The 134507-nt window shown below is 48.6% G+C and overlaps 4 protein-coding genes across 8 annotated transcripts; 3 read left to right on the top strand and 1 right to left on the bottom strand.

Moving 5' to 3' along the window:
• Positions 1-6144: 6144 nt before the first annotated feature.
• On the bottom strand, positions 6145-12830 carry DAO (D-amino acid oxidase). The gene is made up of 10 exons (XM_067306872.1): positions 12637-12830; positions 12345-12459; positions 12000-12076; positions 11798-11863; positions 11347-11401; positions 10577-10681; positions 10092-10174; positions 8880-8997; positions 7936-8028; positions 6145-7284 (listed from the first exon to the last, which is right to left on the bottom strand). The coding sequence occupies exons 1-10, from the start codon at positions 12828-12830 to the stop codon at positions 7153-7155; spliced, it is 1038 nt and encodes a 345-aa protein (XP_067162973.1). The 3' UTR covers positions 6145-7152.
• A 2339-nt stretch (positions 12831-15169) lies between these two features.
• On the top strand, positions 15170-54178 carry SSH1 (slingshot protein phosphatase 1). Its single transcript, XM_067307103.1, has 15 exons — positions 15170-15262; positions 20336-20376; positions 37993-38096; positions 40095-40159; positions 40824-40945; positions 42406-42474; positions 42923-42988; positions 44333-44527; positions 44801-44894; positions 46224-46352; positions 47913-47959; positions 49446-49592; positions 50327-50527; positions 51518-52145; positions 52607-54178. Exons 1-15 carry the CDS (start codon positions 15197-15199, stop codon positions 53885-53887), a joined length of 3255 nt encoding a protein of 1084 aa, XP_067163204.1. The 5' UTR covers positions 15170-15196; the 3' UTR covers positions 53888-54178.
• Positions 54179-66792: 12614 nt separating this feature from the next.
• CORO1C (coronin 1C) lies at positions 66793-129104 on the top strand. Of its 5 annotated transcripts, none has more exons than XM_067307166.1 (11): positions 66811-68359; positions 95722-95921; positions 109829-109951; positions 117315-117444; positions 120032-120213; positions 120751-120870; positions 121535-121639; positions 123438-123583; positions 124867-124924; positions 125017-125262; positions 126163-129104. In XM_067307166.1, exons 1-11 carry the CDS (start codon positions 66925-66927, stop codon positions 126280-126282), a joined length of 2865 nt encoding a protein of 954 aa, XP_067163267.1. In that variant the 5' UTR covers positions 66811-66924; the 3' UTR covers positions 126283-129104. The 5 variants fall into 5 exon arrangements, with proteins under 5 accessions (XP_067163268.1, XP_067163267.1, XP_067163270.1 ...); XM_067307169.1 differs by lacking the exon at positions 66811-68359 and adding an exon at positions 75840-75921; XM_013946294.2 differs by lacking the exon at positions 66811-68359 and adding an exon at positions 76546-79093.
• Positions 129105-131110: 2006 nt separating this feature from the next.
• On the top strand, positions 131111-132694 carry SELPLG (selectin P ligand). The gene has a single exon (XM_067307347.1). The coding sequence runs from the start codon at positions 131111-131113 to the stop codon at positions 132386-132388; it is 1278 nt and encodes a 425-aa protein (XP_067163448.1). The 3' UTR covers positions 132389-132694.
• Positions 132695-134507: the final 1813 nt, after the last annotated feature.

Genomic DNA, 134507 nt, shown 5'->3' with positions numbered 1-134507 from the left:
AGCTGGTTCCTGACAGCTGGGCAGAACTTTTCAATAGCTGCAGACTGTACATCGACTGTAAAGCCAAGCTGGTAACACAGGAATGTAGCTGGGATCATGTCGTAAATGAACAGAAATCCTGGGAAGAGCCATACCACAATCATCCTTAGATGAGCAACTTCACTCCTTCAGATCTTGCCCCTGGAGGTGATTTTGATGATCCTGCTCTTGCTGGTGGATTTAACAGAGTTCAGGTGAGGATAAGTACACTTCATATGTGTGTGGACTTCTTGTTTGTCAGAAATCTGTCACTATGCAGGGAGTCAGATTTCAGAGTTTGTGGACATGCAGGGAGGAAATGCCTGAGGAAACTGAGATGTTTCTCATCCACACGTCTCGGTTTATTTTCAGGAATCCAGACTATGGAACACACAACCAAATGTAAGTGAGACAGACTAAATGCTAATCACTAAGCTGTGGGAAGCAATACATTTTTAATAATATGTGTGGTCAGTTGTCTCACATAAATATAGGTAAGAGTGCAACAAATTTTGCACAGTAAAATATTTAAGGTATTCTGGGAACCAGGCTCCTTTTCTCTGGGGCAAGAAGAGGTCACTGAGTCCATGTTTGGGTGCAATATAAATGAACACAGTTGGGGTTCAGCTTTCACTTAGGGATTTGCAACGCTGTAGGGCAGTATAATGCTCCAGGATGTGTTAGGCTGCTTATAGCACTGAAGGAAAGGTACAAGTGGATAATTCCTTAAAGAAACTGAGGAACCTCAGACTAACAAAAAAGGCCAAAGAGATTGTTGACGTTGTGTGTGTGGGTATCTTCTGCGGAGAAAAGTTAAATTTTGACAAGGCACCAAAATGTCTGTCTAGTCATCTGCCACTTTATGATGGTGACTGCAAAGAAGGACCCCAGAAGCAGTTGATATGAGCAGGCTAATATTTCATTTTCACAGTAATATGAAAATGTATTTCAGCTCATAGGGGTTCCCACTTCAGGTGTGGCTGATGGCAGAGAAACACGCTGTCTGTTCCTATGGCTATCGCTTTGTGTTGGTTTTGTTATCTTTGTCTCTGCTCTGTTTACACCCTGTGTGCTGAATCTCTCCAGTAAGGTCAAGTTCCAGTCGGTCCTCAATAAACAGACAGGACTGTCATGGAGCCGACAGCCGGGCAAATAATTCCCTTTCACCTCCTTCTGTCAGGCTGCAGTTGGATAATTCTCCCTAATGTACTATGCAACCGGGGTAGCTCATTGCTGCCTCAAAGTAGAGGTATAACGACTTGTTTCCCTTAGACTGTCCCTCCAAACTGCAAGAGATGGACAGCACGTTTCTACTGAAGAAGCACTCCCTGGATGGGTGTAGATCAGATCTAGACCGTACAGGTAACCAGATAGCTAGAAAACCTGCTCTGCCTTTGCACAGTATGGACTAGTAACCTTATAATTCTGGCTACCACCTCCTCCTGCCTGCTGGTTACAGACACTCATGAGAAAAAGCCAGTCCATACCTGACTGGGGGCATGTCCCGGTGCTTATGTGTCTCTCTTTTGTCACGCATGCTTGCCTTGAGTTGTGCTTGCAGTTAGATGTGCACCCCAAAACTGGAGGGCCTCTAGGAGAATTCAGCTGGGTGTAAGCCTGCATTGCAGGAGGGAATGAATATAAAGTGCATGAAATCCATGGACTTTACAGCCTAGCTGCTGAGTTTGTCTATTACTGAGCACCTTCGGTTAAAATTCTGCTTTTCCAGTGTTAATGTGCGCATATCGCTTCATTTTTTTGAGTCAGTATTCAACAGTTTTAAAGGACTGCATTGCAATGGCCCTCAAAATGTGCATTCAGAGAGTTTTAGGTGAAGTATATATATATCTAATAAACTTGCACATATGTATACTTCAAATAAAATATTTCCCAGGTAAAGATATATATGTAATGCAAAACCTTTTCATCCTGTTGAGTAGTTCACTTTTAACCTGTGACATTTACAGTATTAAAAAAAAAACAGAAGGCATTTTTGCCTTTCACTTTATATGAATTCTGCATTGAAAAATGTATATAATGGTATAAATGCCAAGCTCGGTCCTGCTGAGACAACTTCATATTCTGGGTTTTTGATTTAAAGACAGTGATGCCTAAAGCATGATCCAAAGCTCCCTGTAGTCTATGAGAGTCTTCCACTGACGTTCATGGGCTTTGGATCATCGAAGTCGAGGAAGACGGGCAGGAGCCCTCAGCAGCTGATCCCACATCACTGAAATCAGTAGGAGCCTATGGGGCTGCTTAAGAAACAGAACTGAAATTCAGGTTTTGCAAGTCCTTGAATGTTATTAATAATGGAAGGACATTTTAGAGTGTTCACTGAAAAACTGAAGAACATTTGGGTTGATACGCAATAGCCTATAAATAATCACAAGTCATATTTTGTTAATATGGCAACACCATTGATGTATATAATAAGCTTCCAAAGATTGTTTTACACACTGTCGAGTATTTTTCACTGATGAAGGAATTAATATAGCAGATTCATTTAAAACACTAAAGTGAGATGATTTTGAATTAAAATTGAGAGCAAACAGAATTGTGTGATTCAGAGATTTGTTAACTGTCCAATACATTAATGTGCAAAGCTGTTGTGGGAAAAGTAATTCTCCAAGTGTGCTTTGATGGAATGATTTTGTATTCCTAAATGCTTGCCGAAAGAACATTGAATGTTTTCTTGTGTTTGAATGTACAGTTTCTAAGCTGGATACATTTTAATGTTTAAAAACTTTGTGTATATCAAGCTTGTTGTAAAATACTCCTTTTGTTCTTATGTTCTGATGCAACATTGGATAGTTTAATTCCACACTAGATATTTTATGTTGAATAAATAAATAGTTTTTACAGTAAAAATGCTTTTGGCTATGCTATGAGACTTTTACAGAGGGTCAATAAGTTCACAGTTTTTGTCTTGATGTTCAGAGGTTCTAGCTATACGCTGCTCTGTGGACTCAGCTGGATATGCGAGGGCTCAGCACTTTGCAGAGCTCATTCATTCCGTGTATGTGTTTCGTGCATTAGGACATAGAGAAAAATCACAGGATTCCTGTCCCCATTAAATAACCTCAGAGACTATTACAGCTAAAAGTTTGGGTTTTTTTTTTAAATTATCTTAAGATCTTTAGTTGCTTTTTGCATTTCATTTAGTTTGGACGATAAAAACGAGTCAGTTTTGCTTTTTGCCTATGGTGGTTTTCTAGCAGTGCCTTTAATGCTGCAGTATATGACTGTAGATCACAAAGGTCTGTTGGGAGGAGGTAGTTTAGCCGGTGTCTGGACTTCAGGGCAGGGAGCGTTGTTTCTGTTTATTTGCCTAGTTAATGTAAACTTTTATCTATCTTGCTTTTACAAAATATAATTGTTAAGTTCATAATCCTGACAGTATGCCTCTACCCTTTACGTGATATTCTTATTTATTTTGATGTCCAGTAATTTACAGACATAAGGTGGTTCATGTCTGACTCAAATGACTGATGATCTGCAAATACTTTGCATGCTAATACCGTGCGTCCTCCTCGCAACGTGCAGCGATCGGCGTTTCCCACAGCTGGCGCAGACGGTGACAGTCCGTGGGGATGGAGATTCTTATCTCTGGGAATGGGAGCGACCGATAGCCGCGGAAGGGTTTGTGTCCTGGGAGCAGTACTTAGGGAGCATATTCATTCTTTAGCGTTTTCTCTGAACTTTTTGGCATCTCCAGCCATTTCTAAGGCTCATTCTGTTTTCCAGAATACCAGAGCCGCTGTTTGCTTACAGAGGATAACTTTACTGATACTTGATGTATTTCCAGCTTTGTTCTGTGTCACAGGCAATCGTTGTTGAGAACTGTGAGTTGCTAAAATGTGCTGATGCCGGCCTCTGGAGACGGGGTATTTTGCTTGTCAAAAGAGTATAGACAGTAGTCGTCCAAACATCCCGCTGCCTCTCTCTTATCTTACCCTGGCCACAAAAGTGAATTTAAACCTCCATGACTCTTCTGTCCCATGGTGTCCCGTTTGTGGCTGCCAACGGTATAAAATAACTTTCCTGTAACTCTAGGCTCAAAACGCAGTGATCAGCTGAACCAAACGACAGAGTCCCAAACAGTCGCACTTGGGATTGCGAGTTCTTAACAGGCCACAAGCTATTAGCAACAGCGTGCAGGCAACCACGTAATTTCACACTACGGCATTTCAGGCTCATTTGCCTACTCAGAACATAAGCGGCTGTTCTTCCTGCAGTACAAAATGTTTAGGAAGAAGGGTGTAGAGTTAAACCCTGGGAAGATATGGAATGATGATCTACTGCAATGTTTCTATTAAATTAGCATTTGAGGCCCTACCCATGCCGTCATTAATAAGAGAAAGCATCACGCCCAGAGATATTTGAATATGACCTTTATTGTGCACATATATTAAGTTGTGGCCTTTAAGAAAATACGCAAAATTAGACTGCAAATAAAATTACATACCTAATCCTTTCTGCTTATGTTTTCTAAGAGGCCATGTAAGATCAAATTTGTCATCCTGACCTATGCAGGGTAGCTGCTCCTCTAGGCTGTGAGATCAGAAGAATCAGCTGTTTCTTGCAAGCAATGCAATGATTTGTTACACCACTGCTAATCCAGCGTGACTCTTCTCGAGTCAGGTAAGTGGTTTCAGAATTGCAGCAGTGCAAATGGAAGGAGAACGTGGTCCTTAATATCTCATACTTAGAATAAGTGAAATTGAGTGGATGCTATTTCACTAAGTGGCTTCCACTGAGGTGATAGCACAGACCATTAGGTTTAACGTTAATCAATAATAAATTTTTCTCCAGCTATTGTCTTTTTTTCCCCATCCTTTTGATTACACCCCTTTGAACGTGGCTGCAATCTATCGGGTGAGCTGCCAGTTAAAGTGGGGACGCCTTTGACAGACAGACGGGGCATGACGGGGCGCCTGTTTTCCTAGGTCTACCTCTGTTCTTCAAGCGCACTGCAGAGCTGCATCAGCTACCAGGCAACACCAGGTTCTCCAATGTACGTACACGCTCCAGTGCCCTCTGCGGATGGAAAGCGGTCTGCCCGTCTCCGTGGCCGAACGCCGTAGTAGCTAACCGAGCGTTTCCTCCCAGTGCCGAGTGACGCTGCTCCGGTGCCAGCCCCGGGCTGTGCTAAGCGACTGCCTTCTGCAGTCCAGTGACAACTGGAAAGCATAAATGACTGCTGCTACCACGAGGTGTTTTACGCTTTCCACGGATGTTAGAAACGTCCACGTTAGGCCAAAATCGCGGTCAGATGAACTCTGGCACCTACGCTCATTCGTGCTGTTGACAACTCTCTCGCTTGCGGTCGATCCCTCCGGACCGTGGAGCAAAGCCGCTCTGGCAGCTCTGCAGGCGGCACAGCAGAGGCAACACGGCGCCGAGGACTTTGTCCCCCCCTCTGTGAAAGGAAGGGGGGAGGAGAGGGGACAGGGCAGCAGCCTTGGAGAAATCCGGCCCTTACAGGGAGAGGGACCTTTGCCGCATTTGCAAAAGGGCAGACAATTAGCAGACGGGCTCTGCAAGGCTTGTCAGAGCGCGCTGGCTGCTCGGGACCTGCATGCCGCTGAGGAGCTCGCAACACACACGGTACCCGGCGTTCAGGGCAAAATCCGGCTGGACGGTCTCCCAGGACCCCGGCTGTGCTGGCACGGTAACCTCCGCCGTGCTTCGGAAAGCGAGAAAAGTCTCATCCGCGCCCACGAGGCAGCAGAGCCCTTGTGCATGGACCGTCTCCGGCAGCACTGTGTGTCGATCGCGTCCTGCACTTCGCAGGACCTGTTTTCCTCCGTGAAAGCGAAGCAGCAGGTCGGGAGCCCGGCTGCCGGCGAGGACGGGCCTCGGGGGCAGGCAGCAGCTCCAGGGCCCCGGAGGCAGCACGAGCCCAGCTGCACTGCAGCATTGCTCACTCGCGAGCCGCAGCTGCCTGGCGCAGCCCGCAGGAGGCCCATGAGCTATTTCTGGCATGTCGAGTTGGAGAGGGAGCAGCAGAGGCTGCGGCGCTGCATCGCGAATGAGCGAGAGCAGCTGGCACCTCCGTGGAGGAGAGCGAGCCAGGCGCCGCGCGCTCAGCTTGGGAAAACCTCCAGCCCGTGACCCGGAGGGTCGTGCTTCCTGACCGCGCGGCACCTGTGCCGTTCCTGATGGCTCTGAGAGCAGGAAGAGCGACATGGCCTGGAGAAACCGGCCAGAGCACATCGTCCAGACGGTGCAGCGGGTCCCCGGCTGCTGCGCCGAACAGCTCGTCCTTCGCACGCCGCCAAGTCCTGCCCTCCCGGGAGCTGCCAGCGATCCCCGCGCGCGGCACAGCCAAGCCCGCTCTGCTCCTCTCGCACAGCGGATGCTCCGCTGCCTCTCCGGGCTGAAGGAGATGAGAAGCTGAAGTGCTGGTGGGAGTTTCAGAGACGAGAGCAGCTATTTTGCATGTGTTCGCTGCTATAGAGAGAATTTGGCAAACGCACGGGGCCTGAACATACTCCTTTTGTTGCTAAAAGCATCGTGTGGGAAGCCCGTTTTAGGTCGCTGTGCTGCTGTTTCTTGCCAGATAGACGCACTAAGCAGGTGCTGCAGCCCCGTGCTTCTGTCCTGGCGTGAATGTAAGAAAAGTTACTGTACCCGAAGCATGCGTTTTGGGGACTGTTCTGACTTTCCTGGGAGCTTCAGAGCTTCGTTCTGCTAAGGAGCTTTCACCTCCCGGGGGCAGCTCGCAAATCCTGTTACATGCTGGGTGTCTGAGCAGCCAGGGAGACCTCGGGTGGCAGCGGCTCACTTTCACATCCTGCCCCATGGCGCAGATGAGCCGCAGGACTGTCGAGATTTCAGCTGAACCCTGCCTGCTCTTTGCAGACTGAGCCCTGGGACATAAGTGCACTTTGCCACAGATAGTTAGTCCATTTTTTAAAGCACTTCCCCTGTGCAAGCTGTGCAAGGCTGGGGTGGAGGAAATGTAGCCGTCTGGCAGTGACAGAACCGGCAGCGGTCTGAAAACGAGATGGTACAAACCAGCGTTGATGCTGCCAGCAGGTCCGAACAGCCCACGTGTGATTTATTGGTGCCTTTCTGCTATGATTTCTAAGCTATTGCTATTAAAATAACGGAGGGCAAGCGGGTAGCTCAGATGCGGGACCGCAGCGGACCGAGCTGCTGCTTCTCCTGCAGGATGCTGCCGAAGAGCCTGGCCGCGGCCATGGCGCAGCCCCAGTGGCTGGTGATGCCGAAGCCGCCGTGGCCGTAGTTGTGTATCACCTGCGGGAGCGGAGAAGGGATCGGCACGGGAAGAGCAACGCTGGGGCCCCGCGGGGCTCAGCAGCACCTCGCGCCGGCCGAGGCAGCGGAGACACGAGGAGCTGAGAAGGGACCAGCGCGAGCCAGGAATGAATTCAAACACAGCGTTGCTTTGCGCCACGCTCTGGGCTTTGCCTAAATACGCTGCTTTCTTTCCAAGACTCTCTAGCTAAAAATTGAATATGTTTTCATTACATTTAATTACACTGTGCAGCTGCTGTCCCCACCGGAGCCGTAATCTCTCCTTCAGAGCTGCACAGAGACACACGCACGCAATCAAACCATGGATTTCCTCTACAGGTCTGCTGACGAGCATCCAAATGAACGCGCTGAGGGGCGGTGTGGTCCTGCGTAAAAGGGCTCTGCGCTAAACCTCTGCCACCCTCGGTCTGCTTTATCTTGAAAGGTACAGCAGCAGCGCAAGGCAATTCAAGGGCCGTTGCCCGGGGGGGGTTTTGCATGCAGCCGGGTGTCCGAGCTTGACCCCTGCAAAGGCGGCTCGATTTGCCCGAGCGCTCAGCTGCAGGAAACCTCGGGAAGACCCAGCCTCTGCTCCAGGAGCCCGGTGCCAGCGCCTGACGGCGGCCCTTTCCCCCGCTTGGCGCGCAGTACCTGCGACCGCCCGTGCCCAACGGCCTCCCTCTCCAGGCGAACGCTGGGCCGCACTGGTCTCAGGCCGCTCCACTCCTGCACGATCGTTGCTTTCTGAAACCCAAAGCACATCAGCACCCGCGCGGCATCACTCCACGCTGCAGCAGCCGGGCATCGGCCCAGCGCCGGCAGCCAGCGATCGCCGAGGACCGAGCCGAGACGGACGCTCTCCTGCCCCGGAGCCGGCGCCGGGGGCAGCACGGGGCGACGGCACCGGCTGATTTCTGCCCGCCAGGCTGCAGAGCGGCCGGAGCGCAGACCGCCCGCCGGGCCCAGTGCCGGCTTCCCGCCAGCGCCGGGCGCAACGGCAGCAGCACGAGCCGATACAAATCAACCTAAACGCACCTCGGCCCTTCCGTAACGCCGCAGAGCCAAAACGCACGGGGCATCGCACCACAGCATGAGTCACAAGGACCCAAGGAAGCTTTGGAGCCCTGAAAAGCTCTTTTTTTAAAAAAAAACCAGCTCCTTCAGCAATTATTTCTGCCTAGTGACCTTGTCGCAGGAGTGATGCTGGACACAGACCTCACGTATTGACCAGCCAGGTCTGTCCAGAGCCCGAGACCTTCATGACGAGCATCACCAGGCGTAAGACAACTACCGAGCTGTGCCGCCGTCCCGCATTTGACCTCTTGCAAAGTGAGACGCGCCACTTGGTGTTGCGCGTAAACATCACTTTGGGGCTGTATGCGCACGCTTCACCTGACGGTTACTAGCATGTTTCTAAGCACAAGCAGCGATCGGTTTGAAGAAATCCTCCTTGTTCTCCCAGTTTGCTGAGGGCACTTTGCGTTACTGATGTAAAGACTGAGATTTGCTGGTTTGTCCCTGGTGCTGGCTCCCGCAGCTGCTCCCTTCGGGCTGCTCCGATGCGGAGCGGTGCCGGACGGCGCGCAGGGACCTACCTCGAGAGCAGGCAGCAGCCGGCAGCAGGTCTCCCAGATGGCTCTGTGGTCCTGGGCGCTGTTTTCCTCGTTCCAGTTCCCCAGCTGGTTCACGCCTCCCAGGACGGTCATCTCGCTCCTGCACCGGAGCACAGCAGAAGGGACCCGGCTGACACGGGGGGAGGTCTCGCCGGGGACACGCGGTGGCAGAGCCTCGCAACGTGGGGTTTACGGGCTCGATGCTCGGCAGGTGCCCTGGGCGGCGGGGTGCCACCGGCGCGGGCACGTGGGGGAACACCCCACGGAGATCCGCCCTCGGCACGGCCGGGAAGGGGCTGTGCCGGCTGGACACTCCCACAGAGCATCCCCAGAGCCGGGGGCTTGCGTCAGCCCTGGGGAGCGTAAAAACCCCGGTAGCCCCCGAGCTGGCCGGGCTCCGCTGGGTGCATGGCCACGTTCAGAGCCTGCGCGGGAGCCGCGCTCCGGACATGACCGCTAGCGCCCAGCGCAAGCTAAGGAAACGCACGGAGGCGGATTTCTGTGCAGCCGGGGCTGTGATAAGCAATCACTTGGAATACTTTCCTCGGGCGCTGTGAGGATCCCAAGTTGCTATTTACATAGTGGCTTATTGCCTAATCCTGAAACATCAGCACCGTAGGAAGTGCCAGAAACGCAGCATTTGAGCTACGGCTTAGAAAAACCTCCTTGTTGCCAAAGCGGAGCAGATCGCTGCTCTCGGGAGGAAACAGGGGCTGGGAGGCAGCAACGTGCGTTTATCATTAGCTCCCCGGGTACCCGCGTATGCTGCTGCCGCCACGAACAGGTCCCAGCTCCCAGCTCCCCCAGGAGAGCTCGCGGGGAAGCGGGCGGAAAGGCAGGGAAGGCGCTGGGAGCTTGGCTCCGCCAAGCCGGAGCTGGAGCCGGAGCCTCCCGCTGCTGAAACCCAGGGGATTCTCGCCGCCGGCTTTAGCGGGAGCGCCGCACAGAGGCGCCTTCTCCTCCACTGACCTCGCTTGGCACAGCCGCGTCCTTTTGCAGCAAAAGGAGGAAACCTCAGGCCAGGTACAAACCCAGGTTTAATACCTAAAGTCATCGTTTAGAGGGCTGCTGCGGCAAGGACGTGTTATGGATGTCAGCGGGGAGCCACGCTTGAGGCAGAGCGTTGCAGTTAACGCGAGCAGGACATCACCGACGCCAGAGCGGCCCCCGCCTCCGGCACGAACCGCTACCTACCCCGGTATGATGTACGGCGAGTTGTAGATTCCCAGCTCGGTATCGTGAGTTATGACAAAGTGCTTCACCCACGGAGCCCGGACCTGGCGGATGAGGGAGGCAGAGTCACGCGGGCGCCGGGGACAGAGGGACAACGCCGCGGGAGCCGTCCCCCGAACCATCATCCTCTCCTCCCGAGCATTTTATGCCTTTTTATTAATATCATTAAGCCTGTGGCCTCCTCCCAAGGAAGAAACTAGCTGAAGACGGGGTGTCACGGCGGTTCCCGAGCAGAGCTGGGAAGCGACGCTGGTTTTCTGCTCTGGGCCCACGAGTACGAGGTTTTTACTGATTTCTGCTGGGAATCGGGGCCGAAACGCAACGCGGTGCTGGCTGCAAGCCTGGGCCATGCCCCAGCGGGTGCGTGTAGACGCACGCCATGAGACGAGCCTCCGCACGGCTCCCCGGGAGAAAGCGGGGCGACGCGAGTCCTGCGCCCATCTCACCTTGATGACCTGCCCGCGGCCGGGCTGCAGCGCCGGGTCGGGCTGCAGCTCCCCCGCACGCACCCCGGTGCAGTTGATCACCACGTCGGCGCCCTGGGCGAACACCTGCGGGGAGGCGGACGCGGAGCCGTGAGCGCTGCCAGGGGACCAGCCCGCGTCGCAGCGCGGCCGCGCGTTCGCTCCGGCAGCCCGGCGATGCCCGAAACGCGAGGGCCCAGCTCCCCCGCGCAGCTGCCGCCGAAGCCGCGGGCACCGCTGGCCGAGACCGCCAAGAGCTGGAGGATCTCCCCAAAATGCTCCCTGCAGTGGCAACCTGAAATGAGGGGCCCCAACAGGCCCCCCCCGTCCGTCGTCCTCGCATCGCTGCCCGCATCCGTCCCGACGGACGTCCGTTTAGCCCGGTCTCACGTGGCTCCGCTATCGGGAGCTTTTCGCTCTCCCCAGCGTTAGAGGATCATTCGCAACACCCAAACTAGATCTCCCTCGCCCATTCCTCCTGACCGTACCCGCTCTGGGAAAGAGATTGTCCCTTTTCCTCTTTGCTTTCCATCCTTGAAAACCGCTATCGCATCCCCCCTCAGCCTTCTCGTCCTCAAGCAGCCCCCTCGACTCTGCCTCTCCCTGTAGGACGTGTTTTCCAGCCTCGGCTCACCCGTGCTGCCATCCTCCTGCCCTCGGCTCGTGCTGCCCGTCCGTCCCCACCTCCCCGGCGCCCGCGGAGGCTGGTCCCCCGCCGTGGCGGAGCCCGCGCGGCCACGGGCCCAACTCACCTCCTGGAAAGAGCCGATCTTCTTATGGAAAAACTTCACTCCTCTCTGCGTCAACCTTGAAGGACAAGTTCATTTGTCGCCGGCAAATAAAAGCAAATGCACCGCTCGAATTAGCCCCTGCAGTTGCTGCCCAGAGCAGGGACAGCTTTTTGCTCACTGTAGCCCACGTCGCCCGAGACCGCGCCGACCCCGGAGCTCAGCCCCGGCCGCGAGCCACCGCAGCTCCGGCCCCGGTTCCTCTTCCCTGCATCCTCAGCGCGGCCCCAAATCACCCACCAGCTTTGCAGTAGAGAAGGCTTGGGGGGGAGCCTTGACATGGAGGATGAAAATTCACCCCTGCCCCCCGTATTCTGGTGGGTGGATAAATTGGGCAGAAAAAGGTGGTTCTTACTGCTCGGCCTCAGCTCGCGGCACCCGCGGGCGCCGAGCGGAGGTGGCGCGAGGTGCTCACCTGTTGGTGAGCCACGGCAAATAGCTCCTGCCCTCCAGCATCAGCGCCGTGTTGAACCAGCCGTAGCTGAAACCAAACGCGGGGGGAGAAAACAGTTCGGGTTTGCAGCATCTTCGCAAGAGCAGCTGCCGCCCGCCCTGCAGCGCCCCAGCTCCCTCCTCCGCAGCCCGTCGCTGGCTCTGGGAAATGGGACTGAAAATACCTGTAGCCAGGGAAGAGCTCAAGCTCTTTTGGGGTCAAGTTCCTGAACCCCAGGACAACGTTTTTCCAGGATGGGTCCTGCAAAAGGAGGAAAAGTCCGGCTGCGGCAAATCACAGACCTGCAGGCAGCTTCCACCCTCGGAGGGCTTAGCCCTCGCTTTGTACAAATATTTCACTGAGGAAACCAGAAAACATCAAGTTCCAGGCAAACTGCTCACCGGACGAACTGCTGGAACTATTTGGAAGAGTTTAAAGCCTTGTTTAGCATGAGATACAAACGCGCCCACCCCTGCAGCAGCCTCGGACCTGGAGCCCTTCTCGCCCCCCTCTGCAATTTGCTCCTTACCGGAACGGGCTGTTTAAACAGGTTGTAGCCAGAAATGAGGAAAAGTCCCATTTCCTTTGCTTCCGGCGAGCCAACGTGCCCAAGGAGGTAGTCGAAGGTCTCTTTGTTCCAGAGCCTAAAACGAAAACCCGAGAGCCGCGGCTGCGTCGGCTCCCCCGGCTGCGGAGCCGTGCTGCTGGGACCGGTCCCGCGCTCGCCCGGGCTGGCGGTGGAGCAAGAACCAGCCCGCCCGGGCACGGCCGCTTTGTGCCGCCCCACTTGCTGCCGAGGCTCCGTCAGCCCGCGCACTCACGTCTCCTGCAGGTCGCCGCCGTCGTGCAGGTAGGGCTGCCAGAGCCCCGCGGCCCCGTCGCTGGTGGTGTGTGGCGTGTAGCGGTCTGCGTAGACGGCGAGCTCCAGCGCCGGCACCAGCGCGTGGTACTGCTCGTGGATGCACAGGGCGGTGGAGAGCCCCATCACGCCGGCCCCGATGACGGCGACACGCATGGCTCGGCCGCGGCGCCCGGGAGGCCCGGCAGCACCGGCGGGACCCGCTCCTGGAAGACCCAAGATGCTCTCAGTTCTGGTAAACCCTGGACCGTAGTTGGATTTGGATAAGGTGCAGTCCATAAACGCAGCCCTGCGTGGGACTGCGACCTGCTCAGGCCGAGGACGAGCCATCAGGACCGTGAAGCGCCAACGGAGCAGGACCCAGCCAGGCTGCTGCCCATCTGCTGCGGCTTTACGACTTACAGGCAACAGGAGTCGGCGCTGGAAAAGCCTCTTTGCCTCCTCTGCGGGCAGCACGGCACGAGCCCGAGCCTGTCCCCGCAGCGCCAGCCGAGGGGATACCTGCCCCCACGGGTCTCATGCACCTTTTTCAACAACCCACCTGCAGATTACGTGGTCCTCAGGGCAGTCGCCACAGTTTTCCACGACTTCTGCAGATGGCCTTCTCGATGCAGCTTGTTTACAGCCCAAAAAGTCATCGGCAGTCCAAGGTTTAATCGCCACGGGCAGAGGGATCGCGATCCGCCCCCAGCGCTGGGCAACGGGGTCAAAGTCTTTGCCAAGGGAGGTCCGGCCATGGAGGTGGAGTGTCTGCGCTGGCCAGCCCCGGTGCCCGCAGCGTGGCTGGAAACCTGCCCAGAGCCGCCGCTCCGAATGGGAAAGGAGGTCGCCGCGGTCCCCGGCGAGAGGCCATGGTGGCACTTGTCTCCGCAGGGACTTCGCTGCTGGGACGGAGGAGATGGGACCTGGCGAGGGGCCGCGTGGCTGGGGGACGGGGCTCCTTCTCCCCGGATCCCGGAGAAGCCACGATGCTTCGGGCTCTGTTTTCGTGCTGCAAGAGAGCACTAGCCCTCGCGTCCCCTAGACAGGTGCCCCGGAGCTGCGCCACCCCGCTGCCCGCTCTGAAGGGTTGGAGGGCTTCACTTCTCATTTTTAAGCTGCTTCTCCCTCCCTGAACCCCACCGTTTTGCATTCCGGGCTGACAAGACAGGTTTCTTTCTGTGCGGACACAATTCCCGCCAGGAGGCAGCCCTGGAAGCACAGGCGGTGCTTGGACGGCGTCGCTGCAATTAGGGATTTTGCTGAGGGTTGCAGGAACTGCCTGAAGCTTTTGTGCAAGAGGCAACGAGGGGAAAAGAAACGGGAACTCATCTGCATAGCCGAGTTTAAAACATGTATCTGGACTCCCGGGCCCAGGATTCCCATCCGGGGAGAGGGGTGTTTTTTCTCAGCGCTGTTGGTGGTTTTTTTCGGGAAGGAGCCCGCACCACTGGGGACGCTGCGCCCAGACGCCGCAGCAGACCGGCCACCGCCAACGGGGACGCAGCCGCGCAAACGGCAGCGGAAGGGCCCGGGCCGACGCCAGCCGAAGGCTCCGGCGCCCGGTGGGCTCAGCGGCCGCGGCGAGCGAAGGTTACGTCTGCAGGCTCACGCGGCTTAAGCCCCACGCTGCGACATCCAGCCCCGGACTCCGTGGGGCCATCGCACAACTCCGTATTTCCCCCATCGTGTTGCAGAGACGGAGGGGGGAAAAGCAGTTGTCCAGGGCCTCAGTTATTAAGGGCTTTACGTACAATCAGCAAAGCCTATTATAGTAATTACCCTATTACTCGTCCACCTCTTGCTTTTGGCACCGCTGACCCCTCATGCTTTCTTCAGGCCGGTTGCGACGCCCTTCCCCACTACGGTGATGCCTAACGGAGGTGCTCCGGGCGCTTCCCGAAGCCCCGGAGCACCCTTGGGCTGGCTCCTGCGGCTGGGGGGGGGGGGCCTGGCCCAGGGGCTCCAGTGGCCCAGAGGCTCCTGCAGCCCAGGGGCTCGGGGGCTTCGGTGGCCAAGGGGCTCCCATGGCCCAGGGGCTCCGGCGGCCGACTCTTGCGGCCTGGGGGCTCCAGGGGCCTGGGGGCTTCGGTGGCCCAGGGGCTCCGGTGGTCTGGGGGCTCCGTCAGCCCAGGGCTCCAGTGGTCCAGGGGCTCCCGCAGCCTGGGGGCTCCCATGGCTGTGGGGCTCCGGGGGCCGAGGGGCTCCTGTAGCCTGGGGGCTCCCGTGGCCCGGGGATCCCGCGGCCGAGGGGCTCCGGACGCCCCAGACACCGGGCGCCTGCGAGGCCGGTGCGGAAGCGGTTACGGAGCGCAGCGGCTCGGCGCTGCAGGCCGCGGCAGAGGCCTCCGGCGGGGGCGGGAGCGCCGGGCACCGCCGCCGCCCCCGGCTCGGGGCCGCCCCCGGGCCGCCGCGGCTCCTCCTCCCCGGCGCGCGGGACGGGCGGCGGGCGCCGAGGCTGCGCAGCCGGCGGCGCGCATGGAGGCGGCCGGCGCCCCGCTGCCGCCGCCGCTGTAGCCGCCGTAGCCGCCGCCGCCGCCGCCATGGCGCTGGTCACGCTGCAGCGCTCGCCGACCCCCAGCGCCGCCTCCTCGGCCAGCACCAGCGAGGTGAGCCCGGCGCCGCCGCGGGGGGGGGGGGGGGAGCAGGCCCCGGCGGGGAGGCCCCGGCCCCGGCCGCCACCGGCCCCGCGCCGCCTCTCGGGCCCTCGCAGCCCCCCGGGCCCGGCCCCGCGCGGCCCCTCGCAGCCCCGGTGCTCCCTCAGCGCCGCCTCGCGCCCAGCCCCTCGCAGCCCCCAGGCCTCCCTGCCCCAGCTCCGCTCCGTTCAGCCCCCCGGCGCCGCACCTGCCTTGCCGGCCCCTTCCCCGCGCAGCCCCCTGCACCCCGCTGCTGCCCCTGCGGCCGCCTCGCCGGGGCCCTGCCGTCGCCCCGGCCCCGGCCCTGCTCCCGCCGCCGCCACCCCGCCGCCGCCTCGCAGGCCCCGCGGTGCTGCCAGGGGCCGGATCAGCCCCCGGTGCATCGGGCCGCCTGCCCCCGGCCTCGCACCGCCTGCCTCCCCGCTCTGCCCCACCACGGCCTTGCGCCCCATCCCCTCCTCGGCCCACGCGTGCTCGCCTTCCCTAGACCGTTGTCCTCAGCCCTGGCTGCTGCTCTCCGGCACCTTGGGCTTCCCGAATCCCAGAGCAGCCCGCTCCACTCTCTTTCCTTCCTGGCTAAATCTCCTGCCCCTCAGCAGCACGTTTCCACGGTGCAGTCCGTGCCCTGCTTGTGCTCCCTCATCTCCTCCTCCCTCCCCGCGCTGCTGCCGCTCTTCACCTTGCGCCGTCTCGGCCGCAGGGATGCTCTGCCCGGCTGGCCACGTCCTCGCTGCCCGTGGCGCCTTCTGCGTTACACCTCTGCTCCTGCGCAGCCCCTGCTGCGATAGTATCTCCTTTTCCCTCACGCTGCAGCATGCTGCCCCTCCTGCCGCGTGGGGAACCCGGCCCTGCTTCTCCCTGAGGCCCCCCCAGGACAGTCCCCTCCGGTCAGAGCAGCTCGGTCGCGTGCCACCCCGCACCTGGGATGCCTCCCCGTGCCGCCGTGGCTGCTGCGGCACCGCTCGTGGCGTCCCCCCCTGCTGCAACTCCTCGCTGCAGCGCGCCTGCACTGTGATCTGTGCTGCTTGGGGGCCCTGAACGCACCGCACCGCGTCGCGTCGCGTAGCCCGCTGCCCCCGCAACGCTCTTCTGCACCTTCCCGGCCTTCTCCTCCTGTGTTTCTTCATGTTACAGTGGACACCGCTTGTATCCTGGCTCTGCTGCACCTCTCTTCTGCCTTATTCCCCCGGAACGCATCCTCCTGCTTCTGCCCTGCTAACCCCTTTCCCTGCCTTAAGCTTCACAGCCCAGCGTAGCAGTCTTCCCTCATCGCGTTTCCCATATGCCATCCAAACACTGCTGCACCCTTTGATGTGTTTTTCCTCTTCCTTGTGCATCCCTTTTTTTCCCACTGGTAGCCTGACTCTCTTTTGTGGCCCCCAAAGACAGGCGCAGTGTTTTTTCTCCCTGTCCTTCCTGTGCATCCCTCTCTTCCCCCTTCTTTCCTGCGGTGCTCGCTGCCCTTGGCTTCGCTCTGCATCCGTTCCCCGTCAGGTAAACAGTCCTATTTGCCACCTGTCAGGTCCCTGTGACTCCCCTGATTAGCGCATCTGAGGACGGGGGAGGCGAGCGCTGCGAGGGTCAGAGGTTCTCCCTCGCCCAGAGGTGCCTGTGGTTTGCTGTGTGCACTTCGTGTCGTAGGCAGTGACTCATCCCTTCCTTTCTCTAATTGTTCTGCTGTAGATCCACGCTGCGTAGTTTGGGTTTCTGAAACTGCAGGGAGAGTTTGAAATGTGTCGTGTTCATTGAGAAACTTGGAGAAATTAGAGATATTTGTGCTTTTCCATTTTTTTTTTTTTTAAGGAATTTTGTTGGGTTCTGTTTTAGATAGATCCTATAGCTTAAACTATTGAGGGGGACAAGATCTACTGGTCATCTGACCTACACAAGTGTAAATGAGCTGTAACCCTATTGCAGTCAGTGGAATTAGACTGAATTTAGACTGGTGCAGGTGGAAAAGGAATCAAAGCTGTATGTCTCTACCTGTTCCTACATACCTGCATGAGGTGCTGCATTGTATAGGAGCACTGTCTTTCTTATTTATTTATTTTACTAGGGTGACCATAGAGATTTCCCTTTCCCTCTAGAAGATGTTGCCCCGAGCATCACGTCTGATGTCCTCCAAGGCAAGGCGCTTCCTTCCTGCAGGCGCCTGGGGGCAGGTGTATCTCGGTGGTGCCCAGAGAGAGACATCAGCGCTTGTTCTGTTTGGATGGTCCTTTCTGGCATAAAGTTACATAAAGTTATAAACAGTCCTTTTGAAAATGAAACATGTTGTTTTTCTTTATAAAAAGTTAATTTAAAAGAAAAATTCCATCAGGAAGTGCCAGTGTTTTCCCTGATCTTTTATGATCTTTACTGCAAGAATGGATTTACAAGCCCTTCAGGGACTGAGCCTCTGTGAAAAACTGCTGGAAGATTTTTAAAACAGAAAACAATGACCAAATATCCTTGCTAATTGTAAGTTTTTTGCAGCCTGTCTTTAACTCATAAACCTGGAAGACTTTATAAAATGGATGCTGCTGTCTTCAAGAGACTTGCAGTCATGCCAATGTCAAATGCCAAAAATTCTTAGGAGTGTTTTATCTGAGGAGAAAATAGTTAATGCACGTTTGTGAACTTGCATGCCCTCAGTTAGCTCAGCTGCCATCTCACTTCCACACCCTCTACGTCTCCATGGCAGGTCCTCAACCCTCGGCTGTCAGCTTCGCCCTGGGCAGGCGTGGGGTCTGGGGTGAAGCCATCTGCGGCGCCGTGGCCACCGGAGGCCTGGTTGATGCCCCTGCCCACCAGGTGACAGAGGGTGCTGGAGCGAGGCTGCTTGCTGCAGCTCCAGAGCAGGCCACCGTTAGTGTGTAATACAGCGTAAAACCTTGGAGGGATGTTCTGACCAAAAAGCTGAACCTCACTGCTGAGGTTTCCGCTGTCTGTAACCCTGAGTGCTCCTGTCTTGTTTTGGTTTTACTGCAGCCTTTTAAACTAAAATAAAGGGCAGTCAAGTTGAAACCAGGTCAGCTTCTGCAAAAGATGAGCCTGGAGCAGATTCCGAGATGATCTCTGCTGTGGAATCTCAACTGACGATCTTCGTGATTTCACAGTCACGTTTGTTTAAAAAAGTTTTTTTTTCCTCTCCCCTGTTGCTATGTGACAGACCCAAACAAACATGAGATCTGCTTCGGGAAGGCCATAGCCCTGCCAGGCCTTCCCAGGGCTGCGGACCTGCGCTCCGAGGAGGCTGGGGACGCCTCGATGTCCTCGCGGCTCGGCCTGCTGCCCCGTCCGGCGGGAGCGTTGGGGCCTGCCTGGGGCTGCACTCGGCTGTGTTCGATGCACAGTGTAAACAAACTAAAAATAGAGGCGGTATATTTTTCTCCAGCTCCCCATCAGCTGCGGTCGTTTTACATGGGATTTGTGTGCCTCCTTTCCTCCCCGGGGCTGCACGTCTAACATCCGGGCTGCCCAGCTGCTTTTGTTTTCCTCTAGCGTTATTTGTTCTCGTGCATTGTAAACAGCGCTGCTCTTGCGAACTCTGACCTGCCGAGCCTTAATTCGAGGGGGATGTGGGACCTCCCAGTTCCTGCACGCATGCACACACACATACGCACACTCAGAACTTTAATCTTGACTGTTTTACATGGAAATATTTGCTTATTTTTGAATCCTACAAAACCACCTGGAAACAAGTAACCCTTGTTGTAGCCCTATTTGATGTGGGTTTTAAGCTGTGCTGTTGTGAATAACAAAATGTGTCCTGAGCACTAGACCTGAGGGAACCTGATTTCTTACAGATTTGTGTCTCTCCAGGTTAAGTAGGCTCTGGCGTCCAGTATGTTGCAAGTTTGAATGAAGGTTTTTCCTCGTTGCAGGACCATCTATGAGGTCTCTGCTTGGAGGGCTCTCTGAGATCTAGCAGATCAGCCTCCCCGGACAACCTTTTGCTTTGAAGGGATACCGCCTGGACTTTTCTGCCTAGTTATCTCTGGAAGAAATTAGCCACAATATATATATATATATTTTTTTAAGTAGGTTTTGTCCAAAAGTTAGTAGAGAATTTGAAGGACGTGGTTGGAAAGCAGAGCTATGTGAAAATGTTTCCCTGGAAAAGCAGACTTAAGTTGGCTAGTATGCTTCTATTTTAAGGAAAGTAAATAATACTTAAGGGTCAGTAATGTCACCTGAAAAGCCGAATTTGCTTCCACGTGCAAGGTTTCTGCTAGTGTCCAGGGAAAAGTTACTGTTTTAATAAGTCCCTGCCGTTCAAAATAGCATATTTATCAGTAACGCTGCAGATGTAGACCTCCTGATAGCTGGGCGGTCCCACGGCATCTTCCCAGCCTCAGGACACATTTTCTGCCAGGGGTCAGGAGCCCGCTTTCCGGGCGGAGGTGGGCCTCGTCGGTGAGGTGGCAGCTCGGGGACCGTGGAGGAGGCTCTGCTGGCTTGTGCAGGCGCCCCTGGACCCAGGGAGCTGCACATTAGTGCCAGGTTGCTCCCTTGAGGCTTGGCCAGAAGAAGGTTGGGATGAAGCTGCTGGAGGCTGGGACGGAGACGGGGCTGCGCAGTTTTGGCTGCATCCACTGGAGGGCACTTGTGCTGTCGCTGCACACCAGGAATTGCAGCATTAATTTATGCCCGACTCTTTGTTAACAGTCTTTCACTTGGGGCAGATTCTGCTCTCACGTGTGCACTCAGTAAGAGTGAGATGTGCCTTCTTGGTGGCGTCTAGCTTTGCGATCTTTAAATTGATCTGCGCTCTAGGACTGGCTTGCAGAATTAGGGCCTAATAACTTTAAAACTTTAAAATTCCTGTGAACCCCTTCGTCACCCGGCACTGGGTGCTGATTGCTTATATGGTTAGGGAGTCTCATTTATCGCTGGAATCAGGGGAAAATAATAAACGTTCCCCACTCCCCCCCCCCCCAACAGCCACCCAAACCCTTTTATTCCAGTGATCGCATCAATGAGGGTGCGTGAGGATCTTTTAAAGTTGTAATATGGCAACAAACGGCATGTAACTTGCTCTGTATCCTTCTTTTCTCCCCTCAGCTGGATGGCGGCAGTGATGAAGAACGTAAATTAAACGTGAGGTAAGCAGAATCACTCAGCTCTAGACATTTTCCACTGTTGTTAATTGTCTGCCATGTACCTTCTTACTTCTGAGCTTTGGCCAGGACCCGAACAGAGCTTTGGCCAGGAGCAGGTACGGTTGCCTGGAGTGGATTGCATGGTCAGGCCTGCAACAAGCAGAGATCTAGGCACTGGGGATGGTCTTTCCTGTATCAGTTTATTTTTGAGATGAGCTTTTAATGAACTAAAAGCATAAAAGAGGGCTTGTTTTTTCCTGTTGGGTAGAAACTGGAAAATTGCTCATCAACTGCGGCCACAAAACTCTTTTCTCAACGTCTCTGTCTTCTCTGCTGCTCTGAGATTGGAGATTTGGAGGGCTACACTCCTAGGAAGGGTAGAGAAGAAAGCTCTGTTCATTCCCGGGTATTTAACAATTAGGAATTTGACTCGGCTATTGGGAATGCGTACAGCTGCTTTCTTCAGGCAAGGACGAAAAAGAGGAAGAGAGCGCGGAGGTGGCCTGACGGAGACCAGAAAGGCTTCTCTTGCTGAGACCGTGCCGAGATCAGAGGTCGTAACAGTAAACAGGAGCATTGCTCAGAAGCTGAAGCAGAGTCTCTTCCTCCTGCTGCCTGCACCCTGGGTGGATTGCTCTGGTACCTGAGCGAGCTTGGTGGGACTCCAGCCTAAAGGGGCTCTGAGCGATTATGTGGGTTGTTCTCTCTAAAACCAGCTGTGGCAGACAGCTCTTGCCCCCTAACCTGTAAACCACAGTCCAAGAGATAAAGTGTAAAAACACCGCAGGGGTTGCACAGGCTTGTGCTCTTCTCCTCGTTACTATTCCTACGTTAGTTATCCTGGTTTAAGATAAAAGCAAAGCCACTAATGCTGCTGCTTGGAGTTGCTGTTGTTGTTTCCATCCTTTTTTTCTTTTGAGACATACTGTTTCAGAGATATAAAGCTGTGAGACACTGTTGGCAGTCAGTTTTCTGTCACAGCCTGATGGATCAGTTGACTGAGACTAGGATAAAGCTGGTTTGATACTGAGCCTGTGTTAGAGTACCAAGAGCAGTGAGTTAGGGTATAGACCACCTTTATCCTGCAAGCAAAGTCAGAGAACAGAAAAACCCAAACCTCTTCGTCGTCAAGTGGGAAAGTGTCAGGTCGCTCCATTCCCACCTTTCCCACGTGCCGCGGAGGTGATTTGACATGGCCACAGCCTCCTCTGGGAAGGTTGACATGTGGTGACTGGTCCTGCTTGCATACGTGTGTATCAGAAGTGCTGTGCGTTTGGTTGCTGCGCGGTCTCCTATGTACAAATGTTCTGGTAACAGTCCGTAATTTCATTCATTAGTTTATTTCCTGGAGAATGCATTTTGTATCAGTTAAAGCAAAATTCAGGATTCCTGGTTCTGCTCCCAGCTTGGCTGCACGCTCATTGTACAATTCAGGGCTCAAGTTGGAACCCACTGAAGTCGTGAGTAGCAACACGTCTTTGATTTTTGTGCTCTTTCCAATGTTGTATTAAATAGTAATATTTAACCTACCAGCGTCAGTATGAGAGTCTCTTCTTGTGTGTTAATGGCTCTTCTGAAAGAGGAAATACAACTTCATTCCTCTTCATTACAAATGAACTCCATGGCCATGTAAAGATAAATCACTGGGACAGCACTGGTTTTGAGGGCTACCTTCAGTCTGTCTAGCCTTTTTGCAAATCAAGCATTTACATCCATCATGGGGGGATGTATGTAATGAGATGGGACTTAAAAGGTGATACTTTTTTTTACTGGCCATTAAAAAATGCTTCAACACTAGCTTTATACACTGAGATCCCATTAACCTGACTCTTTTCCTCCAGCCTCCTGGGGCTACTCTTGCCTACACGATTTTCAGGATAAGAATCTGATAATTAAATCGCTTGATAGACCTAGCGAATAGGATGGCTCTTGTGCAGAGCCGTTCCTGGACTCAGGGGGTCACAGCCAAGGACTGAAGAAAACTTGTGGCACTAATGTGGCTTAGATAATAAATGAAGTTCTTATGCACAGAGAGGTAGATAGATTTTATCTCTCCTTCCTGCCAGCAGCTCCTCTCGAACAATTTACTGAGACTCTGCCTAGTGCCCATGGGGTGGCAGAATTGTCCAACTTCATTGTTCTGCTTTTGCAATAGCTGAAAGTGCAGGCTGTGTCCTCCGAAAGAAATGCAGGAACTGCCTATGATGTTGTTTGTGAATCTCTAAATCCTGGGCCAGCCTTGGTAGAGACATATGTGACAGCTGTGCCTGGTTACGTGGGCCCTGCCTGCATGTGGGGTTCAGCAGGGCAGTGCGTGGCTTTGTAGACCTCAAAGATCCTAATGGTTAGAAAAAGGAAGAGCTGCTGGAAACAAGAGCCCGTCTCGCTGCCAGCTCAAACTGCGCTCCATTGATACAGCATGAATGTGCTATTACACGTTTATGGCATAACTTTGTCATCCACTTGCTGAACAGATTATTTTCATTCACTCCAAAATTTCTGAGGATTTTCATTCTAGTTGGGTCTGGTTATATGAACAACCTGTGTGGGGGTGGTTTTTTTGTCTGCTGCGCATTCCCCTTTCTCTGTAATGCTTGGAGGAAGTGTGGTCTGTGTCATCATTTCAGAACCAGCTGTACCTTTTACTTCTCTTTGGTCTTAGTTTCCTTATGGTTTCTGTCATGCCAAAATGATTTTCTTTCTGTTCTAAGCTATATTTTCTCCCTGAAAACAGCTTCTACCCTAAAATAGACTGAGGGGGCATGTTCTAACATCAGCTCTTCTTTCAAAGATACTGTCACTCTCTGCATTTTCTTAGGCATTAATGTGCTTTAAAATCTTCCCCTTTTCTCACTTTTCAAAAATTTTCTGGAAGCCCTAATATTGTAACATTGAGCTGTTTCTGGTAGATAACCAAGGGTCTGTTTTGCTCCCAGGTGTGAAAAGATTCCTACCAGGAGAAAAAGTGAGGAAGCAGGCTCAGATCTGACAGCCTGGTTGCACTCAATGCAATTGGGGTGGACAAAAGCATGCGTGTCCAATTCTCTGTGCTATCAGCCATCTGCTGAAATCTTCCTTTTCGAATGCAGATCAGCCATGGGATGTTGTGGCATGATTTCTTTTTTTTCTCCAAAGATGCTGTGCACCCACTGGATCCTGAAAAATCTTATCCGCATCTTAACAAAACCACTTGCAAGGTTAAGTCAAATCCATGGGAGTATGTATTAGCTTATGACTTTAAAGCTGGAACAGGTTTTCTAGCAACATACTGCATGCTAATGCAGCAACTGAGAAAGCTTATCACTTGGAAAGTCATAAAATGAACTCAGTAGAATAGATAATTCGTCTAATTACATTTTGCTTGCTTGGTTTTATCATCCACTGTTGGTAGGGTCTCTAGCACTAAGTCAAAAGAAATATTTCACAAATATCTGGTCATGTTGTGAGTGTTGGCTATTTCTCAGATGCAGTTGGTGAATGCAGTCAGATAATCACTGTCTTTAATTACAAACGTAAGTAGGTTTGTTTATCCAGTCATTCTGTAATCTGCCGATACTACTTTTCAGCTGCAGTCTGAATGTGGTCAGAGACAGCGCTGGGTGAATGTTTTCAGGCACGCTCTACCTTCTGCGGGGAAATGGAGGTTAAACTGCTGCAGAAGGGCCTGGAAATCAGTAGTCTCAAACCTCTGATCAAGCCTGAAAATCTTTATGGAAAGAACTGCTCTTGTTTAGCAATGCTAAACCCCGTTCTATGAGTTGGCAAGAGCAGTTGTGGGAGGTCAAGGTTTTCAGGATTGGGCTTGTGTAAATTTGCCGAGTCTTTTAATGGCATATGAGGTTCCACTCCGTATCTACATGCTGTGTGCCCTTAACTGAGTGTGAAATGTTGCACCTGTGTTGTGCAGAGCTGCTCGGAGTTCTCTGTGTCCTGCTGAACGGAGAAAATGGTGGTGGTGGTGAGGGGAGGAAGACTGGGGGTCTTCCTCTCTTTGCCAATGCCATTCCCTGTGTGCTTGGCCAAGTTACTTAATGTTCCCGAGCCCCCTTCTCCCATCTGCAGACTGGCAGATGATATTATTTCCTTATGTTCTGAAGCACTCTTTTGAGTAGAGTGTTGTGTCTGGTTAGTTTTATTCGGTGCTTTAAAAAAAAATCTTTCAGCTGTGAGAGTTTTGACTTCTGAGCTCTGTGGAGTCTACTCTTGTTTTAAAAATGTGATGAGGAGAAGGTACCATGTCCCCCTTTCTTTCCACATCACTTACTTGCCTTTGTGCTTTGCATGATTACCAGGTCAGGAACGAACGTGCTCCACCAGAATGGCTTGATAACCAGCTCTACAGTTCTTATGCTGCTGCTTTTTTTGTTGTAGTTTAATGAAGTAAGGTAATTTTCTCTTTTGAAGGCAATGGAGTTACACTGGGCATTGGTTTGACTTGTTTTTTTGCATTGGCTGCAGGAATTAGGTGGAGCCTTCAGGTTTATGAAAACTCCCTTTACAGCTCTGTGATCAGCAAACGGAGTAATTGCTGCAGACAAACTCCTTAAAGAGCATCATCCTGGCTGGCACATGTACAAGGCCTCATTATAAAAAGGCTGTTCAGTTAAAATCATTATAATAAAACAGATTCCTCGCTGGCGCTATAGCTAGCCTCTTCAGTTATGGAAACCAAAGAGCATATGCAAATCCAGGGCACTGCTCATACTCTTTTTCCATGAGGCTGCGTGTTTACTCCATGTGCTCTCCCAGCCACAGGAATGGAAAAAAGACTTATTTCTTCTCCTTCTCACGTGCTAATGCTGTGCTGCACTAAGTTCCCACCACAGCTGGGGACGTTTGTGTTGTGTTTTATTATATATTATATTTTAATTCCTTAAATTATTTATTAATACCTTAACCTTAAGCTTCTGGGGGTGTTTTATGTGTATGTATTGTATGAATGACTTGTATCCAGAGCCGCGAGTGACCGTGTTCATGGTTCTGGGGAGGTACGTTGGGCTCGGGGTGGGCTGGGGCAGCCGCCTTGAGGCTTTGCTCGTGGGGACAATTGTTCATTACAGACTTGACAAGTCCTGCTCGCTCCAGTATTTATCATCTCACAGTTATTTGGTGGGAGATCTTGGGGCAGAAGTTGCTGACTTTATTAACAGTTCAAAACAGGACGCTGAATCACATCCTGGCAAGGCTGCAGCATCCTGCCTTAGCGTGCTCCATACAATGGGGAGGCAAATTCGCAGGCCCGTGACCCTCGGTGGCTTTCTGGCCTGTAGGTGTGGCCTTGGAAGCAGATAAAGATATAATTAGGCTTTTACATTTTGTGGTGGGTTGTGTGGGGACGTTCAAAGAATGTGGAGCTGAGGAAGCATGCGCTTACTTAGGATCTGGCCTTTCCAGGAAACTGGTGCTGACTTGAGCAATGCGAGGAGTTTGCTTGGACGTAGGTAGAGTAACAGCAGGAGGCCTGCCAGACTGAAGATGTGATCAGACCCGTAGGAATTGTAAATAAATCTGCTTTTTCAAATTTTTTTCAAATCTTTTTCATAAACCTCAGCAGTTTGGCAAAAATACCCACTGGCCCTGTTATCGAAGGTGTTGACTTTGTGCTGAAGCTTTTTTTTTCCCCCCCCCTTCTGTAAAAGGCCAGTGCAGTTACTGTTTATTTAGGCATTAAAGAGCAGGGTCAGAAAAATATTTTGGTTCCAAATGCCTCTTGATTTTAAATACCTTAATCTTTGATAATCAGTTGCCAAGATCTGTGAGTCAGGGATTTCTCATACAAATCTGAGCCTTGGCCCGCCTGACAAGTGTCTTTAAGATGTTTTTAGGGAATGTGAAGTAGACAGGACACCTTCATAGGCATGCCTTTACCTTTAACGAAAAGAGCATTGAGTTTTTTCTTTCTCCAGGATTTAAGCATCCCCGTGCAGCATTTGAAACCCTGATGCAGAAGCACTCTACTGGTACACACAAGATCAGAAAGCAAAACAGGCCAAAAACTAGCCCAGCTTCTGATGGATTAGGATGCAAACTGCATCTATTATTTATTTAGACTTAAATAGGAATAGGAGGATTTTTCTCTGCAGAGCTTGCTCTCCTCTCTCTGATGGTTTGTTAGAGTTGCAGTCCGAGCAGAAGTCAACAGTGTTGAGTTTGTGCAGCCCAAACAGATCAAAATCAACTCTCTGTAACTTCAGGTGTGAACATGTAAATAAGCAGCTGCAGCATAGCCAAGGTGTGAACCGACAGTACGTTAACTGCCTTGCAGGAGCTGCTGCTTGCAGAGCAGCTGGTGTGCTGGGTGTTCATACCCACCACGTCTTGTCCTAGCTGCTGGTGTGTCACTGCCTTCCAGGGAGAAAGTTGACCATTGCACCTAACTCTCCCCAAAGCCCTAGTACTGATGTAGCATTTGCTGTAGGCCCCAGAGTCTGTATCTCACGTTGTCTTGGCTCTGACGCTCATCTCACAAGTCCAAAGACCCTGCGGAGAACGGCTTTCCAGTGGCCCTTTCCTTCAGAGAGGTGTTGATCCTGCAGTGCCTACCATGGGTGACCGCGTGGAGGTGGTTTGTTGCTGGACTGCGGCCACATTGATGAGCTTCCTTCAGATGCCTTCGTTAGGAGTGAGGGGACTGTCTAGGGACTCGGTAGCGCCGCGTTAACATGGTTGGCTGAAGTCAGGTTTTATTTATTTATTTTAAAATTAGCTCATACAAAGGTAAGTAGGTGGCAGTAGGAAGAGCTTCGTGTTTATAAACCTTGAAGCCCTCCACTCCCTCAATAAAGCGGAGGGAAGGTTTGAGGTGCTGCCGTTGGCACCGCTGAGCCTCCCTGTACGCCTTTTTTTTTTTAAGCTGTCAGTTACTGCTAGTCCTTGAGTTACAAACTGGCCAAAATTGGAACAGCTCACCTGGTTTCTTGAAGAAATCCATGCTGCAAGAATCCCTAGCGAAGGCAGCTGCTGGGAGATCTGCGGCGGTGTGAGGCTGGCTACCGGGCAGAAAGCCCCTGTGGCTTGGCGTCGGGGGCCAAGGCGTCCAGGAACGCAGGGCATGGGACAAAATGTCCCTTTCAGATTTTCCGGAAAGCTGCCAGTTTGCTTGTTTGCCTGTCTCCCGTCCAAACGGTCACTTCCAACACTCGCATCCACGCTGGGGCCGCCCGCGGCGTGTCGGTGGGTGGGCATCTCCCTCGCCCAGCCCTGCAAAGCTTTTTGGACCGAGGCTGTTTGTTTCTCTCTGCAACGTTCAGTCTGCTTTTGAAAGATAGGGGATTATTGGAGGGAAGGTGGAAAGGAGGTCCTAAGGTTTTTACCAGCCCTTTTCCCTCCAGAGCAAGCTTAGCCGCTGGCTGCCAACCGCCTTGATTTTTTGGGGTGCTCCTCATCCCTGCGGGGTGCTGGCTGCCTCCGCTCAGGGGAGCTGGGAAGGCTCGCGCTGCGCGGCTAAACGCTAGAGGGGGTGGCTGGGATGAGCTGGAGCTTTTCTTGTTCTGCTTTTACCCTGCCTGATCTGTCTAGGTTTACTTTATTTTATTTTTACACATTACCGATGTGTCAAGTACTCCCTGGTCTCTGCTGCCTTTTTTGGAGTCCTTCTGAAACCCAGCAGCTAAGTGTTTTCTGGGTGGTTGTGCCACTGCTGTCTGTAGGGTTTCAGTCGTGCTTCCTCCGTTGTTGCCTGTGTCCTGGCTGACCTTCACCCACTCCTTTTGGAAGCTGATTTCTTAATCCTTGAAACTATTATTCACCTTCTCCTTCTTTTCCAATGGTGTTGCCTCCCTCCCCCGTTGGAGAGCTTCCACTCGTTTCTCTCGCCCGTCTCTGGGAGATGCTGGTGAGTGGGTGAAGAGGGGTGAGTTAATAAAATAGTTCATAGCATTAACACAATGAGTTGATGGGAGGAATGCAGGGGGATCGGTGGATGTGCCGGCAGCTCGGCTGGGGATGAAGGCTCCTCGCTGAGGAGCAAGGCCTCGAGGCTCCCTTTGAAGCGCAGTGCGCAGCGGGAGCTGGCACCCGGCAGCTTTCCACCTCCGGTGTGGCGTGGGCCACGACTCAGGGACACCTCCCCGGCATTCCTGGTCTTGTGGTCTGTCCTCCCTTCCTACCTGCGGTCACCTAACATCTCTTTGGCAACTATGGCGATTGCTTACGTGGCAACAACAACAACCAAAAAAAAACGGATTTCTAGGAAAACACGGAATGTATTTTTGGTTCTTCAAATGCTGTCTTGTTAGCAAAGGAAGAAGGAAGGCGGCGGCGTGGGGGTAGCCAGCTTCCCGCAGACCACCCGGACGCTGCATAGCAGAGCGTGCACCGGCCCGGAAAACCGCACCGTTGCCGGAGCGGGGATCTCTGTGCTCCTCGGGCCCGTCCCTGCTCCAGCCGCCGTCTTCCCTAGCATCTCACGAAATGTGAGACGCTGTGTAGCTGTATGAGAATTACTCGGCTCCCTTGCCACAGGGTGGTCGATATGTGGTCGAAGCAGTGGGCTGGTAGTCGGGGTCCGGATCTGTTTGCTGCCCGCAGCCTGCTGAGAGCCCTGACGCAGCCCCGGACACGTGGCTGTGGACACAGATGTTGATATTGTCTTTAGAGTAATGCTCCTTTCTTAAAAGTGAAAGAAGGGTTTCTTTATAGTGGTTTAATGGGCAATAATGCAGGCTGCGGTCCTTAGAGGATCTGACCCTGGACTCATGAGACGGTGCCTATCACAAAACTGACATCATTTTTCAGTGGGAATCTCAGAAATGCTCACTGCAATTTAAAACGTTAGTTCCAAGTACCTTGCATAGTTGGTCGATGCTATGACCAGCCTCGTGCCTTTTTGAACTCTGTGATTAATGGGATGAGCAAATAGGATTTTTTTTTCCTTGTGAAACAATCTCTTATTTTATTTGGCTTTTCACCACCAAAGTACTAGGGATTCCTAGAATTTTCTCTTTCCTGGCCATTTGGGAGCTGTTCTGCTAACTTATTTTGTGCAAGTCTCTGCTGGAACGGGGAGTGATCCTGCTAATTTGTTCTCTTCCCTCTTCCTGCCCTTTCTCTTGGACGCAGCTCCAGCAATTTATCCCGGCTGCCTCTGCACTGCCTGCAGGCGCAGCCCGGGTTGCTCCTTGCCGGCGGCGGAGCCGTGTGCCCCAGCCGTTTGCTCCTCCGGGAGGAAGAGGGGCAGAGGCAGAGCCGGAGCCGAGGCTCGCTGCTGTGGCTGGCTGCGTTGTCAATAGCCTTTTCGCCAGTCCCCCAAGGCTGCTGGCTTCACCCTGGTGCCCTGTGCAGCCAGCAGGCTGGTGACTCCTTGCTGCTGCCCTCGAGTGATGATTTTCCTCCTGCTGTGCGAGAGAGGAGGAACGAGAAGGGCTGTGAGCCGCTGTCCGCCAGGCAGAGCATCCTCGTTTCTGCCTGAACAGCACCGTGGCCGTGGGCGCTGTGCCGCTCTCGAGGTGCATGGGGCAAGCGTGAGGCTGTGGAGGTCTTGGAAAGCTGATCCCAGCGGAGAGCATTCCTGGAGCCCCCCGGTGCTCTGCAGATGGCAGGCGTCCTGCCAGCTGCCTTAAACACGCAGGCCAAGGTGCCTCGTGCGACCTGAGAGCCGGTGGCTCGGCAAGGGCCAGCACAGGTGCAAGCTCCCGAGCACGTGTCATTTTTGGAAGTGGGATTTAGTTCTGAAATAACTCCAGCGCTAAAATGCAACCGACCTTTCCTGTGGTCCGTATCTCAGTGACAGAGTGCAAGAGAATACGTGTTGCCTTTCGTGAAACCCGGCCTCCCGCGGGAGAGCGTTACCGTCGAGCGACCCGAGCCCCGCGTGCTCCCACCCCGCGTCTCGGGCCCGCTCGGAGCTGTCTGAGCGTGATGCAGCGCTCACGAGGTATGCGGGAGTGACTGCAGGCACATCATTAGCAGTCTATTTACGTTAGGAAATTAGCTTTTGTGGGCTTCATGATTGATTTCATTTTTCTTTTTCCTCTTTGTGCTTGAGGAGGGTTTGTATCTGGCGCTGTGAATGGCCTGCAGTGTCTCAAACCCTCCTCGGCATTCTTGCGCCGTGAATGTGGCCCACGCCTTCCAGCCGAACAATGCGCGCTTAGACTCTCCTTTTGTTGCTGCAGCGCTAGAACATGAGAGCGAAGCCTGCTGGGTTTGCCCGCCTGCCTTAACCGTCGCGCTCTCCTTTGACACAGATCAGGAGATATTTGCCCCCGAGGGATGCGTTAGGAGAGCCCTAACGCTGGCTGCGGGGGGCTGCGGTTGTTGCCCTGGGCCCCCTTGCGGAGAACCTTTTGCTGTTGCGTGGTGGTGCCCTGGCTGCTGGAGGATCTGCTGCCTTTTAGAAACAGGAGACATTTTCCGTGTGTCTGAAGGAGCTTTGAATCTTGCTGTGGTTTGCAGCTTACGTTTTAGGTTTCTTCTTGGAGTGGCTTTTCTTCAGCTCAGGAAGTCTGGGTACGATGACTTTTCATAGCCCATCGAAGCCACACCCTAACATGGCCCTGAGTATGGAAAGAGCTTTCCTGCCTCCCATTTCTGTAATAAAATGGTATTTCAGAAAATAAACATTTCCAAAAGTTCCCTGCATGCAGCTGCCTCAACTTGAGGCACATCAGAGAGATTTTTGGCGGAGGTAGAGTCCTGCAGTCCTAGCAATGCCAGCAGCTCTCACCAGCTTTAGCAGGTGTGTTGGGCACTTACAGGTAGCATCACTGGCCGGTTGATCGACGTGTCTCAAAGCCTCTGCCTATCTGTAATAGCACTTCATTTTAAAGCCTTTGCACACGTTGAGACTGGCTGTTCCCCGGCGCCGCTCGGTGCCCCGAGGTATTCAGCTGCACCCCCTGCGCGGCAGCCCCGTCCGTGCTGCGGGAAGCAGGGTGCTCACGGCCCTGCTATCAGCTGTGCGCGAAAGGGTGATTCCTTTCTGTTTCATTTTATTTTGCTGTGGCGCTAGGTTCTCTGCATGACTCGCGTGTAACACTTTGCAAAGGCGACTGGGGAACGCATTAAGTCCTTTTTTTAAAAGCAGGAGAAATGACCTGCTGCTGCTGCTTTAAAAGGGTCCCATTTCTGTTTCTCAGGTTTTCAGTAGCACGTGAGCGAGTAGCTTTGAAGTTAAATTTTCCCTGGCGCTGTTTCGTGTTGCTCAGACCCCTTCTGAAGGCCCCTTTCTTGGTCAGGAAGCGTTATCTGATGTGCCTCGTATCAGGCCAAAGCAAGCAGCCAGTGTACTGTAATTGTCCTCTTGGCTTGAGAAGCAGGCAGCTGCTGGGTCTTCCTGCTATTTCTCTCCCCAAATCTTCCTTTTTATTTGATGTGTTAGTTTCCAGTTTTTAGTTTACGTTGCTATTTCAGTAGGGCTGTGTGACTGCCCTCTGGCTCGCTGCATTGGTGGCTTGTCTTAAAAGTCGCTCTCTGGCATGTCGTGGGTCTGGCCTGGCTGCGGGAGCATCAAAGGGGCCCGGGCTGTAACCCGCGTCCTGGGACTGGGGCTGGGGAGCCGCAGCAGAGTGACTCTCTTCCAGGCTTTTTCCAGACTGAGCAGAAAATGGAGGGGGGGAGGGTTAAAAAAAAAAAAAAAAATCTGTTTTCATCCCCCTTATCAAAGGGGTTGTGGAAAAGGAAGTGTTTTAATTTTGTGGCGCTTGGAATACTTGTTTTTTCCTGACCTTATCAGTTTGGAAAAACTTTGAGCAGAAGATGCCATGAAAACAAGGAACTGATATGCACTGGGATGTTCATGCCATTGTAATCTTGGGACCAAATTTGAGAGAAGTGAATTTGTTTTTGTTTTGGGTTCTTTTTGTCTTAAAATATAGAGCTGGTTGCAGCAGTGCAGCTTCTCGGGGCACAAGGAATGGATTGCGTGTAATAAGTAGGAAACGCAGGATCGGCGTGACTAACCATTGCATTGATGGATGCTGGAAGTGATTTTGCGGGGGTGAGGGGACTTTCCTGTCCTAATGCCATCGTTTGGGGAGTCTGCTGTCAGAGGAGTCCGGAGGCAGCCTGTGTCTCCGGAGAGCTCCAGCACAGCTCTAATGGATAGATGACCTTCTCTGTCCCTTCACCACACGTATATTTTGCTCCATTAATGAGGGGGAAATTAAGAAACTTAATTTGACAAAGATTTAGTGCCAGAAGAGCAAGGCATGGCTCTGTGCCTAGGCAAGGCTTTATTGCGGAGATTTTCTGGAACACGGCTCTGCACCCAAGCTGTGCAAGCACATGACAGGTCAGCAAAGTAGGGGTTGCTCAAGATGAAAGGTTAAACAGAAGCAGAGAAAGCATTAGGTTTCAGATAGCTTGAAAAGGCATCTGGAATATAGTCTCTGAGAGAAGATGATTTAACTTAATTGTAAGAGGCAGATAAGTGTGAGCTCCAGACCTCAGCTGAAGCAAGCTTTGAGAGCCATCAGGTATGTAGCTTGGTCCTCTCGTGATGCTGGATGCAAACAACCAGCTCCTGAGGACAGCTTCTGCCTGGGTGTGCAAGGAGCAAGGGTATTTGTGAATTCACCACTGTAGTTTCTTAGCTTTCTGCCCTCAAACTTGCCTTTGGTTGGAGTATGGGACTATCCTTGTCCTCAAATAAAATGGCAAAGCAAGACTGGGCAGGGTGGAAGTCTGCTTTTGTTCACTAAGTGAGGTGGTTTAAAGAACACAGTAGTAACTTGCGTAATTTTTAAGAACAGAGCTGCAAGTGAGCAGATCTGAACACTGGCTATATTAAATGGACTTCTCTTAGTGGTCAACAGCAAATACAAAGATAATGAGTTGATTATGGCTCAGGAGATGTTGCCCAGTTCTTTGCAGGTTATGGGTGTAAAAACAGGCTCCTTGAGCATTATATGCATTAAATGAGCCTTTGGCAATTCTGGGAGAAGCAGGGATACCTGGACAATCAGAGACTAGTGATTCTCTATTCTGCCCTCTTCTTCCTGTTTTAGTTAGTAGATAAGATTTTTAAATTCTTAGACTAGTAAGAGACTGCTGAATCCACCCTAGTCTTGGCTGTGTCTTCCTAGTGAAAGTGGTGTTCTCTGCACAGGCTTCTGAGGATGGACGCTTATTCTGAGGTGAAATGAGGTTGAGGGCTATAAAATGTATTAAAAGAGTATTTTCTGGTATCCTGCAATGCATGATCATTGTTACGTGTTGTGTGAGATTTCCCATTAAAATGGGGGAACTCGCATACCCTAGGCAGGCAAGTTTTATTCCTGGGACAGAGCACAGCCTAAGCCGCAATGGCAAAATAAGCTGGTTAGGGAAAATTGTTCTGCAACTGGCTTCCAGCTCTGTCCGTCCAGTAACACGAGCAGTTCTGTCTCTTGTTCCAAAACCCAGTATTTTTAACAGACTGCTTTTTTGCATTTGTGGACCCAGGGAGCGGCATTTTGAAATGATTAAAAGGCATTGCCTATTGTGTGCTTAAACAACTTGAAATGTAATTGATGTGTGTTGCAGCCACGTTCCTCTGGAGCTTTCTCAAAGGGGAAGAAATATTTCCCTTCAAAGTCGAGCAGCGCAGAGCCAGCGGATAGAGCACAGGACAGCGAAGGTGGGAGACACTGGAGCCTGCTCTTGGCGACACTGTGACCGTTCGACAGCCTCCCTGTCCCAGCCTCAGGGTGCCACAGCGCTGGGTGCAGAAGGGTCCCTGCTTTCTGGACAGCCTCCTGCCAGCACAGAGCCGTGCCTGGTCTCACCCCGGCCATCTCTGCATTTCCCAGCTGTTTGTGAATGTAGGTTTTTACCTCCCTTGGAGGTCAATGCTTTGGTCTCCTTGAAATGGTTTGGTAAGGTGAGAGGTGGAGTGGAAGGGGGGAACCGCTCTGCGACCACCCCAGAGCACTAGAGCGCACCGGTGTCCCGGGGCCATTGCAAATGCCTGGGCTCCGCGTTTATTCCAGCGCTTAAAGTGGCCCTTGAAAGGTATGGTGCTGGTCAGGATTCCTGGAAGGGCATCCAGGGAATCAGTGGTTTTTGTTGCGCTTGCCAGTCGGGCAGGATGAAAACTGAACAGAAAGCTGCTTCTTCCTTTGGTTGGTCTAGTGGCGCTTGTGAAACGCGAGCATGTCGTTATGGTTCCCGCCTGGCGGAGGAGGCGGGCAAGGGTCTGTAAGAAACAGTCATCAGTGAGTTTGATTATAACCAGCCGCTAACAAATAAATACCAAGCACCTGAAAGACTTTCTTGTTTAGCAGTAGTTCAGTAACTCGTGAGTCACTTGAGAAAGCACGAATCAAAACCGGGTAGCCGTACTGTAAGCGAAGAAGGATTTTAATTTGACAGCTAATGCTTTGGTTATGGATATATTACAGTGGTGACATGCAGTGTTGTAATTGTAAAAAAACAAACAGGCGTTAGTCAGTGTGATGCTTTTATCTAGTCCTGCGCAGGTGAGCGCGGAGTCCGCCGAGAGGAGCGTTTTGCTCGGGCGCTCTGCTGCGTCGCCCTCGGAGCGAGCGAGAGGAAACAAACAAACAGCAAGAGGCTGTGGGAGGGAAGCGATTAGACGAGCTTCAGCTGTTTTTTTCCCCTTTTGAATGGCCCTCTTTCATCAGGATATGTTAGGACAAGTGCTTTTTCAAGCCAGGATATCAGCGGAAGACAGTGTGTTCTGTAAAAGTCATCCAGTTCCTGGGTAGCATCAACAGACGCGATTTCTCTGCTCCTCGCAGAATATACGGTCAACCCTTTCTTTTCCTTCTTTTCTTTTTTTTATGGGTTTAGAAGCAAAAGGATGTGAGTTTTACAGTTAGTTATGAATCTTTTCAAATTTACTGACTTCTGTCTGACTCTTGGGCCAGCACAATGCTTCTGCTGTTCAAAGAAAACCAGTCCAAATTAGTATGTATAAGCCACTCGTTTTTATGCTGCTAACGAATGCTGCTTACTAGAATATTTATCGCTGCTTCTGAGGCTTGGAAGTTGGGGATGTTCTTGAGCAATTGGATTTTTTTTTGTTCTTAGGAGATTTTTTTTTTTAAAAAAAGGAGGCTGGTTGTTTACTGGAACTGTGTGATTTACAAATGTTTTTAAGAACTGAGTTGCGATATCGTGCCTTGCCTTTTTCTCACTCTTGTTTTGTTAGCTGTGTTCTGGAACGGTTGCATGAGATGGCTGGGGCTGAGGAATGTTCCTAGAATGTGGATAAGGGATAGTGTCGGGTATCGCTGCCGTTCCGATATCGGCTAAAACACGAGCTCTCGCTGGGGCTCGCTGATGTGTTACTGCTCTGTACAGCACTGTGCTGGCAACAGCTGCACAGGGGCTTATGTGGAGGTCGGGAGCGCAGATAGTCCTGGGGAAATATGGGCAGCCTGACTTACGGAAAGCTGCGTTTTGTAAGGTTAGTGCGCGGTTTAGGAAATAAGCGTTTGGAGGAAGAAAGAAGAAAGTCATCTTGCTCTCACCAGGTTCTTTGGCTTTGTTTTCGGGTTCATTTCCATGCAGATGAATACGTGTTGACAAAAATTTTGTTGTGTGGGTTGTCCTTCTCCTGCCACCACTTTCTGCTCCGGCAGTGCAGCTTTCTCATTCTCCTACAACAGGGAATAGTCTCTTTTATTGTAAATGATGCCTTGACTGAATTTTCTAACTACAACAGAGGAGAACATCAGACCAGATGAACCAGCAGAGCATCAGTTACTGATGCCTTTGGGGAAAGAGTCGTGTCTCTTCCACATTTGCTGCTTCTGTAGAAATCTCAGTCAGTATTTGATTAGGGATAAAAGAATATCCTTTGGGATATCTTTATCGCTTTCCCAGAATTCTTGAGACAGGGATACTGGGAATTATTTGCTGGTGCGTTATCTAACCATTCCTTTCCTCTTGTTGGAAAAAGAAATTAGATGAGTGTGTGTGAAGCTGGTATCTAACTGAATAGATGTATCCTTACATTGTATTGCCGTCACTGTTTTTGTATAACTTCTGGCCTTTTTAAACACTTTCCTGTTAGCATGAAAGATCTGATGTGAGAGGAAAACAAGGTTCCTCCCGGGAGGCTGACAGAATGAGCTAAATTCCCGTTTGCAGAAGTTCCTGCTGGTAGTGCGCGTGCTCAGGTCGGAGCTCGCGTTGCGGATCGCGGGGCAGCGCTGCGGGGCTGGTGCTGGGAAGCGACCCGCTCGCCAGGGAGTTAGAGAGCTGTCGGAGTGTAAATGCAGAAAAGCTTGTTTTAATTAGCCCTGAGTGTAACTGTCCTGGAGGCGTCTTACTGATCTGAGAGATGACTTGGAAAGCCTGGAACCTATGCTAAAGTTTTGGTTCACTTTTTTTTTAAATCAACTGAAATCTCAAATTTAAACCTGGTTCAGCTTCTCTGGGGATTTTGCACCTTGAAGACTTAGTTGAAAAATTAGGAAACCTTCTCTGAAAACCTTCATAGCTTGGAGGACCTTGGCTCTGTTCTCACAGAAGGCAAAAGCCAAATGCTGTGGCTTCATGCCTTTGTTCAGAAAAATGCTGGGCTAGACTGGAGCCTTGCTGCTGCCTTCTACCAAGGGGCAAAGCCTCTAGAGAAAATGCAGGACAAAGTGCTGGGAGTAGTAACTCCTGTGGGATCCTTTTCTGTAGCATGAATAACTCTGTGCAGCACAGTCTCACAACAGAGCATTTATATTTAGTAAATTGCAGACAGTAATTAATGATGATCTATGTTTGGAAGTGTAGGATGGCAGTAAATTTAGGTTTGAAACAAGGAATGTCTCTTGTGATGGTCGTTGCCTGATGTTTTGAGTGGTGTAAGAAATGCAGTGTAAGCAGTTACTGTGGCAACTAAAAGGTAGTTTAGTAGATGTTGATTTTCAGTCTTGTGGGAAATGCTAACTTTACCACTTATGTCCAAGTCTATTTCTAAAATGCTCACAAGTACATTATGGTACTATGTAATTAGATTTGTCCTGGTTCTTACTGCAACTACTGATTTTGTTCAGTCTTCTCTTTATTTATGTTCTTGGGCCTGTTTCATTTGATTTTGTGGAAACACAGTTTTGTGTTTGCACATATTGGGACCTGCCCTGTTATCAGGAGAATTTCCCGGGACAGTTGTACCTAGCTGAAGCAAAGCCAGCTCTTTGCTATCGTGTTGGTTGCTTTTCCCCCTGAAGTTTCGGAGCAGTTTTCTTTCTTTATGGTGTGCAGGTTTCATCTTCCCCTCCCTTCCGCCTTAAACCTCCAGAGAAGTCATAGCTGCATGTTCTTGTTTTTGCATTCCAGAGAAATCTTGAACTGAAATTAGTAGGAAGTGATTGACTCGGAACTTGATCTTAAGTCATTTTACAGGTCTAAGCCTGTAAAATATCTTACCCTCTGCTGTTTTTAAGTTGCAGAATTTGATAATCGAATGATAAAGTCGTTTCTAGCACATGACAACTCAGGCAAATACCTCCTGTAACAGCCAAGTTACAGCGTTGCTGGAAGATGACACAACTCGTGGTGAATAACCCCGGAGGCATGCCTTGCCAGGTGCCAGCGGCAGCCTTTGAGAACGGCTTCTCATGGCAAAATCCTACTATGTTTCGTGAAAAGCCTTTCCTTTTCCTGGGCATACTGACCTTAATGCAGGTTTTGCTGCCATTTCCTTTCAGTTGACTTCCTGTGCCGTTTGTTTTCCAGCCTGAGCGAGAGCTTTTTCATGGTGAAAGGAGCAGCCCTTTTCCTGCAGCAAGGAAACAGTTCCCAGGGCCAGCGAAGTCTTCAGCATCCTCACAAACATGCAGGTAATGGATTCAATCACCTCCTGAAATTCCTCCTTGCTTCCCTGCTCGTCTTGTCCACGCTGACAGGCTAATGGCACGCGTGGGTGGGTGGATGACTCCTCTAGTTGTCACAGTGGGCCCTTGTATAACCTGCAGAGTAAAACCAGGTTTGCAGCCCACTTGATTTCAATGGGAACTTATGATTATTGGATCTTTGTTTAAACTTTTGTCATTGTCTTGGAATTGTGACTGGAGCAGAAATTTATTCTCTGCAGACATTGTGGCATTCAGCACAGCATTCCTTAGCCAGGAAAACCTACTGAGCCAGAGTCTCTACTGAATATGCATCCATGTTTTCTGCAGTCTCAAATGAAGAAGTGGATCTTGTTTCTACTTCAGCGGTTTGATTTTTGCCTTCCCCTTTGGCCTTTGGGGAGGAAAATTAGCTGGACTGGATTTCTCGCCTGTTCTTGGGGAACTGAGGTCCTGGTTCAGCATGGTAATGATATTTCTCTGGTGTGCTTTCCCAGCCTCCAACAATTTGAGGCTCAGGACTTTGTATCAGGAATGTCTTCCATGTCACCGATACCCCCAGTGGTCTGTTCTGTGAACTTGCCCATCTCCTTTTGGGATTCTACATGTAAATTTGTAGCATCCACAACAGCTTTCAGGCCAGGTCCCACATCATGAATCCAGGTTGTGTGAAGAACTGACAGCATTTGGTTTTTTTAAACTGTGTTGCTGTTTTTTTTCGTTTTGTTTTGTTTTTTTTGATGCTGCCACTGAGATGAAGAACACTTCAACAGGACTTGGGTCTCTGGACAGGCACATGCTTCTTAGCTCCTTATGTTCCCTGTCCTGGTTTCAGGAAATCCCTTTTTCAGTGAACTCATCAAAATCTGGCCTGCAAGCATATATCATGGTTAAAGAATGCACCTTGTTTGTTTGTTTGTTTGTTTGTTGTTTTTTTCTTCCCAGTGTGCCAAGCTGGTGGGAAGAAATGGTAGAGAATTGTACAGTGAAAGCACATTAGGATTGATAAGCAGATAGGGGGTTAAAGGAAGTGGATTTTACTTGTCCTGTATTTTTATGCCTTCTGTCGTTGACAGTTTTGGAATAAATGATTACTGGGAGAGAAGAAATAAGATCATCAGGGCATTTTGAGCGAAGGAGCATGTGGGAAAGGCACAGTGTGGTACTGTGTGTCTGCTGCTTAGTAAACACTCCAAGCACAAAGAGCGCGTTTGAATGCCAAGCTTGGCTTTGGGTTTCTTTGATTGTCAGCAATTTCATATACCCAGAAAACATCCTATGGAAGGAATTTTATCTCATATGGAAAGTTATGAGTGCATTACTAAGTTATTAGATGTGAACTTGTTTTGTTTTCTTGTAGATTCTTTGTTCCTTTAGCTTGCTTTTACTGAACAGGAATGCATCCACCACTATAGGTCCTAAGGGACCTGTTGCGTGAACGGCCCTTTGTTTGAGATGGAAGGGATTCATCACCTAAATCGGGCCACTCCTGCAGCCCTTGTTCCTCCGAAGTTTCTCATGTTCGGATATGCCCTCACTTAGACCAGTGGGGTTGAACTCACGATACTGCACATTTTTCATAAGTCAAAACTTTTCTTTTGTCCTTTGGCAATTTATTTTTCTTTTTTAATCAGAATTGTTCCTCCTGCCTTTTCCTCCCCTGACTTCAGTGCACATATTTTTCTGCCTTTTGCAAGGTGCTGTAGCTGGAAGAGTATCATCACTTGTGCCAGCCACAGGTGGTCACAGTATCTATAGTACCTGCCAAATACTGTATAGCCCCATTCTCTTACACAGCCAGATTTCACTCATTCAAGAAACTTCCTTCTGTTAGGATTCTCTGGGACAATAAAGCTTAATTGGCCTCCCTTAAATGGCATTTTCTGACTTAAAGAAATGTCCAGTTCTGCTGAAAGTCAAGACTATGCCCATTCTTAGGGCAGCAAGTGGAGACCCCTTCTGATTATTTTTCTGCTTTCTCTGCAGGTGATTTGCCCCAGCACCTCCAGGTGATGATCAACCTCCTTCGCTGTGAGGACAGAATCAAACTGGTAAGACGTGATGCGTTGTCCTGCCCTTCTTTCTGTTGGAGGCATTTGAAATAGGCCTGTAGAAGTTCATGAAAACAGTTCACAAATCCAGGGTTCACAGTTAGCTTAAGGAAGTCTGTGCTAGTTGCCAGCCCTACTGCATGGTCCTGCCCCCACTCCTTTTGGGCCAGTGCTCACATCTAGGTGATGAGCAGGTCAGGAAGCTGATCTGGCTGAAACTTTTTCTTTTTGGTAAGTTTAATTTTCCAGTCAGCTCACAAACAGTAATGCAGGAGAAGAGCTGCTGGTAGGGGATACTTTGTGGTTAGTTTGTCTTAAATCAGTCCTGAAATTGCATCCAAATAGGGTTGGGCTTCCTTTTTTAAAGAAATCTGCAGAGGGTATAAAGTCACTGCGGAAAAGTCCTTGCTAACTATCCTCTCTAGCATTGCTGCCATGTTTCAGTGGAGGCTTGTAAGAGTGGAAGAATCCTCTGGGCTTGCTTCTATTTCCAGTTCAGCGCATGACCAATATATTTGCCAACTTTCTAGTTAAACTTCCTTAGAAAAAACTTCAGGTTGAATTTTGTAATAAATTCTCCACTACACTTCAAAAAATAATAGTCAGTAATGGAAGTAATGTTCATCCAAAAGCTGGTTTGCGGAGCTTGGTTACCCTGTTCTAGGCTGTCCGTTTGGAAAGTGTATGGACAGACAGAGTCCGGTACATGGTGGTTGTGTACAGCAGCGGGCGACAGGACACAGAAGAGAACATTCTGTTGGGAGTGGATTTCTCCAGCAAGGAGAGGTATGGCTAAGGCAAGGCTGGGCTTCCTATGCAGTCAGATGTTGTTTTTTAACAAGAGAGACCCTAATTTCCTGTATAACTTTGTGATTCCTGGAAAGGATAATGTAGAACAACGCGAAAACCAAATTTCGGCTCCACAAATACATGTGCATTTTGAAATGTTCCCCATTCAAAGTAGGGAATGAAAGCAAAAACCCCAGATATCTCTGCAGATCTGGAATGTTGCATTGTTTTGTTTTGGAAATAACAAAGTAGATGTGGATTCCTAAAAAAAGAAAACAAACCCAGCCCCTCTTTCCTCTCTCCTCTCTCCCCCCAGATAACAGTAATTCTCCTTAGGGAGCTGGCTACTTACCAAATGACAAATCCATTCTAACTTTAAGGTTGGCTGCTGTTTCAATTACTATTTCCCCTGAAAGCCAAAGTTTTTGTTAATTAAGGAAAAGCTTCATGCAGAATGAAGTCTGTTGGCATTAGCGGCTTTACTGAGGGACTCCATGGCTCTGGGCTGGGGCTGAAGTGTCACTGCTCAGCTGTAAGTGTTCTGACTGCTGACAGTTTGACTAGTTGGGCACTTTTGTGGGTTTTATTCCTTTTATATGTGTTTAATAAAAAACACTTTTTCTCTTCAAAGCTCTAAAGTGCACATTGTCCACATGTGTGTTCAAACTGGCCTGTCTGCTCCTTTGATCTGAGGTAGAAAGAGGCTGAAGGCTTTAAAAAAATGAGTTCTTTGCTAACTTGCTGTTGTTGTATGCATACTGATTTCCTTTAAAAGTTTAATACCTTGGCAGCTTAATTATTTACTAGTTGAAAGTTACTGGTGCCCATTATAGTATAGTTTTCTTGCCAGATTGCTTCTCTGAAATGAAAGTGTTCTTTTGGATTAGGTAAACTCATAAAATCCTTTTAGTCTTTTTCTACCAGCCAAAGTGAGGAAGTGAAAACTGAACACAGTCCCTTGAGAGGCCCTTTGGGTCCTCTTTTGGGAAGGGCAGGCGGCTGCTCTGCCACCTACCAAGGTTTCCTTCTGCCTGGCTTTAGTGAGCTGAATCTCTGCAGCCAGATCACTGTGATCTGCCTTTGTATCCTGTTGAGGGAACTTCCTTGCACGGCGCTTATGAGGGTGAGAGCAGTAAAGCGGATGGGGAGGCACCACAGCACCTGCTGGCAGGCTGTTGGCATGGAGGGGAGAGAAGAGGTGGTTTTGTGACTCCCGCTTCTGTGCTGTTGTTTCTCCAGTCCTGTGGAGCAGTGGGCATATTAATATTAGAGGAGATCTTTAGGCTTCAGCTTGCTGATTCCCTTGTGTGTTAATGTGTTAAATGGCCTAAGATATTACTAGGAGTTACTAGAGCAAGACTTGAAATTTTAAAAACAAAAGAGTTCATAATTTAAGATATCGGTGTGACCATATTGTGGCCTATATTTAACATCCTGCATAACAATTTCTCTTCCAGTAAAAGCTGCACTATAGGAATGGTTCTTCGTTTGTGGAGTGATACTAAAATCCATCTCGATGGCGATGGGTAAGGCACCACATTAAAAGGATAAATGTGAATGTCCTTTCCTACTGGGGGCTGCTCTAGGAGAGACTCTCTGTCACCTTGCAAATGAAGTTCCAATTTTGGATTCATCACTGCAGTCTTTTTATTCAGTCACTGAGGTTGTTTTTCTCTTGTTGTCCTCACACTGCTAGTGAAACCTGTAATAACCACGGAATGTTTTCTTAAATTCCACCCAACAGGTGGAATTTTAATTCCTTGCAGTGTACAGCAGGGAAAGCCAGTCACTTGACATTCTTATTTGGGAGGATTTGAATAATCAGGTGATACAAATTCTCGTCCCTGATTCTGTTTGACTGTGAGAGTTGGCTTCCACATTCCCTATAGCTGCCTCGCAGTAGCTATTTATAGAGTGCAGCTCCTGATGCAGAGGAGCAGTTTGTCACTGTTTTTTTTTCTCTCTCCCTGTTAGGGGCTTCAGTGTGAGCACCGCAGGGAGAATGCACATCTTCAAGCCAGTGTCAGTGCAAGCCATGTGGTACGTATGTTAATTAGCTCTGCTGAGAAAGAGACTGTTGTTTCTGTGAGTAAACTAAATAAGCAGACCGCATTTTAACTTTCTCCATAACTGGTATTTAGTGAGCTGCGGTAGAGATACTGCTTTCCTGTGTCAGCAGGTAGCAGCACTATAAGGGATTGTGAGAGTACTGATCCAAAAGTAGACTCTTCTCCTGCTTCTGTTCAGAGCAGCTCTGTGCTCCTTAATATAAGGACGATGGGAAATGAAACTAATGAGGTGGATAAACATGAAAGACCAACCTGAATTCCTCAGGCTGCAAACCCTGTCTTTCCTCTCTGTGCATGTTTTTCTAACTGGTTGAAAGAGGAGTCTCACGAGCCATTGCCAATCTGATGGCATTTGCGAGGCTCTGCCCTGTTCCCGCAGCCAGGCTGGGGTTCCTGCTGCGTGAAAACTTTCCGTGCCGCCGCGGGCTCGTGTTCACCTTTCGGCTCCTGTCGCCCCTCCCGTGTGCAGGGATTCCAAAACACTGAAGCAGAGACGGCTGAATCAGCAGCGGCTGCGCCAGAAAATTCCTTCTTGAAGAGACTGCTCCCCTGCCCCTAATATAACAAATGCATGCGTTTTGGCCGGGCCGGTGTGCTGGCTCCTGCTGGAGCTTAATGAGATCCCTGTTCTTGTAACGTCTGATAGGGAGAAGATACAGATGTAGAGAAGGATGTCTTGTTAGGGATGATTTGGTACGGAAACAAATGAAACGCATGTTCCTGCCATTTTTGAACTCAGCCCTCCTGTTGACAGCCTTAGATGTGATTGAAATTATCATTATACGGAATACATTAGAGTAGAGCCTTAAGAAAAAAAGGAGGAGGTAGGGGAAAAAAAAAGGGGGGGGGGGATTAATGCTAGAATTTACAAAAACAAATGATCCAATCTGGGCTCTGTCCCTGGAGCATATCAGGGACCAAGAATGCTGGTAAATATGCATTTGACTCCTTGCTGAAGGTGGTTTGAAAATTGTCCATGTTCTTTATTTTTCTTTAGTCTGGCTTTACAAGTTAGCTAATGATTAGATCCCAGAGTAGCTTGTGCCTCATTCTTGCCCGTTGATTGGAAGAAAATGCTAGCCTCTGCCTTGGACCAGCTCTTGAGAGGCCTCCAAGATGCAGCTTTTGCCCTCTCTCAGAGGGCAATAAACTCAGATGCAATAAACCTGCTCTCAAAAAAAAAAAAAAAAATCTATACCCAAAACCCTATAACAAATAAAGCTGAAAATCTTTTTCCTCTGTGAAAATCTCCGAGATCTTGCTCTGTGTGTTTCTGCTGCTCACACCTGTATAACTTTGTTCTCCAAATTTGCAGGTCTGCTCTACAGATCCTCCATAAAGCCTGTGAAGTTGCAAGAAGGTACAACTACTTTCCTGGTGGAATGGCCTTGGTCTGGGCCACATACTACGAAAGCTGCATCAGCTCTGATCAGAGCTGCATCAACGAGTGGAATGCCATGCAGGATTTGGAGTCCACTCGCCCGGACTCTCCAGCTCTTTTTGTTGACAAGTCAGTTCTGAATTTTATTAGAAAACATTAGCTTGGCTCACAAGAAAAATCTCCCCTTCTCCCTTTTGTTTTTCTAGTGGTTCATTTCCTTTCATTTCATAAATGTTTTAACGTTTTTTTTGTTTGCTTTGATTTGCTTTTTTTTTCCTGTTATTCTGGTCAATTTGCTAAATATGAGTCTTTCCCACCGCTCCTCTGTACTGCACAGCTTGCGCATCTCGGGAGAATGTGTTTACTGCCTGTCTGGGGACATCCTTTCCTTTTCCCTTTTAGGCCGACTGAAAGGGAACGAACAGAACGGCTCATTAAAGCCAAACTCCGGAGCATCATGATGAGCAAAGACCTGGAAAATGTGACTTCCAAGGAGGCAAGTATAAAATCTGCTATCTTATTCTTCCTGCTAGACTCCTTTTCTAGAGCCTGTTGCATTGATGAAGGGGCACCGTATCACTAGGTGTCATTGGCTTTTGAGCATATATTTCCAGCTGTTCCTTAAAGGCTTTGCTATACATCTGTGTCTCCACCAGGAAAATTGGGGTAATATCAACATCAGAGTGAATATTTCTAGTCCTTAGTAACAAGTATTTGACTCTGAAGTGCAAAGTGCCCATTTCTTTGCCAAGAGTAGCATCAGAGATGATACCTGCATTACAGCTGGTTGTAGCACATGTCCAAGCCGTGAATTTGCAGCTACTTTTCAGTGCATCCCTGTGAACTACACAAGCAAAGGTAGCACTTTCAGATGATGTAGCTGGTGGCTCGAGCCCTCACAACTGTGAATATACACAGTTGTTTTAGGTGAATGACCAGATACTCACTCGCTCATGCACAGTGCAGAGCAACTTCTGTGCTACAAACGGTGTCTTCCTTTCTCCTTGTTGGCTTCAATATTAAGGTTCTATTTTCTATGTTTGTGAACAATGTCAGTGGCTTGCAGGCAAAATTTTGCTAGTGACTCTTAAGGATGGAGAATCACAGGTCAAGGCTAAAGCTAGATTGGATCTGTTCCCCAGGGTGATGTAAATACATCTGGCTGCAGTGCAAACATTTTCAGAGCAAATGGTAATAGTGCTTTTTGGTTTGGGTTTTTGTTTGTTTTTCAAGGGAGGCTCAAGGCATGAGCTGAGAACTCGTCTGTGTATGTGCTCTTAACTCCAAGAGTTAACACCAAGAGTTAAGAGTTTTAACCATTTTTCCATGGTGACTTAAGCAAAGCTGTGTTGCTTTGCATTTATACCTGCCTCAAGCAGAGATGCAATAAGAGAACTGTATACCCGTGCCCTGATATTTTAAAAAGGGAAAATACTGGAAATCTCTAGATTCTCTTTTCACCAGTGATGCTGGCATTATTCACTTCTTGCTTCTAATGGGTTTCACATTTGTATGTTAGCTGCTCTCCAAGGACTGACTTACTATCTCTTAAATTATTTTTAAGAAGCAGGTACCCCAAAATGGGGGAGGTTTATATTGAGATGTTGTCTGAAGCTTTATTTAGAGATGTTAAATTTGAGGGCCTAAGATACTGGAGAGATGCCATGCAGTGAGGTTGCTTGTGGCCAAAAGGGCAAATCCCTCTTGCTTTCTTTAATGAAGTAGAGAATGTGTACTGGAACCTTGCTGAGCAGAGGAGTGCCAGCAAATGTTTCTACTGAGCAGACATGATTCTAGGTGGCATCCTTTCTTTTCTGCTCTGCAGATACGAAATGAGCTGGAGAAACACATGAATTGCAACTTGAAAGAATTCAAGGAATTTATAGACAATGAAATGCTGCTTATCCTGGGTCAGATGGACAAACCGTCTCTGATTTTCGATCATTTGTATCTGGTAAGCTGCAGCGTCAGGAGTTCCAGAAAGGTTGGAGGCTTGGTGGGAGTGATCTGACAGGTCACTGGGCTTAAGAGAAGCTCGATTTGGTGTCAAGGCTGAATTGTGCAGCATGAGCAAGCCTGTTATCTAGCCCTTTGTGTAGAATCTTTACTCCAGGGCCCATATTGCTTGTAAAAGCCCACAGTACAGAAGCCCTTTTTTTCTAGCTAAGCTCTTGTTTTTGACACTTTAGTGGTCCTTTTCTGGCAGGTTCACCCTGCTTCAGGACATACCATGGCATAGCTCAAGTTCTATGTACACTCATTTTGTATTTCTGGTAATGGAGATTTCCTTTTAAGATGGAGAAAGGGTCTAGCTCTGGATGCTGCTCTGGTGTGACAACTGTGTGCCCTTCGACTAATTAGCATCACTATATTCTTTTTCTTGATTGTGCCTATCAATTCCTTACGCATGGCCAAAGCTATATGAAGAATAAGGCTGAAGGTGATGTGCTCTTCAAGCTTATGCAGAAGCAAAGATGTGTGTTTCTTGTAGTCTTTTGCCACTAGATGGTACTCCAGGCAAAACCAGACACTGCCATCTGGAACAAAGACTGACTTGAGATGAACATATTTGTGTCCTTTATGCCTGGGTCATATTTTTTCTTGAGAGCCTCATAGGAAATGTTGATATTTGGGGGCAAAGCTTACTTTATATACCCTTTTTGCCCTGTTTTGCAGGGACAGGTGGGATCCAAAGTGTTATTACCCCCATAACTTTCAGGATTTGCCTCACTTCTCATATAACTGTGATCCCAACCATGCTAAACCTAATCATTTCACTTCCCTGCTGTATTTATCTTGCGGTTAAAAATGCAGAGTGGCCAGTGGGCAGTGATTTGGGATATGCGCTGTTCCATGCTGGCCTAGAACTAATCTTTAGATGAAGACGTAATGTCCCTTTTCTGATAACCCTTCAGGAGGTCCTTGGCACTACTTCTCCTTGTGTCGAGTCACAGTGTTGGCTGCAGTTGTGCCATTTTACTGTTGTTGTCTCTAGCAGCCACTACCGTAAATTGTGCACACCTCAGATTTCTTCCTGCACAGCCCCTCTGCCTCATTCTTAATTCTTCTGACTTCAAGGGGACTCTGAAGATTTTGTGTGTCTGCGTTTGAGACTATTAGGACCAGTCTGGATTCAGCCAGCATCCTGCAGCTCTCTGCAGTGCCCTGAAGCTGGTGTACTAACTGTGCCCCTTCCAGAAACTGCTACAGATTTTTCGGTTGGCAGCTAAGGAATGTTGCTGAGGCAGTAGGATTGCAGGATCCTAGAAAACAGGAAGGGTCTCCGGAGCCAAGGTAGCCCCTCTCCTTCTGGCCCACTGCAGAATCAGCTCTGCCCTATGGCATCTCTGCCAGCTGTTTGTTTGACCTGCTCTTAAACCCTCATTGAAAGCAGGTCCGTAATGTTTCCAGGCAGTGTGTCCAGGCGGATTCAGCTCTGCTGGAGCAGTGAGGGGGCAGCAGCATCCTGGCTCTTCTAAAATGTGTATCTTGTCTCTGTGTGCGACTGTTGTAGGGATCTGAGTGGAACGCCTCCAACCTTGAGGAACTGCAGGGCTCTGGGTGAGTACCGCATCTTTCAAACACTAACGTTAGACTCTGTGAAACCTTGGATCGTTTGCCTTTAACTTGCATTCAGGTCTCTTGAGATGACATACGATGTTCATAGACTGTAGGGCCAAGTCTGGGTCCAGTTCCCACCAATGTGGGTAACTTGCTGTCAGGACCTTGGTCAAGAAATCTTTTCTACCTCATTTCTACCTCATGTAGAGTGGAGATAACAAAGCTTCTCATTTGTAATGTACATCAAGATCTCCAAAAAATACCCCACTGTGTAGCAGTGTGAAACGGACATATGTATTGTTGTGTCAGGTATGAATTCCTGCAGGCTGTAGAGAGTAAATATTACAGTAATAAGCTTAGGAAAAAGCTCTATCTAAATGGAGCAGAACTTCCTGTGGATGAGCAATCTCCATCTCACCTGCCCAGACAGGCAGCTGCAGGGCTGTCTTTCACCACACTCTCATCACCACACCACTTCTTGGCTTGATTTCCTTTCATGCTTTTTAGACGAGTGAGAATTTTGCATATAAATATTTGTTGCTTGCCCAAGGCATACATGAACCCCGATGTGAGAAACTGAAAAATATTGCTTAACAGCATGACTAAAAATGTTTAATTTGGAGTCCTTGGGAATAGGTGTCTGAACATCTTTGAACAAGTAAATCAGGCAACACATTAATACTTTGATCTACGTGAAGGCATCTTGAAATGCAGTTTCTGAAAGCCAAAGCTGGACAAATTCTGAAATAAATATCCTGTGTCCTTGATTTGTCTGAATGATATGAATAAATCAATATGGGCATTCATTCTCCCCTGGTACATTGTAAACCCTGCTGTAATATTTGGCAGGAGTTGAGAGATCATGTGACTCTCGCTTCATATTTTTGGTTGGAAAGAAGAGAAAAGGATGGTTTTGTAGCAAAAGCCTGCATTTGAAAACTCTGAATTCCTGGGTTCTGTTCCCAGATTTTGCCCAAACGAATCGCTTGCAGTCTTTGCACTTTTCTCCTGTCAGTTTCCCCATATATTGGGTGGGAAACCCACTTGCCTCGCGGGGATGTCTAAGTTCTTTTTTGCAAGGTGTTGCAAGCTCCCCGGTTGACAGGCACCGCAGTAATCCTGCAGTTTGCTCTCTGGATTAAGAGGCAGGCCAGTCTGCTGGAGCTGTGTTGACAAACGGTGAGGAGTTCCTGATTATTTTACCCTGCCTGCCAGGACATTGTAACCTAAACTCTTCCCTCCTGTGCCCAAGGTCTCGATGCTTTGAATGGGGTATGCCAGTGGTGAGAGATGGGTGAATGGACAGGCCCTGCAAGTCGGGTGTGTGACTTGTTTCACGAGGTGTCCCAGGAGTTCAGGATTTGGGCTGTTGATAAAATCTGACAGCACGTACTGTGTCAGATTTCATGTACTACACAATGTGTATCAGTTCCCCTTTCACGGCCACGGCAGTTCAACTCTCTATTTTTCTTTTCATTCTCCACAGCATTGACTACATTTTAAACGTGACCAGGGAAATAGATAATTTTTTCCCTGGTTTGTTTGCATATCATAATATCCGAGTGTATGACGAGGAGACAACAGACCTCCTGGCTCACTGGAATGAGGCGTATCACTTTATAAATAAGGCCAAGTAAGTGGGCAGGGAGACGTGACTTAGCCGTGGCTTGGATATGCTCTCACGCTAAGAACTGCTTGAGGTCTGGGTGAAGAGAGTGAAACTGTGCCCTACATATTTCATCCAGCCACTGAAGCTGGAACTCCCTGGAGCGACACCAGAGCTGAAGATGGCAACAGGGGTTTGGCGTTACTGCTTTTCCCAGGAGTTTTCAGTGTCCCTGGAACTTCTTTATACCTGGTCTGTTCCTGCACTGGTCAGGGATTAACCAGTTCTTAGCCTGTGGTTTTATTTTCTTATTTTTGTTGTTTAGCTTGCAAGAGGAAACGAGAACATTTCCTCTTCTCAAGAAACTTTGTAAATACTCCAACTCATGTCCATATTAGGTTAGCGCAAGCTATCTCTGCAGGCAGGAGGTGGTGACAGAGCCCATCAGACTGCTGGGTTTCTACATTCAAGTTGTTCCTGCTTATCCCTGTAGCCAAAGACATGAGTGGGCAGGCAGGAGACTTCATGGTGGTCTCTGAAATGGCAGCATGATTGAGGGTGCCCTTCTCCAACTTCTGACTTCTCTGAAGAGAGAGGTTCTTTTCATGGCTTACTGAGTCCAAAGTATTTGCCACCTCTTGACCTGTGGTGTGAGAGAGCTCAGGAGGACAAAAATACTCTCCATTTACCATTTAAAACATTAAGGACAAATATAATAACCAGAAAGATGCAAAAGATTTTCCTTTTTTCTCCTTCTCCAGGAAGAATCGCTCCAAGTGCCTGGTGCACTGCAAAATGGGTGTTAGCCGGTCAGCATCTACTGTTATAGCTTATGCAATGAAGGAATTTGGCTGGTCCCTGGAAAAAGCCTATAATTATGTGAAGCAAAAACGCAGCATTGCAAGACCAAATGCAGGCTTCATGAGACAACTTTTGGAATATGAAGGCATTTTAGATGCAAGGTAAGGTGATAAAGTGAATGGAAAGGTGACTTTCAGGAAATTAAAGGATCTAATTAGAGACAATGACTCAAACGTTTCAGTGAATCACAAAATGTTAATCAAGTTCCATGGGTTTCTGTTGAGGCAATAGCATCTTCTGCTGATAAGCATGGCACATGTGTATGCAAGACAGACACTGGCAAAGCATGCGTGGTACTGTAGTCTGAAGGACAAACCACTGTACAGAAGGGCCCTCTTTAAAGGGCAGATGCAAAAACCTGGGCTAATCATGTTTTTCTAAACCTTGTCTATGCCAGGCCTCCCTGGATGGAAATTAGCTGTCTTCTAGGGAGATCTGCTCTGGTTTAATTGAATGAGCATTTCTCTGCATTTGGGAAGTGTGTTCGTGTATCTCAGCAGCCAGTGCTGTTCAGCAAAACATTGTTCTTGTTTTATGAGGCAGAACTGAGCTCAGGCAGTGTTGGAGGCAAATCATTTACAGTTCTGGGTGACCATGCCAATCAAGTTTCTTTGTCATTGCAAGTGCTGTAGTATCTAATAAGGGTTTCTGCATGCTCAACTTGGCCTTTGCTCTAGTGGAGGAAGAAGACAAAATTTTTTCACTCTGGTTCAGCAGAAACCGTGCCATGAGACATGCAGAGCTGTTGGTTCAGAGTGTTTCACCGTGAAAGAGGGCTCTGTGCCCCTCTACACAAAGGCTGTTCCCATCGTGTGTTCAGTGTGGTGCACTGCTGAGGGTCTGCTGGGTCGAAAAGACTCTGGATCAGGCAGGCATGACAGACAAAATCCTGATGCTGAAGACGTTTTTGCCCCCATAGGACTGCAGGGCTGGACCCACCAGTCAGTCTTTCAATTCTGGGTTGTGAATTTCCCCCATATGTAGAAATGGGGGGACTTACCTGGGACTGAGCACTGCCCTCAACTCACACTGCAGCCATCACATCAGCAACAGCTTAACTGTAGTCATTTGTGTCTTTTCCTTTTCCCCAGCAAGCAGCGGCACAATAAGCTGTGGAAACAGCAGGCAGAGAGCAACATACCGCAGAACACGGATGGCACCACAGGGTCAGGTGACTTCTTACTCGAAAGCTTAGACATTGACCTAGAAAATCGCCTAGCTGACCTGGACACACCTTCGCAGTCAGCGTACCTGGACAACCGAGCCAGCACAGAAGTGGCTGTGGGGTTCAATTACTGCTTCCGGCGCCTCTCGGACACCCTACTGGAGAACAAGGTGCCCAGTGACAGGGAGGGTTTTTTCCAAGTGGAGGAGTTGGAGCGGGATGCACTTGCAGAGCATACTGACTCGCTGGCGGGACAGCCTCTATCTGCATCTTCTGATGGGAGGGTGGAGACAGCGAAAGTGCTAGAGACAGCAGAACCAGTGACGGAGCTGAGCAGTTTCTGCGAGAAGGAAGTGAAGAAGAAACTAGAATTCAGCCCCCGGAAGGGAAGGATAGTGCCGGGCCCCAGGGACCTGGGGGAGGATGGTGTCAGGGAGGAAAATCCTATGGAGAAGTGGAAGCGTCGCTTATCCATGCACAAGGAGGAGAGCAGGCTTAATAGAGAGAACTTGAATAACAACAACAGCAAAAGGAGTTGCCCGGAGGATTTTGAGGTGCGTATGGAATTGAATTGTAGATGACTAGCATGGCTGACTGCTGCAAGTGAAACTGCTCTTCTCATCTTCATAGCACAGTTTCATTTGACTTGGATAAACCCTTTCATTCCATGATGAGCTTCTTCCTTTTCGAAGTGCTTCTGAACGGGGCTTTGCTTGCCCAAGCTGTGGATTTAGATGCCAGAGAAAGAGCACACACATGTGAGTGCACTATAAACTGCTTTGGGCAACTTGCTTGCATGACCATCACTTGAAATGGTAGGTGTTCTTCTAGTGAAGTTACTGTCTGCTGGGAAAGTATGTGACTTTTGTTCCTGCTGCAGGGCCTTAACAGAGAACTGGAAATCTTTCAGATCTGCTCGGCTGTAAATATTTCTTCTGTTCTGTGCCTTTCACTCTGCTGTTTGTTGATGTGTTGTTCTGTGCACATTTATCTGTGCCTGTTTTCTTTTTTGCAGCATGATGCCGTATTTGGGATCCTCAGTAAAGTCAAGCCTTCCTATCAATCTTGCGCTGACTGCATGTATTCCTCAGCCAGTTTGTCTCCTGAGTCTTTTGGGGAGCAGTGTGAAAAGCTGAATCCAGGCACTGCACGTCGCAGCTCTACCATCTGCACACAACCAGCTCTCCTCTCCCACATCAATTCCAACTTGGCAGACCACCTGCCCAGCAAGTCCCAGTCAGAGGAAGTAATCAGAACTAAAAATAACGAGACTCCACTTCCTCTGTCAGCAGGAACTGGTACTTTGGAAGCTGGTACTTGCAAATCAGTGGTTGATCAACACTACAGTATTTCAGAGAAAGGAAAAGATGCACCAAAAACCCTTGTCAAAACTCTGCTGGCCAAGAGCAACTCACACTGTGACAAGAGCCCCCTTACTGCAGAAGTGGTAAAGGAAGAATCTCTAGCCAGAAAGGACAGCAAGCCCACAAAGGATCTGAAATACTTGTTGTTCAGTAAAGACTTGGAAAAGCCAAGTGCAAACAGTTACTTGATGCAGCATCAGGAGTCTCTTATTCAGCTGCAAAAAGCAGGCTTGGTTAGAAAACATACCAAAGAACTAGAGCGTTTGAAAAGCATACCGTCAGAAGCCTCATCGCTGTTCAGAGAGAGCCCCATGAGCAGAGTTGACTCTGGCATTGTGGAGGAAAGCCAGGATTTGGTTTCACATCATGCCCTAGTACCACTTCTGGGGCCAGTACCACTGATACCTGAAGATGCAGAAAACAATGTGGAGAAGGTAGAGGCCAAACGCGCCGTGGAGGGAATCTCTCAGAAAACCTCCACACCTGTCATGTGTAGGTTGGAGCACACGAGCAGTTTCACAAAGGACTTTCTGAAGACCATCTGCTACACCCCGTCGTCCTCCCGGAGCTCCAACCTGACGCGGAGCTCCAGCAGCGACAGTATCCACAGCGTGCGGGGGAAGCCCGGTCTGGTGAAGCAGCGAACTCAGGAAATCGAGACCAGGCTGCGGCTGGCTGGTTTGACTGTTTCTTCTCCTCTGAAAAGGTCCAATTCTCTCGCCAAGCTAGGATGTCTTAACTTGTCCTCTGAGGACTTATCAAGTGACATGGATGTGTCAACCATAACGGACTCAAAAGAAGCTGTTTCAAGCGAGTCTTCTGTGCTCTGTGAGCCACAATCCACTCTGAGGAGTGCAGATGTCAGCTCCACACTGGTAGCGAAGTCGACTGTGGGAAACTTGAAGAATACGCTTTGGATGGGCAAAAGTTGATGTTGTCTGTAGGGGGGTGAGGGTGGTTTGGATTTTTTTTTAAAGGCATTTATTCATTGCACCAATGCAGTTTTATCATCTGACTGGCAGTAGTTCATGTGATGCCACCTCTTCCTCCACTCTTTGTATCCTGAGTGGGAAGAAAAAGAAACATAATGGATCGTGATGAAGGGCACAAGGAAAAATAAAATGTATTGCATGGCTTAGAAGAGGACTTTGTGTGAACTGCCTGTTGTCCTGCAGGATGCTATTTCTAGTACTGTTTGCCAAGTATAATAATGTGTTTTTGTGTGTGTGCATATATAGATAGATATTTTATCTCTTTATCTATCTATATAATTTGCTGAAATATTCTGTTTGAAACTCTCAACAAAATAGTTAGTCATGACTTTTTTTGATACTTTTTTTTTTTTTTTAACAAAACAAACACAAGTCTCTAGTTAAAACAGGCACTTATGGAAAAATCCTTAAAATGGTGACATGAACACTACCTCTGTTTTGCCGACTGCTACTCTTGGTTTGTTTTCTTTTTAAAGGGTTTTCCCACAATACTTACCATTTTTTGAAGGTATTACCTTAATGTTAACTGTAAAGACCTGAAAGAGTATTGAGACATAGGCTTTTCTGCACTGAGTAATCTAGCTATGAAGTCAAGTGAAGGAGTACAAAGCTGTGTTCGTATTGAGTGTGTGATCTGCTGACATTAGTCCTTCTTTACTGTATAACCAGGTGAATCGTCATAGTCTTCTGTTGATAGCAGAATGACAACTAGGCTGTATCGTTGTTGAAGGCTTATGTTAAAGTGGACAGGTGTCTTGTTCTTTGGGTGTTTTTGCTGTTGTGGTTTGTAATGTCCCAGTGATAATGACAAGCCTGGCCAGTAAGTGACCATGAACCCTAGTGACACATTATGTAATGCTGTATCAGTGTTGTGGTTCCTGTGCTGGAGACCCTTCTTCATTGGGCTGTTGGCGGCATGCGTTGCGGGTGAGATAACTGAGCCGTCTCCTGCTCCAAGGGAAGACGGCGGCTCTCGTGGTGTGCTATGCATTTGAAATCTGAGTAGGCAATAGGCAAATGTGTAACTTTTTTGATTATCGGTATTGTTTTTGGTAGAACAGTTCCTGCATCCTAGGTTTCCCAGCAGCCTAGGAAGCTGTTTTGAAACTTGTGCTGTGTTAAGTCCAAGGAGTTATTGATGCTGGTTGGCAGAAGGCTGCGCGCCCCAGAGCGGGGAGACTGTGTCTACGTGTCCCAGCTCTTGCAGGGCTGCACTAGCCTCTTGCCAACGGTGACAGACGTGTAAATCCTGCTCTCGTTTGGGTCTGTGTGCATCCCGTGGGAGAAGCAGAGGTTAGGTAGCCAGGACGGGCAGAGGCACAGCAGGGCGTAGTAGTTGGCCTAGCCTCCTTGCTCGGCCGGAGCTGTGCTTGGGGTTAAACAGCATTCGGTGCTTCTGCGTGGTACTGCAGCTGTATGGCTGGTGAGACAGGCTCAGTCCTGCCCCTCTGAAACCTCTGGCTTCTGCCAGGCAGGATTTGGCTGCTCTAGAGCAAAGTCCTGCCGTAGAGACCCTTCGTCCTTTGGCAGCTGCCTGGGACCTGATGCCTGTGCGACGCTGAGGGTCAGCTCAGAAATGGTCTGTTCCTCCTCAGTTCCTGGGAGAGCCCCTGGGAACCTGAGCACAAGTGTCGGGCGCAGACCTCAGGGTTCAGTCCCTGGCAGTCAAACAGAAAAATAGGGTCATTCCAAAAAGAAATGAATACTGAAGATGTGGGTGAGGTTTCCTTTCAGAGAAAAGCAGGCATGACCTGAAAGGAAGTAAATGTAGGGTGACCGTGTTCTCCTCTGCGGAGAGTCGGGGCCGTGGCCTGCCCTGTGTCGCGTAGTGATACTGTCTGGGGAAGCGCTTCCCTTCCCTGGCTGGCGGCTGTTCGCATGGACCAGCCTCCGAGCAATGGTACAGCACACTCGCTCTTCCTCTTGCTGCCGTGCAGTGGGAGATGCTTGAAATGCGGCAGTTCACTGATGCTATGTGAAACGCATGTTTTCTTAGACTATTTTGGGCAGCCAACCTGAAAGAGCATGGCTCGAGGACTGCTCCATGCTGGTGCTCTTGCCAGCTCAGGAGGGAAGAACTCGAAAGGGGTGCAGGGGACGTGCTCCAAATGTCGGTGCTCTTGGAGTCCCACTGAATGTGAATTGGATTTAAACTTTGCAGTGACTTGGGTGCTTTTGAAAATGTGCTGGTTGCTTGCTCATTCAGGATAATGTTTTGAAGCAGGCTTTGGGGTCAAAACAGACCTTAGAGCTCAACGATGGCAAACTGATCAATTTGATATACTGCTCATTTAACAGCTGGGCTGTGAGTCTGAGCTCTCCAAAATTTTAAAATCTCCATTGAAAGCCATTCTTACAAATGCACTTCTTAAGGTGGGGTGGAGAGCAACACTGCAAATAGTAAAACTCAGCCTGTATTAATCAAAAACTCAGTGTCTTGAGACAGTGAGCCATGTGTTTTATTGTCCTGAATACCTAATTTACCTTTTTCTTTTTTTTTTTTCCTTAACCATAAGACCGCATATTTTTGTATTAATAGTGTGAGGAACTATATGGACTGGGAATTGGTAAATAAACATCTCTCCTTAGAGTCTTAAATTTTACATACGCCTTTAGCTTAGGGTGCACTTCTTATTTCCATTGTGAGAGATGGTTTGAAGTAAAAGCTTCTGCGTGAGGGACCTTGGAAAACGTGCAGAAGTCCTGTGCTCTGCTTCGTTTAGAATTGAGAAAATGCCGGGTCACTCTTAGAGTTGGCCCTTCCCTGGTTGCTCCACGTGTCACTTCCAGGCTACCAGGAGTCTGAGGTATCTTGAACTTGGATCCTGTGATTGACAGAGATCAGTCCTTTTCACTGCTCTCCCCCTCCCTTTCTGTTGCATATTTTGGAAATCAGAAGTGCTGGTTCAGTTCTGTACACTGTGTCTCCCCGATGCGTGCATCCTGCCCCTCTTCCCAGCTCCGACATTTCACTGAAATATCCTTTCCCTAATGTCAAAGTACCACGAGTGCATTTGCAAGCCCAGATCTACTGTAATAAATTTCCTATATTTGTATGATTTTTACTATGCTTGTTTGTATCTAGATTCTTGTTTATAAGTGATGGCAAAGAGGTGGGAGGCACCTAGGAGGCCACCGCACTGTCTGATGCCTGCAGGGCTCTTGAGGGTTTTGCCAGTAGCATCTGCTACAACAACCACCTTTGGCTCTTTTTATTTGCTGTTCTGCTCCCAGGTCCTCTGCAGTTTGCAGCACTGTGCGCGGGGTTGGGCAGAGCACAGTGGTCAGTCTTGAAACGTGCAAGGGCCAGTTGCAGTCGTTCATGTTCTCTGCACACAAGTTGTGGTCGCGCTCAGACTCATCCGTTCTCTAGGGCGGCTGCTCCTAGAAGAACCGCTGTCCCTGCGAGGTCCCTGTGTGTCCTCGCTTGGGCTGGTGCTGTCTGGTGGAGCTGGGATGGGGAGGCAGATCTCAGCCTGCCTTGCATATTTTTTGTCCGTTTTCCCATGCTGTAGTTCCCTTTTTTCTTGTTTTCCTCTTCCCCTGGGCCCCGCATGCAGGGCCCTGAGTCGGCACTGCTCTAGGACTGGCCCCTGGCCGAGCGTCTGCACCAAGCCCTCGATCCCCAGCGAGGGGCGGCTGCTCAGGCCCACGCATGAGAGCTGCAGAACTCGTTGAATTGTCCCTGTTGCCCCGTGGGCACGGCCCGCCTGGGCATTCGTGCGGCAGGGGCTCCCGGGGCGCCTCAGCACGGCTCCCGCATGGGGTGCGTTGCCCCAGCGTGGCAACTTGCTTAGGGCAGAGGAAGGCCGGACTGGACCATCGCCGCACAGGGACCCAGCTCTGAGCAGGAGGAACAGATGCCGACGTGCCGGTACCTCTCGGTGCTGTAGATAACGTTCCTGTGCGCTCCCGCTGCTGACCAGCCAAGGGAGGAAGTGGGGGCTTTGACTTGAACGAGTTCAGAAAAATTCCCAGGTCTTAAATGATGCAAGTGAACATATGTATTTCTTCCTGTTTTCTTGAGTGCCTGCCAAATTCTGCTGCATACAAACTACTGCTTTCCCGGGGCGCAGCTCCGCGTAGACCGCCTTTCCTGGGCGGTGATACCGAAAACCTGTTGCGTGGACTCAGCTGTCATTAGAGCATGACTGTGTCGCCAATCCCACAATTTAGCTCATCAGACTTGAAGCTCTATTGCTGCTTAGTGCAACACGATACTGTCAGGATAGAGACGTAGTTTATTATCAGTTGTTTTTAAGGCCAATGTGCGTTAGAAGCACTAGCGTGCCATTTCAAAGGTTTTGTAGCCAAACCTATGATGCTTGCAGACTTCGTTAGATTTGTTGCATGAGAAGGTAGATGTTTTTTCCTCTCCCATGTATCGTAATTGTTCTTTTACAATTGAGTGCCTTAATAATAGTTTACAAATACTGTGTATTTTTGCTGAGCTGTTAAACTCTGCTGTTTGCTGTTCATTTTTTGGTGCTTTTGGTGTTTCCAGTGGCAGTAAGACCATTGCTACTTCTGCGTATCGACCTTTCAGTCCTCCCATCGCTGCTGAGCTCAGAACTGCTAACCGCTTCCCCTTTGCTCTGTATATGGCAAAAACAATGGGGTGTATTACGAAAATGCCACGCAGCTTGCAGCTCCTGGTGCCCCGGTGCCATCGTTTCCGATTTATCTATGCATCGCTGCAGAAGTGCAGACAGGGGATGCCCGGCGAGACATTCCAAAGACGGAGGGCCACGTTTTGCTCAGTGGATTTCCAGGTGTAATCCAAACCAAGACACGTTCTGATATAAAACCTGAAATGCACAAAACTGGCACCTTATTTCCAGTGTATGCTTTGTCGGTCTGTGTTATAGCAATAGCCGTCCTTCTGGTTGTCCCTTGTCTAAAAGCGTTCTTTAACTCAGTAATGTCACACTGTTCACGTTGCAAACGTTTGTCTGCTCTCCGTGTGGAGAGTGGGCTTCTGGACCTAGGAGGCAGAGACCATCCTCGGTAGATAGTGACCATAAATCCAGAGAGGAGTAGATGGATGAGTAACTTGTAGCTGTTTCAATGCATTGCTGTACTCTATGATAACAATGTTACTTTTATTTCATTGTATTTCTTAATTACGGTTTTATATTTAAATATGCAGTATCTTTTGTACTGTACGTTTGCGGTAGGGGATGCATAATGCACTTTTTTTTACTTTTGTTTGTAAAAATGTACTGTATATTTTATGTGCTTCTTGTGAGAAAAATAAACTTTTTTTTTTCCTTTTACAAATGAGCTTTGCAGCATTTTTGGAAGTGGGGAAGGCTGGGCCATAAACACCATCAGCCCAAGCTCTGCAGTTTGGAGCAGATGCCTCCGTCCTTCCGCCATCCTGCATGGTGGTGAGGTGGCGCTGGGGCAGGACCCACCGGGAAAGCTGGAGCCAGATTCTCATCTTGGTTGTCTCACCGAAGCCCACAAAGTCGCTCTGGTAAGACTGCGGTGGGGACCTGGCCCTGTGATGAGTAAGGGGAAGGATCATCCTGGCTATGAGGAACAAGCCCCACGGAAGGGGATGGAAAGGAAAGGGCGCAACAGGCGTGAATCAGCCGAAGCAGTGGCTGCTCCTGTGGCCCCTCGCCCCATGTCGTCTCTTGTTCTGTCTCTCCTGGCTGTGCTCCGTGTTACCCTTTGTCCTTTTGGTTGTGGCTGCTTTCTGCTATCCCTAAAGGCCACATCAGGTAATGCCTTTATCCCTCTTGATTGCATCCTTGCGCTGTTGAAGGTGCTTTAACCGCTCCGCTGGAAGAGCGAGCAGTGCAGAAACGCATCGGAGCCATGGCATGGGCTCACTTGTGGTTTTTAAGATCGAAAAGGAATGAAATGGAAACATATTTAATGCTTGGAGGTGGGCATAGGACTGAAATCTGTAATTCTCTGGCTAATCGCTTTTGAGAGACCTCAGGTTGGGTTTAAGGAGAAGTTTCTAGTGTCTTGGAGCACGTTCCCTAGCACTGAGCGGATATTGGCAGCACAGTGGTCGTGCGCGTGGAAGTGGTGCCTGTCCTGTGCTAAGCAATCCCTGCACAGTGCACGAAGAAGTGCTCTATTTGGGGTGTTACGAGAGTCATGTGGTCTCCTTAATTCCCACAGGCCTGGGCTACACTGTCTCCTTTGAAGAGCAAATATCCAACATAAAGCAGACGAGCTAAATCCCGGGCTGTGGCTCTTCTGCCCTGAGCCAATTCTGCTGCAGCCCCAAGATCCACCCAATGTGGGACCAGCCCGTCCTGGGCATTCACCAAATTTTGCCTTTAAAGGCAAACAGTGAGCATTGGTCTCCTGTGCCTGCGAGGAGTCTTGTTACTGCCTGGAATTGTTCGTGCTCTCAAAGCCGCCCGGGGAGGAACATGTTAGTGTTTACCTTGGCAGAGCAGCAAAGCAGAGGCTGGGGATGCTCTCCAGCCCTGACAAACTTGCTAATTGCCTCAAAGAGTCATTAACCCCCACAAGAAATGCTACTCCTGAATTTTTGTTCGTTTGCTGATTTGGCTTTGAATTGGCAGCTGTCACTCATCCATCAGTCAAGCGCAGCCTGGGCAGTGGCCTGGAGTGTGACTTGCCACTTCTCTGCTGGGGCGCTTGGCCCTGTTGCATGTAGGTGCCTGGCACCTCTGGCCACTCGAGGTGCGGGGTGCTGCCCCTCTCTCTGGGTCTGGCCTCATGCGAGGAGAGCAGAAGCCCCCTGCCAGGCTTGGTGTTTGGCACCCAGCTTGTGCCGGCTGCACTTGGGAAAGAAATGGCGCTTGCCACTAGCTTTAATACCTTGCCGATGTTAATTTGCCAACTCCTCGCGTGTATGGCGCTTAGGCTGCAAGCTTGCTGGGATGAATTAAGTGACTTAAACCACAGCCTTAACAGGAGCTGTTTTTTTGCTTCCAGTGTGGACGCAGGCAGCAATGCTCTGCGTGAGAGCGAAGGGCAGGAGAGGATCTCGCTTTGACCTGGCGGCTCTCTAAAGGGTCACCCTGAAGCCACGCTCGGCGCTTGCTGGGCTTGGCCTCTCTGTGTCACCTCGAGGCAGGTGCCTGGGCTACGCTCACGGCGTAGGAGCCATGCGGGGAAGCGAGCCTGCGGGGCAGGGACTCGCCTGCTGGGTTGATGGTGTCTGGAAATGGTGAAGGACCGAACGCTCGCCTCCCTAGGCTGGGCTGGGAAAGCCTTGGGCCCAGAGGCAGAGACGGGCTCGCTGGCTGCGCGTTAGGGTGGGCTCGCAGGACACTGGCCTCCCGCTGCCTGCTTCCGTAGCTGTGAGGTGGGAGAAGGAGAAACGCTTTAGATTTCCCGGGATTCGTTCTGGTTTCCCATCACCTGCCACTTGCAGCCTGCCCTGCCTGGGGCTGGGGGCTGCTCCTGTCCTCCGCCCCGTCCCCCCTCAGGACCATGGCTTGCCAAATGAGGGCTTTCTGCAGATCCAACCCCTGGCCGCTCTTGGTTTTCTCCGTAGCTCTGAGTGCATCTCCTCCCGTGGAAATGTAGCTCTGCCCCCGGGGCCTGCGCCTGGCCGGTGCTGGAGCCGGTGCTGGCCCAGGTCTGCCCCACGAGGGCAGGTACCTGGCTGCAGCAGCCAGAGACGCTTCCTCTTCATCGCGAACAGGAACCAGCGTCCAACACCCGCAGCCAGGGCCCATGTCCCATCCTCTGAGGGAAGACAGAGACCCCGCGCTGAGCAGCCTCAGCGAGGAGCGCTTGGCTCTGTGTCAAGGCCTCCGGAGGTTTGCCCAGGCATGCTTACCCAACGACACGCAAAGGAAAGCGGTGGGAGCATGCGTGTCTGTATGTGCAGTTTTCACACCCTGGGGTTTAACTCTCCAGTGCTGAGCCACAGCAGGGCTGAAAGACACGTGCTGAGCTGGGCGTCCCAGAGGCTCCTGTACATGAGACCTCCTGTCTGGAAAGACAAAAGCTTTCGCTTTGTAGCATGCTTCTGGGATTCCTGGGACAGGGGCCATCCCTTAACTGGTGCCATTCGGGGTCAGACTCCGAGGAAGCTCCAAGTTGTTTGCTGTTAGTTGGTTTAGTTCAAACTTTCCTTGGTTGATTTAAAAGACAGCTTTCACTGCTCATCTCTGTTTCCCAAAGATGGAAATCTCTATGCAGTAGTTGTTTGCAGGTTTGCATCTGTAAGAGTTGCTTTTAAAAAGTAGCACATTAAGAGGCATCACAAGACAGGACTATAAAATGGCTGAAGCGTGCCCTGTGACTGCCGGTAAGTTTATAAGCCTTTTTCTGTGCTTGTTATGATTGAATGTTATATCCTGTTGTGATGTTGCTATGGCAAAACCAGGCAACATCTGGAGCAACACGAGTTCTGTCTGATTCTGATGACTGTCAGAGAACTTATTTATAGATTTGCTGGCAAAACGAGTCGCCGGAGCATTAAACCTCCACGGACCATTTGTGGCTGTGGCAGCGTGGCAGGTGGCCTGGTGCCGGTGTTCCCTCACCTCCGTGGTGGAGCAGTGCACAAGTGTCACTGAGCAGAATAGTGCTATAGAGTTGGAGGCCAGGATCCTAAAGGATCATCTACCTCTTTTCTTTGCCCCTGACAGTAAGAGGATGGTTCCCTATGGGGTATGTTGGGGTTGTGTGACTGCAGGGATGATGAGCAGGTATTTCAAAGATGTTATTGTGGGAAGATATATGTTCTGGCAGGTGAGTGACATTACTTCTGGGACATGTGGTGACCAAAACAATGCACAGAAAGAAGCAACAGGACTCAAAGGATCACAGTTGCATTTTAAAGCTAGCAGCCTATTGCAACAAACAGGGTAATCTACCACTCTTCCAATGCATTTTCGGCTGTCTGCAGACTCAGGAAGATGACTATCTATTTATATTGGGTCGTGGCTGGACAGCTCACTTTGGCAGTCTAAAGAGGTAGAAATGTAAATATTTTTCTAAGCAGAAGCTTAGAGTTGCCATTTCTTCTGAGAGACAAGAGATGGTTTCTGCAACAAATTCCAAGATAATGGGATCAGAGACTGCAGCAGGCGCGGTTTATGGTGTGCTGCAGGTGGGGCTTGTTCTTTACGGGGCCGTTTATGAACATGCTGCTGCCTCTGGGGAATTGTCCCCTGTATGGTGTTTGCAACGGTGTGTGGTGGAAGGTCTGGCTGCAGTGCTGCATGCAGGTGGTTGTGTATAAATGCAGACTGTGTGTGTAGACATATATACATACGCATTTCATACTGCTAGCAGTAGCTTTACTTACTGCTTCAGCTTTGAGAGCTCCTTGGATGGGGGGGTGCTGGAGAGCCGATGGGCAGCCTGTTGGATTTGCTCCAGCCTCAGTCTTCACACTGGGCGTAGCATATTCCCTAAAAGTATCTCCCGATCTGGCATGAAGGATGGGGCAGCAGTGGTAATGTTGCTGCAACTGCCGTTTCCTTTTATGCATACAGTTCAGCAATAGCTACTTCTTTGCTCCACAGAAGCCCTTGTCAGACCCTCCCTGCGGTTTAACACGGAGCTCTTAGAAATAAGCAGCTGGTGCAAAACACTGCCGAGCCGGGCAGCCCAGCCCAGCACGGAGTACTGGCCTTTGCTGGTTCCTACTGTGCTCGGCTGCGGGGCTTCGGGCAACAGGGCTTTTTACCCCCTCAGGGTTTTGCTGGCAGAGCTGGGGACCAGCTTTGCAAATTTAGCTGGGTTCTTAATTTTGTTAAACTTCTCCTTGTAGGCTGAAGATGACACCCATCTCCTTTTCCAGATGACAAAGAATCAGGGTATACTGACCTTACCATACAGCTTTCACACCAGCCCTGGACTCTGTGACCATCACACAGGGCAAGATCAAGAAATCAAGATGTTATCTCTGACTGATGATGGCTTTGGCATGGGAGAGCAGAGATGGATTAAAGGGAAAAACCCTGAATGATTGATCAAGCCATCACGCCAAAGCAAACGTGTGAATCTGAGGAGTTTTATCCCAAGGAGAGGTGACTTGGCCTTAGAGCTTGTCACTCTCGTAATGACTGTCAGAAAATTTTGCTGCAAAATTTCGTTACCCTCAGGAAAGGAGTGGGGGAAGCAGGGTGCAGTCACCTGCAGGCTGACAACTTTGCATTGCTCTCGGAGCGCAGGTCTTAGAGCACCTTTCCCTGCCACTTTTGGTTTTCTGTCTAGATTCATCCTTCTCTTTACACAGTTGTGCGCCTGCGATCTAACAGTGCTGGGATTCCTGTTTCCAGCTTTCTACCGACCAGGGTGTGAGACGTAAGGGTTTCCCACCCTTCTCTTGGATCTGTCCCAAACCTGTATGTGTTTTCATCTTGTTCTTTTTCTAAAACAATCTCTCCTCTTGTACACTCCTTTTCTACACAGAGCCCAGCCCTGCACATGCCTCTGTCTCAGTATTTCCTATTCAGCCTCTCCACCTGAGCTAAGTGAAAACTAGCAAAATAATAAGTGCTTCGTAACCAGCTTTGGAGTTAACATTACCTGGTGATGCGGTTCCTTCTTGTTGGCTCCTATCACTGGCAAGCAGAGACTGGAGCACTCCTCTCCTCTTGTCCTCTGCATTTCCAGGGTCTTTAAGGCTGGTAAGGCTTGTAACCAAGTGGTTCCTTGATCGAGTTACGCCTGGTACTGAGCCGTGCTGAGCAACAGGGGAGACCGCCTGGCCTGAGACAGAGCGCGTGTCCGTGGCCCAGCGCAGTACCCCAGCCCGGGCTCTGGCGACAACATAAGCGTGTTTGCATCGCGCTGTGTTGAGGCAAACTACGCCCGGGCAGCAGGTATGCAGTGTAACTGCTGCCCCACCTGCCTCGCAGCACATCCTCTTCATGGTACAGTTTCCCACAGCGGGAACACTTCCAGCTCTGCTGAGACCTGCCTCGCTCCTGGCTGGCGGCAGTATTCGACCCCGGGGCGCTGACGGGATCGGTGCTTAGAGGGTCCCTTGTCACCAACAGTGTCGGCGGGGGAGCGTCTCCTGCTGCCCTGCTCTTCCTTGGGCGCCGGGCTGCTGGCCCCTGGTCCTGCTGAAGCAGTCGTGTTTGCTTTGGACAGCCTCAGCGTGGATTTAAAACTTCCAGTGGTAACAAACCGTGTTTTGTCTCGCTGCAGAGCAGCTCTGCAATGTGCGTTGATAAGTGTTCCTCAGAGTGGGCTTGGCTGGCTCACAGGCTGATAAGGACTAGGATAAAAGCCGTCTCTCACTTCTTCACATTGGCACCGGCCAGTGGTCTTTCCCTCACTGTCTTTTGGAGCATTTTGCACGGAGAGGGCAGGAAGCGGTGGTACCATCCATCCACAAGAGACCGTGGCCCAAAAGTCACCCATGCAGCCCCTGTGAGCACTTAGGCCACGTGCTCAGGGGCTGCTGGGGTCCCTGCAGGCTGTGGATGAGGCCGGTTCCTACCAGTGACCCTGGCCTGCCGCTGCTCTGTGGGTAGCGCAGGGTTTTCAGCCCCACAGACCGTCAGCGGGACGCCTGCAGCCTAGGGGCAGATGGGGTGGGGAGTACTTTGCTGCACGCTGGCTGAGAACTGAGCAGACCTTTGGGCGCTGTTTCCAGCCTCGCAGGGCCGGCACTGGGGTAAGGCACGGCTGTGCCTCGGGTCAGCCTCCGCGGGGAGCGGCGCCCGGCTCTGGGGCGGCACACCGGTCCCACTGCCCCCGCAGCCGCGCGCGGGCCGGAGCTGTGGCCGCGGTGCCTGCGCAGTTGCTTCCATATCTTCAGGGATGGTCTAGGTACTTTCTCGCATCCCGCCTTGGGATTCTTCAGCAGATACAAATAGGGCAGCCGGCACCTCGTACACCATAAAAGGCAAAGCGCTGGGGAAGAGCTTCTGGGATGGGAGCCGGTCACTGGTGCCACGGCTTGCTGAAATGTCAGGCATCCGGAGCTGTGTATAAACGGATTAGAGTCCTTCAAGCTCTCTCACTTTCCCCTCCCTTCCACCGCTGTTGTCGGAGAATTTACAGGAGCCTGTTTGGCAGAATTATTATTTGGAGGGAGGAACTTTCTGCACGAAGGTTTGTTTAGAGAAATGCCCAGCACATTAATAGGGATTTTTGATAATTTATGTTTTGGAGTCTCTTAAGGGAAACTTGTTTCTGAGGCTGCCGTTGGGCTTCTCTGTTTATCTCAGGAATACTTTTTGTGTCACAGTAATTCACTTAACAATAACATATTCCTGCAGATAATTCCAGCCAATCTGTCTCTGCCCTAAATACTTTGTGTATACAGTATCTTTCCCAGATACACTGGGATCCAGACCAAGGCCCAGCGTCAGCACTGCACACTGCTTCCAAGGAAGGAGTGTTTGGGAGACAGCGTCTGTGACAATTGGTCTCATGTCAGAACACGGTGCAGGGGAGGGAAGCGCGCCAGGGGTACGGATGTGGATTTTCAAGCTCTCTGTAAAATCCACAGAGGAGCTGACAGAGGGTGATCCTGCCCAGATGAGCTGCAGCTGATGCAGCAACATCAAAGGGAAGCCATAGAGAATTGCTGCACAGACCCTTAGGGAGTTACTGCTGCAACAGGTTGGGGGAAAAAGGGAGAGTCCCTGAAGGAAGATGTGACTGTGTAACAAATCCTGCCTGTAAAGTGCTATGGACCAGTCAATTAGAAGCTGGGGGATGCATTTACAGTTATTCAGGTGGGATATATCTGAGGAGGGACCAGTGTAGCATCAACTCTGACAGCTGTTGTGTCAGGAGACAGCATCCTGCCCTGCCACAGAGAATGGACTGCATCATGCCAACATGCATTTTCCATCTCCACTGGCCATGAGGCTAAAAAATGCTGATTCACATGACCCAGGCACGGAGACTTCCAAGCTGCCTCGGTCTCTCGGAGTAGTGAAGGGAAGAGAAGGCGGTGCTGAAAGTCTGTCAAGACCTAAGGTGGGAAGAAACCTTGGCTGGCCAGTTTCAAAGCATTTGGATCAGGGATTAAGGTAACTGAGCTCCTGGCCATGGAAGCCTCTACCTGGCAGTACTATGGATACCTACTGGATGACACAAGTAAGGCAAACGGCAGAGACTGCACTGCTTCCCGGAGAACCTCCAAAGTGACGTGTGAAGATTATACTTTGCTAGATAAGAATCAACTCAGCCAGGAGGGCCTGGGGCACAGGATGGAGAGAGGTAACCTTCCCGACCCCGAGTGTGATCTGCATGTCTCTACCAAGTTACAGATGAGCAGAAGTCTGTGTGAGAGAGGGCAGCGGGGGCTGGTGGCAGAGGAACTGTGCTTGGAAGAACATGCTGTTTCAAAAGCGCGCAGGAGAAATGAGGGGGAAGTCTCTCCAAAGGTCTATGAAATACAGGTTGGCCAGCGGCGACCAGGTACCAGCAGGACAGTGAAGCCTGTTGTTTATAGGCTGGAGGAAAGTGAATACAGACGCCTGATCCAGGAGGGAGAAACAGAATGTGAAGGGAAATGGGAAATGACAGAGTACAAGATACCTTTGATTCAGAAAAATCTCAGTCACCAGGAAGGTTACCCAGGGAATGAGAAGGCAGCAAGTCCAAATGTAAATATGATCAACACTTTCCAAGGAACCTTGAGGAAGCAGATAAGCCGTTCAGACTCCGAAAGTAGCGTAGAGAACAGACAAGTTAATAAACTGACATTGAACTCTCCCTCAGAGGAAAATAAACCAAGAGTCCCAATCAGGTTGGATAGCTTTGAGCGAAATGCCATGCTAATGGATTACATTTTGCAAAGCAAACAGGAGACGACAACATCTGTTTCACACATCCCAAGAGAAAGCAGCAAGGCAGCTGAAAGCTTTAGGCAGACGGTTAACTTCACCCCTCAGACTGACGACTCTCCAGACCTTTGCCGGAATGGTCAGACCAGTGAAGAGGATCCAGTCAGGAAGCCAGAGAAAGATAAGCAGGTTGTGAAGAGCCTTGAGATAATGGTCTCTGCGGCTGCAAATTGTGCTTCAGTGGCTAGAAACACTGAAAAGCTTTCAAGACAGAACAGCAGCCAGCTCCTTGAGAGCTGGGAAAAGCTCGGAGGTGAAGCAGATGCAGGAATATTCGATTTGTATAGTCAGAAAAATACCCCACCAGCCCCTCCAGCCAGGTCCCACAGCAAAGAGAGTCTGGCATTAAGTATTAGCAAGACTATGGCAATGACAGAGGTGCTGCTGGAACAATGCAGCGATGCAGCAAAGCTTGCCAAGAAGCAGACAGCAGCCGCAGCTGAGTGCAGCGCGGACCAGCTAACTGGAGGAAGGATTCCAGGAGGAGGGGGCCCGGAGGAGCAGGAACGGAAGGGGTGGAAGAATCAGGAGGATGAGAAAGTGCTTAAAGTTGCCGACGCAAAGAAAACTTTTGAAAAGCATAAGCCTCCAGAGGGGAAGGCAGCAACACCACCGCCCAGCACAGCCAGAAAAGGTGAGGTGTGACAGCTCAGCTGGGAGGCAGGCTTGCAAAATGCCGATCTGGGTTATAGTGCTGTATTTCAAGGCTGAATTTAAGACAAATTGCAGGTGAGAGTTGAATAGCGAGGTGAGTTTGTAGTTGTGAAGCTTTTCAGGAAATACCTGCCTTGTAATAATCAAGCAACAGACGAGATCTACTCAAGGCACACTGGGATCTAGCAGATCTCTGGTCCTAATGAGGTAGGAAGAAAATCATGCATTGATTCAAATCTACTAGCAGTCTAATAAAAATACTTCTTACAGTGAAGCTGTTTTGTGAAAAGAGGGTTTGGTAGGTGAAGACTCTCCTGAATAGTAAATAAGTGTACTATCTAGTTCTTCTATATTGCTTTTCATGAGTAGATGCAATGGAGAAGCGCCTACATTATACTTTCTCCAACTTTCATCTATGCTTATTTGCCTCTGTCTCTCAATCCAATATGACTTTATTTTAATTTTAGTATAAAAGGAGGCTTTACTTTTCTTTAGGTTCTTTTTCTCCTGCATTGTGATTTAGCTGAATAAGTCTTTCAGGAGAGTGACATCAACTTGGAAACCATTTCACTGAAAAACTATGGATAAATGCACTTTGTTGAGACTGTACTGATAAAACAGTAGAGTTATGCAGAAATAGGGAGAGATTAGAAATGAGCGTTTGTCTGAAAGTTTGGATCCTGCAAGGACATTGGAGACCCATGCTGGTTAACTTACATCTTCTGTTTATTGATGATCTGCTTGGTTATTGTGGATTTCCTTATAAGGGAAAATAAACATGTTAAGGCACAGGAAATCTATACTAATCTTGAACTGAATAACATATTTACTTAAAAAATAGGTGTGATTATCCCACGATGCTGGGTACATTATACTGTCAATTACACTTAATCAGAGAAGTCATGAAACCAAGTCAGAATACAAACATTGTCACAGAGTTTGCATTTGTGTCAGTGATAACACAAAGCCTATAGCAATGGGAAACAGATCTTATCCTCTTAGGAAGTGTCTGAAGTCACATTATCGTTCTCATGATGTAAAGAAACAGGGTTGTGAAATATTTGTCACTGCAAACTATCTGCAGTCTGACAGATTTAAGCTTTGTACATGAAGCATTGCTAGTACTGGCTATTATCAGGGTGTCTGGATTATACTCTAAAGGCCCAGTCTCTTCACTCCTCATTGAGTGGGAGATTTGTCTGATTAAATGGTACAGCTGATATGGCATGTTTTAATCAGCCAGATCAGATGGAGTGATGTTTTCATCAGCAATGAGGCAAGCATCCTGTGTGGGGAATAGGAGAACAGGTGGATGCAATAGGTGATGTTACAGAAAAATGGGGTTAGAAGGCATAACAAGAAATCATGTTTCATCCCTAAGGCTATACTGGCTACAACTAAATAATTCCTGAGAGATGTTTATGTACTTGTTCTTCAGAAAAATAGTGAGGGAGGGTCAAGATAATCTATTCCAGTACTGAACTGTGAAAATGTTGCAATAAAGAACGGTGGGAATAATGTCTCATTTTGCCATATCTGTGATGCAGTCCATTTAAAAAACTGAATCTGTTTTTACATAGGCATCTGCCCAAGCCTCATGTTGCCTAGCTGAACAAGGAGATCTTGCTTATATTTGATTCCTTTTTTTATACCTCTGATTTTTCCAGCATCTTTGGTCCAACTTGATCCTAGACAGCAGGGAGAGAAACAGAACAAGATGACAAAAGGATTCAAAACTGGTTGAATAATGAGGACAAGACTAGGATATGTAATAAGTGTAACATGGAATGCTACAGGAATCACAACGCCAGTCTTCACGTTACTGATCACTGCTCAAAGCCCCTGCTCTTTATGTGGTGCCTGGCTGCTTTTTTTCCTACTATTAAGAATGATAGGAAGTGTCAACCCCAGGATATTCATTTTGTAAATAAAATACAGCTTGCTTTTTTCATTTTCTGTGTTCTGCTTTCTTGTCTCTCTCTTCCTAGTTAATCATCTGGTATAGCAACAAAGAAAATCCCATCTGTTGCAACTAATTGCTTCGTTTTTATTTGGTGTCCCAACATTTTAATTAGGTATTGGGACTGAAATCCATCCCCCCTCTTATTGCAAAAATAGGGAAAAAAGAAAAAATATATTTCATGATACTGGATAATTATGGAGAACAAAAATATATGAGGAAAAAGACTAGCTTGAATTTAATTAGAGATTTCCTTTCACTGTAAAAACCGCAGGCAGCATGTATTTCTGTGCCTTTCCTATAGACAAGTTGGTAGGGATGCGTGTGACATCTATATTACTACATATAACCTGCATGAGAGTGTGTATCTATAGTAATAAATGTGCTTTATGAAATGTGTTTTAAATCATTAATAACAATAATATAAATTATTAATAACCCTCCTGACCTAATGTTCATTTATTATTACCTGTCAATCTCCAGTGTCTTCCATCCAATTCAAGTATTAGACAAACGATGTCATCACAAGTGCTTGTTTGCCACAGCAGCCTTCCATGACCCTTTGGGGAGAAGGCTTGAGATATGACCCCAATTTACTGTGTCTGGAAGAGGTGCAGTCACTTGTGTGATATCACATAGTAAGGTGGAGCAGATTTGGGAATAAAACTAAGGAATTATGACTCCTAACCCTATGCTTTAATTCACATATTCATCTTTCTTCCCTGCCACATGCTCTTAAATACTCTTACGCACTTCTCCCTTTGTAGCTATTATTTTTAAAATCTGATTGAATGCATTGCTCTCGTTATCTTCATTTCATAATTCTACAGCTCCCCTTTCTGGCCAAGGATTGAATAAGGCCAAACCAAACAGACTTTGCTCTTTCTCTGAATAAACACTTTGCTAAATTTGGTGAAGAGATCACAAGGCAATGTTTCCCTGGGTAAACTACATAATCCTGTCTAAAATACATAAAATTAACCATAATCAAGAGCAGTTATATGGTGGCTGTTAGTACAATGTTATCTTGACAGCTGCTGAACATTTGATGATCACTGAAATGTCCCTTAAAAATTAGGCTGTGTTACAAGTTTAATAAAGCTTCCCTTGCCATTCAATATGTGCGCAATGTACACTGAGAAAACAAGGCAGAAAGAGTAATCTAATGCTATTACATGCACAGAAAATGGGTCTTTTTCATTGCAATCAGTTCAGATAGATTTCTCTGCATTAAAGAAAAAACACTATTCCAACAACGTTAAGTGAAATGTAGAGATCACATCACCAATTTCAGTGGGAGCAGCTCCTCCCAACACTGCTGAATTTGGTCACGTATCTAAATCATGAGGAACTAGGGGACGAAATATAAAAATACACAACTTTCAGGTAGGACAGTCTACTGCAATCTGACCTTCCATGTTATTTAAAGGTAATAATAAATCAACAGGTTTCAAGAAATAAATAGATAAACAGTGGTCACAAATGTTTTGGAAAGTTGTATAACTTGGGATGTCTGCAGTCCAGAAGACCTAAAGATAAATTGTCATGTCTGGCACATTTTGTGTGACTTAGAAGTTAAGCTGCAAAATAACAGGACTTCAAATTGCTGATCTCTCTAAACCCTCCGCAAGCCGTTTTCCTTCATTCAGAATATATTTAGCAATGAGGATTTAAGCAAATTGAAATGTTTGAGGCAAATTCATCCCTCAAGTAACTTTACTGGTCCTGAATGACTGGGTTGCCGTCCATCTAAGACTGCTCAGAGATATCAAGCCAAGTTGTATTATACCAGCTGAAGGTCCAGAAAGCCAATACAATTTCTCCTGGATAGAGGTATCAGGCACTTACATCTGTCCTGCTCTTAGGAGCTCCCCGGAGCACTGCTCAGGTCCTAATGAAGTCCCTCCAGCAAACAGTCAATGCTACACTGTTTTCCATGAAGGGTAGATTTTAATGTCTTATTTAGTTGTCTTAAAATGCTTATATATTTAGCATAGAGCCCACACGGTGTTGGGGAGGGGACTCGCACAACCACGCGCTCCCGGGTGCTGTTTCCAGTTCTGTGACTGATTTGTGCTGCGATGTGCGGCAAGCGAAGTGATTTCCCAGCAGTGCTAAATATTGCATCTCCCGAGGAGATAAAGAGGAGCTGCGCTCTAGACCTTTGAAAATAATCCACGTACCTTTAGACGCTTCTGTCTCTTCACTTGTTGTAAACTAGGGCTACTAACACTGCACCAGCAAGGGAGGCTGTGGGGCATAACGAGTGCGTTACCTTTAAGGCACGTTAAGATCATCATAGGAACAAACCGGTGCGATTTATTGCAGTGATGGAATAGATGCATATTTGCAAGCAAGCTAAATTTAGCTGCTGACATAAGCCTCAGAGGTGGAGTCTGTGGATATGGTGCTGTTTCCGTATAAAGGCTATGAAATAGATTGTTTGGAGCAATTGTGCATAGATGTAGAGGGTAAGATATGTGGGACAGATAAAACTAGTGAAAAATACTGAATAAATTCTGAACCCTTTCTGCAAAATTAAATTATCAGGCATGGTACTGCAAGTACAAACTTTGTTCTTAGTTCCTTGCACCTGGAAGAATTTGGAAATAGGATATTTTTCTTTATAAAAATTAGAATATGTGACATATTTTGGCATGTCGTTATGCTAACATCCCTCTGGCTAGACTTTAAGTACTGCTTGTTAGAATAATTTTATTCTGCTGAAATGATGAAGGTTACTGTTTAGGCTAGAACCAAAGGGCATTAAAAAATCTTACCTGTTCTTTGTCTGTTGTTGAAGGCTTCATCCTGAGATTTATGTCATTTCTTCATCACCTTGTACGGTGATCTTTTGAGCAGTAAACTGCTCATTAATCTAGGTGAGAATCTGAGTGATCTTTGGATCATTTCTATCCAAGCACGTAAGAAAGCACTAGTGAAAATTCAACAGGTATCATTTCCTTCTGAGTCAGTCCGGAGTGACTCTTCCACTGATGTGTCGAGAAAGCCACGCTGTTGGCGTGGCCTTCGGTGAAAATGTAAAAGCAGGACCCAAGTATTCATGTGGCAGTTTTTGAAAAGATTGTTTCAATCAGATTTCATAGGTCAAATTTCACTTTGAGTCCTGTGTACATGAAATACCACTCTGTTTTTAGATGGATGGAAAAATTGTACTTTGTTGCTTTTCTAGGCTCTTGGGTAGTGCTGGTGCTGCTACCTCTGGTATTCTCCTTCAGACCTGGGTAAAGCATCGGCTGGTACCTAAAATATCATTTTAAACTTGCCCACTGCTTTGAGGTAGAAGGAGTTACACATATGCAAGATTCTATTATTTTTAGTTATGAATACAGTTTTATATGTTTGCATTAATAATTTTTTACAAAATTTTAACCCACATGCACAACTTAAAAACTAATAATTTCATGGCAATTGGACTGGCAGTCAAGACACTCAGCTCTACCACTGACTCACTGTGTGACCTTCAGCAAGTCACGTATCTGTGTGGAAAATATGAATCACAATTTTTAATCCACTAAACTAAAGATTACCTGCAATTCGGCTCAGAGGCTGCCAAACTACTTTTGTTTTCATTTTTTTCTTTTTAAAGAGATTATTTGAGGGGTGAGGCTGGAGAGTAAGTGTGCTAGGTTGACTTTCAGAAGGAAGAAAGTAATTTCTTGGTAATTGGTGGTTGAGGGCAATTCATGGCAGGGATGCAGACTTGCAACGCTAATCTTTGGGTGTATCACTTTTTATCAAGGTGTTGCTAGGTACACAAAGGAGACTTTCCTGATTACTGAAGCAGTAGTTAAACATGTTAAGGTTTAACAAATGTTAAGTAACATTTGTCTGTTTAATTTGGAGCTACTGTGGCATCTGGTGTTTCCATCAGTTGTATTCTAGTCAGACCAGCAAAAACATGGCAAATATATCTGAGAGGCTTTCTGCATGTTTTAACACTCTTCTATCACTTAATGTGGGATAGTTTACAGTCCTGTAGAAGTTTCATGGGGGGAGAGGGTGTTCTTAACTCATCGCTACAGACGTATTTCTCCAAGTACTGAATGATTATAAAGAGAGTTACGGGTGTGTCACTCCCCTGAAAAATCAAGCCTCTTAAGCATCTAATGACATGGAAACAAATTGGCAAATATTAGCCAAAACATTTAAGGAGGCCAAACGAGCCTTTGTGTTTGGCAAATACTGAGCGATATGGGTATGATCGATCATCATTTGCCTGTGCTTGATGTTCCCTGGAGGAGCAGAAACATATGGTCTTTGGAGGTTATATTATCCTAGGTGCCTTGAGATATTTGCTGTACAGGTGCTAAGCTTCTTACTGTTTACTGCATACTATATTATTCCGTTAGTCTCTTTTCATTGAGAAGTGGAGATAAAGAAACTCTTTACAACCACATAAGCCAGCATCCCCAAAAGTGGCTTTACTCTTAAGGCAGCAGGGCAAATCTTTGATTTTAAGTCAGCTGCTGCCCCATACTTCACTCATTGCGGTGTGATTTGTAATAGAGGCTTAAGTTCTCATTTTGTCTCTGTTTTGCTGGCAGTGCTGTTTTCCATGTCACCGGTGGGAGCCAGCAGGTTGGCATGACAAAATGAAGTAACGTTGTTCAAGTATGGTTTTTAATCGCGGAATCGCTGGGTCTTTTCGCTGTTGTGCTTTTGGTGGGAGAGCGGAGGCTGGCTGGGCCCTGCTGGGTTGCAAGGACGCCAGCATCCTCCGACCGGGGGGATCGGCCTGTTTGTGCTCTTTGCGTTTCGCTCATCGCCATTAACGTTTGTAATTTACCCTTCTGTTACAACAGCCCTGTCCTTTAGCCAGCACCTACTGCTCTCCACTTGCCCGTGCCTCAAGTGTCCAAAGCACAGGAAAAGGATGAAGTATCGTCACTGCAAGGAGAAAGACAAATCCGAGCACTGGGCAGGGACAGAGCGGGGCAGAAGGTCAGGCGAGACACGGGCAAACCTGTGAGGAAGGAGGCTGAACCGGGCTGGGGAGCAGCGGGGACTGGCCGCAGGGTGCCGAACAGGCAAAGGGTCGGGTCTGAGGGGGGAACCCCGCTCCAGCGCGCCGCCGGTGCCCGGAGGGACGAAGGCGTGGGACAGGGGCTCCCCTCAGGAGGCGGCTGGTGGCGACACGCAAGCACCCAACGGCCGCCGCAACCGAGGGGCAACTGCCGTGACCGCGCGCCGCGAGGCTTATATAGGCGCGCCGCCCCCGCCCCCGCCCGCTCTCGCGCCCCCGCTGAGCAGGCGTGGAGTGGGGGGGGGGAGCGCGCGAGGCAGCGAGCGCCGCGCCGCCATTGGCTATGCCGTCTGCCACTCACCCCGGCCTTCCCCGCCCCCCCCTCCGCCGGGCGAGGCGGGCCGAGAACGCGCGGCACGAGGCGGCGCCCCCGGCGCGGGGGCGGGGCGCAGCGGACGGGGGCGGGGCCTCGCCCGGCGCTGCCGCCCCCGCTCCGCGGCGGTCAGTCGGGCGGCGGCGGCGGCGGCAGCGGCAGGAGGCGGAGGCGGCTCCGCCGGGCTGAGGAGCGGACGCGGGGAGGCGGCTCGGGATCGCGGTGCGCGGCGGCGGCGGCGGGGAACCGGGAACCAGGGAACCAGGGAGCGGGGGCGGGCCGGCGCCCTGCGGCGTGGCGGGCGGGCGGGAGGGAGGGCTGAAGGCGGCCCGCCGCGGGGCGGCGGCGGTGCCCGCGGGGAGGTGGTGGCGGCGGCGGCCGGGCGGGCTCTCCCCGCGCGGGGCCGGCGGCGGCGGCGGGCTGTCAGCGGCCGGGCCTGTGGGGGACGCGCCCTGCCGGCAGCGGCCGTTGGGCTCCTCGCTGCGGTGCGGTGCGGTGCGGCGCGGTGCGGTGCGGGCGGGTCCCCGCGGCGGCGGCGGCGGTGAGGGCCGCAGGTTGCCGCCCGGCCCCGCCCGCGGAGCGGAGCGGCGGGCGCGGTGCGGTGCGGCGCGGTGCGGTGCGGCGAGAGGCGGCTCCTCGGCGGCGGCGGGCGGGCGGGCGGGCGAGCCCCGGCCGCGGGGGGGGCTTTTGTTCCGCCCGGCTTTTCGGCGGTGCCCCCGCGGCCCGGTGCGGCGCCGGCGGGTGTCACCCCGCGCCTCGGTGCCGCTCGGCGGTGGGGAGGAGGACAAAAGATGACTCAAGGGGGTTTTTTCCTCTTTTTTTTTTTTTTTTTCCTTTACATTCGTCGCGTTGACCCGGTAGATGTCATGCCGTTACTAATGGCTCTCCTGAATCCGCTTGAAAGATATAAAAAGTCCTGGATGGTGTGACATGTTCCGAGGCTTTCTTTTTTTCTGTACAAAAAGCCACTTTGTTTTAATAGCAGCGTGTTAAAGGCCAGAATTTAAAGGTTGCTGCTTATTTTACTTTGTAAAATTCAGCTTCTTCTCAGCTCCTAATATACAGAAACACTTCCAGCCTGCAGGCACATAAGCGTTGGGCTGTAGTATCTCAGTGTAGACAATGTGATGCTGTGACTGTGCATGAGACAGATAAAAAAGGACTGAAAGCTGACCGGAAACAAAAGTAAAACTGATTGACTACAGTTTTATTGTTAAAGATAAGTGATATGCATTAGTGGTTTTTTTTTTTTAATAGCTGTAGTTTCAGTACTGTAAATGTCTGAGTGCATCTATTCAGCCTCTTCAAGCAGATGTGCGTGTGGATTAGCGCAAGGCCAAGGATGTTAGCAAAATACGAGAGTGACGTTCTGGATATCCTAGCCTGTACTTCATTTTTCAGTTTGTTAGTGCCAGTTCTTGTTTAATTTTAGGCCAGGTTATATCCGAATGACGTGACGTTATCCTCTCTCTTCGTGTGCCTTTACACGCACATGCAGGCGAGAAGCTCTGTGGCTGTTGGAAGTGTGGGAAAATGGTGTGAACTGGCACAGTCCATCTCTTAAGAAGCGTGTTCATATGTGCTGAATGCGTGATGGACAGAGAAAACAGGCGATATCTTGCGCGTGGGGTGGGAGAGGATATATTTGATTTTCTTCTGAATAGCAAGCATTGAATCATCTTTTCTTGTACAAGAGAAGAAACATTTCTCATGCACTTGCTGAGACATTTTATTTCAGCTAATATCCATGTTTGCTAAAACTGTGTACACAAAGGTAGAAGATCAAATACTGTTGTGATAAAGCCAATGCATGTTTGTTTTGTGTATTTTTCAGTATTTTCAGTAGCCATGATAAGACCTGACACGCTCCGGTATATGCGAGGGAGTATGTGTTTTGTGTTTGCTTTAATATAGTGCTTCATAATGGCAAATTTTTAATGGTCATTTGTAGCCTTTTACGCAGATTGCTTTAATCAGCATTTGTGTGTCTCTTTTATGTTCTCTGTTGGCATTACCCTATCTTCTAGCGAGCTGCCTTTTCAAACATCATTGGATTTTTCAAGTTAAATCTTCATGCTTATTGCATCTGTCACTTCTGGGATTCACTCCAAGCAAAAGGCAGAGATTCAGTGTAATGGCAGTGAAATGGAATGCACAGAAGGATAAAATATCAGCTTTCTTTAGTGATATAGCGAAGGAGTACGAGAGATCTACACTCAATAACTGTGCATTACATGCATCATGTTAAAGTTTAATAATAAGAGGTTAATGACTGCTTCATAAAATGGCTCATTAAAGCACAGTGTTGCATTTTGATTGTAAGAGCATTTATGTTATTGTTTTTAATTTGATTATTGATTCCAAGAAATATAATTAACTTGGATGCCAGCTTCCTATTTTGAAGACATGAGCAAAACACTTCCTGGCCTGAGTTTTCAACTTGGTGAGGTCATCAGTGCACCACTCCCAGGGCTAGGAATGTCCTTTTATGCAAACTCACAGGCACATTTTTTCTTGACTTTTAAAGTAGGGTTTTGTTTGTTTTGATTTTGTTTTATTGAGGCTTTTATGATAATCTCAGTCCTCCTCTAAGGATGTGTTGGAACAGAAACTCACTGAGGATTTAAGTGCCCCAGTTTAAGCATTTACAGGGCATAAGAACAAGAAGTAACGTCTGTTCTCTTCTAGTTCTTTCCCTGTAGCCTCCCCCACATAATATTTTTGGTCTGGTTATATTCTGGTTATTAAGTGTGAAGTTAGTCTGATTTGAAACTGCTTACAACTTCAGCTTGCAGTGACATTGGTTATGTAGCCATATCTGAAAAATCAGAATGTCTGGCTTTGGGCCGGTAGAGCATGAACTGGTATTTTTGTCATGATGTGCACAAAGGAAGGCAATGGTGGCATTACTGGGATGAATGCTATGTCAAAACTAAGGCAAAAAGCGATTTAGATTAACTGATGTGATGCAGGAAAGCTAGTAGTGAAAAGTGATTATTTTGGATGTGTTGAATATGCCAATGTAGTTGGGAATCTGTTATTGGGCCCCTTTTTGTTTATTAATAGAATTGTTTTGTTCTAGTTCTCTCATGTGAGAAATTGCACTAAAAATGGATTATTTGTCTCTTTTTGAGGTTGTAATTGTTCAGTACATGACTTTACATGTGTTAAAAGATGATAGCGTTGGGCACGTGAAGATCAGGTGACACCAAAATTATCCAGCTTCTAGACACAGCAATGACCAACCAAAGTGGTCCCAAGAGCAGGTTTTGGCTTTGTTCTGGAGGACCTTCTGATGCGTGGAGTCTCGCACCGATGATCTGCAGAGGAGCAAATCGACTGCAGAGGTTCATAACGGAATATACCAGGACTGTGATTCACTGCATCTAAATAAGTGAGCAAACGCCACCCTGTAATATTTTCCGATCTCTACATTGAAGGTTGCTCCTCAATAATAATCAGGAATTAGAAGTGCCATAAAAATCTTCCTGTTTATAGCATCGTTACTTTCATTCTATTGTAAATTAATTTTATGTGTGCATGTATATGTTTTTGCAAGGAATATAAGTCTGATCAAAACTAATGGCAGGATATGAACTGAGGTAGTGATATGGCATAAAATAAAGGAGGCTGTCTGGGCCCTGTTGCATGCTTGTTCAAACAGAGTATTTTACTTTACACTCTCCCGTAGCACTCTTCACAGACTCAAGATTTTTTTTGCCCTGAAAATTCAGTCCTTCCAAGAATGCTAATAAGACAGCTGTAATCTCTTTACAGCAGTCTTTTCTGTAAAAAGTCACAAAGCGCTCCTGCAACGGGAGTTGCTTTTGTGATGGAATACTGTAAACGCTTTAAAATCGTGCTGTGTAGGTCAGGTGCTAGCAAGGAACTTGACAGGCAAGTAGTGACAATGGCAACCTGTTCCTTTCTCTTAAGGGGGGAAAAAACCCCAGTTGCTCTTTAGGAGGCTGTCAGCCTGCCAGTGCTCTCATAGTGCCCGCTCTTAGAGAAGGTCTCCGCAGTTTAAAAGCGACCAAGCATGGGCTCTTCAACCATTTTTCTTCTTTGCTATATGCTCAAATGGGCCTAAAACCTTAAACTATAACTACTTACACACTTTATCCTGAAAGGTTCTCCAAGGTTTTCTGGATGTCCTTTGATGTTTTGCAGAATGCGTGTGTGGGGACCCTCTCTGCCTGCCCTGGGAGGAGGAAGTGGTTGCTGAGTTCTTAATACTATTTTTTTTAATCTAAATTGTCACTTGGTTGTTGCAGTTAGAGATTAAAGGTGAGGGAAAAAGGAACCAATAACTAGCAAGTTCTTCTCTGTTATTATCATACTCTTGTCTGTCAGAAGGTCACTTGCTTCTCCAGACATCTTCAGAATCTTATACGACAGGCAGGACCTGAATTTCTAATGCTAAAAGCAAAGAGATTGTGGGGTTTTTTGTTTGTTAAAAAAAAAAAAAAAAAAAGCAGGGGAGCAACACTTTCTGGTTGCCTTTGTACATAACAAGCCTCAAGAAAGTGCACAAGAATGAGTTTAGTAGATTAAATAGGATTTGGACTGTTTTCTTTTGCTAATTTCGAAAAGAAGGTAAAATTGTTAATGAGTTAGATACCAATGTGGAGTCACCTGCATTGGAGAAAGGAAGGAAGCATAGCTTCACTTCTTCAACATTATTGCTTTCTCTTATTGAAATGTTGTTATACTTTGAATTTTATACATATGCTTTTTGCTATGAGCACGTACTAACTCTTTCGAGCTCTAGCTCTGAGTGGTAGAGGCTAGATGTGGTCAGATAAGTTACAGTGATTCTGCTTGACATTGAGCTGGGCCTCTCAATCCATCATAATTAGTTTTTCTTGTCTCCCCTTTTAATAATTTAATTTGAAAAAGCAGTGGAAATAAAATTAAAATAATGGTGGGATCTGACTTAAACTGATTAAAATTCAGTCTGAGGTCATCAAGTGCACTAAGACGAGCTAGCAGCTTTCATCTGGAATATTGTTGATTGTGTTGAAGTCTAAATGTTTCCTTTAAAGAAGGGTCATGGGTTTTCTGTGGCTTACCAAAATAGGTGCAAGTCCTCTCTAAATATTGGCTGTCTGTAGTGTCTATTTTTGAATATACTTAATCTATATACAGTTCCTTTTGGCTGAATATTAAAGCAACCACTTCTGAATTGTTATCAAATATGCCTGATCAGAATTTCTTAAAAGCAGAGGGTGGGAAAAAAAAACCAAACCAAACCTTGTTTACATCCATGTATGAACCTAGGGAATACACTTCATCTGCAATTCCTGCTATAAGTAATCTTGGGAAATTAGATTTCGGATCACTCTGGTCAGAGTATTTTGAAATGTGGGAACTTATCTTCCCTCCCCCTTCATCCCCTTAGTTCTGCATATAGTTGCCATAGTTACTGTGTTCTTGAGTCCTTGAAAAATCCATTGTTTTTCTCACATATATTTAAGTGCTGTATTGAAACATCACATTTTGAAGGATTCTCTTGCCATGCAAGTCTGAAGGAGCACCTGATACCCTATGATACTGCAAATTTGGATATTGGACGTGTGTCAGACACAATCAGACAAACTGATAATGGGTGTAATTAGCTCCACTAGGGATCAGCAGACAATAACAGATTCAAACCATAGCGAGTACTCTGTCCCTTGGGCATTGAGGCAAACTGGCAGTTCTGAGCAGATGATCACTTGATATGGAAGATAGTCATCAGCAAGAATCAAAGGTAAGGTCCCCAGCTCAGTACTAGCGTTACCTTTTGGAACAGCTTACTTTTTCCCCCCCCCCTCGCTTTACCTAAAATTCTCGCCACGCGTTAGTTCATACTGGGATCTTAAATGCTTGACTGATTAAGGGTATATGCTTAGCATTTAGTTGTTGTTTTTCATCATATTGTCTCCAATTACTGTTACAAGTGTTTCTTGCAGTTACCTGTGTGAAACAAATCAATACCCTTTCTTCCAACTTGGGAATGTGAGGTTAAGTGATTTGCTCAAGGTCCTTCAGATACTAGTTGGAAATACTAAGTGTAGTCCCCATTTTACAGGTGGTTTATATATTTGCATTGACATAGGGTATCTTGGGATGGAGGCGAGGGGGGATAAAGTGCCATTTAGCTTTTCAGCTGTTAATTTCCACAGTATAATGTAAGTAAAGAGCACTGCAGTATCCTGGAGGTTGGAATAATAGGCACAAAGCTATCTTGATTAGATGGATTGGTTGAGTTTTGGGAGTTTGCAGGGATTTTTTTAACTAAAGTTCAGTTTTGGATCTGCTGAGATTGCTTTGCAAGGTGGGAAAAATTCCTGAGCCAGCTTAGATGATCACTGTTTGCCAGAGGTACTTCAGCAATATGTACTTCTGCTTCAGTACAGCATGAAGTGTAGGCATAGCTCTCCTTGCACAAAACACCTCTACTGAATGTGGTGCTTTTTAGCATCTTTTTCCTGGCCACTGCTACTTTCTGGAGCAATCTGCTAAAATTCTGCCTGGTGTCTTAAGATGCTTTCTTTGAAAGGTGGGTTGCCTTAATTTGGCTTCCTATTTCTCCATGCTTTAGATTCATGTATGTAATCTCTGTACTCCTCACATCACTCCCTGATGTTCCTTTGGGGGTAAAGGTTATCTTTTTTGTTCTTTTTATGTAGTGCTTACCACACTGATCTTCTGGTCTGCTAGGGGAATTCTTAAGCGCTATGATAAATCACATAAAAACCAGCTGGGGCTTGTCTCAGTGTAATACTGCCTCCTGTTTCATTTGGTCTTATCCAGTAGCCTTGTAAATGGGACAGGAACTCTCTCAAAGGGTTGAGAGTTTAGGTTGTATGCATAGTAGTGCAATTGTCAAGCCAACAGGTAAGTAAAGCTTAAAGGTCATCAAGTGCAGGCTGTAATTCTTCATTCCCCTTACAGAAAACAAGTTCCCCACCTGAAAGTCCCCCACTGAGAGCAGCCAGCTGCAGGCACCCTCCCCAAGAAATCAGTCTATGCCCAGTGCCTGTCCGAGCGTGGGTCTCGCTGCCGGGTAAGGAGAGAGCGGCAGTGGGAGTGCTGAGAGGTGCTGGCGACAGTTCGATGCACTGCATGTCTTTGGCACAGAGTGCCTGCAGGTGTAGGAAGGTTTTTCTGCCTCTTGCTTCTGAAATCTTTCTTTATAGTGTACCAGGAATGTTTATAAAAGCTGCTTATTAAGCAGCCCTACCTAAATACACTTTTATAAGTTAAATTTTTTTATGCCCACCTAGAGAGGTGACAAACATGCTTCATGTTACACTGATGCTTTGATACCAGCTGGCACAGGTTGCTGTTTTCTCTGGTACGGTGAGTGATGGCTGGAGTGTGCGGATGGACTTTGTGCCTAAGCATAGGACAGCAACTTTGGCCTGAAAAGGATCAACGATAAAGAACATCTGTAAGACAGAGGAAACGTATTTGAACTTGGAACCCTTTGTTAAAATAGATGTTTGAGGGGCTGTAATTGGCACCACAAGATAAGGATTTAAAATCAAGTCAGCAGATTGAAATATCTGGATTTCAGTTTTAGCCTCCTCCCTCTTTCCCTCCCCCCAACCCTGATTTCAAATTGCATATTATGGAAACAGGACAGAATGACAATGGTACTCTTTGAATTATAGGCTGTTTGGCCAGAAGAGCTGGCAGGACAGCAAATGGAAATCTGGAGAAATACGTGCCAGTTCCTACTGTGAGAATTGAGATTCATTTTGCAGCTTATTTGTTCAGCATTAAAATCTGAAACCGCTTAGTCATGTGCTCACTCAGTGTTTGCGTTGTCCAATTTGAACCTTCTGCGTCTTCTGTGTCAAAGATACTGTCTTGTCTTTGGCAGTTAATCACTGTTCCTTTTATTTTGAGAACAGCAAAAGTAGTTCCACATGAGTGCCTCACCTGTTGGATGGGTATTATCAACTAGCTTGAGAAGCAGAAGTCACTGAATTGGACCCTAATTTACTTGGATGAAAGTATTTCTCAGAATACAGTAACCAAGTCCATTACTGCCTTTTGGAATACAGAGCGTCTCGGTTTAAAATCGCAGTTTGGTATCATGATGGACCGCATTGATGTATGCTCCAGTGTGGCTGTGTCAGGTCCCTGGGCAGTCATGTTTGCCATTACGGGGCTGGAAACAAATTTTGGACAACACAACGACTGTGTCTGGCTGTAGCGTTAGTCCAACAGGCATTGCTGTTATCGCTTGGCCTTCTTGCTCCTTTCTGATCGTATTCCTCAGGGCAGTGCTGTTTTTATAGTGGATTCCCTGAAGATTTTGATATTTTGCTCCATCTGTGCTGGATGTATGCTTCCATCTAGCAGACCAGCAGAGTGTTTGTGGTCAGGCAGGGCCATCTGGAGAATTCTGCATCCTCACTTGGTCAGTCTGACTCACACTTGGCAGGTCTGTTTGTGAGCCTTGGTTGTGCTGATCTGTTGTTTCTGCTTTATTTCTAAGTTGTGAGGAATTTGTCCCTGCTAACTTAATGTTTACAATGGAGAGCTTTCTCCAGGTCTTGGTGTCATGATGGTTCTCAGACAGCAGTGTTGCGATGCACTGGAAGGACCTATGACCTTTTATCCGTGAGACAGTCTTTGTCCTTAAAACTTCTTCAATGTTTATAGTTTCTTCCTGTGGATACCAAGACATGTTGTAATTTAGGAGGAGCAGAAAAGAGTTCATTAAATCCTTTGGAGATTTCTCCTTTTGTTAAATCTCCTTGTCATTTTTTAGGGAATGACCCAACTGATTGTAAGCAACTAGAAGCATTGTAATCTGTCCAATAATGTCTTAAAGCCAATGAAGTTTAATAGGAAATGTGTTTATCTTAGAAAATACTGTGTTAATCAAGTTACCTTCATGTCTGCACCTCTTTTGTGTTTTGCAGAATAAGAAACCCTGAATACGTTATTCTGTCTGGGCTTTCATGTTAGGCTCAGCTCCCAGCACCTGGGTTCTGCTGTCTATTTGGCTGCTAGCTTAAGTTTATCATTGAAGAGGATAGACTGTATCCTATATAGGCAGCTGAGTTTCAGGTCCAGAGGCTGCTGGTGAGCTGTTTTGTCACATATATAGCGAGACTTAGGTTTCCTGTTTGTTTCATTTGGGTACGTTTGATTGCTTTGAGCTGTGGGAGCAAATAAAGTCCTTTTCTAACACGATAGAGTCCTAACAGGAGAAACAGTGCTTATGCCTTCGCTGATTAGTTGGAAAAGGTGGGACCTAGTGGACTCCAGCTGGATTAAAAGACCAATCAATGACTTGGTGAGAAATTAGTGAGGTTATCTATGGTGGAGAAGAGCTCTTTCTCCCTTCATAACCACCATCCTTAGCTGGTACTATGCTTTCTCCCACAATTCATTTCCCAGGTTAAAAAAAATATAGCATGTGATGTGTCCGTTAAGAATATGATCTGGAAGAAGCCTGCATGTAACCTTTTAAGAGAGCAGAAGAATTCAGCAAATTAGAGTAGCAGCTTTCAACAGATTGATACTTCCTTGTTAGCTTTGTCGCACTGATAAGAGAACTAGGTCAGCTCTATAGAAAAAGCATTTTATCTGCATACTTCTCTTAACTGGAGTCCTGGAGCTTGATTGCTGTAACAGGCTTGCTGATTTGCAGTTCTGCGCAGGGGGCTGTGCTCTCTGCCTCATGTTTTCCTCGGGGTCAAAGTGTGGTCTGAAGCCCTATTGCTTGCTGCTTTGTGGCATGTGCTGCTTTTACTGTAGGGGTGATGCATTCGGTCCCCAGGGGTGTAAGTAGCATCTTCCATCACGCTGGTGTAATGTCTCTGGCTGAAGTTCACAGGGCTGTTGTTCAGCTCGGGAAGTATATTACTCTGTCTCTTGGCAGTAGATGAGGATGCAGTGTGCAGAGAAGTATCTCTGGTGTTCATGCCAGTGGAGAAAGTGGAGGACAGTTAGGGCTCTTGGAGTGGAGCAGATGGAAGGCTAAGGCCTTCTGCGGTCAGCTGCTGGGACAGCAGTGCTCTGAGGTGAGAGTTTGTGTACCCTGGCTCCGGATTCTCCTTCGCTTATCCAATAAGGCTTGGCTGGTGCTCTCCAACTGCGTAGCTCTAATCTGTCTCTGGTGGCAGAAAAGTGGAAGCTGAAGTGTAGAGACGGGCTCAGGCATCTGGGATGCTTAATCCACGGATATTCTGGTGCTCTTTTGTGCATGTATTCTGCATGTTATTTTGCCCTTACGAAGTTTTGTCCTGGGTTTTATTGCTGTCATCTGTACTTTGCTCTCCCTTCTTGTCTTCTGATTGTTGCACTGTTTTTATTTTTACTAATCTTTTTAGTGCTGTTTTCATTAAATTGGCATCATCCAAATATCCCCAAATGCAGCACATATCACCACCTATGAGACTGGCTGCTTTAATGTCAGCTGGAAGAAGGCATTATTAGAGATGTAAACCCAAACAGTGTCCCTTTTGTATCCCAAAAGGCTCCAAAGCGCTTGTTAGTAAAGCTGGAAAAAATCACCTTAAAAACTGACACCCATCCCCTGTTTGTGGTCTACGCTTGTATTTTCAGTCATGTTATTTCCATGTAGTTCAGGCAATTTTTCTTCTATTTCAATTTCAGGACCTCTTATGCAAAGCTAGGAATCGAAAATATAGAAAGGTTTTTGTAATCACCACTACCCAATGTTGAAAACAATAGGCAAAGATCAAATGAAAACCAGTTTCTTTGTAATATTGGTAGTTAAGAAGTAGCTAACACTGGCAAGGTATGAGGCTTGACAAAATATCTTCTTGTGCTTTCCTGTTTCTGTTGTAGATTATGGTGTCAGTTTGTAAGATACGGAGTAGTTTGGTGTGTGCTTAAAGTTTCGTTTTCAAGTGCCATCGGACTTTTAAAAAACAAACAAAAAACCCACTCTACCAAGGAAATGCTTTTAGCTTCTTAGAAGGATTGTTTCCAAGGGCTGTGACAGTTATTCTTTTTGTCTGTGGGGTTTGGTGCTGCTACTTCCTGGCCTTTTTTGGAGGTTGGAGGTTGCTGCTGTGACAGGCGGCAGGAGAGCACGTGTTGCTCCTTGGCTGCCTCCCCAGAGCCCTTTAGAGGAGGTGCTCTGCAATTTCAGATCCAGGCTTTATGTAACTACTGTAGTGTTTCCCTTTGCCAGTTAACCATCCCATTGATGTCCTCCTGATAAATTATTTTGTGTAATGATTTTTGTGTGCATTCATTGCTATAGCTTTATGGTAGGTGACGCAGATTAAATGAAGCCAGACAATGCTCTGTTCTGGGTAATGATTTTCAACTGCAATGTCCTTTTGTCACTGTAAATTATGGTAAATGAACTAATGTTAGACTGTAAGATATAAGCTACAAAGCAGTATGAGCAGTAAGATCCCCCAGGAAGATAAATTGCATACTCGGAAATCTTCAAGTGAAAATATCCACTGTATCCCCATGTGTGCTTGAAAAGATTGTCAGCCACAGCATGGGAGATGTGCACTTTAGACCAGCATGCATAGGATAAACTCTTAGGAAATAACATGCTTCTTGATGATGTCCAGAAGACTTAAGCATTATAGACATTTCTGATTTAGAGTTCTTCGTATTACAGTGACCTCAGCATGATTGCTTCAGGGTGCAGCTCTGAAAAACAGAATCATATCAAATATTTCACAGCTTAGGACCAACACCTTGCGCTTTGTCCAGGATAGCAATTTCAGCCTATTTAAATTTTGGGTTGTGTTACATTTCTGAATGTGCTGTGCTCCCCAGTTGAGATATAATCAAATTCCCTGGTAGTTTGTGGTTTAGGTTCCCATCCCAAAATAGAATCTTGCCAGTGGTATAACAGCTGGAAATTTCAGTATTAAGTTCATATTTCAGCTTTTTGTCTTTAAAATGAAGTGAAATCAGATGGCAGGATCTTGCTCAACCTAGACTTCAGTAACCAAAGACTGAAAATAATCTGTTCACAAATACGATGTATTTTGGAATTGTGACCATGTGTAGTAGTGTTCACCCTTGGTCTAAATAATTCTGAACATCTGAAAACAAAAGTTCTGTCAGTAATGGACTTAATATGAATTGATTTGAAATGGTGCACCATAGAAGGAGTATCCTTATGTTTAAAAGTATAGGACTGAATCAAGGTATTCATGGTTGTTCCTTTTTCTGCCGTAGGTTTCGTGTGAATTTGGAGAGCGAGATGAGATTTTTGTGGTCATGTGAATTTTCTACTTCTTCCCTGCCCAAATATTGCAAGACTTAATATCATGAGACGTAGTTCACTGATTGACTTGATACTTGGAGGGAATATCAGAGAGGGGGATGAAGTCCGCTTTCAGCCTTGTTTGTGACATGCTGGTTCTCCACTTCAATAACCGCTGTAACTTGCTGCGTGCGCAGCGTCACTTCTCTGAACTCGCTCGCAGAACGCGTCCTTGCCTCAGTTTCCTGTGGTGGTTAGCTTGCTGTTTTGGGCTTATCGGGCTACATTTGTTCAGTTTCAGAGGACTGATTCTCTCCACTCTCCTCACTATCTGTGCGGCTCAGCAGCTGGGGTCAGTCGCAAATGCTTGCCTCCTTGCTTCCCCCACGTATGTTTTCTCCCTTTCCTTGCTTTGCCTAAGGAGGGTTTAAATGCCATCCTTAAAATGATCTGGAAAACTGCTGCCCTTTACTTCTAGATGAATGATTCTTATGAGACGTTTTAAGATACTACCTATGCAGTATGGTAGGGCGGTGAAACATTTGTGTGAAATATGCATGTGATTAAGCGTAAGGCAGTGTGCCTCTGCAGGTGTGGATGTGCATTTGTGCTTGTGTGCAACGCGCTGTGCACACAAGTGGCTTACAGAGAACATCCGGACGTTGCAAAACCAAGCGCTCTGAAGTTAAGAAACGCTAAAATTAAGTAATTAAGAAATACCTGGGTAATACTCATTTGTTCCTCTTTTCATATGCATTAGGACACGGCTGTTACTTGCAGTCCCGCAGTCGCCAGACTCTTGCTTTGCTCAGCCTGCAGGACAGCTAGCGCTCGCCCTGAGCAATGGCTGCTGCAGCTAGAGAGAGTTCTCGCTGCCTGTGTTAAGCAGGAGGCGCAATGAGATGGTGGTGGTCTTACGGCCTTAAAACCTCCGAAGGTTTTATCCTCAGTTCCATATGTGGCCCTGTACCTTATTTACCATATGCTGTTCAAAGTGTTCTGAAGAGTGAATTACTAGATTCCTTGTGGACTGGTGCTTACTCTGCAATGTCCAACTGCTTCGCAGATGTGGCCGAGCACTGCTGTCAGGGAGAGGGTGTTAGTATCATCACTGCGCCGTGTGGAGCACTGGGGCCTCAGGTTGGGAGCCCAGGTTGAAATATCTATGGCCTGATTACTGGTTTAGGATTATAAAGACTTTCTGTTCTTTTTTAGAGAAAGCTTTCAGTTCTGAACACTCATCGCTTTTGCAGATTAGATTCAAGAATCTCAAGCCAGGTGTTTAGAAAAATCTTGGACTGTGCAGTCAATGCATCAGTATTTGAGAAACATCTGGACTTCCCTGTATCTGCCCCTGTGGCAGAGGCATGGAAAATCCCATGTTCCAGGGCAGCGTTCAGCTGTTTCACCAGTGAGACTCTTCCCTCTCCATCTGTTGTCCCAGTCTCGTTGCTGATGGGGCAGATGTCCTCTGGTATCGGTCATCCTTGGTACTAGTGGCATTGCCTGTAGTGTGTCTTGATATATATATTTTTTTCCTTATCTGCTTCTCATTTGTTGATAGTTATCTCAGACTGTAAACTGTTTAGTTCAAAGCTGCCATTAAAGTGTACAGTACCTCTTCAATAAGACTCTAATTTAAATGGAGGTTGAGGGGCTCTTACCATAAACAGATGCAAATTTTCTTATCTCATTGAAGTTTTCCATTTAAGGAAAAGCCCTAGTTCTATCCAGTCCCGAGTACCACCATTTTATAAGGAAGTATAGTTCCCTATCTAATTGATTTATATCTTCCCCCCCCCTTTTTTTTAATGTAGCCTCCGGCTGATTGTGACTTAAACTAGCCTTTTATTTCAAATGTCGCTCTTTCCAGAAGGGATCGCAATCACATGGGCTGAGCAGGATTTTGCCATTAGTGGGGGGTTTTCCTGTAAGTGTTCCCTAGCAGGATGCGTTTCCTCTTGCATAAGCAGGCTGAAAACCCTCCGAAGCCGCAGAAATACATCTGTTGGATTCTTTAAACAGATAAATCCTTTATAAACAGGAAAATGGGCAAACTCATGGTAACTCTTGTGACACATCATGATGGAAGATCAGAAAGAAATGGGATGAAAAGTAGCACTGTGCAAGTATGTCTCATGGCATTCTCGGTTTCCAAGATCTCTTTAAATGCTGACACAAAGCCCAGCCTGAACTATATGGCGGGCACAGTCAGAGAGAGATGAAGAAGTTCAGTGTGAGGTAGAATTCAGCTGGAAGTCACTTGACATTAAAAATAAAAAAAATTTTTTTTGAAGGATCTTTCGTACGGCCCCATACAGGACATGCTGGAAGATGCTCTCTGTGTCACAAAGCGGGATCCAGGAGATCAGTGCAGTCGTAGATGTCAGCACTTCCATTGTAGCTTGTCTTTGCAGGGTGTCTGAAGCTTCTGTTTCAATTTTGCTGAGGGCTGTAACTTTGGCAAAATTCAAACCCCTTTCAACTCTCTGTGGTGAAGTTTTACATCCTCTAAATTTGTACTTTGCTAAGAAAGACGTTTCCTGTTTAGCAAGTATATGTTGATGGTTCCAGCTCCTTAGTTAAGATTTAACAGCAGAGACAACGATCTAATTAGACTTCCCTTCTTAAAACTGCTACTCTAAGACCTCTTTCTATGGGTAAATCTTTAGCATCTCCATAGTTAACTGTGGTTGGTGAAACAAATGAACAAAGAACACTTCACGGTGCTCTTCCCTGCCTGCTAAGAAATGCACTAAGTTCAGTCATTCCTGAAGGGTCCCCAGTCATTAGCCTGAATTAGCCAGGTCTCACTGTGTTTTGCATATATGGTAAAGGCTGAATCAGTCTTTTCAAATGGTGAATCATTTCAGATGCTGGAGTCTTGCCTTATAATCCTGCGAGTGGAGAAACGAAGCTGTTCTGCAGAACAGGGCCGCTTTCCTTCGTGGGTCTCCTATCTGCAGCACGCCTCAATCCATGACTGCAAACGGTCCCGGTTAAGAGAACCGGTGGCCATCCGCTTCAGCTTGTAGACTGTGGAGGAGGGGATCCTTTGCACTGCAGCACTGGGAAACAAATCAAGATACTAAATGCTCTTCACATTTTAACAAGAGGTTGGGGGTAGGGAGAGGAAAACTCTTCTTTTGGCGTTCAGGATTGAGCTAACCCTGTTTTGTTTTTCACCTGCTCACTTTCTGTGGTGCGCTGAAAGATCCATAGTCACTGCTCTTTATAACTACAGCCTGCATGGTTTTTTTTTTTTTTCCCCTTCTCTTTGGAAAGCAGCCAGATCAAAATGGCTGTGATCCAAAGCCAAGAATCACTCCCTTTGCTATGGAAATGAGGACTTGGAGGCTGTTCACCATGTGTTCATCATCGAGAGTTCCTGCTAAGAATGATGAGCTGTAGGTGGGGGAAGAGGGCAGCAAAGGTGTGCTTGAACAAATCGGTTCTGAACAAATAAGGATATTTTGGGGGTCCATATGACTCTCTGCATTTTTAAAAGGCCTTTGTAAGGGGCGAGGGGGAACACCCTTTCCAACAAATGGTTAAAATGAGGGAAATATTGTAGCAGGATTCCACCATAGAGTAAAGGGTGTTTCTCTGCCGCTAGAATGGAAAGGGTGGTAGAACTTGTACTTACTATCTGATTCTTGTGATAAGGTTTTTTGTTTTGGAGGGGTGTTTATTTTATTTTATTTTATTTTATTTTATTTTATTTTTTGTGGTATTCTGGTGCTGATCAAGTGAAGGAAGATATAATTATCCAAGCTATACAAATAATCCTCCTTATTTTTAACTACCACATCCACATTCCCAGCATTAAAGCAGACAAATTGCAAAACCCCTGTGTACATGATATGTTGACATTGGGCAATTCGGTGCTCGTTAACTCAGCAAGGCAGGTTTAAGCCCTCGCTTTACCTTCTTCTAAAACATCAGATTTTAATCTCGATGCACAGTGGGATGGGAATATTGCCAGGTGGTGAACGTTTATGAAAACTGACTGGCCCGTGCCCCAGGTGGAATACTTTCCTCTTCCGGAGGAGTCACCCACCCCGGGCAGCTGAGCGAGCAGAATTTTGCTGCAGAAGACCCGTGCGGCGCCTTTGTAAGGGCGAGGGCTGAACGGTTCACGGACTTCCTGCCGTGCCTAGGTATTGCAACACGTCCTGCTCTACGAGAACACCCCTGCCTCTTCTCCTCTAGCCCCGTGGTTTGGGCAACCTGTTGGAAAGCAGCCTGTGCGTGGCTGCGGGCGATCGGGGAGCAGAAGCGTACCAGCTGTGCCCCCACCATGCCACAAGCTAACGTGGGGCTGCGGTGGCTGGGAGGGAAAAGGAGGAGATGCTGCTCTCGCACGGGAAGCTCCCCAGCGACTGTAGCCCCCAGGGTCGGTGGGACTCGTCAGAATCGGAGTAGTGGGTTCAGAAAGCCTTGGAAGCACAGCAGTGCCCGCAGTGCAGCGCGGAAACACCTTGCTTCTGAGAGGAGCCCTATCAGCATGAAAATGTCTGACGGATCGCTGAATGAGTCGATACCATAAATTAGTAATTGGGTGTGGGACTTCTTTTTTTTTTTTTTTTGCTCTGTATCTTAATCAGGCCTCAGGCAGCTTACTAGTGCAACGTGTTTCCTTTCTGTAAGGCATCTTCATTTCAGCTGAAATTCACCTTTGCGCACATTTCGGCGAGGCTGAGGCTCGTCTGAGGTCATGCTATGAATCAGTGGCAGCTTTGAGACCGTGTCTGGTGCTCCTTGACCCAGCTGTGCCCCTGCCCGTCGTAGCCCCTTTCCCACGGGGGGACATTGGCGTTCGCAGGCTGCCGGTTCTGGCAGAACTCCACCCTGAGCTGCTACGGACCATCTGCTGAAACAAAATTTCTCCCGTCCCTTCTGCCCCCTCGCTCTGGGGTAACTCCATCTTCCCTTCCTCTCTCTGAAAACCAGACAAAAAGCTGTGCCGCACCGCTGGCAGAGCAGTTGTGGTGTTTTTACCCCAAAGATGGGGGCACCTCAAAGCTAGATGATTAAATACCTGTGCTGTTTGTGTACTGGCTTGTTACTAATATTCCAGAATCCTGTTGCGTGAAAGGCACTGCCTGCTCTAAGGCTTCAGCTGCTCCATCGAGATCGCTATGGAGTCTGACACGACCTCTCACGGTTTTACTGTGGGTCGTGAGCATGAAAAGTTGGTGTTTGTGGGTCTGTATTTTGCACTCTTATTTGCTAATCTGAGGTGGAGAGAAGCTACTGGTTTCCGGCTTCCTCTTGCACTTTGGTGTCATTGGGTGTGTCCGCTTTGGAAGAGGCTTTTATTTTTGCTGTAGGTAAAATATTTGGCTGCAATTGTATGCAATTGCATTGACTGGTTTTAAATATGGAGGATGCATTAGTTCATCTATAACCATGATAGTAATCAATAGCAACATGTATGAAGCTTTTTTCATCTGTACAGTCTTAAATACCCCAATTCACAAAACTGTGCATTTAAAAATTACAGCTGTTTTTTAAGTGGCATGAGTTCTTAATAAAATGGTGTCTGTGGCACGTCTGTAGCTTAAAAACGGCCAAGTTCATATGGGAAATTTAACAAACCATCAGCAGCAGCCTTCCTCACGCTGTACATACTTAGGGGGACGTGGTGCACTGCGTTAAGGCGTCGTGGCAGCCCCTGGTGAAAAGAGGAGCGGGGCCGGGCTCTCTGCTCGGCCACGTCGGAGGCAGAAGCGGGGTGTTCCGCGTCCTCCGCCGTTCCCCCGAGCAGCAAAGCGTTTGCTCAGAGTTCTTCTCTGCTCAGCAGTCGTACAAAGCTAGTAACACGTAGAAATGACGCTCTGAGAAACGTTGCAAAAAACATGCCTGCTCCGGATGACTACAAATAAAAAAACAGAGCTCTTTACTACTGTGTCACCAGCTCGTACAGGGTTCAGGTCACCAGCGCCTGGAAGTTGTTACCATCTGACAGCTGCTTGGCCCCTGAGAAGGCGGTTGGTGGCCCCTCCATCGAGGGGGACAGATGTCCGCAGCACAGAAACGACCCCCTAATTGGTGCCTTTATTATGGGTGTCCGCAAAGCAGCTAGCGCGGCTCTGGTGGCTGCGGCTCTGTGCCCCAAAGCGTGAAGGGGGGGACCCGGCGGACGGCTCGCCGCCTGGGCTGCGGCTCTGGTTTGAAGACGCTGGTGACGCTGCAGGTCTGCATCGTCCGTGACCCGCCAGGCCGGAGGCGAAATGGCCGTGGAGGCGTCCAGCGCCGGGTCCCGAATGCTCTAGCCAGACGTGGTCGTAGAGGGGGCTTGTGGAAAATAAATACTGTAAATATTTTTTGGTATGCATGTGGAAACCTGAGTATTTCACTGTATAGCTGTCCGTTCTGTTAATTGTGTTGTAACGTTTTTCTCCTCTTCAAACATATTACGTGACTGCTTATTTGCTGGCTCTGAGTGCTTTACTCTAGTTATTCAGCTTTTTGTTGCTGTTTTGGGGTTTGGGTTTTGTTTTGTTTTTTTTAACCTCACAGACTGCAAAATAGAGATTATCCTGAAATCTTTTTCGCTATGCTTTCATGCGAAGGCTTTGCAGCCACAGATGGATGTACAACCTTTCATCACTTCTGCTTGCAGACAGGCTGTGCAGGGAGAAACATGCTCAAGCCATGTCCCAAGTCTTTCGCTCGGGAATGTCAGACTGGGGTTTCTGCAGCAAGCGGCTTTGCAAAGCAGAGCGGTTTTTCCCAGCCTCTGCCTGTGCTTGGGGACCGACTGGGAGGCAAGATAGGAGATGGACTCTGGTTATTTTGCTCTCCCTAGAGACTGGGGCAGGGAGATTTTTTTCTCATCTGTAAAGGCAAGATGCTATGTGGAGGCCCCTCTTTTTCCTGCAAGCACAGATTGAAGGAGAAACTCTTGCATGACGGGAAAACTCCGTCACCGCCCTGCAGAGGCGAGGGCACCGAGAGGCTGCAGGCGCTGAGGATGGTGCGGTTGCTCCCTTCCAGGGTTAGCGTTCACGCGGAGCGTTGTGCCCGCGTTGTCTTCGAGGATTCACAGTGCTGGAATTTTCCATGCCAGTCAGTTCCCCTCTATCCTGACTCAAGCTTTCTTGAAAATTATTTTCTCAAAAGAAGAAGTGCTGCAGACGCACTAAGTTAATTTGAGTCATTAGCTTGTTTCCATTACTCCTTTCTGCCTAGGAAACTAATTTTATTAATTTTCAGTGAGATTTTGGAATTAGAAGAAAGGAATGGAAGCTAGCTAACATGTGGAACCACTTCACAGGAACACCGGATTTTGAGAGCTTGCATTTTTATTTACATCTTCTGGTCCCTGTCTGACTTGAAAATAAACAAGTTCAATCTGAGACCAGATTTATCGCTGAAAATATGTGGAGACTTGTCTAAAAACTTCTTGTAGGATAAGGAATTTCCTTTACTGTAATTAGGAAATACATTTACAATTGGGAAACTGACACTTACCAGGGAATCTTTTCCGTAAAACCCTCCCAAAGGGAAGTTCAGTTGTGCAGGTTACAAGACAGTCTGCAAGTTCCCTTTAAAAAAAAAAAAAAAAAAGTGGGGGCGGGCAAGAAATGCAAAACTGGTTGAAAACTTTGCAAGTCTAAAGCAAGTTGTGTATGAGGGTAGGCGTAGTGAGTGAAACTGTGTTTTTGTGGTTTTGCAAGATGGGGGACAGAACAGGTGAGAGGGGGTTGTGTAGAGGCCCTTGGCAGATGTCTTGTAGAAGAGCGCGCAGATCCCTCCGTACATAACTGACCACGTTCTTTTGAAATTCCTTTTCTCTGCAGACACAATGAGGCGAGTGGTACGACAGAGCAAATTTCGGCATGTGTTTGGCCAAGCGGTGAAAAACGATCAGTGTTACGATGACATCCGCGTTTCCCGTGTTACTTGGGATAGCTCCTTTTGTGCAGTAAACCCCAGATTTGTTGCAATAATTGTAGAAGCTAGCGGTGGTGGAGCATTCCTGGTGCTGCCTTTGCACAAGGTAAGTGCTTTTGAACGTTTTTCCCTACTACGTTCTCAGCTTTCCTTTGTCATTTCAGCAATTATTTATGAATAACATTAAGCCTGAGAAGTCTCTGCTTTGTTGCGTCTTGTGAATGACAAATGCTGCTCAGTAGTGCCCTGTACGGATCCGTGTAATGTCTCTGTAATCAGTCTAATGCTTCCTGTAAATTAAACACAGTAAATAACTTATTTGCTTGAGTAATCTAAACCAATACTATATGGCAGAGACTTCTAAGTAGAAAGGTGCTCCATATGAAGCCATTCTACTTGTGATAGCAGTGTTCAGTCTTTTCCACTGTCGGGGATTTAGCTTTCTGAGCTCCACAAGTATCACTTAATTCAAGAATGCACCTGAGCCTAGTTACTCCTTGCAGACCAGTATCAGATGAGTGGCAAAGTATCAAACTGGTGTGAGATGTGAACCGGGCTAGACTGCTGCTGACCCTTTAAGTTGTTCTTTTGCTGTACGCTGGTATAATACAAGAATAATCCCAGTAAGAAAACACCTCCTCTGAGTACCATCACAGCTGTCTTGCTGTTCTCCAAAATCATATGACTGTGTCTAGGTTTTATTATGCTTCAGCCAGGTCTTGTTATCCGTCAGGACCTGAGATATAGAGGGGAGGTGCTTCCTCTTGTCTCAGACAGGGAAGTAGCCCTTAAGTTCTCTACTGTGCAAAATGCTGCTGTGGCTCCAATAAATAACCTTGCAGTGAGGCTGTACACACGCTGTGCTGCTTCCCCTGCTGCACTGAATTTATTTGTAGAACCGCAGGGATGTGCTTTGCAAAACACACACAAAAGTTAGGTTCCTGCCCATCAGTAGCTATGAGAAGGGTTGAGTGAAAGATTTGGAGGGAGGCTGAAGAGACGGATGCAGAAGCTTTCATGGCAGCTTCTTACAATTCTGTGGTGTAAAAGCATGTGAACGAGCAGGAGCAGTGTCTCAGACTGAAATAGATTCCTGCTACCCCCAGATATCACTTTAAAAGATGACAAGCTATCTCTTTTTCGGCCTTGTTGGAGAGAAGTGTTCTGATCTCCCTTTCTGATGTATTGACTTTTATCACAGTCAGTTGGCAAGGCTCATAATGTCAGTTCACAGATCTTTGAGAGGAGCCTAGCCAACCTGATCCCTTCATGTGCTCATGGTTAAAAAAGGAGAAGTATCAAGCCTAGATGTGCACACTTCCCTTCAGTAACTTCTTTTTCACTTCCTCTAATGAAACTTTACAATTGAGAAGACAAATAGCTTGGTAAAATCCAAAGGAAATAAGTGGCCCTAAGAATGATCTGAGAGAACAAGATACACTCTTATAATGATCCCCAAATATCCATGTTCGATGCTTCTAAAATTACATGTCTAGCTTCATGTACACGTTAGGTGGAAATATAATTATTGCCATGTGGGATGAGATTAGTAGTCCATCTATCCTGGATATTTGACAGTACTCGGGGAAAGTGTTTCTGGGTTTGACTATGGTGTTGGTTTACAGAGGCAGTTAGCAGTTGGCTTATGTTGTGAATTGCAGTAGTTATAAAGCCCTTTAGAAAAATGTTTTTTTCCAATAGACTCATACTAGATCGTGAAGCATGTTGCGATGGACTGTTCCAGGAGTCTCAAAGTGTTTCCATATCCCTTAAAAAATTTCCTTCCCCCCCCCTTTTTTTGGAAACGTTTTTCTTGTTTTTCTATGAATAAGGTTTAAAAAAAGCGCTAATATTCTTTCTCTGTAATATTATTATGTCTTTGTAACCCTCAAGCTTCTCACTTAACTAAACACTCAAAATGTCTTCAGTTCTGTCATCAGCCCTGTCCTTTTTCTCTAGCCCCATTTGCAGATCTGCCCTATTTATATATAGAAATAATGACCAGAATTGAACACAGCATTGCAGGGGGAGAGTGCATTAGGGGAACAGAGGACTGGAAGGACCTTTGGGTCAGTTTGTCCAGTGCTCTGCTGTAGCAGGCCACCACAACATGAAGTCCTTTCATAAACTGGCCTTTTTTTCTTTACCCACTACTTCCAGTGGAAAGTTCTGCCAGAACCTCGCTGCTCATGTGACCAGAATCTTTTTCTTAATTTTGACGTAAATGTGGCTTTTCATCTCCTTTTTTCTTTTGTACCAAGATTATCCTTTAATTTAAGTGATTGCTTTCCCCCTCCGTGGTATTTACAAGTAGATCCTGAGCTAAGCAGCAAGTTCCCATTAGGCCTGCGCTGCGCTAACCTAGCAAGCCAAGCTCCCAGCCTGCTCTTAAATAGCTCTCCATTTTGCTCGTCTTATTAGCAGCCCTTTGCACGAATTCTGGTTTGCATTCATCTTTTGAACGTGTGTCCCGGTCTTGCCCAAGCCTTGTACAATGGCACCGATTTCTAGAAGAAACTCCTTGCTCAACACAACACGGTGACACTTGTGCTGCAGCACAGTGGCAAGGCATGATCAGCCTATGGTCGAGGAATATGCTCCCTCCTCCTTTTCTCTTCTTTTCAAATGATCTCTCAGTCCATGGCAGAAATTCCTGCAAATCCCGAGTGTGTGATCTGGCGTTCTGCATTAAGTGTCCTCTGATGTTTGTTTATTTTTTACAATTTTTCAGTTATTCCTTCCTCTTTGTCATCATTGCCATTGCCTTTGTCATCAACAGCATTCCTGTTCCTTGGTTTGCAGCTATTTAATATTAATACATGACAAGATTTGTTGGAAAGCGGGACCTTGAGGAACTCTGTTGCTAAACCCCTCTCCCTGACACTTTCTTTTGCTATGCAACATGTTGCTGGCTTTGCTCTAACCAGTTCCTGTATTCCTGATTTATTTTTATATTCTGGGTTGATGAAATGGTCTCTTTAGTTCCCTGAACACGCTAACCTTTTGATTTCTGTGTTAGAGTGCCACTAAGCCCATTGAGCAGAAGTATTGCTGAGTTCTCACAGTAGGATCCTTGCTGTTATGTCGAGGAAAAAGGAGGTTGATTTTAAACCCTGTTTTTGGTATGATTTCATTATTGAACCATAAAAATGCACTTGATGCAGTTCAGAACATTAAGGCAGCTGCATCAAAATGCCCCTTTTCTAACTTAATTGCCTTGTGACCATTCAAATTCAGCAGCGGGCCACTGTAAAGCACTTCCAGTGTGGCTTGACCTTTCGGGAAGGGTTAGCTGAGCCTGTGTTTCAAAGGGCCTGTATAATCACGGAAGCAGAGTTTACTTATTTTAAATGTCTTTTTTGTTTCCAAGTTTTAATAATAATTTTTGTTGTTGTGGCAATGGCTTTTGGTTCCCCTCAAGTGGTTCTCCGCTGTCACACAGGGCCACTTGCAGAGCAGGGGGCTCGGGAACGCCTGGGCTGGAGGTAGGGTGGATGAATTACGAGCCGGGTAAAAACGTTTTGACCGCATTTATCCAAAAATCTCATGTGCTGGAAAGGAAGATGAAGGGGTTGGTTTCTTCCCGAGTCTCTATCTTCACATACTGCTCTGACCAGATAGCTGATGTGTCTGCGGAAAAAAAATGTGATCTTGCTTTGGCCAGAGGACACAGATGCACGCACGCACACAAAGTGTGTGTATGTGTAAAAAATATATATATAAAAAGTGTGTGTGTGTATATATTTTTGAGTGCTCTGTGTGTATATATACTTTTAAGAGTGCATGTGTGCATGCATATATTCATATATTTATTTTTTTAAATGTGTGTGTGTGTGCATACGTGTTTCCCCCCCCCCCCCGCCGGGGCTCGGCGGGGGCTGCTGCAGCCCCGCGCTCCGCTGCCCGCCGGGCTCGTCGCGCTCCCCTGCAGGTGCCGCCCGCGCTGCCCCGCCGCCGCGCGCGCGCGCGCTCCCGCCACCCGCGCGCGCCCGCCCGCTCCCGCCGCAGCGGCACTGCGGCGACCGCGGCTTTTTACCTTATATGGGCATGGCAGCGCGCGGGGCCGCCCGCCGCGCTGATTGGCGGGCGGGCGCGCGGGGCGCGGCGGCGGCGCGCGCGCGCGCTACCGGGGGCGGCGGCGGCGGCGGCAGCAGACCCGAGCCCCCCCCCCCCCCCCCGCGGGCGGCCGGGGCCGCTTCAACTCGCACCCAGGGAGCCCCAAAACGCCGCTGCCGGTTTTATCCGGAGCGGCCCGGGCTGCCAGCGCGGCACCGGGTGGAGGTTGCCCGTGCGTCTCCGTCCCCGTGCGGAGCAGGAGCGGGCGCCCGTGCGGGCGGCACTCGTGCAGCTGATGCTCTCGAGCTGCCTGTGGAAGTGCTTTGTCCCGGTTTCCTGTTTTGTTTTTGTTTTTTCTTTTTTTTTTTTTTTCTTTTTTGCATGCACGTGCGTAAGGTCTCTGCCAGGAATTCGCCATTCCCATGCTCCAGAAGGAGTGGCGGCCACCGTCTGACCTGTTAAAAATTGCGGTTCCCACAGGTTACCTGGTCCTCGGAAAGCCTCAGGCCTCAGTTGGAAACAACCGCAGATGAAAAAGCTCTAATTCATATCACTTACGGTGTCCAGGTTGCAGAATCAAACTGATGAGCGTTAGCTGTACACATCAGGGAAGCGCACTGCTAAAATGTGCCCGTTTACTGTGGGCTGTGCTGGTCGGTACCGAGCAAAGTGTCGAATGTCACCTTTAAACAGGAAACTTTGGGGCTGTTAGAGTTGATATTCTTTGATCCTCATCCCAGACAAAACCATGGGTACGCGGGGAGGGAACCCCAGGGTAAAACCTTTCACTGGTTCCCATAAACAGATCCTTCGTGCTTAGTCTTCAACCAATGAGATTTAGCCGGACGGCGTGTGCCCACCGTCACCAGGATTCCCAGGTGCTTTCGCTAACCCACATCAGCTCTCAGCCTGCTGCAAGGAGTCGTTGTGGAGCCCAGTTTAACACAGTTTTATTTCTAGCAAGCGGAGCCTTTGCTTTCTTGCGATGCTATATCAGACCGAAATTGCCCCCAGCGTGGTAGGAGAGTTGCCATTGGGATGGAGTTAAGGAAGAGCAGGACGGATAAGGGGAGAGGTGATTCCCTGCTCCGGGCCCGGGGAGAGCTCTGGTATGGCAGGAATATGTCCGTGTGGATCCGAGCATCCACTGGCGCGCCACTCCACGGAAACGAGAAGCCGCCCCAGGGATCCCTGCTCCCTTGCTCCGGCCGATGGAGCAGCCGGGGGCTATCGGGTGGCCTGGGGCGCGCTCCTCCGCTTCCCGCATGTTGCTCATGGCAGCCGACCTCGGGACGCCGGCGCGTCTGAGGCTTGCAAACGCCTGGCTTTAGTGCCCCGTTCTGGGGTCGGGCCTGCACAGCGAGGGAACCAAGTACGATTTTTCCCCCCTCCTCAGAAGATCTTTGCAGTTTGCATCTACGAAGAAAAAAGCTGCTGCAAAGGACTTTGTTGTTGCCGTTTCAATTGCTCTTCTCCGAGAAAGCTGCCTTTAGCTGAAAATTGTGTTATGTAAGGCTTTTGCGAGGGGGAACGGCTCGGTGTTCCTAGCGCGATGGAAGGCTTATTGGGTCCCTTTTGGATATTCCTTTTATTAGATTTGCCCTTTGCGCGCCTGACTTGTTATTGTGCTCTCTTCACCCAGGCAGCGTTTCTACAGAAAGCGTGATCGGATGGGTGCCCTGAGAGGCAATTACCGTGTGGGTGGGTGAGCGCACACCTAAGAGATGATCTCCTTGAAGTAATATGTTGCTCTGCAAGCGATGTGCCTTAGCGTTCAGCCGTGGCACATGCAAATTGTTAATCAGCTGTTCCAGATCCTAATTCCTCCAGGAAAGACCAGAAAGATGATGCTTCTCTGAATTGTGTGCGTAACATAAAATCAGGAACTGCTGCTGTGACGGATTCATTGAGCCTTCTGGCAATTTTAGGTGGAGTGTGGATGGAGGATCTGAATTAAAATGAGTTACTGCTTTCCTGAGTTATGCCGCTATTGAATCTCTGTCAGTGTTGTAAGTCTTTTTTGTGGCAATGCTTCTGTGCTAGAAGTTTGGCGTGCAAGGTTGGAGATCATGGCGGAAGGAAGGAAGGGGCTTTCCTAACTTTTGGTCAGATTTCAACACTTCTCTGAATAGGTTTGTATGTTAGACTGAAGAGGTTAGAATTGAAGACATCTTGCAAGACATCTTGCTTTTCTTATTCAGTTGTTGCAGAGACACTGGTAGCTTTAAAACTGTAAGTTATTCTGTGAGCAGCAGAACTAATAAAGCTTGGTTTCTTGCAGGTTTATTCTATTTATCTCCTTGGCCTGTGTGAGCGTGGAGCAAATGTTCCCCAGCTCCGTTCTGCATCTTCCCTCTTTAGGCTGTCCAGCTTGAGTTATAACTCTTACAACTGCTTCTTCCCTGGTGGGCACTAATTTGGATTTCCTTCTTTTATTTTACCTTTGATTATCTCAAAAGCTGATTTCAAAAAAACAGCATCTTTGAGATATTTATCCCTGTCAAATTGGATTGCAGTGGATCACCAGGCTCCAGATGTTTTGAGGAAGAAGGGGCAGACAGTATGACTACATGTATTCCATTTCTCTAGGAAAAGGCGTGACAAAATTGTGCCCCTTACAGGCAACCAGTGGTTTGTACAAAGGTGGCAATCAGGGCAAGATTGTTGCCGTTTTAAAGCCTAGTGGAAAAAAATGAAAATAGAAACAGCACTTGTTAGTTCTATTTGTAAGCAGATATGGAAAAGAGATTTTTGCAGTTCACTGGCTTGCAGATCGTGCGTAGCATTCCCTGTCTGCCTTCCTAGATGCATGCGGTGGTTAAAATGTGGGAGTGTAAGTGGAGTGGGGTAAGTCCTGATAAGTCATGTATTTGTCTAATGTACAGATGAAAGATAGTGCTGGCCTACCAGCAGCATGAATTTCTGAGGAGTTGTCTGCATGGCCTAATGTCACTGGCTTACGGAGGGCAGCATCCACATGCATGCAAACCATTTATATAAAAGCACTGCAGTGCTGCAAATGGAAGGTAAAATTCTGGTTTAGACATTTAAAATTTCCAGCTAAGCTGAAATCCTGGTTAGATCCAGGAGCAAAATTAGTTTAACAGAAACAGTTGGAATAGAATGGATTCTTTTTTGGGGATCTGTCCAAATTTACCCTGTTCTTTCTTCTCTCTCCTCCTTCCCCGTCTGCATTTTTAATAGTCCCAATCGGTTTTGCCATCGCTGAGCTTGGCGAGGAGGCTCGAGTGCGGCTCGTGCCGGACTCCGGGAGCGTTGCTGCTGGCTCGGCGGGGAGCGAGTGCCCTTGCGTGGCCACGCGAGGCGGCTCCTGCTGGCCCCTTCCTGGGCGCTGCCTTGTAGCCCAGCGGCTCTGCCTGGTTGGTGGAGGTGTGTTGGTCTTCCCTTTCCCTCCTCGGCTACGGTGTGATCCTGCCAGTTCATCCAAGAGCGCTAAAAGTTTAAGACGCTGATTAATTTTCCTTCAGCTTGCAAGGCTGTATGCCCGTTTTACTAATGAGGGAATTAAGTGCTTTCGAAATTGTATTTTAGGGACAGAACAAGAGAGTGAATCCATATCTTCTGCGTTGTAACGTGATCTCTGGACAATGGTTCCTTTCTTTTGTTTTGAGTCTTTGCATCTCCTGTCCAAAGGGCTTCAGCAAACTGAAAGTCAGCTGGGACTGAAATTTAATTTTTGAAGTATGTTCATTTTTTTTCTAGGAATTCGGAGGGATGTTAGCTGCAATGAAGGAGCCATTCTCAGCACTGAGTTCAGAGTAATAAGAATTAGCAGTTTGCTTTGGATTTGGGTTTTGTTTTGTTTTTAAAAGCCAACATGTGAGTAGTTGATTGTTGCAGCTAATTTTGTGGAGGATTCTGGGGATGAACGTACATTTTTCCAGGGTAAAGCATCCCTGGAAAGTACTGCGGTTGTAGGGTCCGTCGTAGGCAGCTCTGCACCCGCCCCTGCTCCCTGGTCAGCTGTAAGCACATGGTGCAGACAATGAAGTCATCCAGCTGCTCCATCTCCACCTCCCAGTGGGCATGAAATGAACCTTGTTATTGCTACACCAGGCTGATGACACTCCTGAAACCCTCCAAAGTGTGCTCTGAGCAACGGTGCCAAATCTGTTGGGGCCCCGCAGGGCCATGGTTCTTAAAGCCCTGTGTCTCTTGCAGATTCTCACTGCTCAGCCTGAGTTGGCTTTGTGAAGGATCCCTGTGTGTCACTGCGTTTCTTTCTTCTCTCCTCTTTGTCTGTATATCCATTTAGGTCTAGGCACTCTGGAACAAGGACCATTGTCTCAGTTCTATAAAAGCCTGTAACGTCTCCTGTAACGTCACAGCTAGGCAGCTGTCAAGGTAATTGGTGATAAAACTAAGTTAGAACAGGAGCGTTGCTGAGGAATTTTTGGAGGGTGCAAGAAATGTCTGTAGTGATCCAGTCTGGAAGAAGTGTGTAGTTTGCAGTGCTTTAAAAATCTCTCACTGTATGACAGTACAGTAGACCTCTGGGGAGTAACACTTTTCATAATCTTCCGAATTAGCTATGGATGCCTTGATTGGTTTGCTGGGTGACTAATGTCTATTTGTCATGGTCATGAGTGAGCAATGCACTTTCATTATATCCTGCCGTATTATTTTCTCCCAACTGCCTCCTGTATGACCAGCTGGTGCAACCAGAGGTGGAGGTTCTGTGGCCAGAGCGTATTAAACTTCATCACTCAGTCCTAGTTTGTGAAAGTTGTTTGTTGTAAGGAAAATATGCAGTTTAGCTAAAAAAAAGGAAAAAAAAAGCGAGTATCCTCTCTAAAGCAGCAAAGATACCAGTCACTCTGTATTTCAGACTAAGTCTTCGTAACCTGATTTTCTTCAAACTTCTGCAAAGAACGGATGGTGGAATTGCTTTTGCTTGTGCAATTTGATGCCACTTCCCTGTTTTAAATGGTGATTGTAATGAGAACCACCATGAGTTGGGGGAAGCAGCTGTTATTCATGATTTTTTTTAACCATAATCCATGAGCTGTTTGTACAACCAATTACCCTTTTCTGGCAGAGAAGCAACCATAAAAGACATTAAAATTAATTCATAAAGCTACTGCTTTTTGGAATTATTTTTTTGTGCTTCTTATCTGTCCCTTCTGAATTTAATCACAGATTTTTTTTCCTCATCTGTCAGTTTTTCTGATCTGGGATACATGAAAGGACCAAATGAATTTATTTGGTAAGGTCAGCTTACCACCTGCTGAAGGACCCAAATATTGAGTACTCTTCCAGTCAACACCATCCGACATATTAATACTAATTCTCAAAATCACCTTTTTAAGCTAACTTTTATGCTTTATATATAAACCTACAACTCTTAGAGTATCAGAAGTTGTTACTGTGATGTGTTGCTCAGCCAGCATAGTAATGGATTATAAGAAGGATTTAATTTCTGGTAGTCATACCAAGTTACTTTTAAGCTGTGTATCAGCGCTTGAGATTTATTTTAAATCCTTAACTAATTAAAAGATTACATTTTTTAAAAAAAGCAAAAAAACCCCTGTGAGGATTATGGCAGAATGAAAACCCACCCATCTGGCACTGAAGTTGCAGACTTCATGATGATCTTAACTTGCAGCAGAGCTGTATGTTTTAGAAAGAACTGTCTTAAAAACTTTGAGTTCAGGGAGCTCAAAGGTTGGGCTTTTTCATGCCATATCCAAGGTTACTGGTCCAGAACCTGTGTCTTGGCTCTCCAGCCAGGGCAGCTTGTGTCCGAGGCTGTTCTCTGTGCAAACCCTTCGATGACGGTGCTGGGGTGTTTGCAGACGTCGTCTAGCGCACTTAAGGCCCTTCTGCCTTCCCGCCGCCGGCAAGGCTGGGAACCAGAATTGCCTCCAGAGCCGCACGGTGAATCATCAGGTCTTCAGCAGAGCTGGCGGCAGGATTCGAGAGCTGCTCGCTCTGGCTGTAGTTGTGCGGTTTGGTGCAAAACCAGGCTGTCGTCTTTCTTCCTCAGACACTCCAGAAGAGCAGCTCCGCAAAATGGGTGTTTTAATATGAGAATTCCCTTTTGGCTAAGCCAGACAAAGCCCCCCAAAATATATTTTAAAGCACTTCTCTGCATAGCTAATCCCACGTTATGCACAAGAATAGATCTCTCCCGTTCCGGAAACGGGAACACTTCTGGGAAGAGGAAGCCTGTGATGTAATCCGTACTGACAACATTTGCAAAACTGGTTGAGAGAGGTAATAAAATAACACATCCAACACAAGATCTTATCTAAAAATCGCCCATTTCTCACCCTGCTGGGTGATTCAGTTTGGGTTCATTACTGACTCGGGAGTGCTGGTAACGGAGGTGGTGGTGTGGCAGCTCCGAGTTTTCTTTGAAGGTTCTTGGCCAGCGATAATAGTGCTTCTTCCTGCTTTGCCTCCGAGAGCTGGCTCGGAGGAGAGGTGTTCTGGGTCGGATGTGAGTTATTGCCCTCTGACAGCCCTGGTGATCCCGTTTGAAGGGTAATGCTTTCCAATAAAAAGTGTTTTTTAAAGTGGAGCAGATGAATCGCGTTTGGAAGCGCAGCTGAGGAGAGCGCTTCCTTCCTCGTAGGGGCTTAGGAAAACACCGCGGCCGCCGCCGCCGCGCTGCAGAGACGGGATTTTTGTTTGCTTGCTTCTGACCACAATTCAGCAGCTTCTCTGAAAGTTGATTTGGCTTCTTTTCGCTGAACTGCAGTTTTGAACAGCGCGGCAGCGTTTTGGACGGTCAACCGTTCTGTCCGTTCACATTGTCTTAATTATCTTCATTTGCGCCGTTTTGACGTTATTCTTTGCGGGCCTCAGTGAGCAGCTAAATTGACCTAACGCAGTAGAGCGCTGCCCGAGCGTAAAAGCGGGCGCCCCGCGCGGCGGCGCTGCTGGGCCGGTGCACCACCACCACCTCGTCTTGCCATGTCCCCTCCGCCCGGCCCCGGGAGCTGCTGCGTTCACAGGCGGCGCGGCACCCGGTTTCCATACTCGTGCTGTGCTTGCTCGTGTGCTGTCAGTTTTTGCGAATAAATATTCCTTAAGTTGCTTAAACTTGATGGCCGCATCTCCCTCGCTGCTTCTAAATAATTTCTCCTTTTCCCCTTTCTTACTCTTTGTTTCCTTGTTAGATTTTTTTTTTTTTTTAATCTCACAGTCCACATCCAGGCAGGAAAGGTGTTTGCCTCCTAAATGATAGATCTAAGTTGCTGTTCACCTGTAACAGGGTGCAAAGGTATTTCTGTTCAGTTTGGTTTAACCTCTCCCTCGTGCACGTGCTGTTTCGCGTCGATTCAGGCGGCTCTGGCCTCGGATGCCTGCTGTTCCTGTCAAAACAGCCGTGCCTCTCTGTGGATCTCGAGCGCCTCAGCTTAGCGACGAGGCTGAATTTTGCCGCAGCTTCTCAGAATCGCTGGGGCTGGGGACGAGGCGGTGGATTTCCTCCGCTGGCCGCGCCGGAAGGACGGTTGCTGTTGTCAGCCGCGCTCGCCAGGCGCAGGCGGTTCCCTCTCGCAGCCGCGGCGAAGGCTGCCTTCGCTTGGGGGCTTGCAGGCCGCTGCCGAGGCTCGTTTGAGGGAGTCGAGCAGGAGACGGGCAGCCCGCTCGGGGGGAGCAGAGCGGCCGCGGCGGCGAGAGCCGAAGGAGGAGAGGGACGGTTTGCCAGCCGAGCGCCGCGGCACGGGAGCGCGGCGGAAAGCCCCTCCGCTGGAAGCAGCGCGGTCGGGGCGGCTCGCGTGGAGCCTCTCTCGTGCCGTTTTCCGTGCTGCCCTCGGAGCGCTGCCGTTTATTGAGCTAATGGAACTACAAGATAGCTGCTTTAAAAAATGAGCTCCATTTTAGGTGATCAGAAGCACGCGATGCACTTGCCTGGTCCCCGTGGTCAGGTGGCCGTCGCAGTCAGTTGACTGTTTGTACTCATGCTGTTAAGGTTTACCTTGATCAAAACCGAGAAGTGAAATTTGTGGTTTAATTTGTTCAAATTGATTTCCCCCACCGCCCCCCAATAATAAATTACTGTAAAAACTCTAAACTGAACTGACAAGCACTCGTGCAGCCTGCAGATAATTGCTGCAGACTCCTCTTAGCAGATTACTCCGAGCCCTGCCTGGGAACAAGGGCAGGTATTCACTGACACGTCGCAGTATTAGTCATATTTTCCCTTTTGGTTTAGCTCTGTATTTGAATTTAGTCTATAGTGTGACTTCTGAAATATGCATGTACTCTGCATGGTTTTGTTTTTTTTTAATTAGATCAAATTAAAATGGATGAAATATACATGTCGGTTGGGTGTATTAACTTTTTAAATCCTATTTCACATTATGGCATCCAAGAAGGATTAGCTAGACTTTAATTTTTGAATGTCTTTTTTATAGCTTTTTGTCTGCAACACTTAACAGTTTCAGAAGGAGGTGAATCATCGAGAGAATACATCACTCTTAAAACCTAAATTTGGTCACTTAGGAAATGGCTGCTGGTTGTTTTTGTAGCTTAACTCTGAGTCTGTTTGGTTCTATATCTTGTTTTCCTTCTAGTAGAGGTCTTGAGGTCAGTAGTCTTCAAAAGCCAGTGTCCAGCATTATTCTGATCCTTTGTATGTAGGAAAACTTTGAATAGGAATAGCCTTCTGCATGGAAATCAGTAGGAGGCATATATTAGGGGACAGAAACCCCAAGGCTGGGGAATGTTATCACCAAATGGCGGAACTAGAATGCCAACCTTTTCTTCTGCGCATTTAAAAACAAAAGAAGAAGAATCTGTCCCAGAAGTTGCCCTCCCTGTCTCCTTCTCCCATCACCCGTGGTCCGCTGATCCTGTGAAAAGGTCATCATGTCATTCCCTGGAAACAATGTCCCTTCGAACAGGGTAGCGCTTTCTAGCACTGGAACTGCAGGACCCTGCTCACTATGGTTTTACTGACATGTTTTCCGTTATTTAAAACATTTCCCTTTTTCCTGCGTGCAAGGCTTGAACAAGGGATGATGATTAGCTAGAGAGGGAATGTGCTTCCTCTCCTATGGAGGAAGCTCAGGTGCCGCGTGCTTCACTAGCGGCGTGTGTGTGTGTGTGTGTGTAGGAGGTGCCGGGATATTAAAGTCAGTAAAGTATAGATGCAGTCAACTAAGCAATACACTTGAAAGACCTGTGTGAGCATCCCGGGGTTTGTCACTGGCAGTTCCAGTGGGAGCACTTCATTAGCCGCTTGTCTTTGGAGGTTTATCCATGCGGTGGGCTGGCCTTTGGCATCTGCGAGATGCCTTGATTCCCTTCCCATAAAGAGTCGGGCACAGATTGGGGAGTGGGTTGCTGTGACAGTCTGCATATCTGCAGTATTTATTCCTGGGAACGGTATTTTAGTCTGTACAACTGTGTCTTAAACATTTTCCACCTAAGCAAAGTGCTTTTATGCTGAAAACAAGTAAACTCAGTAAATTCAATGACTGGAAACACCCTTCAATTAAAAATTTGGCTGAGTTACCCTTAGCCATGCCATGAAAGAGCACAGATAAAACCAGGGTTTCATTATGTGGGGGACAGCATTCAGTGGCTGCTGCCAGCCCTCTTCCTGAAGTGCTCTGCACGGACCAAGGGCCGACTCCGTGGCCCTAACTTCTGCCACGAGCATCAACAGGACGAGGGCAGCAAAGCCTCAGCGCGCTGGTGAGTGGGCGAAGCCCCGGCGTGCTGGACCTCTGACCGTTTGTCCTGCACGGTCAGAAGCTTCCAGCCAGTCAGTGCCTCTTGGCCGGTGCTGGAGAGGAGAATCATTGGTTCCTTTCCACTCTTGATACGTGAGATGATTAGTTCCAAATTTCATGAAACTGTCAATATTGAAAGGGCTAGTGGAGAATTAGGAAGTGTCTTCTACTCGGTGAGATGTTGTGCTCTGTTTTCTGTGTGTTACAGCTCTCTTATGTTGGTTTTTTTGTTTTTTCCTCCCTGCAGACGGGCAGAATTGACAAGTCGTATCCAACAGTTTGTGGCCACACAGGACCGGTGCTTGACATAGACTGGTGTCCTCACAATGACCAGGTCATCGCCAGCGGTTCTGAGGACTGCACTGTCATGGTGAGTTCATACATTTGTCTTACGGTGCGAGGTTTGCTTCACCTTAAAAAGTGGCGCTGCAAATGGCGCTCATATTTCAAAAGGCAAGTGGGTATCTCCTGTTAATGATGCTGAATGCAGAGTCCTTGTTAATGTAAGAGTATTGAAGGGCATTCTGTATATCATACTCTGGCTCTGCTTAAGAAAAGACGTCAACTTGTTTGCAGAAACTAACAATTGGAGCATTAGAAGCAAAAACCGAGCTTTATTACCTGTGTAACGGCAGAGTTTGGACTCTCTCAATTGGTGCTTTCTTTTCATACTACCGTTTGAGAAGACACAACCTCCGACTTCTGAGAAGAATTTGTCTCTTTAGCACTGAGCTCAAACTTTGTGTAACTGGCTTGGCCTTTTATCTTTCTGGCTTTGTCTTAAAATACTCTTCCATTTTCCTTCCGCTGGGGATCTGTCTGGTGTTTGGGAAGAGGGAGGAGAAGAAGGATTGCTAGTCAGTGGTGACATGTTATTTGTAGCTCTTTGCAGAAGACAGGTGGTTCCCTGCCTCCAATATGCTAGCTGATGTGGTGGTGTGTGTTGGAAGGAGATGGGGATTAGAAGGGAACAAGCCCATCTGTTTTCAGAATTGCTTCAGCCCTTGATTTAAGGGCAATGCTCTCTTTTTTTTCTTTTTTTCCCCTAATGTACAGAGTATGAGTAGATGTCAAAACTTAAAAAAAAAAAAAAATCCTAATTTTGCACCTGCCAACCTTGATCTTGAGTCCTGTTTTACCTCAGCCAGAGCCCACTGAACAATAGATGATCTTGCTCAGTGATGGATGTGGAATCCTGTGCATGCAAACACAGCAGAATAAGTGAAAGAAAATCCTTGTGAGATGAAATAATGCCAAATAACTTCAGTGATCTTTGGCCATATTTAGAAATGCTGTAGGCTGAATGTTATATTGAAATCTTATTATAGATCATGTCAGATAAATTCCTTTGCTTCTGTTCATCGTTAAAATGTTTGGGAGGGGATTCATCCCAAGAGGCTTATCCCGGGACAGCTCTTGCCTGTGATCTCTCAGTCTTGGAAGCTGAAGCATGTTAACAAAATGTACTATATTTAATATTAAATGAAACAACAAGCTTCTGTGTTTGTAATGTTCACTACTGGACTAGAGTTAAGCTGTGAAGGATGCTGGAATGTTCCTCTAGAAACTAGAATCCAGAAGGCCCATGAAATGGAGTGAGCGCTCTCTGAAACATGAGCATCAGCAGAAGCAGATGAAGCTAAGGCCCATAACTGCCTTCTTGGAGGCAAAATAAATCTCTAATCCAAGTGCAATGAGAAGTATGTTGTAAGGCTCCAGAGGGATTGAATTATGTAGAAAAACCAACAGTGTTCAATTACAAGTTGTCCAAATGCTGCTAATGTAGAGACAAACTGTCCACCAGAATCTCGGCCTGCAACTGTGCAAACAAGCCCCGCAGCGCGTGGGTTCGCAGCAGGTTGTCCACTCTGCAGTTGCACACGCGCGGCTGACCCCAAGTCCCCACACTGGTGTTCCCGTATGGTACCTCTGGGCCTGACAGTAACTTGCATGGAAGGGGCAAGTAGCTGAGAAGGTGATGCAAGTTGGTCGTTGCTGCACTTGAAAAAACAAACGTGTGCAATGCGTGTTTACAGTGGATTTCGAAAATGCCAAATGTGTGTTAGCTGAAGGTTTAAAATGCAGTGAAGTTAAATGCAGACAATAGTGATGAAGAAAGCAAAGAGGACTGGGTAACAGAATAAGTTGAGTCTTATGTTAGGTATCACAATTTCTGATGGGAAATGATATATCCCAAATCATTTGGGACGCTTAAAACTGGGCTGGTCAGCGAGCTAGAGAAAGTAGTGTGAAGAACAAGCCTGGCCTGGATTATTTGAGAGAGGAACTGGATGAGCTAATGAGCCTTCCCATCTTTAATTGCTTTTCTGTCTTGGCACGGGTAATTTAGCATCCTGTTTTCTTTGCTTTTGTTTAATAAAGATTTCAGAGTCCTGCTTCCTGAACAGCCTGTCACTGAATAAACTCAACTTATTTTAAAGGATATGTAGTTGTTCATCAGCTTTGAACTCTTTATTACTAACCAAGGTGAAATGAGAAAAACAGTGATGTGATAGAGGAAAATCATGTGGCTTTCTGTAGAAGTGCCAGTTGCTTATTAAAAAAAAAAAAAAAAACTTAAGTTTTTAAAGACTATCTGTGCATTGACACTCAAGGGTTTAGAATCTTACTCTCCACCACAACATGTCTCATCAACATCGGTTAGACGTGTAGCACTTCGTGGGAGAACGTGACTTAGAGATACGATCTAACCAAGCAATGAGAAAGGTCATACTCATCATGAACAAACAGTAGAATACCCTTATGCAGAGGAGCGTTGCTGTTTCCACCCTGTGCTCCTCCAGCTTTTCCATCTTTTCCATATGCCTGTTTTTCTCCTGTCTCTCCTCTGTTTTTCTGTCTGCATTTCCTTGCCTGCAGTTGCTAACAGTTCAAGCATTTGTGGGATTATCCCTCAGATAAAATCATCAACAAATTCTGTGCCGAGTGAAACATTGCTAAGCTTTAGTTACGTCTCTGAAATGAAGAAGACTGATTCCCTGCAGCCATGACTTTGAATTGTCTGCAGACTGTGTGTGTTGCATAGGGAAGGTTAACTTGGCACTTTCAAAAGCTAGAAGCATTTCATACAAATTAAAAACCCAGATCTGTAGGAGCTGGAAATACCCTGTAAGCTCCATATGAACAGGTACGGTATTTGAGATCATTAGTCTGGAGGTTGAAATAGGGGACTGGGAGAGAAGACATCTTTTTCTCAAACTGCTGGGCTTTGCAACTTGGATGGCTTTGGAGGTTTAGGTATTTGCAGAATGCATGGAGATTTTTCTGTGAGAGGCACTAAGGATCTGTGTGACCAGATTGGTCTGCACGATTTACTCAATACTTCGGCTGTTGCACCTGATGCATTCAGAAATTATTTGGAGGCAGAGGAAAAAAAAAAAAAAGTATGCGGGGAGGTCATATTTAGGACAGCTCATCCTTGCAAAACCTTCTTTGTGAAAGCCACTGCCCCAGTGGTATAAACACACGACTGTCTTTGATTCCAGCGGAGGAAAAGTAGAATGGCTCCTCCAGAACACCACCATCTTTCTTCTCCGCGAGCGTGGGCTCTCGCAGGGTGGAGGAAGGCTCTTCCTTTGTCCCACGCCGGCTATTCCACGGGGGCACGCGCTGGCCTCCGTCCACCTCCCATCCTTGCCAGTTGGAGCGCTAAGCCAACAGATTCCTTTTGAGTCAGCTGGCAAATAAAGCCAATTTAAAGTGGTTTGACATACAATGAAGTACTTGTAATCTGCGAGTGTTAATTTGTAAGTATTTCCTTTCCATGCCTTGTTCCAAGCTCTCCAGGACAGGGTCCATCCCATGGGTCCAACGTAACATGATAGCACCCTAATCAAACAAATGGTGTGGCGTAGGTAATGGCAGTAGCCCTCTCTGCCCGTTTACTGATACGTTGGTGCGTTTCTTTGCTCTTTTGCAGAGCGGAATGGGGAGTCCCCATCTCCTCTAGCCTGCTCTAAACTGCTCGCAGAAAAACTTCCTTTAAAGTGTTGTGGCATGCCGATACCTTCTGTGGCCTCTTTTTGATGTTCTCTTTGAAGAATGATTTTCTTGTGCCAACAAATAAGGAATTACTTAAATATTTGTGCTTTATACTCTTCTAAATGACTGTAATGTACTGCAGGTTTTTTAATTCAGCTGGAAAATGTTTGATTATATAAAGCCTTGCAGGTGGTATCAGATGGCCTTTCTCAGATACAGGAAATTTGCTTCATCATAAGGTGAATACTAATGAGTTTGCATGTAATGGCCAGAGAAGAGTGAGTTTGATTCAGCAAATTGTTTTAAAAATTAAACGAGAGCCCTTGCAATGACCTGAGACACCAACCTGATACCAGACAGTTAAGCAGGCGCTGTTGGAAATAATGCCAGTGACCCAGAGGTTAGTAGTATTAGAGTTGTTATAGCACTTAGTGTCTGCCAACAGCAGTGAATGAATTGCTGAGGTACCGTAGTGAGTGGCATGGTACCAAACCAGGATAAAGCAGGAAAGACTATCTGTGGAGAAATTATCCATGGAAATGGGTGCACAAAGTCCCTTTTGCTGCAGTGATACGAGAGCAGGGATGCAGAACCCCGGGCTCAGACTCATTCATTTCCTCGCCTGCAGTGGAAGTGGGAATTGATGTTATTTCTGGAAACTGACTTAACCTTCTCTGCTGATTGATGCAGGGCCAGGAGAAGAAGCAGTTTTTGATCCTCTTTAAAGGGCGTAACGAAAGCAGCGCTGAAAAACGTTTGCTCTGTCTTCCTTCTCACATGCTGTTTGTGCAAAACCTTTCCCCCTACTGCTGTTCCTCTGTGAGCCGAACTTCTGCACGCCGCCATGGTGTGACTTCACTTCCTCTATTGCAAGCAGACTGCAAATGTTAACTTAAAAAAAAACAAGTGGGAGAGCTGATAGAACCTATTACTGACGTCCAGTCAGTCTTGCAATGTTTTAAGGTTTCCTTTGTGCACGCATCCTGAGTGAATGTCCTGCGTCTTCACCTTCAGCAGGCTGGGTTCTGCATCCACGCTGCAAGGTCCTCAATTTGCCCCATAGATCTAATTTCATCCCACGCTGAAAAGCCACCCCACCCTATGTAGGAATGAGTGGGCCCGGTCGCTTGGGAGCATGCTCTGACCTTTTACACCCCTGTGCTTTTTGCAATACCAAGCACGATTATTAGGTCAATAGATTCCGTAATCTGCAGAGGATTACACTGGTCTGCAGCTGCTGTAAAGTATAGGGGCTTTCCCTCTTTGCCGTAAAGAGAAAAGATCTGTGTCAATACACTGGAGGCCACTTTTTTTTTTTTTTAAATCCTTTTCATTGGTATTTTGTCTGTAATACCCCCCTTTCCTCTCCCACCCCCCCACTCCCTGGCTCACTTCAGACCTGGTCCTGGAGTTCTCTGGCAAGTAAATGACTTTGCTGTGAAACAGAGATTCCGCAAAAGGATCCCCCCTCCATACCCACATAGGAAAATTCAAAACAAAAGCAGGGATCTCTGTGGTAGGGAGCCCAGTTCTCTTCTGACTGCTGAAACTACAGCCGAGGAATGTGGTATGAGTGGAGACCTCTTGCATCACTAGTTCAGATTTAGTCTGGATTGACAGTGAGAAAAATGCTTGTAGCTGGTTTTGGCTCCAGTGCAGGATGAGTTTGGTCTTGGTCCAGTTCTTAGGGATGGGCATCTACCAAGGTGTATTATTTAACCCTCCTCTGTGCAACTCCCATGCCTCTCTGCTTCAAAGGCCCTATATGTCTCTTGCATTGTCTCTTATGCTAGTGTCTATTAATTTTCTTACTCTCTTCCCAGCTTTCTTATTGTTTTAGGTAATATCTATGATCTGCAGCATTGCATTAGTGCTTAAAATTGCAAAAAAGTTGGAGATGGTTCGTCTAAAAGACCCTACACAAAATTGTTATATTAAAAGCAGATACTACTTTTAGCAGACTGACTTTAAAGTTCTGCAGTCCTATCAGTAGAGACATTTTAAACTGTTGCTACTGTCAGGGCTATATTCAGTGACTGGCATGATCAAAGCCTCCTCTATGAAAATAGACAGCTTTGTAACCCAGTCTTATCTTGTAGTGGGCAGGTGAAATGATTTGTTGCAAGTCAGTAGGTGCGTTGTTGTGTTTTAACACAATCCTCTGATTAAAAATAAAACCTGTGACTGCAGTCACTAGTAAAGCTCAGGCTGAGTTGGAAGTGAGCAGGATGACATCCTGCTTTTCCAGAGCGGATAGCTCTGGTTTGTAACCCAATTTTAAAATGAGATTGCTGGTAAAAGCTGTGGTTTGTCTCATCTTGTTGCTAGCACCGTTCCATCAGGCAGGAGGAGAAAGTGGGATTTAAACCCTTGAAGAGTAATTCTCTGTGTGTCTGTAATGGTAAACGTCTAAGCGTAGCTGGTTGTTCCTCCTGATGGGCTGAGGGTGCTGGGAGATCTGTGCTGCAAGGGACAGTGCCGAGAAAGCCTCATCGATGAAGCGAGAATCGGTTTAGGGTTATTTTGAGGTGAGCTGGTATGCTCTGGGAATTTTTGCATCTCAGAGATTTTTATCTGCAGCCATCCCTGTGAGAGGAGAGAAATTGGGATTAGTGCTAAAATCCATGTTGCCCTCATGCAAGTCTGTCTGCCTCATTTCCGAAATCCGCTTGGTTTGCATCTCCTGCCAGCTTTGACAGCTTGCTTGGGCATCGTAGGCAGGGTCTGACAATCCCTATTCTCTTCCTCCAGAAAAAGCAAACAAAAGAAGGCGAAGCAAATGTGCTGTAATGCTGCCACCTACCTATAGGTAGCTATAGTTGCTTAGTAATGGGCTTTTAATTTAATTTTTTAATATGCTGTATGTAGGTCAAATTTGGTTCAGAGATGGTTGTCCAATCCCGAATTGCAGGAATAATTTTGGTAGAGTTGATCCTGCCTCGGGGCAAGGGGGGATGGATTTTGCCTCCTGCATCTCTGATCTCAGCCAGTTGCAGAAGCGCCTCCTTCAATAGATAAACCTGTTCTGATTCAGCTGCTAAAATTCCAGGCACGTGACCTGCGATCCTTGGGGGGTTGTTCCTCCTCGTGACGGCTCTTTCCTAACCGCAGGGAGACACTTGCAACAGAAGGGTTGTGCAACCAATTAGAAAAGAAGCAAACAGGCAGTTTGCTGCATCTGAAGGTAGTTTCTGCAATGCGAACTTGGGCTGCTTTAACCTTTACCAGGACCAAACTGTTTTTCCTCAGTTAATTGGCATTTGAAAGGAGATTCTAAATGTAACATGAAAACTAATCGACAGCGTTTCTAAAGATATAAAAAATTAGTTCCAATATAACTTCATCTTATTCCCTGCAAGGGACGAGCATAATTTAAAAAGACACCAGCTTGTTCGGACAGAGTTTGAGCTGCAAGGCAATTTATTTTGAATCCATCTCAGGCCGTATCTGACACGAATGGGTCTCTGGACGTAGAGATAATGGGGGATGTGAAGTGCAACTAGCCAGTGGTTAGATGCTGGCAGCACGAGCTAGGAAGGATGTTACGCACAGGCCACCCAAAGGCTTACTGGTGACTTGGAACAGTTCCCTCCCCGTTTCTGCTTTCCTGTTCATCCTCAAGAAGCGTCAGCTTAGACTTTGCTGTGGCGCAGGGTGCGTGGAGTGAATGAGTGACGTGCTCTTCGCAGGGGATGGCCCTTGGCTAACCATCTTTCGCTTCCCCTTTCCAGGTGTGGCAGATTCCTGAGAACGGACTCACCCTGTCCCTGACGGAGCCGGTGGTAGTTTTAGAAGGCCATTCGAAAAGAGTCGGCATTGTGTCTTGGCATCCAACTGCGCGTAATGTGCTGCTCAGCGCAGGTACGATGCGTCACCGCTGTGCGGTGAATAAACACCTCTCTCTCGTGTTTCATTTCTACACCGGGTATTTTGGAGTCGAGCTGCTGACTCCTTTCCTCTCCCAGTTGTCTTGGGCTGGTGAAGTCACAAGACTGTAATTACGGTGACGCTGGGACACGTGGCTCGCAGCCCATTCCTTATCTTGGCCTTCTACTATCTCCAGTTTACAGGGACAAGACCCGGGAAGTTGTCTGAAGGCATGATTTACAGTATTAAAGTTGTTCCAGACCTTATTTGATCTGCAGGTTTTACCAACTGATAACTATTATTAGTTGGTAATAGTTACCAACTGATAACTATTTACATATACGTTCCCCTCGTCCCTGTTTTCATGTACTTTTATAAGAGGCCCAACTGTTTTTCCTTCTCACTGATCTCTGCAAGGTATCCTGGTGCCTGGATATTCCTTCCACAAACTTTTGTTTTCAGAATTTGCCAAATTGTCTCCTTGACTAGTACAGTCTATGCAATGAGATTCTTTTGACCACTGAAAAACAGTCACATTATTATGGAAATAAAATGGAAAAGTCATTATCCATTAGCACAGTCTGAGGTTTTCATTACATGACCTTTAGGTTCGAGCCTGGTAAAAGAAGCAAATCATTTCAGCTGGGCTGTCAGATGAGCTGTGTGTTTTCTGTGGATGCAGATGCCTTCTGATGCACCAGTCTGGTTTTGATCTGGTTTCCCCAACGATGCTGTGATTGGCAGACCTTGTAGCAGTTCATGTAATGAAACGCAATGTGAGAACATACAAAAGAAAAAGGTGATTTTTCATAGTTAACTTAGAAAGTTGATTTTGCCTGCAAGTGCAAGCAGCAAGAGAGGTGTATCCAGGCAGTCTGGCCAGGATTACTCCTCGGAGACATGGAGGAGAAAGGATACTGACTATCAAGTCCTCACTGTCACCTGGGCTCCTTTTGGTTGGTGACAACAAACTGGTTTTGGATGTCATTTGTACCCTTTGGGAGTTGACAGTGATTGTGATCTTTTGCCTCTGTGTATGGTTTTACCCCTCTTGAGTCTTAGGAAAAATTGCCAAGTTGCACACTGTGCTTTCGTTTCCTTACCTGGTGATTTTATGGCTCCAGTCCTGTGGGGTTTTTTGTTTGGTTGGCTTGGTTTGGTTTTTGTTTTTTTTAATCTTGCTGTCATCTGATTTTAGGCTTTGTTCTGTGTCTTCTTTCTGTTTGGTCCTTGAACAAAACCGCCTGCCTGATGGTTGTGGTCCTTGTGAGCTGCTGACCTCGGCTACTGATGCCTGCCGTTCTTTTTAGCTTTGTTCTGCTTTTTCTTCTGCCAGTGCTGTCACTTACCTACATTTTCATTCATGCCATTCTTACTCTCTCTGTTGCAAATCTCTAACCTGAGAAGGCAATGCCTGGTTGCCAGCCAGTACTTTCATTTATAGAGGTGTAAGAACATTGCCTCTTTGCCCTTGGTATTTCTTATTCTTGAGTCCTGCAGTTGAGCCAAGACCCAAGAGCTCCTACGCAGAATGCACAAAAGCAATAGCAGAGGCCAGGGCCTGCCCTTTCACAGACCTCCTTCAGTTGTATCTGTAACTCTCCTGCTTTTTTTATTTTATTTTTTTATTATTATTTTTTATCTACAACTTCCTCTCTGCCAGGGACCTTTCCTGTCCCTGCACAGCATTTGCTGAGCATTGGCTGGCCCTTGGAGCATGCAAGGTTAGGTTGCACGGGTTAGTTGAGCAGTATGCAGAGCATTGATAGCACAGCTGAGAGCTGTGCCTTGGGGCTTCAGACTCTCTGCTTGGAACAGAGCCACGCACCTTCCGTCGGAATCGAGAGGTACTCTCTGGGCATCGCTTCCTGGCTGAGCAGCTTGTTTCTGGCCCCCAGGGCTGGGATATCTGTGTGCACGGTACTCTGTCTTTGTTCCGGAGAGTCACAGCACCTCTGGAGTGTAGAAGTCCGGTTTTAGTAGTCTCTGTGTCCGCCTGTCCTCCCTGGCAAGTTCTGCTGAGCTGCTTTTATCCCCTTTGCCCATGGAGTTGCTCTCAGTGTCTCAGCACACGGAGCGGGGTCCAGGAGCACGTGGCGAGCCAAGAGGCGGTGTGGCTCCCATGCAGGCCCTGCTCCAGCCCTGCTGAGCTCCGGCCAGCCATCCCTGCTACCTCCCCTTGCTCCCTCTCTCCATCTTGAGTTGGACTCCTGCTGTACTCGTAATTTTGCGCCCATAAAGGCAAATGCTGGGAGATGGGCTGTGTTCACGTATGGGTGTCTGGAGGACCCCTGTGCCCGGATGCCTCTCAGGAGAAAGGGTTGCTCCTTGCAGGCTGTCTCTGGCCGTGCTTTCAGGGAAAAATTTCTTGCCTTCTCTGGCTGCTTTATCCCCACTCTGAGCCTGTGTTTTACTGGGAAAGTGCTGCCTGGGGCTCTGCGTATCTCTCAATGCACAGAGTATGTTTAAGAGACAGCATCCGAGGCCTTGGAGCTGCAGCAGGTTTTGTTCCTTGTTCTCTTCTGCTGACTTTTTCCTTTTTACGCTGCCGTTGTGATTTTTAGCTGCTCTTCTCTTTCAGGTTGTGATAATGCAATCATCATCTGGAATGTGGGAACAGGTGAAGCCCTCATAAACTTGGATGACATGCATGTGGATGTGATTTACAATGTGAGCTGGAATCGCAATGGCAGCCTAATCTGTACATCTTCCAAAGACAAAAAAGTTCGAGTTATTGACCCCAGGAAACAAGAAATCATTGCTGTAAGTTTGCGTGATAATTATAAATGCAATTGGATTTCACTACAGCCTACCATAGTCACAGTTTTCAAAGTAAGAAAAAAAAATTGGAGGAAGGATAGCACTGGTTGAAGGATTTGTCTGAGTTTGTTGGAATTAGTGTTTGAACTGTGATTTTTAGGGCTCAGTTTTAAAACCTGCGGAAGTATAATTCCACATCTAATCCTTTTACATAATTACCTTTCCAAACTTGTGTATGCAAAATGGAGATTTAGCAGCCTGCATGTGTGTTGTAGCTTGCAAAGTAGTCTTCCTTTAACCTGGTAAGAATCTGACAGGCAAAGCTGAAATGAACCAGCTGTGACCACTTCTTTTGTGCTTTAGTAATTGGTTTCTTCCCTGGAGCATTGGGCAAAGACTGTTGGATGTTACTCCGTTTAGTTGGCATCCTGCTTGGAGGAGCAATGCTTCCTGCCACGGATTCCGTGTAGCTAGAGGAGAGCTCATCATCAGCTGGGCTTTCTGTTCCTTCCTAAACATTAATCTGTAAATCTATTTCAGGAGAAAGAGAAAACCCACGAGGGAGCCCGGCCCATGCGAGCCATTTTCCTCGCTGATGGAAACATCTTCACAACTGGCTTCAGCCGCATGAGTGAACGGCAGCTTGCCCTTTGGAATCCAGTAGGTTCCTGTCCCATTGCTGCTTTGCTGTTGTAGTATTGTTGTCAGGATGACTTACTAGCCCAGACCTGCAGTCTCCTGCCACAGTCATAGTTCACATATTTGAGTATATTCCCTTTTCCATCTATTGCCTTATTCTACTCAGACTTCCTGTGCCAGAAAGTATTGACATGTTATTTACGCTTGACATTCACTCAGTAAAGGATATGATTTCTATCAATCCCTACCTTACCACAAGCAGCAGTGAAACAGTGGCAGCTGCACCTTTGAAGTGTATGAGGAGATGTACGCAGCACAGCAGAGCAGCTTTGTGAAGGTCACTTCCATTCGAAATGTTTCATGTGCAGAGCAGGACAGCAGCAATCTCACCACACTGGGATAAGACACTTGTTAACATGACTCTGTCAAGTCTTCCCCTTAACTCTGTGAATTATCTTGGGTGCTGTTTTAATGCATTTTGTGCTTAAAGTGTCGTTGGGGAATGAACGAGCTTGTAAACATTTACAGTGACCGCTGTTGTAACAGGTAGAATGCCAAAACCTTCAGGGTGATGAAGACGCTGCTGGATGTTCCACCAACTACAAAGAATTGTTAATAATTTAGATCGTATGTTAACACGAACCTTTCAGTTCTTCTTTAACAAAATTGATGTTTTTATTTTCAGAAAAACATGGAGGAGCCAATAGCCCTTCATGAGATGGACACCAGCAATGGGGTCCTGCTGCCGTTCTATGATCCGGATACCAACATTATTTACTTGTGTGGCAAGGTAAAGAGAAGCTTTTGGAATGACTGAGCTTGTGCAGAGATGGACTACTGTTGAATGAATGATGCCTGTGAAATGCCCCTCAGGTGTCTCAACTGAGAAAGACAGAACCATAAGTTTAGTACTGCAGTGATGGTCAGAGCTGTAGACACGTTTATGAGAAAATCAGACTGCACTGAAATCAGTTTGACCCTCACTCTGCAGGACTATGCAGCGAGCCCATGAAGTCTGCACTGTGAAGGTCTGAGGTGTAATTGGATGTTACTTTCAGATGGATTTACTTAGGTAAAGCTGCTCTTAATGCATCAAGTCAGATACCTTCATTAAAGCATCTTGTATTGGTGTTGTCCTGAATGACTGTGCATTAGGGTGGGAGGAAGGTATGTATTAGATGTTATCCTCCTTGCACTTGAAGATGATGGGGCATGAAACAAAGCCAACTCTAATTTTGTGAGGTTAAATAACAGAAAACTGGAATCGTGTACGCTCCTTTCTAAAAGCAATTTGCTGTGGGCATTAAGTGCTCTAAAGTACCCACTTCTGAATGCCAAGTTTTGGACTTCCTACAAACAGGAACCAAGGACAGACGAGGTGAACAATTAATTACAAAGGAGGATCCATACAAGTACATTCAAGAATCCTGTCTTTTAAACTGCTAATGAGAAACTTATTTTATATCTCTGCTACCTCTTCTCATGTTTCAGAGATGCTAGTGTGGTAGCATTGTCGGGAATCAAAAAGAGTAACTGTTTTATAGTCTTTCTGCCCGACCCTTTAGCTCTAACCAGGGTCAGGTTGGGCAGATACTTTTTTGTCCTTGTCAATGTTGTGTTAAAAATCTCCTGCTTGTGCACACTTCTTTTAAATTAAATCATTTTCTTTGCAAGCAGAGTCCCTGTCAGGCAGTTAAATTACAGTACTGATATAGATTTATTTTTTCTTTTCAAAGCATTGTGTTGATAAATAAGCACTCTGTCACTTTGCTGGAAAGCAGGAATCTTCTCTGTACTTTGGGAAAACTGAGGCAGTGAGTGTAACTTTTCCACAAGAAAAAATGTGGAAGTGGACATCCCTGATCTTGAAGCATGTGCTCGGATCACTGTACCACAGTACTATGAAGAGTAGCACTTACCACTGAGAGACTGTTCAGATAATGCACTTGGATTACACTGGAGAGTTGCTTTATGGTAGTTCTGCTGATGCCTTATGGATATTTGAGAACAGAGCAGTACATTGTATGACAGTGACTCTTGTGAGCAGATTGAGATGAAACATATTAGGCTGGTAAACAATGGAAGTTTTAGCTTGAAAAAATAACTATAAATTGTGCATTACTCATAAAAATATTGGGTTTGGTGCTTTTGGGAGGCTGTGCTGTACTGCTAATATTACTTCCCTTGCTTCCCTTGAAATGGCGGCTCCTCATGTCCCTGCATTAACTGCTGCAGCCCTGCGTCGTGCACCAGGCACTGCGGGACAGTCCATTTCCAGCACTGCCTCGGTTGTCTTGGCTTCGTCCTCCTGACACCTTGGGCAGCATCATGCAGAACTGTGCATTGTGGCTCTCTCTACAGCCCCAGGGCGACTAGGGCCTGCGTGTGCGTTGGCATGGTGCGCCTCAGCTCCCGAGGAAGGAGGATCAGCAGTAAGCTTCAGCCTGCCTCTTCTCTGGTGGTGGTCCTTGAAGGAAAGGGCATCAGGAGAGACTGGTGCTGCCTAGCCTAGCAGGGAGCAGATGTGCCTGCACCAGGAGTGCCGGCCCTGGCAGCCTCTGGAATGGTCCTTCTTTTGTTTCTTGCAGGGTGACAGCAGCATTCGCTACTTTGAGATCACGGATGAATCTCCCTATGTTCACTACCTCAACACCTTCAGCAGCAAAGAGCCGCAGAGGGGCATGGGGTTCATGCCAAAGAGGGGCCTGGATGTGAACAAGTGTGAGATTGCCAGGTAAGGAGAGAGGCTCTAAATGGCCAGGTGGGTGGTTGGTGCCACCTTAGCCACCCAGGCAGTCACAAGCTCAGCCGTTCAGAAATTGAAAGTCCTGCTTCCACCACTGCACCTAGACAGTGCAAGCCAAGTTCACAGAGCACACCACCAGCCAGCTTTCTGCGGGGCGGTGAGGCGTGAGGCCCAAGGCAAGGAGGCTGGGAGCCCTCTAAAACCGACGTGCGTGCTCCCTGCTGGTAAAGCAAGTGCGGTTGAGTTTAGAGATCCTGCTGTTGGAAAAACTTCTGTGCCACACCATTGCTTCTGTAGTGTTTGTTGGGCCCTGTGACACGAAGTGATGCTGCTGCTAGGCATAACATGATAAAACCTGAAGATCTCCTGGGATTTAGGCTGAGTCCGTAACAAATGAGTGATATCTAGCAGAGCAAGCTGCCTGCTGAAAACTTAGCATCAGGTCAGTTACAGCCAAAGTTATCAACATAATCGGTAGTAAACTTGTGCCTAAGTCTGATACAAATCTCCAGCTTGTATGTAGCAAGGAGATTGGAAACTTTCAGGAATTTAGAGAATAATTATGGAAGCAGTGCAGTGACCAGCATGCAGATACAATTTAGAATTGCCACTGAAAACAGGGCAAAATAAGAAGGCACCTCGAGAAAGCAGGCTTGTGTTACTGCCACGGCTCATGACCCACCGTTGGTAGGGAACACGCTGGACGTTGTCCATGAAGCCTTTCGATGCTCCTTTCATTATTAATGAAAGCGGGAGCCACTGAGAGGGAGCAGAGCCTGCGCTTGCCTGAAGCACATGAATTTTTCAGCAGCGCTGCCTGGTGGCCAAAGTGTGGGGGCTTTGGAGTTTGTGGCACTGGTTCAAAGAAAGACTGCAAGGGGGTGACCGGAGTGTGGAGACACCCTGGGTGTAGTGAGCAGGACGCTGGCTCGTGTGTTACCTGTCAATTACTTCTGTGGTGCTTGTCTCCACAGTCCGAGCAGCGGGCTGTGCCTCACTGACAGCCCCTTCTGGCCAAAGTGCGACTCTCTCTGAAGTCACCCCGTACCTAAGAGGGGAGCTCTGCACACTCACAGGTAGTTTTCTCCAGCCCCTACGAGGGCCCTGCAAGTCCTAGCGCAGCCTAGCTGTGACTCCTTAGGATTGCTCGTTTTTCGCCTGTTGCCTCTGTCTCTCAGTACGCTGCTGTGCATGAGCAGCAGAACCGAGGCCTCCTTTGCCTGGCGCATTGGCTGTCCTCTCTTCTAAGTCGCTCTTCTTTTCTTTGAAAGGTTCTTCAAGCTTCACGAGAGGAAATGTGAGCCCATCATCATGACGGTCCCTCGAAAGGTGAGCGCTACCTGCTGTTTGTGTGGTTTGAAACCAGCTTTACAGCTTCCAGCTCCAAAGCACTTGACCAATTCGTTTCTTCTGGCTTGTAGTCGGACCTTTTCCAGGATGACCTGTACCCTGATACAGCTGGCCCTGAAGCAGCTCTGGAAGCAGAAGAGTGGTTTGAGGGGAAGAATGCTGATCCCCTTCTCATTTCCTTGAAACACGGGTACATTCCAGGCAAGAATAGGGATCTCAAAGTGGTCAAGAAGAATATACTGGACAACAAGCCCGCAGCAAACAAGAAAAGTGATCTCATAAATGCTCCAAAGAAAGCGGCTGATGCCTCAAACATTGTGAGTAAAATTCACGAGCTTTTGGGAATGGCTGCCTGAGACTGATTACAGGCTCTATCTTCAGAAACAGTTTTAACAAAGCTCAAAAGGGTGTATCTTAAGTATCCTGGAACTGGGTGCAGGTGGGTAACTTGGAGCCAGGGTGATACATGAATTGTGGCGTTCCAGACAAGTGGTACACATGAGGTTTCTTGTAGCTGTTGAAGATTGCAGTGAGTTTTGACGTAAAGGAAAACTTGGCTTGTCATTCTGGCCAGACACCTGCTTGAGAGAACTTGTGTTCGTTCAGCCTGGGTCTGCCTACGGAGAAGGGTTGCTTAACATTGAGTCATTTGTACTCAAGCAGCTTGTATAAACATCCAGCTCATTGCTCATCCCTACAGGTGACGGATGTCATGTTTTATAGGGAGTTAGAGGAACACGAGATCTTGAGCTGTGCACCTATATTTTGCCTAAAACCCAGCACAAACAGTGGGACAAATTAACCTCGGACTGTGCAGGTCCAGAAAAAAGCTGTAGAAAAGTCCATAATCTGGGGGGCTGTAGCTAACAGGTGATCTAGCAAAGTGTATAACAATATGTGGAGATGTTGAAGTGACAGCTGTCAGTCAAGTGGGTCTTTAAATGCTGTTAAAGAGCAGATGTTGGCCCGGTATGTCTGTCTTGAAGTTTGCACTGATGCTTCTGGAAATGCTGCTCTATGCCATGAGCTCCCCTGTTAACCTGGCGCCTGTGCCGGACGTTCTTTCAGCCAGCTCATCCCCGTTTGCGCGCGTACCCTGGCACACTTATGATTTGCGAGAATCCCGTTCGGAGAAGTCCCTTGCTTTGAAAACTTCAGCCTGCAGAAGTGATCTTACCAGCTCTCTTAACAAATATATGTTTTGTCTTTTGTTCCAGCAAAACGAAGCCAAATTGGATGAGATTTTGAAAGAGCTGAAATCTATAAAAGACACAATCACCAATCAAGACGAGCGCATTTCCAAGCTAGAACAGCAGATGGCGAAGATTGCAGACTGAGCGGAGGGCGAGCGCGGCGGCTGGCACACGCTGCCAGCCCAGAACACATTCCAGTTCCCAAGTTCGGCAAGCAGCAGCGTGCAGCATTCCAATACGAGCTTTCCTGTTCTCCTAAATTAACGTCAACGAAAGCCGATGATTAAAAGCCAAGCTTTTTAGTGAAAAGATTTTTTTTCCTGATGTTTTAATGAATTATGTGACTGTGTCAAACAAAAAGAATAAGTGCTACTTTTACAGTCTTTTTTCCAGATGTTCTGAATTCTTGAAAACAAACCCATTCTGACTTTTCAATGTTGTGCCCAAATATCTTTTTCTAGATTTAGGGACCAATACCACATTGTTCTTAACCATTTTTTAAAGTTGCCAAAAACAAACAAAAAAAAGGTTGCTTTTTATTTTTCTTATTTGCCACTTTGCAGTATTTGTGTTTTAAATTTAAAGGGACGGCACTGTGTGTGTGTGTGTGTGTGCGTGTGCGCATGTGTGTGTGGTGGATGTTTATACTGTTTAGAGAACAAAACTGAAGCTATTTTGTATAAATCCTCAATTTCGAACAATCAGATCAGTTTCGTTTGCAGTGTGGCCAAGGGTGCTGCTGAGACCCCTCATACAAATCCATGCAAGTCAACTCTCCTGCCTTGCATTCTGGTCACTGTTTCCTGTTAGTTAGAAAACACGGTTCCGAATGAGGTGATTCATGCCACAAAATGCCTTTTGCCCTTTTACACCCTACAGAAATTTTAAACTAGCATCATGTTGCCCTTTTAAAATAATAGGATGTTTTGGATTATTCTAGCCGTGTCCAAATGGGCATGTTTTAGTTTCTGGGTTTGTTTTTTTTATTTTTTTATTTTTTATTTTAAGGCAAAAGTTACCTTAATGCAGAAGATGTTTTTACATTTATCCATGGACTATAAAGTTTAGGGTGTGCAATGAAAGATGAATGCCAATTTGCAAGCAGTGGGACATTCGCATGTAACCACGGTCTCCCTTGTGTCCATTTCAGCTGTGTGCATCGCTGTAAATACTTGTTTCTGCACTGGAGCTGCAACACCAGGCTCTTTGGCTCATTTAGTTTAAGAAGCTTTTAAAATTTGTGCGCTTGCAGTTCTTTGGCCCCCAACTTTAGTGCTGTTAGAAATTTCTGCCCTGACTTTGCTTCCAAAGCAGCATTAGAAGTAGCTAGGTGATTTTATAGTGACAGGTCTCCAGAAACGAAATTCCTCCTTTTTTTTTTCTTTTTTTTCCTCCCTCCCTCCATCATTCCTGCCTCGTTACCCCACCCCTACCGTAAAACTCTGCAGAAAATATTTTGTTCCTGGATCAGATAAGTGACCTTCATCCCAGGCCCAATGCAATCCCAGCCCCTCGGAGCGGAAGGGCTAGGGGAGGGTGGTTGTTTTTTGGTCCCAGTTTGGAGAACTGGTTTCTCACGCTGTCCCTCGAGATCCTCAGGTGAAAGACCCCGTGAGCACGCAGCGCTCGAAAGCTCCTCTTGAAGTTTCTTCTACGCCTCAGCTCTGCGAACCTCTGCTCACTGGGGTCTGTTGTGAAGGGGGTGCCTGTGGCGGGAGCGGGGCACGCGGAGCTTCCCAGGTGGATCCCGGCCGTGCCGGCGGTGGGAGCGGGAGCCGCGCCAGGCGAGCTGCGCCGGGCCTTGGGTTGTGCCTCTTTGCCGTGTTGGTGCTGCTCATATCCGAGCGCTGGCTGGGAAAAGTCCACTACCCTTGCCCGATCCGAGCGTGGGCAAAGACGATCAGGGTGTCGAGGTGAAGCCCGTTAGACCATCAGCTCATGAGCCTGCGCACCTTCCCCGGCGGCTGGGGTTCGGCGCCCCAATCGGCTCACTGCCCCGTCGCTGTGCGTGCGCGTCCGCGTGCTCGGGAGCCGGAGCGCCGGAGCACTGGAGCACCGTCCCCCCGCCCGGCGGCAGGCTGCCTTCGAGCGCGGGCAGCGGGCGGCCCCTCAGCCGGGCTCAAGTGATCTTTTTCCATTAGGTTAGCTACCAATCCTCAAATCCTCCATTTTTCTAGTGTTTGCATGTTCAAAATTTACGGATTAAGGATTCTCTGTTCCGGAAGGATGTCTGTGTTTGTGATGGGATGTGAACTCATACCATTGGGACAGTTAAGTTGTAGCTGGAGAGGCACAAGAACAGGATGTGAAAAGACAGAGAATGTGTTATAATTTCGTAGCATGGAAGATTCATAAAAGTGGTTTTTCTTTGTTTTAAGTGGTGAGCACGACAGAAGGGAGAAACGTTCCTTGCTGTGTGCGCAGGTGGGGGGCGGGGGGTGCTGGAAATTACCACTGATGTTGAATTTACAGTCCAGACACTCGGGGTTATTTGAATGTTTGGTGATGTTTTTGTATTGCAGTAAATGGCTGAGATGATGTGTATTTTTTTTTTTAAACAAAACCAAACATAATGCTCCCCAAAATGGTGATCTCTGTGTTGATTTGTATGTGTGACTTCAGGGCTGTGTGCTTGGGGACCTCTTGTTTGTTCTAATCGGAGGGAAATCCGTTTCTGAAGTGCTGGATGGAAATGCCCAGACAAGGCTGGTGTGTGGTAGATGGTCTGAGGAGGGTGGAGGAAAGTCCGCCGTGATTTTTAGTTTATAGCTTGTATTTTATTTAAATGAACTGATGATGCCTAGCCGGGCTCAAACAGAGTCAGTGCCTGAAGCTTTTTGTAGCCGTGATATCCCAGAAGAGAACCAGCGAAGTCCTGAGAGATGCGCTCTTATAGAGCGGCCATAGTATCTGTCCAAATATTTGCTTCCATTTTCAAGAGATAAAAGTCATTGATTACAAACCTCCTCTGGTTTTGTTTTTTCTTTGACTCCGCGTTCTGCACGGGCCGCTTCCCGGTGAGCGGGAAGGCAAATGCGGGGAGCGGAGCGGGCGGGCTTGCAGGAGCTCTTTTCAGTTCCTCTTTCAGCGCTGCTGGCAGCGATGGTGACAGACCCTCCGGTGCCACCGTAAAGCAGCAGCTGGCCCAGCTCGGCGCCTGCCTGCCCGCGGGCTGCGCCGGGCAGACGGTGCCTCCGGCAGCCCCCAGACCCCTCCAGGTGTCGCGACGGTGCCCTCGGGCCCCTTAACGGCAAGCGGAAGCCAGCAGCCCCCCGGGGCTGTGTTTCCGCATTCCCGCAGGACGCCCGCGGGGTCTGCGTTCAGACGAGGGCGAGTCGTTCTGCCTTTGCCCCGGTCGAAACCTGCTTTGGGTTTACTGCAAAGAGCTGAGAAACCTCGCTAGGGCAAAAAAAAAAGAGCAGGCTGGAAACAGCATTGCAAAACTCCCCGTGCGGTTTTGAGCCCCTTCCCCGAGCGCCGGCGATGCCGCCCTGAAGCCACGCCGACAGCGGAGCTGCTCTGCCCCGGGCACGTGTGTCCCGCGGTGGCGCCGAGCCCTGGGGCCGGGGCTTTGCTGCGGGCTGCGCTGCGCTTCGGCGCGTTTCACAACCGGCCTCGGCCGCTTCCTTGCAGGCGCTGACGCCCTGCCCGGCCCCGGCGTCGAAAGCGGCACGGCCGGGCGCTGCCGTCCAGCCGGGCCGCGCCGCCCCGCGGAGCAGCTTTCGGGGAAGCAAAGCCTCTTCGCTGGGTGCTGGGGCGGTTTTGGGCAAAGGCGGCGGGTCCCGGGCCCGGGGGTTGTTTACAGCGCCGGCGCCCACGGAGGATGTGCTCTCGGAGCACCCGCCCCGGGGCCCCGCTCCCCGCCGGCTGTTTGCCCTGCACTTGCGGTCGGGGCGGGTGATTTCCGAGCTGCCGCGACGTGACGCTCCCCGCTGCACCCGGCCCCGCGGCTCCCCAAAAGCTGCTCCGCGGGGGAGCCCGGAGCTCTGCCGCCTTCCCGGCCGGAGCGGCCGCTGCATCCCGGACCCGCCGAGGGCGGCACGCGGCTCCCGGCCTCGCCGTCTGCCCCCCGAGCCCCCCGGCACGGTGGGGCCTTGCCGCGACCGCAGCGGCTCTTCCGCCCGCCGGCTTCCTGCCCGGCCCGGGGAGCGAGGCCAGGCGGGGGGAGGCTCGCGACGGCGACGGCACCTCCGTCTCCAGGGCCGGGGCAGCGCCGGGCGTCGAGTCCCCATGCCGGCGCCGCCGGACCCTCGGCAGTGACGTCCGCCGGCCGCTCGCCCTCCGGCGGAGGTGAGCACCGCAGGGCTGCGCGCGGGTCCCCGCGGCACCAAAAACCCGGGGCGTTGGCAACGCGGGCGGGCGCTGCGCAGGCACCGGGGCCTCCGGGGGCTGCGGGAACCGGGGCTGGGGGCGTTTGCTGGCGCTGGGACGTGGCTGGAGGGTGGATGCGGGAATGCAAAGACCTCGCTGGCCTTTAACCATTGGGACCGTCCACCGGGGAATTTGGTGCTGGCCAGGCACAAGGGATGGGAAACTCCGGGTGGATTTTCTTGTCCGCCTGTGCAGATACACAGGTGTTTTGGGCACCCCGCGGCGGTGGGGTCGCGGCGGCTGGGGGCCCACTCCGGCCAGGACGGTGCCGCTCCTGCCCGAGGGAGGAGGGAGAGGAGGATGAAGGCACCCTGGGGCCAGTGGGAGGAGGCTGTTTCGATCCGAAGTGTGCGCAACACCCCTGCGATTTCATTTCTGCAAGCGGAGTCATCCTGCAACCGCCCGGCCCGGCCCGGCCGTGCCTCTATCACGGCTCGTTTCCCATTTCCAGACACTGAGCTTCCTCTGGTTTTTCTTTCAAAAGCAGAGCGGTCAGGGGCAGCGCTCGCGCCAGCCGCGCTCGGCGGGGAGGCGGCGGGTGCCCGCGGGGTGGCCGGTCCCCGCGTTTCACCCGGCGCCGGTGCTGTCTCCTGCAGGACCAATGGCTCCACGCGGGGCTGTGCTGCTGCTGCTGCTGCTGCTGGGCGCGCTGCGGGCGCACGGGGCCGCGCCGCCGCCGGGCCGCGGGGAGCGAGCCGGCCCGCGCTGGCTGTGGGCGACGGCCCCGGAGGAGGAGGACGGCGACGAGCTCCCGCCGCTCTCCCGCAGGAAGAGGGACGCCGGCGGGTGGCCGTCCGACGCTGCCGACACCACGGCCGGGTACCCCAGCCCCGCCGCTGGCAAACGCAATTCCTCGGAGCCGGCCTGGCTGCTGAGCTCGCTGGCGCCCGGCACTGACGGCAGCCTCCAGCACGCGTTTGCAGCCCTGACCACGATGGATCCCCTGGACGAAACGGATACCGCTGACCCCGACTTGCTGCCCAGCTCCGCAGCACCCGGCACCAACAGCAGCCTCCTGCAGGCATTCACTGCACCGACCACGACGGATCTCCCAGATGAAACTGATCCCCCTGATCCCGACTTGCTGCCCAACTCCACGGCGCTTGGCACCAACGCCAGCCTCCCGCGTGCATTTGCAGTCCCGACCACAACGGATCCCCCGGATGAAACCGATCTCCCCGATCCCGACTTGCTGCCCAGCTCCGCGGCGCCCGGCACCAACGCCAGCTTCCCACATGCATTTGCAGTCCCGACCACAACGGATCCCCCGGATGAAACCGATCCCCCCGATCCCGACTTGCTGCCCAGCTCTGCAGTGCCCAGCACGCCGGTGCACCGTTCGGCGATGCCTGGAAATGGCACCGAGCATCCGCCGGCAGCAGCTGTGAGCAGCAGCCTGGGCTCGCCCACCGCCTCCGTGGGAACGGCCCCGTCCGGTGGCGGGCAGCGGGAGCGCTCATCCCCCGCACCAGGCTCAGCGGGGACCGGGGCCACTGGGAAGCCTGGGGCTCCTGCCGTGCCAATGCAGCCGGGACAGCGGGACACGGCCCCGGCGGGCAAGACGCCCGGGGAAGGCGCCACCGCCGTCCTCATGGGCAAGTGCCTGCTGGCCATCTTCCTCCTGGCGCTGGTGGCCGCCACCTTCATCGTCTGCACGGCGGTGCTGGGCAGCCTGCTGTGGCGGCGGCGGCGGGCGGGCAGCCGGCGGCTCAGCCGCACCGAGATGGTGTGCATCTCCTCGCTGCTGCCCGACGGCGAGCCCGCCGCCAACGGCGCCCGGCCCGGCCCCGCCAAGCGGCTGAAGGTGCTGCCGGAGACCGGCTCCGAGGCGGAGGGCGACGACCTGACGCTGAGCAGCTTCCTGCCCGACCACTCCTGAGCGGCGGCCGGGCGCCGACGCCAGCCCCGGCACCCTGCTGCCTGCGGCGGCTGCGGGAGCGAGCCGGCAGCACCCGGAGTGCCCGGCTGCGGCGTCCCGGGATGGCGATGGGGCCGGCACCCGCCGATGCTGGACGCTGCTGGGCTCCGTCCCTGGCGGCCTCCGCGGAGCAGCGGTGCCGACTGCACGGGAAGGCGCCCTCCGCCACACCGGGTTTGTGTTTTAACTTATACTAACGCGCGCGGGAAAAGCGGCTTTCCATGTAAGCGATGCCGGCTCGATGCTCCTTTCCCAGACCGAGACCCATTAAAGCACCCGTGTTTTCCGTGTGTGGTGGTCTCTCCGCGACGGGCGCAGGGATGGCAGCTCTCGCCCTGCCACCCTGCACCGCCGCATCCCGTGCAGCGCCGCATCCCCTGCAGCATCATGGCCCTTGCAGCGCTGGTGGCAGGCACCTGCCCACATCCCCCCCATGGAAATTTCCGTGCTTCGTCCCCCTCCGGCAGCAGCCGGCAGAGAGGAAGGGGGACCCAACTGCAACTGCCCTGCTCAGCCGGCAGCCATGCAAGCGCTGGTGGTGCCGGGGTGAGGGGAGGCGGCAGGTGCTTGTGCATCCCCCTGCACACCGCGTCGGGGCTGGCAGCCCGTGCTCGGGGGCCGGAAAGGGCGGCTGTGCTGCAGCGGAAACGCTGGAGCTGCTCCGGGCATAACGTGTTCCTGTGCCGCGGTCGACCGCAGCGAGGTGAGGAGGTGCCAGCGGGGCCCGTCGCCTCCCTCGGGGCGGTGCCGAGCGCCGCTGCCGCGTCCCCAAACGCCACTGGGTGCTGCGAGGCCCCGAGCCCTGGGGCTCGTCCCGTCCCCCCGGGGCAGGAAGGGTGGTCGCAGGCTCTCAACCTTGTGGGCACGGCTTTATCCAAGGCTGTTCCCAGCCGGAGCGTGGCCGGGCACGGGGGGAGCAGTCCTGTCCGTCTACTGCCTGGGGAGCAGCTGGAGGGGAGCTGGCCATGAGCAGCTGCCGAGGGTCCCCCTGCTCCCGTGTGTCCCCAAAAAGGTGAAGCAGGTTCCCGGGGACGTGGGTTTGCTCCAGGGAATTGCAGGATTGCTCCTGGGGATGTGGGTTTGCTCCAGGGAATTGCAGGATTGCTCCCAGGACACGCAGGTCTGCTTCCAGGCTCCCCCTGGGCCGCCTCGTCCATGTGGCTCCGCTGGGCTCCCTCCATCCACCACCACAGCCTCTTCCCAGGCTCCCAGTTCCCTGCTGCTGGGACTCGGCTGCTCCGCCAGCTCCCCGGCCTGCGGCAGAAGCCACCAGAGGGAGCGCAGGAATAGCACAGCGTGTCCCCGTCCAAGCCGGCTCCATGTCCCTGTCCCTGCCCGAGCCAGGCTCGGCGTCCCCATCCCCGTCCCTGCCCAAAGCCAGGCTCATCATCCCCATCCCTGCATCCCCACTGCCAGAGCCCTGGATGCTGCCGGCCGGCCCGGCAAACTCCTGCCCAGCCTTTGGTTTAGCGGAGCCGTGCTTCTGGAGCGGCGGGCACCAGCTCTGCCCAAGGAACTGCTCCCATGGGACCAAAGCCCTCGGGGCTCGTGCGGGGAGAGCTGGTACTGGCTGCCCACACAGGCAGCTTTCCGGCTGCCGAACAGTGCCGGCTTTTCATGGAGGCAGCGGGCAGCCGGTGAAGAAAAGGGACCCAGTGGAAACCCGAGCATCGCGGAGCCCGTCCGCGCCCCGGTGAAGCATTGCTCCGGCTGATGCTCCCTGCAGAGCCGGCGGCTGCCCTGGGCCCGCGGGACCCCACCGCGGCCCCCTGCACCGCCGTGGGGTTCGGCAGCACCAACGGGAGCTTTTTTCCCCATGCATGAAGGGTTTCCAGCGGGCACCGAGCCGAGCTGAGCACCCCGGGTTCCTGCGCTGGCACCGCGGAGCTGCACGGCCGCGGGCCGGGATCGTCCCTGCCGGGGCGGGAATCGCTTTGATTTCGGCACGGACCGGGCTCCCCTGTGAGCTCCCAGCCCGCCGAGGGAGCGGGGCGGCCACGACGGCCTCGGCGTTTGGGCAGGGCAGGGGCTGCCGTGGATGCCCTGCCGGCAGCGCCGCGGCTGCCCGCAGCCCCTCACC

Source organism: Apteryx mantelli, chromosome 17 (genome assembly GCF_036417845.1).
Source record: "Apteryx mantelli isolate bAptMan1 chromosome 17, bAptMan1.hap1, whole genome shotgun sequence".
In the NCBI taxonomy this organism is placed as follows: domain Eukaryota; kingdom Metazoa; phylum Chordata; class Aves; order Apterygiformes; family Apterygidae; genus Apteryx; species Apteryx mantelli.
The sequence above is the reverse complement of the archived record's forward strand: the minus strand, read 5'-3'. Positions and strand labels throughout refer to the sequence as shown.

Excerpts from the sequence above, each read along its gene's own strand:
- SSH1 (XM_067307103.1), top strand. The coding sequence starts at position 15,197 with ATGGCGCTGGTCACGCTGCAGCGCTCGCCGACCCCCAGCGCCGCCTCC. Across the intron at positions 40,160-40,823 it reads GTGAGGACAGAATCAAACTG|GCTGTCCGTTTGGAAAGTGT; the intron begins GTAAGACGTGAT and ends ACCCTGTTCTAG. Across the intron at positions 42,475-42,922 it reads ATCCATCTCGATGGCGATGG|GGGCTTCAGTGTGAGCACCG; the intron begins GTAAGGCACCAC and ends TCTCCCTGTTAG.
- SELPLG (XM_067307347.1), top strand. The coding sequence starts at position 131,111 with ATGGCTCCACGCGGGGCTGTGCTGCTGCTGCTGCTGCTGCTGGGCGCG.
- CORO1C (XM_067307166.1), top strand. The coding sequence starts at position 66,925 with ATGGAAGCCTCTACCTGGCAGTACTATGGATACCTACTGGATGACACA. Across the intron at positions 95,922-109,828 it reads TGGTGCTGCCTTTGCACAAG|ACGGGCAGAATTGACAAGTC; the intron begins GTAAGTGCTTTT and ends TCCTCCCTGCAG. Across the intron at positions 120,214-120,750 it reads GGAAACAAGAAATCATTGCT|GAGAAAGAGAAAACCCACGA; the intron begins GTAAGTTTGCGT and ends AATCTATTTCAG.
- DAO (XM_067306872.1), bottom strand. The coding sequence starts at position 12,830 with ATGCGTGTCGCCGTCATCGGGGCCGGCGTGATGGGGCTCTCCACCGCC. Across the intron at positions 10,175-10,576 it reads GCCGCGGGCAGGTCATCAAG|GTCCGGGCTCCGTGGGTGAA; the intron begins GTGAGATGGGCG and ends CTCATCCGCCAG. Across the intron at positions 7,285-7,935 it reads TTGGGCACGGGCGGTCGCAG|GTGATACACAACTACGGCCA; the intron begins GTACTGCGCGCC and ends CCGCTCCCGCAG.